Source organism: Tenrec ecaudatus, chromosome 17, assembly GCF_050624435.1.
Source record: "Tenrec ecaudatus isolate mTenEca1 chromosome 17, mTenEca1.hap1, whole genome shotgun sequence".
NCBI lineage: Eukaryota > Metazoa > Chordata > Mammalia > Afrosoricida > Tenrecidae > Tenrec > Tenrec ecaudatus.
Window position 1 is genome coordinate 56121016 of NC_134546.1, and position 142584 is coordinate 56263599.

The window sequence follows — 142584 nt, forward strand, 5'->3', positions numbered from 1 at the left end:
ATGACAATAACAGGTCGTGAAACCCTACCCTTAATCAATGTGATGTTTTCCCCTTTCCTCCTCCTCCCCACCCTTAGTAACTGCGAATAAACTTTAGGCTGCAAACATTGGCTTTGTCTTGTCTTTGTATATAACGAAGGTCATACAATATGTGTTCTCTTGTGATCAGCATAACATCTGCAAATCCCATCCATACTGCAGCATGCCATTGGCTACTTCTGGAGGGAAGTAGATAATAAGTCTTTCTACTTGGTTCCTCTTATTCTTGAAGCTCTACTGTTTAGCAGCATGCAAGCCTCTGACACTGATAGTTGGTGACTTGGTCTGAGACATACTCACCCAGAATTGCACCTGAGTCTCCTGCATGGAAGAGGAGAATTCTACCACGGAACCACAAATGTTCCCAGATTACCAGCCCAACTAACTCACTGACAGCCAGTTCATTCTGACTCATAGCAACCCAATAGGAAGGAGTAGACCTGCTCCTGAGATTGCTGAGGCTGTAAATCCTCACTGGAGCAGAGAGCTTCATCTTTCTCCCATGGAGGGAGCAGCTGGTGAGTTTGAAATGCCAACCTTGGGTTTAGCACTCCAATGTTTATCCCATAGTACCACCAAGGCTCCCCGATTGTTGTTGTGTGTTGTTGCATCAATTCCATCTCATAATAACCCTCTGGGAGAGACAGAACTGCCCCCATAGGGTTCCCAAGGCTGTACTCTTGACAGACAGTTTCATCTCTCTCCAGTGGGGCAGCGGGTGGTTTCAAACCACCAATCTTTTGGTAAGCAGCTGAGTGCTTATCCACTGCACCATGGTGTTTTTGTTAGGCACTGCCGAGCCAGTTCCAACTTATAGCGACCCACGTCTAACAGAATGAAACACTGCCCGGTCCCGGCCATCCTCACAACCATAGTCACAGTTGAATCCAGTGTTTCAGTCACGGACTCGATCCATCTTGTTGAGGGTCTTCGTTTTTTGCTGCTGCTCTATTCTACCAAGCATGATGTCCTCCTCCAGGGGCTGGTCTCTCCTGAGAACTTGTCCAAAGGACATGAGACCAAGTCTTGCTTCCAAGGAGCATGCTGACTGCACTTCTTCCAAGAGAGATTTTGTTTGCTCTTTTGGCAGTCCGTGGTCCTCTCAATATTTTTCTCCAGCACCACCATTCAAGTGCACCGATTCTTCAGTCTTCCTTATTCAGTGTCCAACTTTCACGTGCACAGGATGCAACTGACAATGCCAAGGCTCGGGTCAGGTGTATCTTAGTTCTCCCAGTACCATCCTTGCTTTCCAACACTTTAAAGAGGTCTTGTGCAATCGATTTGCCCAATGCCCTAGGAAATGTGATCTCGTCACTGGGCCTCCATGAGCACTGATTGTGTATCCCAGCAAGATGGAATTCTTGACAACTTTAGTCTTTTCTCCATTTGTCATGATGTTGCCTCTTGGGCCAGTGATAAGGATTTGGGCTTTCTGTACTGTGCCACGGTGGAGCCGAAAGGTAAGCCTGCTCAGGGGATAGGAGAACCAGCACTCTCCCCATCTCACTGAGAGCTACTCTCGTAATGGAACAGGAAAATTATGTCCTGGAAAACTATGGAAAATTAGTCCATATGAATAATCATGTCCAGGGCCAGAAAAAGAAGGCTTAAGAGCTCCTCCTAACAGACATCAAAAATGCATGGACTGAGCTTGCAAGTGGCATAATTGGTCTCTATCCACCTGGAGCAGCCAGAGGAAAGGGAAACGGGATCGGGAGGGGATGGAGAATGTATGTTTAATTCCCTCCATGAACAACGGCCTCCTTTGTCATGAGACCAGCAGAACTGGGTGGTGCATGGCTATCCCTGCTGAACATGTTGAGCAAAAATTTCCATAGGAGAATCCTGATCAAACGGGGAGAAATGCAGAACAGAATTCCAAATTCTGATATATTCCTGACCTCCTAAAACCAGGAGGGTTGGATGAACGTTAAAACTATTTCCCTGAGTTTTAGTTTAAACTTGAAGCCCAAAATATTCCCTGAAGTCTCCTAAAAACCAAACAATAGATAAACTAGTGTGTGTGTGTGTGTGTGTCAGGGGGGGGAAGGGGGGCGCCTGCCTTGAGACTGTGTCCTTTTAAGACCTATCAAATTGATGACAATAACAACTCAAAAGCTTCGATAGGCCCCTTCGAGGGTGAGGGGCGTTGAGTTGGTGCTAATGGGGGAGGAGAAGGAGGCGGAGCGTGACTGCACAGCTCAAAAGGACGTCATCAGCGGCACCCAAAGTGGCACCGGAAGACCCTGCTGGATGGGTGTGTGTGTTACTGTGTCGATCCTCAAACAGCCACGACATCCGTTCATTTCTTTCAACATGTGTGGTCAATATCCTCGTAGGCGCCATTCATTTCACGGCGCGAAATCTCTGCATAGAAGCGAACTAAAGGAACAATTTTTTGACGTGAAATGAAAAGGAAAAACGAAGCATCTCTCTACAGCCAACAGTCAGCATCATCCGGAGCAGTCAATTAGTAGCCAGAGACACACTTATTAAAGTCAAGAGTGGACAAGAACACTCGCTGGGCCTATGTATCGCTCCACATTGGTCTCTCCAACGCGATGACGCACTGGCAAAGAACAGAAATGGGGAGAACAGCTGGGCAGGAGGAGGAAGCGCTACCATTATTTTGTACATGATTGGATTGTTTATCTAGACAGCCACAAAGTAATAAGAACACAGGAAGGAGGTCGGTAAGATGGCCAGTTATCAAAGGAAGGGCGCTAGCGAAATCCAGCAAGAAAGCCGAAGAGGACAAAAGGAAACGTTCTCTTGCCCGGGTTCAGTGAGTCCTGGGTGACTGCAGTAGAAGTGGCCCAAGGACACTCGAGTTGGGCTCAGAGGAGCGATGGAAGACAGGGGTCAGAGGTGGGCTGGAGAGGGCAAGGAGAGGGTACCCTGGAGCAGCTCCCAAGGACGGCAGCACGCAGGCTGGGGCTGGAGTGCTCTGAAAGACAGCAGAGCTCAGGGCAATGTGGTTCCCTTATTCTGGGCTCCCTCAGGGGCAGTGCCTCCTGGCTGGGGGTTCTAGGCCGCACTGGACATGGGGCTGTTGTTGGCAGATGTCTTTGAGTCAGCTTCAACTCACCAACCCCAGGCATCGTTTTCTGCCCGGGATACGCTGGAGTCTGGGGTTGTAATCGCTGGGTATTTTGAACGCCTTCCACCCGAGAGCTCTCGTTTGCCTGTGATCCACTAGGTTTGCATTGGCTCATTTAGGGGAGGGGGTTGCCAGTCTGGTCTTCCTAGTCTGCCTTCACCTGGAAGTTTCCCTGAGAAACTTCCATGCACCACAGGTGACCCTGCCGGCCTTTGAAGTACCACAGGCAAGCCACTGCCATGTGGCAGGCTGACAGGCCAGACAGGTGGTGGGGCTATGAAGCAGGGGGCTGCAAACTGGGAGAATGTTCATCCATTAAAGGATAATGCATCAGAGCCAGTGAGATTCTAGCCAAAGGTTGTTTCTGAACAATTGATGGGCCGATAACAAAAGCAGATTTCCCAAGAGAACCTGCCCAAGGCAAAGACACTCTACAAGCCAGTCTCCAAGCCCCACTCCCTCCCTGTCAGCGTCTCCCTCCCTGGCCCTCTGCCTCTGGGCTCCTGGTTACAGGCTCTGCCTGGCTGGGGGTACCTGAGTCCCACCATTCTGCAGATGCTGGGCCCCTGGCCCGCTGTGCTGTGTGGCTTCCAGGCCCCCTCCGCAGCTTCCATGGATGTGTCTCCCACCTTGCTGTGACATGCTGTCCACGGGCGGCTCCTCTCAAATGCTGGGTGGCTCGCCCACAGAGAACCCCTGTAGTCAACACTTCCGGGGAGCCAACTTTCATGCCACCTGTCTTTTTGCCTCCATTCACAGGGGCCATCGGCATTAAAGAACCATTGCCCCCCAAGACTCCCCGGCATTATTGCCAGTGCCCAGAGACAGGGTGTCATTTTCAGGGATTCTTGGGATTTTAGGCATTGGGACAGTGCATGGGTATCACAGTCACTGAATTGGGTAAAGATCACACGATTCCTTGCCGGAAACAGGAAATTAATGAAGGGGTGATAGAGATAAGGGCAAGGAGACTGGGTGCTCCCTCCACACTAGACATGCAGGGGCTGCTGGGAGGCTGAGTGGCAATGGTTGTTGGGCGCCATTGAGTCAGTTCTGGCTCATAGCGACCCTGTGTACAACAGAACAAAACCCTGCCGGTCCTGTGCCGCACTCACAACGGATCCTATGGTAGAGTCCATGGTTGTCACTGTGGCCCTCCATCCTCACTGAGGGCCTTCCACTTGTTCACTGGCCCTCTGCTTGACCAAGCCTGATGTCCTTCTCCTGGGACTGGTCTCTCCTGACAGTGTGTCCCAAGTACGAGAGGCCAGGTTTCACCAGCCTTGCCTCTAAGGAGCACAGTGGCTGTACTTCTTCCACGGCAGTTTTGTTTGTCCTCTTGGCAGTCCCTGGTACTTTCAATATTCTTTGCCAGCACCGTAACTCAAATGCACCAATTCTTCTTCTGTCTTCTTTATTCAGTGTCCAACTTTCACATGCATGTGAGGCAGGGGAAGATACTGTGGCTTGGGTCAGGTGTGCCTTAGTCCTCAAATTAACACCCTTGATTTGGAACACGTTGAAGAGGTCAGATGCAGCAGATCTGCCCAATGCAATGTGCTGCTTGACCTCCAGACGGCTACCCATGAACAGTGATTATGGATTCACGCAAAACAAAATCCTTGATAACTTGTCTCTTCTCCGTTGACCATGATGTTGCCTACGGGTCCAGTTGTGAGGGTTATGAGATTGACAGAAGAGAGGGAGCCAGGGTCCTATAGGACTGTCCTGTCCTGTCCTCCTAACCAACCAGAGGTGAGAGCCAGCTGCCAGTTGGGTCTGGTGCAGGAGTGGAGGGTGTGTGGACCCTCCTATCATCCATGGGTTCTCAGATTGGACCAGGTGCCACAAGCCCCTCAGGCCTCCTTCCACACTCCCAGTAGACTTGAGTGTTTGCTTACACTTGACATTGTCCAGTTGCCAACAGCTCAGCCCCTCCTACTCTCTTCTCCTGCAGGGGGCTCTGCTCTGGCCCATATTTCTGCTGAAATCCACAAAGTCTCCATGTGTTAGCCTCCTCAAGTCCAAATTTCACTCATCACTTTCAATACCCTTCCCAGCAGCCACCACCCTCTGTACCATCTCCCCCACCAACCTCGCTAGCCAGTGGGGCTGCTCACTGTCTCAGACCCTGGACTCATGCTCCCACCTGGATTGACATGGCTTCTCATACCGAAGACAACCTCTCTCTCCCTCTGTATCTATTTTAATCCTACATGACAATCTCATCATCACCAACAGCATACTCACCATTCTATTTTGCACAGCACCCCAGCCCAAATGGTGCCAAGGTCGTCCCTGCCATTGCCACCACCGTCCCCACTCATTCCCCACTCATCACCATTGTGAACTATGACCATTAGTCCTCTACCATGCTGCCTCTCACCACCATCATCAGATCACCACTCTCGGGGCCACCCCCGCCTCTCCTTCTTGACCACTGGCCCCATTTTTGTCAACACGGATCCACCATCGCCCCACTGTTACCATTGTCATTGTATCCCTACCATCACCCCCATTAATCCCACTCCACTGTCAGTACAACCACCACCACCACCGCTCCCACTGTGTCACACTGCTATCATCTACGAGCAATGGGATTGTATCCTCCTAAAACATGTGTCAACTTGGCTGGGCCAGGATTCTGTTATATAACTACCTTCCATTTTTGTGATCTGATGTAATTACCCTATGTGTTGTAAATCCTAACTTCTATGACATTTGTGAGACAGAATCAGTTGCAGTACCATATATATGTACTTGGGATATTTCTGTTCTTTGGGGGGGGGGAACACCTCTCAATAAGAACGCACTGCCGTTGAGTCTATTCTACCTCCTAGTGACCGTATAGGACAGAGTAGAATTATCCCCTTTGGATTTCGGAGACTTCAAACCTTCACGGAGCAGATAGTCTCATCTTTCTCCTACAGAGCAACTGATGAACTCCTACCACTAACCTTGCGATTGGCAGCTCAAAGCAGAGTTCCCTCCACCCGCAGAGATCCTCCATGTCTGTGGCCACAGCTCTGCATAACTAAGAATGGATGGTGCTGACAGTATATATATATATATAATATATATGGTACTGGGGACTGTCAAAAGAACCAACACATCGGGCTGTCTTAGAAGATGTACAGCCAGAATGCTCCTGAGAGGCAAGGATGGCAAGATTTTGTCTCATGTACTTTGGACATATTAGCAGGAGAGACTGGTCCCTGGAGAAGGACATCATGCTTGGTAAAGTCGAGGGGCAGCGAAGGAGAAGAAGGCCTTCAATGAGATGATGGTCAAGGTGACCACCGCAACAACGGGCTCAAACCTAAGAACAGCTGTGAGGATGGCACGGGTCTGGGCACCTGAGGATGGTTGGAGACCGTGTTGCTGTGGGTTGGAAAAGGCTCAACGGCACCTGACAACGACAACAACTAAGACATCAGCACCTTTCTCACCCTCTTCACCATCGTCATCACCAGGCTGGCCATCCATTGTCAATGGTAGCCAAATCTACCATCAACATTGAACTCACCATTACTGCCACCTCCTACCACCTGATACACTGCACCACCACCCACTCTCTCCACGGAAAGGACATGCCATCGTGACCACACAGAACAGCCTTCTACTCTAATCACCATCACGTGGAGGGAGATGGCGTCTTCTTCCCCACAATTAACCAAGTTCAGATCTCTCCATGGAAGCCATGGAAGAATTCACACAGGGAAGGGCAGCTGCATCCCATGGCCCCCATTCTCGGTTCCAGGGATACTGTATTTTTTGGGGGAATTGTCACCAATTGCCATTGTTGCCAGTGAGGTTGTGTCTTTAAGATCCCAAAACGTGGCTGAGAGAAAGCTAGAGCATTATTACGAAGCAGGGCGAATGCTGCTGGCAGTGATAGCTGGTGCAAACTCTGTGAAGAGTACTTTCACAAGATGGAAGGGGAAAAAAGGCCTTTAGAAAGTGCATTCTCAGAAATTTCACTTTCAAGAATCTATCTGAAGGATATAATTAGATAAATGTGCAAAGATTACGTGTGGGTATTTTAATGGCCAAATATAAATAAATAAATGGAAACAAAAACCACTTAAATGTATAGCAAAAAAAACAGATTGTTTCAAGAAAAGATGGAATAATAGCCATTAAAATGGACAATAGGGGCTCATTTATTGACATAAAAATACAGACTACATTATTAATAAACAAAAACAGATTTCCTTTCAGCACTTGTAGAGTACACCTTTATTTCTAAAACTACAAATGTGTACATGCGACATGGTGTGCTGGGCTGGGTTGTCAGGTAAACAAGCCTGTGTCACTCAGCTGTGTACAAGAAAGAACTTTGCTACAAGAAGCAACTTTCAAGAAAGTGCCCCAACCCAATCCAACCCAGGTCCAGAGGTCCAGCGCTGGCCAGGGCCCTCTTCAGACTCAAGTAGCTACGGGCTGAGGATGCCAGCATGTGAGTGGGAAGCAGGCAGGACAGTGACCACTGAGTGCCGAATCATGTGTCCCCACAGTCCGTGGAAGCATGACAGAACACCCACAGCTCTCGGGTCACGTGGCCCACCTGGGGTTGCCCCTGGAAGCAGACACACAGAGTCCCAGTGTAGTCCCATGAGTAAGAAGGTGACATGACAGAGTGAGATTGTCTCTTTCTCCATCTTGCTCTTCTATAAAGGGCCACACCCCCAAGGAGGTGTCTGAGCAGGTTAAACTCCACCCCTAACCAGCCGTGTCTGGTTGACATCACATCAACCTACCGCACCTGGTAAAGATATTGTAACAGCCAAGACAAAACCTTCTTAGCGAGGAAACGATCTTTGGGTGGGGGTGGGGGAGCAGTGGAAACCCCTTTAACTATTGAGCTGGATGATGACTGATTACCAATCACTCAGTGTGAGACAAGGAGAAGAATTCATTTGATTCCTGAGGACCAGGGCCAAGAAGAACTAGATGGCTGGAGAAAGAAGCAGGGGCAATGAGAGAAGTCACCCTGGGGGCGCGAGGGCAAGATCTCAGGGAAGAATGCCAGGGAATGCCCCAGGATAGGAACAGAGGGGGCACCTTATAAAATCTGGGGCCCCAGCCTTTTCTGGAAAGCTGCCTGTGGGGTTGCAGTGTGGACTATTTCTTCCTCGCTCTGCACCAAATCTCTTCAAGTATCTCTTCAAGTTTCCTCAATGCTCTCAAGCTCTGGGTTATTCTGTGGAAACTGGAGAAAGGACTGAGTTTCAGGTCTCATCCACTCCAAAATGGTAACAGTGGTTATTGTTGGCAGGGTGAGGGGAAAAAATAGGTGTGTGTGTGGGGGGAGGGGGGGTGCGTGTGTGCGTGCGCACGCTCTTTAAATGCTTCTTGCTTTTAGTTTCAGTGCATTTTTTTTTTAACTTTCACAAAATAAGCATAAAAGAAGAGGTGGGTTTCTGGGGCTGTAAACCGGGAAAACACCCAGGGACCTTCTGGAACTAGATGTCCCAAGACCAATCGCCATGGAGTTGACTGATTCCCCATGATGACCCCATGCATATTAGAGATGTGTGCTCAGTGGGACTTTCAATGGCTCACTCTTTGGAAGTAGATTGCCAAGTTTTTCATCCAAGGTGCCTCTGGGGGGACTTGAACCTCCACCCTTTCAGTTAGCAGTCTAGTGCATCGATTGCTTGTGCCACCAGGGAAGCATGGGGACTAGGTAATGCAGATTACAATGCATGGCCTATGTCCCCCCAGCTGTCTGCACACTGGGGCATTCTCTTGACTCCCACCACCCAGAAGCATCCATCTACATGACCCAGCACCTGGCTGAGAGACGGGCGGCAAACACTTAGCAAAAGGAAAATCGAAGAACATGTCCATGAAATAATAATAATGCCCCACTAACAACCATCAGTATCAATCTTAGTAATAAAACACTAGCAGGACACATCCTCATGGAAGTCAAGCGCAGGACAAGAATTCCTGCCCTCATCACACTTGGTTTACATTGTTCTGGAAGAGAATCCTCACTCTGATGTCTACCTAATCGAAGACCCATGTTCTCATTAGTGCCTCTGGTCAACCCAGGCCTTTCCTGCCTGGTTAACAGTAGAACACCCCCCTACCGCAACCACTTTTGTGGAAGGTGTTCTCCCACTCAAGCAAAGCCAGCATGTAAGCCTTCACAAGAGTGCATGGTAAGTTGAGACCACTACCATTTGAAGAATCTCCCAAAAGATGCGCTCACACAATAGTGAGGCTGCTGTCTATTTTGGTACGCCATCACCAGCATCGCCACCATGGCCTCCACCCTCATTCTTGCCTGCGTTGTGCACATCCCTCCAGTCCTGCCTACGTTCAGGGTTAAGCCTGAAGAAGGGGCCCAGGAGCAAGAGCTGTTTTGTCCCCGTCTGCTGACATGTCCCTGATTCACACGACACCCTGTGCAGTTCATTCACTTGGTATTCAATGGAATCATGTAGTTGGTAATGAATTTGCTTTGCATTCAGTTGGATAACACTGTTAGTTATGAATTTATAATTTGCACCGGGAGGCGGTTTCTACCCCCCACCCCCCACTCCTCTGAGGCATCAGAGAAGCTGTTGCTTACAAACTTGTAATTCACCACTGCAAATCCATCTGTAAATGACACTGTTGCAAGCTGAAAATCTCCCAGGCACAGGGAATACAGCCCCAGAATTAAATTGTGTGTTTGACAAGAACCTGCTGTTCTGGCCAGCCCCAGCCCCATGGTCCCCTCCCTTCCTCCCGGTGTACCCTCAGTCTTGCTGGCTTCTCTCCCGGTCCTGTGCAGCCCCTGCCCGTCTCCTTCCACAGCTAGAAGTGGGTAAACAGCCCAGCCACGTTCCCACAGCTGAGGGTGAATGCAGGCAGGCGGGGCGGGCGGCTGTGGCATATCTGGGTTAATGGAATCAACACAAAGGCCATCGCCTGCCTCTCCTCTCCTGACTCTCTCTGAGTCTTTGCTTCTCCATCGTTGGTGGGCTTCCAGTTCCCACCTCTCAAAGGATTTCTCCTCTATTTGTCAGCCAGAGTGTAGACAGGCAGAGCCTGTCCCACCCCACCCCCACCCCCCACCGCCCCTGCCCTGAAAGCCTATCTAATCAAGGGGAGTGGCCCCCTAACCAGGTCTGAGCACAGGCAAGTTCAGTCTCAAGATTCTTCCTCCGGGTTTGGAGGGGAGAAGACAAGCCTAAGAACTCAAAGGGAAACTGAGGTGGGGTGGGGACACAGGTGAGTGAGCTGTGACACTCAGCCCCCTCACATGATCTAGAGTCAGGTTTCTTCATTCTGGCCATTTGCAGCCTCTTGTTTTGTTTTGTCTATTTTACCTCGGTGCCCCCCGCTGTATTTTGCCAATTAATTTTTTATACAGCATTTCCCAAAGGGAGTGATAGCACCCTCCTAAGGGGCACTAGACCGACCCCAAGGGGCGGCAAAAGCAGGTACAACACTTTATACTGGATTATGGCCTACGGCACATTGTTAATTGCTAGGGAGGCGCTGATTTTTTTTTTCCCCTGAAAAAGAAGGCAATAGGCCAAATAAGTTTGGGAATCTATGTTTCCTTTTGAAGACCTAATTTAGGATGGAAATGAAAAGGATACTCAATCTATCGGCAGGCTGAAGAATAAAACTGGGACTGACAGGAAGTCAGAGATGGACAATAAATTGGGAAATTCCCCACCTAGAGTCAATCAACAAGCATTCAAGGTCCCCCAAGCCCCCCAGAGCCGCAAGAAGGCTCAGCTACAAGGTGGGGACACAGGCATGAGCAAGACAGTGGCATCTGCTCTCGGGGCCACGGGAAGCTACAGTGAGGTGTGGTTGTCGCTGTGGTTCAGCTGCCACTGTGGTGACCCACGGGCTTTTGTTGACTCTTCGATTTTTTTTGTTTTATTTAGATCATTTTATTAGGGGCTCATACAACTCTTATCACAATCCATACATATATCAATTGCGGAAAACACATTTGTACGTTCATTGCCCTCATCATTTGCAAAACATTTGCTCTCCACTTAAGCCCCTGACATCAGCTCCTCATTTTTCCCCTTCCTCCCCACTCCTCCTCCCTCCTGAACCCTTGATAATTTTTAAATTATTATTTTGTCATATCTTGCCCTGTCCGACGTCTCCCTTCACCCACTTTTGTTGTCCATTCCCCAGGGAGGAGGTTATACGTAGATCCTTGCAATCAGTTCCCCCTTTCCATCCCACCCTCCCAGTATCGCCACTCTCACCACTGGTCCTAAAGGGATCATCCGCCCTGGATTCCCTGTGTTTCCAGTCCCTTTCTGTACCAGTGTATATCCTCTGGGCTAGCCAAATTTGTAAGGTAGAATTGGGATCATAATAGTGGGGGATGGGGAGGAAGCATTTAGGAACTAGAGGAAAGTTGTATGTTTCATGGTTGCTACATCACACCTTGATGGGCTCATCTCCTCCCTGAGACCCTTCTGTAAGGGGATATCCAATGGCCTACAAATGGGCTTTGGGTCTCCACTCTGCACTTCCCCTCATTCACAATGATATGATTTTTTGTTCTGATGATGCCTGATTACCTCATCCCTTCGATACCCCATGATCGCACAGGCTGGTGTGCTTCTTCCATGTGGGCTTTGTTGCTTTTGAGCTAGATAGATACTTGTTTACCTTCAAGTCTTTAAGACCCCAGATGCTATATCTTTTGATAGCTGGGCTCCATCAGCTTTCTTCACCACATTTGCTTATGCAACTATTTGTCTTCAGCAATCATATCAGGGAGCTGAACACACAATGATATGATTTTTTTTCCTCTTTGATGCCTGATACCTTATCCCTTTGACACCTCGTAATCACACAGGCTAGTGTGCTTCTTCCATGTGGACTTTGTTGCTTCTGAGCTAGATGGTCATTTGTTTAGACTCTTGTTTTTAAGTAGATCTCCAGGCCTTTCTTTCTAGTCTTAATCCAGAAGCTCTGCTGAAACCTACATAGCATCCTAGTGACAAGCCAGCCAACACTGCCCGATGAATGGTGGCAGCGTGTAAGGCGCATTGTCCAGGCATCAAACCTGACTCTCCAGCACGGAGAACAAGCCTCAAGGGGCGATTAGTGCTCTCGTAAAGGTATCAGAATGTTCTGGATGAGCTGTGTGACTTTGACCAAGTTGCTTGACCACCCTGAACTTTAGCAGTTACCGGTTAGCCTTCGCTGAGCATCCACATTGTCGTTCAGAAAAGCGCTGTGGGTTCCCAGTAACATATTCTAGCAGGAAACATGGATGACGCATTATCACAGAAACAGGGAATGTAACTTCAGCTGGTAGGGTGGGGGGGTAGGAAGCGGGCGGGAAGACTTTACCAAAGATTAGAATTTAAGCCCAGGCATCCAGTGTAAGCAGGAGTGGATGGATGATGCTAGCTAGCGCCAGCGGGAACAGCAGGAGCAGAAGTGCAGAGGCGAGGATTCCGTGCTTGCGTCCAGGGGCTGGAAGCAGGCCCCAGTGACTGTGACTGGAGAGCACGCGGGTCTGATGAGAGGGGACCACTTTCCAGAGCCTCTGGGCCAGACTGTGCAGGCGTTGGTGGATACTGGGCTGCATCTGGGTCTTCAGTCTCCGAAAAATGTGCAATGGAGGAGAGGCTTTGAGCCGGGGAACGCCCTGTCAGACACCAGTGTTTTTTAGATCACTGTGGCTGCTGGGAGGCAAAGAGAGGGCCGGGGGGGGGGCGGGCAGAAAATGGCAGGGGAGGGGGTTTCCATCGTCTGCCTGAGAGAAGTCAGTGTCTCAGACAAAGGGAATGGCGGCAGAGAATCCTAACAAGAGAACTCTTCAAGAAGCAGAGGGAAGTGGACTCGGTGTGTGTGGGGGCGGGGGGCGTTGCCGGGGAAGGGGTGCAGGACGGAGTGTATCAGAGAAGGATTGGGGAAGACCCCAGAATTGGGGTAGGTGTTGAGGATGGGTGCACAGAGGAAATATGTCCGATTCTGTTCTGAATCTGTCTCCCCAGGAGTCTGCGACTTGAGGCGGACCTGGGTTAGAGGTGCTCACTCAATTAACCCCTGCCACCGAGTGGCTGGGGGCTCAGAGCAACCCTACAGCACAGGGTATCACTGTCCCTGTGAGTTTCCAAGACTGAAACTCCCCATGGGACTAGAAAGCCCCCCTTTCTCCCGGAGGGATGGCTGGTGGTTTTGAACTTGGGGCCTTGCCTGACTCATACCGCTCCTACAGCTAGACATGCAGCCTTGGGGTGGGGGGGTTGGGCATTTAGGAATCAACACAACCATTAGAGGGAGGGGAGGAAGGGTGTCTCCCAGAGCAGGGAAAGGAGGGGATGAGAAGTAGAAGGATCTAGAACGACTCCCTGTTTGGAGACGGGAGTGTAGGGGAGCGAGGAGAGGAAGCGAGGGTCGGCTGTCCAACAGCACACAGAGAGAAACTCAGAAAGCCTTGGGGTTCTCCAGGGAAACCCCAAGGGAAGGGAGATGGTTGACAAGGAGGTGGCTGGCTGTGCCAGCCAGAGCTGTGGGAAGACAAGTCAGATCAGGACGGAAACGTGTCCCGTGGATTCAGCATCTTGGAGGTCACGGGTGGCCTTCACATTTAAAGTTCCTTCAGGGGGTAGTGGCGGAGGCGGACGCCAGATTGCAAAAGGAGAGGGAAGGAGAGAGAGCTGGCAGGAAGGAGGACCACTCTTGGGGGGAGTTTGTACAAGGAGGAAAGAGGAGACAGATGAGAGGGAAGATGGGGAGTGTTTCCAGCTGGGGGTGTTGAGAGAGCAGGTGTAAGTGCTGCCCAGGAGGAGCAGGTGAGAGAGTGGCTGAACTGACAGGACAGGAAGATGGACAGCAGTTCAGAGTCCCCAGAAAGCCAGCAAGGACAGTAACAGCATGACCCTGCCTCGCTGTTGGCAGAATAATTGCAGATTCGCTGTGTGAGAACACAGTACAGCAAACAGACCCTGGTCCCCCACATCCCCCTGTCAGAAGAGGAAGCAGAGGCAAAGAGAAGAGGTTATTGATTGGCCCGAGGGCCACCGCAGCAGCTGGCCTTTGCACACAAAGCCTTCGGAAGGCTCTCTGCTGCTCTGCCCACCACGGCACCTGGAGATCAGCGTAGGAGAGGCAGCTGCTGGAAAAACAGTCTGAAGGTTTGGGGTGGGCTCACAAGACGCAGGGGTCCCTGGAGCTCAGTGCCAGGTCTCCCTCCTTCCAGTTTTTCCCAGCCTTGGTTCACCTTTGGAAATAGTTTGCTTCATAAAGATGGGGAACAAAAAAGTATCTTGGACATTCATTGACTATTCAGGAAACATCAATGGGGAACCGATGATAGCCAGGAGGGTGAGCCGGGCATTGTGGGCAGGGAGGCCCATGCGACCGTGGAGGGACCTGTCTACAGGAAACTGAGGAGGTGGGATCAACTAGACCTCCTGATTAATTAGATGTAGAGGAGGGAGGACCTGGGGTGAGCTTTGGTTTCTGGCTGGGTCTCTAAATTCCTCTCCTCTGATGCCTTGCTTGACTTCTTACATCCCTTGAGCAAGTTGCCTTGTTGGAGCCTGGGACCCACAGCATCCAGCTTCCCCTTAAAGTGGAAAGAGGCCTTCTTCCTCCCAATATCAATGTATCCATCCCAGGGAAAGACTCTGACTGGCCCTACTTGGGTTGGGTACCACACCATGGACCATGGGGGATGGGGTTCTTTGACTGGTGCAATGTGGGCCTCATAGTCCTTTAGACACCTCAGTACTGTATGGAGAGAGAGACATTCCACCCCAGGAAAGAGATGCCAGGAGTGGGGTGAGGGAGAGCAGGCTGGAGAGCAAAAAGGATACGAGTTTTGCCACTGTCCACTCTGTCTAATCCTAGGGAGTTCACAGGCTCACAAGCAAATAGGGCCTTCCAAGAGGAAGGTGCTAGACTAACTGATAGCAGCCACCGTCTATGGAGCACTGGGCCAGGCGCTGAGCCGAGACCTGCCACGGGCATTGTCTTACTCTGTTGCTCACCAGAGCCCTGCAAAGTGCCTACTGCCCTCAGCCCCATTTTCCTGAGTCAAGGAGAGAGGAGAAGATTGTTTTGTTTTCAAGAGATCTAATTCAGGAAAATAAATAAATAGATAGATAAAAGCATTAACGGGCTCCTTATCATGGCTCACAGAGGTTAAATGACTTACCCAAGGTCACCCAGCTAAGCATGTGAATCAACCATCCTGGGGAGCGCTTGGTAAGGGACCGAAGGAATGCTCTGCTCCTCCTGGCATGAATGCTGGAAGTCCAGAGGAGGCTGGCTAGGAGCAGGGAGTGGGGATCAAAGCAGATTTCTGAAGAATGGTACCGTCTGGGCCGGAGGCCAGGGAGGTTGGAGGGAAGAAAGGATGGATGCATGGGGAACCACTAAGGCAGGCAAGCCTGAGCACCACTCAGGATTCATCCAGATCGTCTCTTGCCTGCGGCGGCCCTCTAAAGATTTACCGTCAAAGATCCTTTCCCTGGAGTCTTCCTCCCCCAGCCATCCCTAACTGGCCCCATCCCTCTTCACAGAGCAGGATACCCCATCCCCTGCCTCCTCCTCCTCCTCCTCCTGGCCACCCTGCTCTGGACACACCCAATGTGTCAAAGCTGCTCTTAAATGGAAGCCCTCCTCCTGCTTTAATCCACACAGAGAAGGCAGAAGAAATGTTACCGTCCTTTTTCTAAACACTGCAACATCACACTTGGTAAAGGAGAGGGTCGGGGTAAAAGAGGAAAACTCCCCACGAGATGGATTGACACGGTGGTGGGTAATCAGCCACAGCACTGACCGTGGGGGACGGTTCAGGGCTTGGCCCGGCTTCGTTCTGTTGTGCTCAGTGTTGCTTTCAGTCAGAAGGGACTCGTTGACACCTAACAAGAACGCACTCCTATCGATGTGACCCGAAATCAATTGGGTATTTAATAGCCATCTTCGACCCTCTGAAACCTACTTCCCTGCCTCCTAGCCCCAACACCTCTTCCTGTTCCTGAACGTGGACAGATGGCTCCATGGACCTACAATGAGAATCTCTTTGTTATTTTTATTCAGGCTTACTCCATCTTCTATCCTGGCTAGCCCTGAGCTCCCCAGCTTCCACAGAATTGACTGGTGGGCTTTCCCTAGGAGAACATCTCCCACCTACCAGCCCTGGGGGGCTGGATTGCTCCCCTTACAGCTCCTGGGAGACCCAGAGCCTCCAGGAGATCCTTGAAAACACACATCCGAGAGACCCTGGGGAACAAAGGAAGCCATATACCCCTGCTGTCCCCAGTGGGCCAGCCCCACCTGCCCTGACCCCTCAACTGCCTCTTCTTCCCTCTCATCTGAACTTGGTGACATCATCAAGATGGATTCATTTGTATTCTGCATCTCTGTTCCATTCTCAGTGGCCCCCAATTTGGCTTCTGTCACCCTCTCACCACAAAACCTTGCTGTTGTTGTTGTTGTTGAGAGGTACCATTGAGTTTGCTCTGACTCATAGGGACCCAACAGTCAACAGAATGGAGTGCTGTCTGTTTCTGTCTGTGTGTTGCGCCTGAGCCCACCGCTGGAGTCATTGAATCAATCCATCTCAGCAAGGGGCTTCCTCTTTGTCCAAAGATGACGCTCCGGCTGTCCCAAGCATAAGCACATTTCCAGGGACTGCCTTCTCTCTGGACACACCCCCGTCCCACCATTCCTGGTTCTTCAAACTCCTTTCCTGCTCCTCCTCCATGAAGCTCGTGGACACCAAGGCCCCAGCCTGGATCTACTGCTTTGCTATTGGTCGATATGTTCTTCGTGTAAAATCTCTTTCTAAGAATGATTCAAGTGAGAGGGAGAGGGGTGAAATCACTCGCAAGCCATGTCTTCTTGGTCTCCTCATCCCTCAGACCCCCCCAAGACCAGTTTGCCCCCTCTGTTCCCTAACTCAGTGGTTGCTGCCACCATCTCCCTGGGCCACCCAACTGAGAAGCTCCACTCATCCTAGACCCACCCTGCTGGGTCTCTTGGTGCCCACCCCCTTCTCAATTATTGCTCTCAAGTTGTCCCCTCCTCTCCAACCCTACTGCCACTCAGCCCCATGCTCTCGACTCTATGCTTGTGACAGTCCCCTTCCTGGTCCTCTGACCTAACCTTCAAATCCACTACCCATGGGGCCCGAAATGGCTCTCTCCAGCAGGCCAGCAGGACCTGCTTCCCCCAACACCAGAGTCCCACTGGCCTCCCAAGAAAACCCGGCTTCTCCATGATCTGGTCTTCCTTCACAAAGCTGTCACAGTGGTATCTCTAAAAGGCCACAGTTGACTCAACACCCCCCACCCCGACTCCCACTCCCTTCTGAGCGTTTTTATCTCATCCACCTCCTCGTCTAGAATGTTCATCTCCACCTCCCCCACGCCGCAGCAGCCAGTCACCTGGGTAACTCCTACTTCTCCTTGGATATTCAGCCCAGGGGCGTCTCCTTGGAGAACCTTGACCTGGGTTGGGCCTGGGTGCTAGAACCTGGTCCCAGGACTTCCCTTTGTGTTTGCACCTAACAGCTCTGCTTACTCCCGCTGTCTCCCTTGCGCAGCCAGAGCCTCCTGAAATGGTACATCTCCCACCAGCATCCGCCAACTTTGGGTCCTGAGACACAGCAGGAGCTCGCTTCGCACTGAGTAGATGAGCAAATAACGGGGTGAGGCGACCTTTGTCTAACACACACCTGTCCAGAGTCTGACACACGGCACCTGCTCCATAAAGGCTGGCTGCATCTGGTTACGGCCAGGGCTTGGACACTTGGAGGCATGAAAGGCGTCGTGGGAGGGTCCGAACGAGGAGAACTTTGCCAAAAGGGTAGCTTGGGGTGCACCTTCGTAAGGGAAGGGAGAAGTGGGTGTCTGGACCCGTAGGACAGAAAACGGAGTCAAGTCCCAGTCCGCTGTCCCTCCGCACCCGAGATCGGTCCAAGTGCGAGTCCGGCCTGGCTAGGCCGCCTCCAGCCCGATAAACGCAGGACCCTCGGGCACTCACCCGGGTGGCGAGACCCCCCGGCTGGCGCGCTCGGCGCTCAGCGCTGGGAGGCGTGTGTGTCGCTTTAAAAGCTCCCTCCCGGAGCGCCGGGCCGGCCCCTTCCCTGCCAGCTCCGCGGCGAGCGGAACCGAGCGAGCCGGGCGGCCTTGGAGGGAGCCAGCGCCCGCCCGGGCGGCCAGTCCGGCTGGGGGCGGCGGGGCGGGCCGGGGGCGCGCGGGGGGGCGGACAGCGCGGCGCCGCGGCGCTCCGGGAGCCGGCCGGGGCCCGAGAACCCGGCGGGGCAGGGCAGGGGCGAGGAGGAGGCGGGAGGCCCAGCCCGACCCGGCTCCTTTCTGCCCCACTGGTGGCCACCAAGCATCCGGGGGCCGCCGAGGCGGTGGGCCGCGAGCGCGCGGCGCGGAGGCTTGGAGCCCGTGCGCCCGGCCCCCCCGGGCCCGCCGCACGCCCCTCGCGTCCCTCTCCCCCGCGCCTCCGCTGGGCGCCGCGCCCGCCCGCGCCCGTGCCGCCGAACCCAGCCGCGCCGGGCCCCGAGCCTCGCGCGCTCTCGGCCGGGCCCCGCGGCACCGCTCCCCGGAGGCCGACGCCGCCCCTCCCCCGGGCCCCGCGGAGCCGGACCTCCCCGGGCGCGGACTGAGCGCCGAGCGCGCTCTCGCGCCGGGCGGACCCCGGGCGGACCCCGGGCGGGACTGAGCGGACCCTCGCGGCCGCCGCGGATCCCGGGTCCGCGCCGAGCGCATCCTCTCGAGAGCCTGGCGGTGGCAGCTCAGTCCCCGCAGGGCAGGGCAGCCCCGGCGGAGAGCGCACCCGGAGAGCCCGGCTGGACAGAGTGAAGCCCGGACGGTGTCGAGCCCAGGAAGACCAGGCGTGGGCCGGGGAGGGGGGATCCCGGCGCACCCCCCCGAGCCCTCAGACTTTGGCTCAGCACTGGGACCAGCCCGGCGTCACATCGTTCGCTGTGAGCCCGGGTCACCTGTGGCCTCGGAGCCCCGAGCCCGCCGGACCCTCGCCCTCCCTGCCGGGCGTCTGGCTGGGGTTGGGGCAGATTTCGTCGGGCCCCCTTCCCTGGAGCGCGGAGGCCCCGCCCCCTCCCACCGCCCAGATGTCTCCGGCGGCGGCTCGGAGGACCTCCCTGAGGCCAGTGGCCGAAGGGTCCAGAGAGAGAAGCCCGCCTTAGGGGACCTTGGGGGCCCCCCAACCTCGCCTTGGGGCTTGGCCCCCCGACACTGCCTGGAGGGAAGGCCGCCCCCACCCTCGGTGAGTCCGGGAAGTGGAGGCTCTAAAGGAAGGCAGGGCTGGGGGAGGGAGGCTCTGCTGGGAACCAGGGCACCCTGGGGCACCAGGGGGGAGGACAGAGGACAGAGAGGCGCCCAGTGAACCTGCGGGATCAGGCCTGGCTGGGGGAGGGGGCCGCCGCAAGCATGCTCCACCGCAGGCTGAGGACTTCAACCTTGGAAGCAGGGGCTCCCTCCTGCCCCGCTAGAGGAGGAGTCGAACAGCAGACCATCTGCCTCTGCCACCCATCCCCACCAAAAAAAAAAAAAAAGGAAAAAAGAGAAAGCCCCATTGGAAGCGAGGGTGCCGGCAGAGGAAAGGAGGGAGGCAGCAGCGCTGCTGGCTGGTGCTGCAGCCTGGGAGGGCTGACGCCAGGCTCGCTCTCTCTGCAGGGGGCTGCCCTCCTCCAGCCCAGCTCCCTTCCCAGAACTGCCCACATCTGGAGCTCCCACCACACCTGGAAGACCCCAGCCACTCTACCCCCCTGCGGGTGTCAGACCTCTGCCTTCCCACCTCCCTAGGAGTTGTGAAGGGGTGGGGTTCCTGCTGCCTCCCCCATCCCAAGGGCACCTCTTACCCTTAGGCCCTGCTGTGCCATCCCCCTGCCTCAGTGTCTAGGCTCAGCCAGGATCAGCTCTGCACATCCCCAGGCAGGACAAGTCTGAGAAACCACTCCTGGGCTCCAGGGCCCCTCCTCCTGTGCCCCTGCATCTTCCCTTTGACCCTCTCTGCCAGACTTTGGCCCCTTTGGGTGTCCCATTCCCCACCCAGAGGCAGGGGAGGCTGGGGGTTTGGGTGGGGGTCAGGGGCTGGGTGAGGGCCACCCAGGACCAGGGTGGGCTGGGGGGCCGTTAAGATGTGGAGCTCTGCCCAGCTGAGGGGGGCTCCGTGGAGGCAGACGCAGTGTGTGCCCGGCTGGGGGGAGTATGGGCAGGCCCACAGCCACGTGGTGAAGGATGAACATTCGGGGCACCCCGGACCTCGGGCAGCCCAGTGACAACCCCAGCAGTGGCGGTGAGCGGGAGCGGATTCGACAGCGCATGAAGATGGTCATTGGCCAGCTGGAGGGCATTCTGCGGGAGCTCAAGGAGGTGGCCAAGGAGCTGCGGGAGGTGAGTGAGGGGTGAACAGCGGGCAGGAAGATATACCCTCCACCCGCCTTCCTGGGCTTGGCCCCAAAATGTACCCACACGTGTGTCAGCTTGTGTCTGTACTCAGGGCCCTGTGTGCGTGTGTGTCACTCAGTGGGGTGCCTCCCTTCTTGGTCCCCCTTCCCCAAATCTCTGTTGCAGAAACCAGAAGCACCTGGCATTGCTGAGGCTGCTTGGACTCAGTGGTCTGTAGTTCAGTGGTTAACGCTGAGAGAGTCAAGGGTCGAATTCACCACAGGCTCTGAGCAGGGCACTCTCTTCTCGAGCCTAGACCGACCCTTGACCCCACTGCCTGACTCCCAGACTCTGCCCTGGTCACAAGCCCCCACCTGAACCCCCTTCAAGAGAGTGGAGATGGCTCTACTGGGCAGCCCGTACCACTCAAAGCCCAACTCAATGTGTTGTCTCAACACCCTTTGAGCTGAGAACTAGAAGCAGCAGTTCTCAACCTGTGGGTCGTGACCCCTTTGGGGGTCGACTGACCCTTTCACAGGGGTTGCCTGATTCATAACAGTAGCAAAATGACAGTGATGAAGTAGCAATGGAAATAATTTTATGGTTGGGGGGTCACCACCACATGAGGAATTGTACTAACGGGTCGAGGCATTAAGAAGGTTGAGAACCACTGAACTAGAGACTGCTGCGCCCTCCCTGGCCCAGGCTGCAGTGGGCCTGGAGCTGCTGGTGGGCATCAGAGTTCCCCTTGTACGGTAGCAGGGACAAGCATCTCTCCTCAGAGGACGCGTCCCCATGCTCTCATTCTAGAGGCTTTTGCCAAGACTGAAAAGTCACTGAGAGATGCTGGGTCGGTTTGGGCCCCTCTCTGTCTCTCTGAGTGGAGCCTGGTTTAATTACTGCTTCCCACTTTGCCGGAGTAATGAGGTACACATGTCCTCGGCCCTGCCCCCTGGGCTGTGTTCGAGCCCAAAATGCATGACCAGCGTTCTGAGTCGCTGGCCTGAATTTGCCCACTGGGTGCCATTATGCCAGCCAGGTGGGCTTTAGGCAAATTTCCACTCCTTGTAACCAGGGCCCCTGCAGAGATGGCAGGGAGTGTGATTGAGCTCGAGTTATGGGCCCAAGCTCTCCCCTGCCAGCTGTGCAGGGTGGATAGGGGCTCCAGGAGGACCGAGGAGGCTGGTGTGAAGGTGGGCATCAACTCCAGGCTGGTGAAAAAGCATTCCAGCCTGACCCAAGCACCAGGGGGCCCAGGGTGTCAGGAGGGAGCTGTGTTCAGAGTGGGCTGTGCTGAGGCAGGAGTGGAGGGTTGGCAAGGTAGCCTTGGGAAACTGGCCAGGAAGCCCTTCCTCAGCAGGTTGGAATGGCTGTGGCTGCAGAGAAGGAGAGGTCATGGCTGGCCAGGGTCAGGCCGAGTCCTTTAGAGCAGGCCACTATGGAAGTCAAAGGACAGAACCTCCTGAGAAACCCCTCCCCTTCCAACCTCATACCCTCACACTTCCAAACAAAGGGCAATAACCTGCCCCTCCCTGTCCCTCAACCACCAAGTCTTCCTCTCTCTCTCTTTCTCTCTCTCTCTCTCTCTCTCTCTCTCTCTCACACACACACACACACACACACACACACACACACACACACACACACACACATACCACCACCACCACCACCACCACCACCACCCCACCACCCCCATCTCAGATACTCTGGAGTCCGGCAGGCCATGGGAGCTATCCAAGGTCTCCCCCATGGTCAGGGGCCTGACACTTAGGCCAACCACTGCTGACTCAGAAGCATGCTGAAGAAAAGCCCGTATTCATGCTAAACCTGGTGACAGCTTGGCTACAGCTCAGAGCTTACTCTCAACAGAGCACCTGGCAGGCCTTGTCTCCCTCTCCCCAGCACAGCCAGCCAGTCAGAGGGGTAAAGCAACTCACAGATCCCCCAGGCCAACCTAAGTAAAGGGAGACCCAGAGGCGGGGGTGCGGTGCATTTTCCCTAGGTCAGATGGAATGTAGGCTTCTGGTTCCTAATGGAGATGGGGTTAGCAGCTGAGCTGATGTCCACCTGACTGCAGGTTGTCAGAGTCCTTCTAAAGTGGATCCCTTAAGCAGAGGCTGTGATGCTGGGTGGGGGGTAGAGGGAGTTGCCCTATAGAGGTGAAGCAGGGTGAGCAGAAACCCGAGGACTGATTTGTGGATCACTCAGATGCCCCCCTCCCTCCTCTGCGCACACTCACACCCACTCCCATGCCCCTCAGTACAGCTTCCTGTTCACAGCCGTGCCAGCCCAGGGGCCTGAGCCAGGACAGAGTGAGCCGAATCCCTTCCCCCCACACACCCTGTAGGCCATGTGCCTCCACCCGAGACTTTGGCAGGTTGCTACGGCAACAAGAGTCTACCCCGTATGCCACCCGTCCGCCCGCTGCCAATGGCACCCAGCTGGGAGGGGGGGCAGGCCTCAGCGTTCCCCTACCCCCCAGGCAGGGTCTGGGCATGAGGTGATGAGCGGCAGCCAGTGCAGACACAGGGCAGGCATGGCTCTGGGAGGCCCAGGCAGGAGAAGGAGAGGCTGGAGCTGACTCCCTGTGGTTTGTTGGGAAGGGGCTGGCCAAGCTGGGGCACCAGATTCTCGTTTGGGGAGAAGGCTTGCCTCGGCCCTGCTCCTGGTGAGCTGTGAGCTTGGCTGCCAAGCCTCATGCAAAGCTGGCCCTGCCTGGTGCTCCCAGAACAGGTGTGGGTAGACCCACGGTCCAGAAAAGGGGCAGGCACCTGCTCCCAAGTCACACCCTTCTCCCTAGCCTTCAGCTCAGCGCCCAGCAGCCAGGATCTTGTCTCGGGAGGGAAAAGTACTTAGATGAAGGGCCCATCCTGTGGGGAACAGCACAGACAGCTGGCTGCGTGAGGGCCAGGCCACCAGAGAGAAAAGGTATACCTCGGTCGCTCTTCATCCTCCCCTGCCTCCCCCACCGCTCCCCAAGACACCGCTGGCATGACAGACCCTCCCATCTGCTTGGCTAGGCCGCTGGAAATTCACAGGAGGACCACAGTGCCTCCCGTCCCAGCCCCCGAGCCTCAGTTCGCTCCTCTTTGAAAAGGGAATAATGATGATTTGCATCTCGTGGTGATTTTACACAGATTTTTTAAGAGCCTGGCATACAGTAAGGGGACCAGAGCCTACTCACACCCCTAGGTGGTTTAAGTTGCCCTCTGTTATACCGCCTCCACCCTCCCAGGCCCTGCCACAGCTCTGTCCCCGGCTCCTTGGGTACGATGAAGCAGGTCTTGTCCCAGGAGCGGGGAAAGGACTGAGTGAGGTGCGCAGCGGCAAAGTGCTCTGCATGCCAAAGTGGAACTGCAGAGGGATGCGACAGCCAATCTGTACTTAGCTCTCATCTCTCCCGGGCTCCCCAATACTCCAGGGTCACAGTCCAGTGCCTGCCGGCTCTCTGCCACTGCCCTGGGGTCAATTCCAACTCTGCTCCCTGGGGTTTCTGAGGCTGAAGCGCTTCATGGGTGCAGACAGCCTCATTTCTCTCCAGAGGAGCAGCTGGTGGGTTCACACGGCCCACCTTTTGGTTAGCAGCCCAAGTCTTAGCCTGCTGCAATACCAAGGATCCTCTCTGCCCCGGCCCCTCACAACTCCCTGCAAGATGAGATGCAGCACGAACAACAGCAAAGAGCATGGGCTCTGCAGCCTGATGTCGCAGGGTCGCGTCTTAGCTCTGCCCCTTCTTGAGCAGAAAGACGTTCTTCATCCGCAAGATGAGGATGACAACTGTCACCCCGTCCCTGCCCCAGGGTTGTTAAGAGAATACACTGGGGGTGATGACGTTGTTAGTGCCCCTCCAGCTGACTGCCTTTGTGACACCCCTGTGTGTGCAGTCTTGCCCTCCGTTGGGTCTTCAAGGCTGTGTGACCTTTCAGGAAGCAGGCCACCAGGCCTGCCTCGCTTGTACCCTCTGGGTGGCTCAAGCCTGCAGCTTTGGGCTGGTGGTCTAACGCTTCACCCGAGTCCGTGCCACCTAGACACCAAGAAGTGAGCTACTGTGTGCAAAATACTTAGCACCATCTTGGGCTCCACGTATCATCCACCAAACAAAACCCCACGGCCACAGAGTTGGACCTGACTCATAGTCACCCTGGAGGGCAGAGTAGATCTGTCCACCAGCGTTTCCCAGCCTGCAAATCTTTCCAGGAGCAGAACGCTCCATTGCTTTCTCCCAAGGAGCAGTTAGTGGGCTCAAATTGCTGACTTTGTGATTAGTAACCCAAGTCTAACCCACTACACCTCCACGGCCCTGCCCTACAGCAGGACCTTGCTTTTGGGTTTCACACTGGCTTCTTGGCTATGATCTTAGCCATGGAGGTCGGGACTGAGAACCTGGCTAGAGGGGACCCCTCCATTTCTCTTGTATCAGGTGCCGCCTCCCCCCACCAACTCTTGTCTGCAAAGGAATGGGGGCGGGAATAGGAATAGGGTCTCTAATACGCTGGTTTTATAAACAGACCAGAGGGAGCATGCCAGATGGAAATCCGGGGAAAGACTCTCCTGGGTCCTGGGAAGAGCCTGAGCATGGGCTGGCATGTCAGAGAAGGCGCTGAAGCCAGTGCCGCTGGCCTGGTGTGCGCGAAGAGGAGGAAAGCAGGAGGGACTGGAAGAGAAGGAGCCAGGTGCCGTGGGGACAGTGGCAGGGAATGGGGACTTGGTTTTGGGTCAGAAGTGCACAGGCTTTCTGGGAAGGTCATGCCTGTGCATGGCTGTGGTTGGATGCTGCTGAGTTGACTTCGAAGCAGAGTGACACCAGGGGACAGAGGGGGAGTTTCAAGACTGTAATTGCTACAGAGGGGCAGATGGCCTGCCCGCCCTCCCACAAAGCGCCTGGGGAGGGGTTCGAACTGCCAACCTTTTGGTTAGGAGCCAAGTGCTCCATCATTGCTCCACCTAAGGCCCCTTCCTGTGGGTGAGATTTGCTCTCCGCTCTTCCATTTCCCACCATCCCAGGTCAAGGGCTTCCATGCTTGGCTCCCAGATGTTTGAACTGCTTTTGAACCTGGTACCTGACCTCCCCTCCTCCTCAGTCTGTGTCTCCCCAAGCTAGCACTCAGAATGGGTTCTGGGGAAGGGGGATCCTGGAGCTGAGCACCTACTAATGGCCCCTCTCATCTCTGGCTCTGGGCTGAGACAGTACTCTAGGATGCAGTCACCCATGTTGTCTCGGGACCCCAGGAAGGCAAAGCAGCAGGCCCACCCCTCCTCCAGCCTGGGGTAGCAGCAGAAACTCCATTGCCCCTCACTCCCAGCCAGTTTTCCCAGGAAGCAGGCCAGGAGGCCAGCTGTCCTCCGACTGCCCCATCGTGCAGGCCGTTCAGCAAGGGGCTGCCGCAGGCGGGGCGGGCGTGAGATGAATGTGTCCTGGCCAGGCAGCAGCTGGCACCAGGGAGGGTGGGGCCCCCGGAGCCTGTGCCAAAGTGGGTCAGCTCCATCACGCCCGCAGCTCAGCAAGGCTCGCGTGGATTTTGTTCTTATTATTTCTCTCTCGCCCTCCGCCCTCCGAGCCTCCCCTCTCCCTCGCCTCTTCTGGGCCCGGTCCCCGCTGCTCCCTGGCCAATTAGGCCAAGTGACAGGATGAGCACTGTGAATCACCGACCACTCACCCGCCCCTCGCCAGCTCCATCCCACCCCCACCACCCCCTGGACGATAATAAATAACGTAATCACAGAATTAAAAAATAATCAGTGGTCATAAATAATGCAGGATCCCCAGTTATGTAACCTGCTGCCTGGGGAGCTGGGAGGGATGGGAGGGCAGGGCCGAGCAGCTTGTCAGGCGAGGTGAGGAGGCCAGAGGTGCAGTAGGCCAGTTCTGGGACTCCACAGCCCCCAGACCTACCTTGAGAGCAACCTGTGGGTCGAGACCCCTTTGAGGTCGACCGACCCTTTCACAGGGGTGGCCCGATTCATATCAGTAGCAAAACAACAGTGATGAAGTAGCAACAAAAATAATGTTATGGTTGGTGGGGGTCACCACCACATGAGGAACTATATGAAAGGGTCACGGCCTGAGGAAGGTTGAGAACCCCTGCGCTCGAGCCTTTGAAGAATAGAGCAGTGCTTTCCTGTGGAGGGGACTTAGCCAGGGCTGCAGGGAGGGGAGGCACCGGGCAATATTGGCATGCCCAGGACTGGCGGGTGCCGGAGAGAAGCCCCAGCAGTTTTTAATGAATCTCTCTAGCTCAACGCCTCCATCCATCCTGCAGCTGCATTTACACAGCGTTCCCCGGCCCTGGGCCAAGCTGGGGCTTATCAGCTCGTGCGGAGACAGCAGCCCACGTGTTGTGGCCCTTAGGTGCCACCGAGTCCCCATAGACTTGGAGGGGCCCAACAGGACAGAGTGGAAGTGCTCCCTCCAGTTTCTGGGGCTGTGCATCTTGATGGATGCAGGCCGCCTTGCCGTCCACCCGTGGGTACAACTGAGTAACCCACAGTACACCAGGGCCTCCTTTGAGGGTGGGCTCAGACTGCCGCCGCCATGATACAGACCTCTTGGCCCTTATACATATGCATCTAGAAGGGTCGCAGGGATGCCTCTCAGCGGAGCGGCCAGGGTGCTCTGTTAGAGAAAGTGACGGGAAGGCTTCTCTGAGGTGATTGGATGAATCGCCAAGGAAGGCAGGCCCTCCAGGGGAGACCGGGTGGCAGAGTGAGCAGGGACTGTATGAGGGGCTACAGAGACCAGCCGAGCAGCGAGGAAGCTGCCAGCTGCAGAGGAAGGCCTTGTGTGCGTAGGTTTGTGGTTGGGTTGGTTTGGGGAACCAAAGAGGTTTGGGGTGCAAGGAAGGGCTGGAACCATAAGGGTGGCCCAGTCCTGTCAATCAATTAGAAACTAAGCAGTGGCTATAGTTGTCCAGGTGAGCAAGGCTAAGGCTGGGACCAGGTCAGTGGCCAGGGACTCCCCCAGGCCAGGCTCCATCCGGGAGCCCAGAGGGTTCTGTCACAGCCCTCCCCACTGCCCTTCAGCTCTTGGGCTCCCTCTTGCCCCCTCCAGGCAGGTGATTCTTGATCTTAAAGGACCAGGCTCAAGAGCCAGGACACCTGTCTTCTGGCCTCCACTCAGCCCCTTGCTCTCTCTGGGCCTCAGTTTCCCCCATCAGCAAGAGCAATGACCTGGATGAGTTCCGCAGTGTCGGGAGATCCTTCCACTTGGAGGGGCTATAGTTCTGGGGTTTTATCGTTCCCCTTCTCTTTCCTTCTGTGTATATAATTATTTCCCGGCACTCCAAGACAATCCCAAATTACATGTAGGCAAAATGATTATTAAATCCCAGCGAGAAATCGTGGATTTCAAGGCATCGAACGCAGAGAGGCAGGTAGCAGTGGGCCTCCATGCCTGCCCTCTTCCCTGACTCCACGGAGCGAGGTCCTAGGGAGAGAGGAGGACTTGCGGACAGCCCCAGGGCCCCACATACGAGCTCTGGGTCCTTGGACACATCACAACCCTTACTGAGCCCCGCTTGTGGCTTTCATCAAGTGGGTGGGACCGGTCCCACTGGGCCTGGCTTACCCGTGAGTCTCAGCCCTGGGGCTTTCTGCTTAAAATCTCTTCTGTCTGGAGATCCCCTTCTTTAGCAAAGGCAGTGAAACCTTGGTGCTGGGGTTTGAAAGGCCCAATAAACCCCACTTCAAACCAAACCCACTGCCATTGAGTCGATTCTGGCTCATAGCAACCCTGTAGGACAGAGTAGAAGTGGCGCTGTGGGTTTCACAGACTACATTGTGACGGGAATGGAAAGCTGTGTCTTCCTCCTGGGGAGCTGCTGGTGATTTCGAACTGCTTGACTTTTCAGTTAGCAACCCAATACCTTCCCCACACACTACCAGGGTTCCCACATGCTTATGCTGCTACAGGCCCTGGATACTTTTCTACCAGAGTTCTTAGCACTTTGGTGAAAAGCTGTCCCCCTTTCTTGGGCCTGGCTGCAGCTCGGTACACCCCATGTGTGTACAGAGCCAGACTGCTACACAGGTTTCTCAAGGCTGGGAACCCTGGAAGCAGATGGGCCACGCTTGTCTGGGTGGGTCCGAGCTACCAACCTTTGGCTGGTAATTGAGTGCTTACCTGTTTATACCGCCCGCGGGACCACCATGGCTTTGGGGACTGTGTACTTTACAGACAGTAAGTCCTCCAGGCAGGTCTACCAAGGACGGCGACACTGCTAGAATTCTCCTTTTGCGAAGGCCCAGACAGGCCAAGTACGCTGACCAAGGAGTGGGCACTCAGGAGTGGGCCAGGGTTAGGATTCTAGGCACTCAGGAGTGGGCACTCAGGAGTGGGCCAGGGTTAGGATTCTAGGTCTGGTTCTAGTGCCCAGATCTCAAAGCCCTTAGTTGGGGCAGCTCTGCAGTTTCAGACAAACCTGTGAAAGCCTTGTCACCCTAGCTGGGAGGGAGTGTTACCCCATTTTACACGGAAGGAAGCAGACTTGGGGAAGGGACGTCGCCAAGAGGAGACAGGCTGGGGCCTATTAACTTGAGGTAGTGCATCCAGGTCTGAAGGCTCCGGTGGGGCCCCTGCTCTGTGTGTCTGGATCTTTCCAGCCCTGGGTCTCAAGCGCCTGTCTTCACTGGGCAATAGGGGGTCTGAGGTCTGGGCCCAGCAGAGCCACAGCAAGGCGTGTGCAATCCGGCCCAGTCACTTAGCTCCATGTCGCCCTGTCATTGTCCCCGCACGCCCAGGGAGCAGCGCACCTGTAACTGGTTAAGTAAATAGATGACATTAAGTCTGCCTCCACGGATGGCAACTCCGTGTGTGTCCAAGGAGAATTCTGCCCCACGGGGCTTTCATTGGTGGTGGCCTTTTGGAAGTAGATCGTTCAACCTTTCTTGTCCAGTGTCTCTGGGTGGAACTGAACCTCTAACCTTCTGATTGTCAACCGAGTGTGTGTTAACCCTGTGCTTCCCCTCAGGGACCTCACTCGATCACTCACTGCCATCGACTCACAGCGACCCTATAGGATAGGGTAGAACTGCCCTGGTGAGTTTCTGAGACTAACTGTTTGTAGTAGTAGAAAACCTTGTCTTTCTCCCGAGGAGCAGCTGGTGGTTTCAAACTGTGAACCTTGCAGATTGCAGCCCAACTCATAACCACTATGCCACCAGGGCTCAGAGTGGCTGCATCAGAGTTTATCGAGAGCCTCTGGAGGCCCCAGAGACCTGACCTGCTGTATCTTTGACCGGTTGAAATTCCCAGCATCCTAGTCTAGTCGCTGGACCAGCAGCTGCCTCACCCGGGAACGTATTAGCTGTGGACCTTCTCACGGTCTCGCGAATCCACAGCCCTGAGGAGGGAGCGATGTGGGCTGACACAGGAGGGCCCTCACCCTGCTGATGCCAGTGGCTCAGTGCTCGGCTGCTAACCTGAAGGTTCGTGGGTCAGGTCCGCCCAGAGGCACCTTGGAAGATGTGTCTGGTGCTCTATTTCCCAAGATAACAGTCATCAAAAATTCTAAGGAGCCAGCAGACAGATTTATCGATCTGCTTCTGAAAAGTTCCAGCCTTGAAAATCCTACAGAGCAGTTCTACCCTGCACACACCACACACAGGGTCACCATGCATCGGGATCGCTGCCATGGCCCAGAACAACAACAACAACACACACACGCACACCACGTATGCTCCACAGCCTGCCACCAATGTCCACTGCCTGGTTTATGCATCCTTCATGCTAACACAGCCAAATGTGCACACCGAGGGAGCAGAGGTTCAAGGCCCACAAGCCCTCCCTGTGCTTGTTATTGCCAATTTCCAAGAATCGAGAATTTGTTCCAAATAAAATGCTCCCAGGCAAGCAGAGAGCCATGGCACCCGGTTCCACTCTGACGCATGCAGAGTGGCCGTGACGCGGGGCCAGCACGATGGCTGCAGGCTTGGTTTAATCCTAGGCCAAAGCTCCTGGCAGGCCTCAGGTGGAGATGGGGTTTGTGAGGGCTTATAGGAGGTGGGTGGAGTCCTCCTGGGAGGGGCAACTCTGCAAAGTTGAACGCTGATTGGACGACAGGGGACTGCTCATGCCCAGAATCCCAGCAGCATGTCCCAGCGGTGTGCATTTCTGAAGGGGAGCTTGGGGCAAGATCTCAGCTCCCTGGTGACCAGCACCCAAGACTCCTCACTGGACCCCTGTGAGGTCATCAGCGATGAGAACTGACTGGCCTTGTAGAAGGGGATGAAGCCTGTTCCCCAAGAGCTCTCCAGGATGTGTGTGTGGGAGGGGGTTGCCATTCCTTTCACCACAGACCATCCACGGGCCCTTCAACTGCCCCCTCTTTCCCAGTGTTCCTCATGGAATGCCATGAGGTTGGCCCACTGGGATCTCCTCACCCCTGGGGTGGTGGATGAAGCTGAGGTCCAGAGAGCTTATGCAGCTGGCCCACAGCCACACAGAGCGAAGTCTGGAAGCCGGTATCCTGACCGACACCCCCCAACTCTTCCACAGACCTCAGCTAGGTGCCCCCAACTCTAAGGCTGGGACCATGGTATGGGGGCACCCCTAGCCATCGACACCCAAAAGCAAGTTCTTCAGTCCCACTTAAAAGCACAGAATCCTAGATGCTCAAAGAGGAGAGAGACCTGGGAGATCAACTGTCCCCTTCTGTACCCCGTTTACAGATTGGGAAACAGACCTAGTGAGGCCTGATGGCCGCGGTCTCCTGCGCTGGGCCGTCTGCCTCCTGACCAAGTAATCTGCCCTGTGAGCCCCACGACTTCTGCCCTAGTTTGTGCAATCGCTGGGGGACGGTCACCCCCCTCGCTCCCCGCGGAACCCTGGGGCTATCCGTGGACAGCAGTAGTCCTCTGTCACTGTTTGCTGAGTCAAGGCATTGATTAGTTCATTAATTAATTGACTGCTCTGACCCAGGTGCGGAGCCCTGGTGACTGTAGAGCTCCCGCTCTCTCGAGGGGGGCTCCCTGCGCACCTCTGTCTTTGGGCCCACGGCACCCTGGCTCTCTGGGTCCCTGCAGTTTGCTGGTGCTCTGGGTTGTTTTCAACCTGGCTCTGCCCTCCCCCTGCATCTCTGACTGGGTTTTCCCTCTCCGTCGGCCTTCCCATCTTCCTTCCTGATGCTGTGTTGACAGGGACCAGGCTAGGGGGTGTCCCAAGGCAGGCCCACCCTCCTCGTTGTCTGAGGGGTTTGCACGCAGGACCCAATGACCTCACAGCCGAGCAGCCTCCTGAAACCATGTAACTACCAGCACAGGGCCCAGGATTGGTGGGTTCTGTATTGTGTACCCCACAGTGCTCACTCTGTCCCCACCCCAAAAAAGCCAGGGTGACTCTGCGTCTGTCTGGCAGTCTGGCAGTGGGCTGGGAAGGGAGGAGGCTAACCTCACCAGTGCCACCCCCCTGGTCTTCCTGTCCCGATAGGCTGTGGGAGACCAAGGAGACAGCCGTTAGCCTGCTGCTTTAGAAGCCCAGGAAGGGCCTTTCTTGGGGACCCCTCATAGCTTTTCCTCTCTGAGGACGGGTGGGCTGCTTCCCATCTTGCTGAGTGAGTCTCACTTAGGGGTTCCTCAGTCCCTCTTCAATGGCCCCCTCGCAACCCAAAGTACATCAAGCATTGGTTGCCAGGGCTGACCTCCAGGACAGCATCTGCCTTTCAGGGAGGGGTGTGTATAAAGAGCTGGGGCTCAGGGCTGGAAGGCAGCCACACACACACACACACACACACACACACACACACACACACCACCCCACCCCACCACCCCAGGCCTCCACAAGACTGGGGAGATGCACGCAGGCCGCTGGGCACAGCTGGAATCAGCTCTGCTCAGCCTGGCCCAACCTGAGCCCTCCTTGGGGCAAACACTCCTGGGGTGAGTGCCATCACCACGCTGTGGGCTCTCGAATTGGCCTGCCAAGGTGGGAAGTGGGTGGGAGAAGTGCTCTTGCCCTCAGGAATTCTGACCCAAGCTGGGCCCTCTCATCTCCTCTCCCCTTCCTTGGCCAGGTGGTGAGCCAGATCGACAAGCTGACCTCCGACTTTGACTTTGAGCTGGAGCCGGACGACTGGACCACAGCCACTGTGAGCAGCACCTCCAGCAGCGACAAGGCGGGCGTGGGCGGCCCCTTTGACCTGGGCCACCTGGACTTCATGACAGCCGACATCCTCTCAGACAGCTGGGAGTTCTGCTCCTTCCTGGATGCGTCCACCCCCTCGGACTCTGTGGACGGCCCTGAGCTGGCCCAGACAGGCGCCGGCCCTGACTACCGGCTGATGAACGGCGGCCTGCCCATCCCCAATGGGCCTCGGGTGGAGACCCCGGACTCCTCCAGCGAGGAAGCCTTCAGCGCCGCCCCCCCTAAAGGCCAGCTGCCCCAGCGGACCCCAGGCACGCGGGAGAGGGTGCGGTTCAGTGACAAAGTGCTCTATCATGCACTGTGCTGCGATGATGAGGAGGGGGGCGCTGAGGAGGAGGAGGAGGGCGGCCTGCCTCCTGAGCCTCCCCGTACAGAGCCCCACGTGAGCCCCCTCAAGCCCTCTCCAGCCCCCCACAAGTTGAGGCGCTCTCCACTGTCAGGCCGCCACCGCTCAGGCCCGGCCTTGGCCCCCGAGCCGACCCGGCGGGTCACAAGGAACAGCAGCACCCAGACGGTGTCAGACAAGAGCACACAGACAGCGCTGCCCTACACGGCCACCAGGCAGAAAGCGGGGGGCAAGAACTAGGGGCCAGGAGGGCCGAGGCGGGGTGCATAGAGCTATAAATAGATACATATATATATTTAAACAAACACAGTCATAATAAAATTCCAAAATGCTAACCCTCTGGCCCTGCTGACCCCAGGGCCACGCTGGAGCTCTCCACGGGCACTCATGATGTCCACTCGGCTCCTGAGGATGGAGAGCCCCTCCCTGAGGGGCATGGTGAAAGAGGGGTGTCGAGATAGGGTGGGGGAGGGAGTACGTTGGGTCCTGCGGCAATCATGGGAGGCCTCTCCCAGGCTGTTGGCTCAGTCGGTGTCCCAGAGGGGACCAGTATGCTAGTTGAGAAGCCAGTGGGTGTGGACTAGAAGAGGCTGCAGGGCCAAGCTCTGGGCCCACAGTCACCTGTACATGCACCCAGACCGCCACCGCAGGGCTGCCTGGGACACAGGAAGGGCAAGGCCCTGGAGACTCCATCTGAATGGGCCACCTAGACTCCTCCCAGCTCCTGGGCTCTGCCTGGCCCACGTTCCCCTAGGGATGGGAGACAGTTGATTGACATGAGAAAGCAGGCGGCCCCTTCTCTGCCCCTGCATCCTGCGCCCACCTGAGCAGGTCTTAACACCAACGGAGACCAGGTAGGAGCCTGAGCGCCCCAGGCCTCCATCTGGAACATGACCTGCTTTGGGGGCAGCATGTGGATCTCCCTGCGGTGCCCCTGTCAGTACGGTGCTGAGTCATGTTTAAGAGAATCCTTTGTGTTGTTTTCTGTGCTGTCACGTCCACCCTGACTCATGGGGACCCTGTGGAACAGAACCACAGGACTGCCCTGGGGGCGGGCAGTCCTAGGCTGTCAGTCTCTAGCCAGAATGGATCCCCAGACGTTTTCTCCCTTGGAGGGGCTGGTAACTTTGGTCAATGTTTTCTTAGCAGCACCCGTCCTCTACCGTCCTGCACAATAGCCCTGCCAAGATACATAGGACTCTACATCTCCCCATTCTTCAATCGAGAAAACAGAGGTTCAGAGAAGTCAAGTAGCTGGGGCCAGGTCACAGAGCGTGGGCCTTCCTGCCTCCTGGGAGCATGCCATTCCCTGAGTGTCAGGAAGCAAGTCCTGGCTGGCTCAGCTCCACGCTGACAGTGTGAGCTTGGGAAACCTTGTCAACCTCATCTGTGACTTGGGCCCATAGTCTTCACCTTCCTCCCAGGCTGCGATGGGACTCCAAGCAGATGGGGAAGTGAGTGTGGGTGACAAGCTCAAAGATAGTAGGCAGAGTTGGTCACCAGGTGACCGATGTGGCTCCCCACCCAGTTTTCTAGGGATTCCCCAGGGCAGGGGCCCCTCCCATCCAAGTGGGAGCCACCCCTGGGGCACACATGCTGCCCCAGAAGTCAGGAGATGCTGGCCCTCCAACTAGGGACCTGGTGGCAGAGGCATGAGGAATACATGGCCCCCTGGGGCCCCCTTGCCATACATTTCCATTACAGTGGAGTTACAGCCCACCAGGGCCCTCAGCAGGGCCTCTGCTCCTCACGTGGGACCCAGGAGGCCTGGAACACCCACTGCCCCTGCCCAAGGGGCTAGAGGAGGGACCACCCACCTTAGCTGTGAGGACACTGGAGTGAGTACCAGGGACACACCCTCAGGGCAGAACAGGGGGCTTCAGGTGTGGGTTCTGCAGTCGGCGGGGGGAGCTCTCCCCAGTGAGGTTGGAGTCCTAAAGGGCTAAGAGGTGTAGCTACCAGGGTACAAGATGGGTGCCCTATGATTAGCTCTCTCTGGCCCAGGCCTGTGATCAGCGAGGTCCCCAGCCCCTCCATCAGCTCTGGAAACTCACAGACACCGACCACTGAGCCCTGTCACCAATAGGACCCTCCTTCAGGAGCTCTCAGGTAGGGAAAGACCCCCCACCCCCACCCATGCCCAGGAAGTAGCACCCTGAGATGTGAGGAAGACATCCAGGCCCCTCTGAGATAACAGCACAATTGCAGACTGATAACACCCACCACCCACTGCTGCCCAGGCCACTCCAGTGATTCCCATAGGACAGAGATGTGCCCATAGGGTTTTCCCAAGGCTGTCAGTCTTTACAGGCGGCCTCAACATTCTCCCACAGAATGGCTGGTGGATTCAAACCAGGGACCTCTCAGTTAGCAGTCCAACACTTAACCCATTAGGGTGCCAGAGCTTCTTTTTAGACATAGTGTATAGATAGATCGATAGACACTGTCATTGAGTTGATTCTGACTCAACGTCATCCTATAGGACAGAACAGAACTGCCCTGTAGGTTTCTGAGGCTGTAACACTTCACAAGAATAGAAAGTCTCATCTTTCTGGGGGGTTGAAGGAGTGGGGGTGGGGACTGGTGGTTTTGAACTACTGGCCTTGGCAGTTAGCAGCTTAATGCGTACTCCACTCCACCTGGGCTCCTTTAGACCTTAGTCTCATATTTACAAAAGTCATGAGGAAAAGATGTGCAGAATCATCCAAATGGGAGTTCCCACAGAGGAAGAAACTAAGGCCCAGAGCCAGTGAGCTCTGGGCGGAGAAGGAGCCGTCCGGTTCTGGAAGATCTCCGCCTGCCCTGGCTCTATGAGGCTATGCAAGGCCACGGCTAACACCCACCCCTGCTTCCTGGGCCCACTTCCTGGCTACTTGCACCAAATGGGGCCGTGGTGGTAGGGTGCTTGGGAAAGGGGATGGTGGGTTTTGCGGCAGGTTTTGAGATGGACATATCAATTCCAGAAGGAAGCTCAGTAATGCCAAGAGTTCAGGCGTTGCCGAATGGTTGGAGGTTCAAGTCGCCCCCCACCCCACCCCCAAGGGCCCTCAGAAGAAAGGTCTGGTGATCGCCTTCTGAACAAGCAGCCCTTGAAGATCGCACAGAGCACAGGTCCATGTGGCGCCATCATGAGTCAGTCAACTCGACAGCTATTGCTTTGTGAATCATGACGTACATTATATAAACCCATCACATCAGCTTTAACTCACAGCATCCCAATAAGACAGGGTAGGCCTGCCCTGTAGGGTTTCCAGGCTGAATTCGTTATGGAAACAACTGTCACCTGCAGAGCTGCTGGTGGGTTCGAACCACTGACCTCTTGGTGGGCAACTGAGTGTTCAACCGTGGTGCCGCCCTGGCTCCTCTTTCTCCACTACTCCTGAAATGCCTGCTGTGTGCTGTTAGGAATACCGCATCGATGATCACACCCTCCAGAGAAGCTATGCCCATTTCACAGATGCGAAGACAGAGGCCCAGAGAGCCGTAGTGTCCTGCCCAAGATAGCCCAGCTCCCCCAGTGACAGCACAGGGTGTAAATCTGGACTTCACCATGCTGCCTACCCACCTAGCTTCCAAAGAACCGAAGCCCTTACAAGGAGTTTCCAAAACACGGACTGGGCCAGCAGTGGCCCCAGGTCGGTCTCAAGTCTGTCTTTTTTCCTCATGTACCCACCTGCCCAGCGCTGGGAGCAGGAGTCACAGCCTGGGGGCCAGATGTCCTTTCCCGTCTCAAATCTCCAGCAGAGCCGGGAAGACTGGCTTTCCCTCAGCCCATTAACGCCCAGGCTTTTTGTGTTTGGGGCTTAACTGGGTCTACTAGGGGGCTGGAGTGTCCTTGGAAAGCACCTTGAAATGGGGAGCATTTCTGGCTGGGGGAACTTCCTGAACAAAAGTGCTGGGTGGCCTGCTGAAATGGAGATGACTATGGACCTGCAAAAAGAGCCCTAAGAGACCCAGAACCCACTTCACAGCCACCCTCCGCCCTCCCACCCAGAATGAGGCGGGGAGCAAACGGGGCGTGAGGAACTGGAGAGCTCAGTAACACGGATTCCAATAGAAATCTTCCAGATAGGGACCCACTTTAATGAACAGAGAAGAGCCGCACACCATTAGCAGATTGGCAAGTAAGACAGACATGCTAACGCCCTTAAAAATAATTTCGTCTTAGAAGTAGGTTAAGCATCTCTCCTGGCATGCGTTCTCTGAGAACCTTTCATTCCCCAGCAGGTGCGGTGGGATGCTCGGGCGCACCGTCCCGGTTACATGTGAGCTAGCTGGAATCCTGATGAGGCCTGACTCTGACCACCTGCCTGCCCTGAACCCCGACTACAGAGAGGAGCCCGGCCACCTCCCTAACTCTGCCTGTCCCCCTGCCATGCCAGCTTAGGAAACAGAGGAGTCGTGGTGGGTGACCTCAGGCGATGCTGTCCACAGCCCAGGCGTCAAGCCTGCTGAGGTCTGGCTCCCTGCCAGCACCGCTCAGGCTCACACACCTGCCTGTGGCTCAGGTTCCCCCACAGCGTGCTCCCTGCCTCCTGTCCCTGCTGAGAGGCGCAGAGCTCAGGTGTCTCCTGCTGCTGCCAGCACGTACCCCGCGCAGACCCACCAGCAGGCCCTTTCTCAGACACCCCCATCTCCAGAGCCTGACTCCCCTGCCAATCACTTTTCCCACCCACTGTCCACGGCTGAGAAAACAGGGTGGGGTGGGTGGGTCATTTCAAGGCACAGCCCGTGATGAAGTGTGGGAAAGAGGCCTGGGTGGTGGTGGGGGGGGCATGCGTGCTTCTGGCGTTTGTGGGTTTCCTTGATTCACCCTGACCAGTGGTAGGGCCTCCCCAGGAGACCCCAGTCAGGGCGGAGAAGTGTTCCCGAGCCAAACACAAGACGGGTGGCAGCAGGCTCCCAATGGCGCCTCGGTGGCACAGTGGCTCTGTGTGGGGCTGCAATCCACAGGGTCGGCAGTTGGAATCCACCAGCAGCTCCTCGGGAGAAAGACAGGGCCTCCTTCTCCCATGATCCCATGAGCAGTTACTGTCTTGGAAACCTACAGCGGTGGGGGGGGGGAGGGTCACTGTGCAGGCTTCCAAAGGAGAGGGCGATGGGTGGGGAGAGAGGCAAAGCCCCAGCACCTGCTTTGAGCCCACAACCCTGTGCTGCTAAACAGTGAGCGTGAGAGAGACACACACCCCATAAACCCAGGGGCGAGAAGGGCTCCATCCGGAGTGGAGCGCAGGCCCGGGGGTGGGGGTGGGGGGTGGGGATGAGTCCGGCGCTCCAGGGCCAGTAGACAGGACAGACGAGGGGGCGAGTTCCCAGCTGTCAGCCTCTCCAGGCCTGATCTAGGCAAGAAGGGAGCTTCTTTCAGGGGGGGTCCCCCTAGATCAGACCCCTCCTAGATTAATCTTGCCCATTCAGTGACTCCCTAGCTAAGGAAAAAAACAAAACAAAAACTCACTGCCATTGAGCCAATTCCAACTTACAGCAGTGCTGCCGGACAGACTTGAACGGCCCCTGTGGGTTTCCAAGACTGTATGTCCTTATGGGAATCGAAAGCCTCATCTTAGGCCCACAGAGCTGCCAGTGGTTTAGAACGACTGACCTTGCAGTTAGCCGCTCACTACACCAGCGAGGCGCCTTACCTTCCTCACAGAGCCACCACGTCAGGGTTTTCCCTCAGGTTTCCTAACAGAGGGATGCTAAGGGATGTGGTCCTCCTGCCCCAGGAGGGGATTCTGAGAACGTCTCTGGCCCAAAGAGCCAGCCCGTCCCCACTTCCAGGCAAGTTGCCACGCCTCAGCCCTCAACTCCCCTGCCATGTCTCTCCCTCTCTGCAAGCCGGTGGCCTGCACACCTGTTTGGCTTCCCACAAAGGGTATTTAAAAAAATTTTTTTTAATGAAAGAAAATCAGAAGATTTTTATACCAAATTCTAGACTTCCGGTTTCATGGGGGAAATGTGTTGCCCCCTAGGCTGGTATTCCCAAAAGACACCCACGGACTGGGGCTCGGCAGCAGGAATGCTGGAAATGGGGGGACACCACCCCGCTCCAGCCCCTCCCCTCCCAGTCTCCATACCCCCCACCCCACCCCGCTCTTCTTCATTTCCATCGGTTTGTGTTGATGGTGGTGGCTGAGTGCTCTCGGGGTGACTCCAGGTGTTCGGAACTGAGCTTCCCCCAATGCACCAGGTGGTGACCTTCCAGAGGCTGGTCACCGACGCACCTCCTGCTGGGCTTGAGTGGCCAGCCTTTTGGGGAACAGCCCAGGACTTAGCCATTTGTGCCCCCCGGGGACTCCTTCCTACAGGTGTATTAGTGAGTCTGTGATCCCCCCTGTGGGCCCAACCTGCCCCCGCACCACCTCTCCTTTCTCTCAACTCATCTGACCCGAGAGACTGCGGTGAACCAGCCTGTCACCTTGATGGCAGCAAGCTGCCGCATCATTCTTCCATAGAGCAGCTGGTGGCTGGGCACCACTGACTTCCTGTTTATTGGCCAATTGCTTAACCACTGCACCACCAGGCTCCCACACATGGTGTTTGAAAGTCGGTGAATCCATTGCTAGCAGCCCTCCCTTGGGCTCCGGTTCACCTTCGATATCGCACGGGGGGTTCCGCCCCGCCCTGGCTGTCTCCTCCAGCAGACTGCATGCACTCTGAGGGCGGGCAGGGGCCCTTGCTGTGCTCCCAGGAGCTGGCCCCGGCTTGGCACCCAGCAGCCTTCCCATGAGCGTACAGTGAATTGATCCGCCTTTCTCCCCTGCTGAGGTCGTCCATGGCCCTCTGCCCTCCCTCTCCAAACATGGGGTAGTGGGAGGGTCATGGCTCCCAAAGTTTTCTCCAAATGGAGAGGATATGATTCTGGGGCTTGGAGGAATGAGGGGGCAGAGGGATACACTGGCTGAACTTCCTGCTCTTTGAGACACTCAACCCATTCTGTTTTGCTGTGTGTTTGTGTGTGTTTTGCTCATCATGTAGAGCACCCAGCAGGGTGAAGGGTCAGTTTCCTACTTTTTAATAAAAGCATCATCCAATCAAATGGCCCTGTGGCAAGTCCATCAATCTGCAGGCACTCCGGTGGCAGTGATAACTCACTCACCAGGACACGGTCACCCTTGGTTCACCCGTTAGACGCGACATTGTGAGGTGTCAGCCAAGTGAGGTTCTGCTGAGCCAAGAGTCTTTCTTCTATAAGGCTGGTGTGTTCTGAAGGCCCAGGGACGAGATAGAGGCTTTTATGTCCTGTGTCCCCCACTGCTAGTGGGCTTGGGAGGCTCTCCTCCAGGATGCCCTGCTGATGAGCTCTGTCCCCTCTACCACTCCTCAATCCTGCTGGAACTTTCCTCACTGAGGGGATACCCACGGAGGGTGTTGGGGGCACCTTCAGGAATTTGCATTGTGTCCCCTGTGAATGACCCCTAAGCACAGCTCCCAGAGAACAGCACGGGAACAAGGCCTTGTGCCTTTGTGCAGTGTGGAGGTCCCAGCAGGGGCTCAAGGACTCAGGGCCCAGACTCAGAGCTCAGGCCACTAAGGGCCTTCCAGACCCCCAGTTCAGAGCCCCCCTGTTCTCCATGCGTCTGAGGTCCAGCGGCCCTGGGGCACCCTCACTCACAGACTGGTCCCAAGAGGAACCTGGATACACTGGAATAGTGGGAGAAGTCGGGTGCACGTTGGGAAAGAATCCCTGTCCCAGGCCCTGAAGGGTCCCAAGAGACACCATAAGGCCTCCTGTCCACAAGAGTGCCTGTCCAGGGATGTCAGGGGACCAAGAGCAGGATCCATGGCATCCCCAGCCATCGCAGGGTCTTCAGGCTCCTGATCACTGGCCCCATGGCCAGTCTCAGAAGCTGCCTGCACCCTGGTCAGGTGGTGGGCAGGACCGCTCAGGAGTTATGAACCTCTGGGGGCCTCACTTCCTTCAAGTAACAAGAACCCACCCCCTAACAACAGCTCTGTAGTGAAGGCTCAGGGACATTCCTCTCTGTCTGCAGAATGGGGGCCAACAAATTGTGTCTCCTCCCTTCCCCTCCCCTCTCCTCTCCTTTCCCTGAGTTCAGGATCCGACTCCCCTGAGGACAGTCCTGCCAGTTCCCAATGGTCTATATAGGGACAGTCCCTCACATTATCACAGAGACATAGCAGGAAGGCCGGGCTGGGACAGCGCACCCCAGACAGGGCGACACCCTCACCTGTGTCTGAAGTGGGTGCACCCGAACCAGGTGTTCTGGGGATTTCCACAAACTGCCTATTTGAAAAGTTGTTTTTTTTTTCTCCTGTACCCTGTTGATAATCACACCTGGTGTCAGAGAGCATCTACCCCTGGTCCCCTGGGGATTTTAGGGATATGAGAGCTGTCACTGGAAATCTACATGGAGGAGGTTCTGGCCCAGTTGCCCCCCAAAGCTGGAAGGGAAAAGCAGGGAGGCAGGGGCTCTAGGATGAGTGGGGCTTACCCTGCTCTCTGGACACCTTGGGCCCCAAGTAGTGAGTGCCATGGAATCCCCTGCCATCAGACAAAAGGGTTGAAATCCCGGGTCTGGTTCTGCCGCGGACCCTTCTAAGAGGGAAAAGAGACAAACATGGGTTCGTCCCAACTTTAGGATGAAATCGCAGCAGCATAGCTGGACATCCGACCCCTCCGCAGCCCAGTCTCTGCTGGCCTGTCAATGCAGCCGGCTCGCAAGGCCTAGTTGCTCCTTGCAGTTCCCCCACAGGGCCAGGCTCCTAGCGCCTGCCCCCTCCCCACCTCCACCCTTCCAAGGCCAATGTCTTCCAAGGCCATTGCCCCTGGTGGATCTAACCTTCCCCTCCTCACATCCTGTGGTGGCCAGAAACTCTGCTCCGAGCTCAAGCGGCCCCCTGCCCTCAAATCTATGTCCACTCACAGCGACCCAATAGAATAAAGCTGAATTGCCCCCTGGATTTCTGAACCCTTACGTCTCGTGGATTATCTTTGAATTCCCGGCAAAGCTGGCCTCAGACCCCAGGCCCCCCACCTCCTTGCTGTAGGGCTCCTGGGAAGTGGGTTAGCCGTATCTGGACAACACCTGTGCGTAGGCTGTGACGTGGCTTCCCTGGGGAACCTGTAGACAGGCTTTAATGCATGTGATTTATTTTCATTCTTCGTGCCCGCTGCCCCCCACAAACAAGCGTGTGTTTGGTATGTTTGATTGGCACTCAGCATCGCCTCTGACTCTCCCTCCCCACCTTGTGGCCTTACAGGCGAGGATGCTAAAAGTAACATTTCCCAGGCTCCTGCAGGGCCGAGGTTCCACCTGTGAATCGTTGCTGTTCCTTGCCACATGGCTGATGCAGACGCCTGGCCATTCTGGGTGTGGCAGTGTGGAGCGGCTCGGCCGGGCTCTCCGGCTTGTAGTCTTCAACGAGCAGATTGCCAGGCCTCTCTTCCACAGCACCACGGGGTGGGTTGAAACCACCAACCCTCGGGTGAGCAGGGGAGAGAAAACTTTCTGCCCCTCCCCGGGAGCCAGTCAGTGAGTTAGGCCCCAACCATGAGCTGCACGTAGCAGGATCTGAAAGGCAGAAGTGGAGGCGATCTCACGGCTTTCTCCTACAGCACAGAGGAGGGGGTGGGGGTGGGGGGTGTTGAACAGCGAACCCTTTTGATAGCAGGCAAGCTCTTAGCCTCAGATCCACCAGGCCTCCTGTAACAAAGCACCGTGCATTTCTTCTCGTAGAGTTCTAGAAACGGCAAGTTCAGAATTCCTTTCCCTAGACTAGCCCCAAGGTGTGCGTAGACCTGGGCTCCCTCTAGAAGCTAGAGGGGTGAACCTGCCTCCTTGCCTGGATTCCTGGCTTCTGGAGGCCACCCCCATCCCCTGCCTCAGGGTCCGCTGCTCCAACACCAGGCCCAATCTCTCTCTCTCTTTTTCTGACCTACTTCTGCCAGCCACCTCCTTGACTTTCTGACTCGCTCTCTTCTCTCTTTGGGCCCTCCAGAGAGTCTGGGATAATCCTCCAACTTCAAGGGTTACATTTTTTGTATCACATCTACAAAGTCCCTCTTGCTGTATAAAGTAACAGGGGCCCAAACCCAAGCCAAACCCACTACCATTGCATCGATACCGACTTATTGGAACCCTACAGGACAGGGTGGAACTGCCTGTGTGAATTTGAGACTGTAAACCTTTACCAATAGAAAGCCTCACCTTTCTGCCTCAGAGTAGCTGGTGGTTTCGAACTGCTGACATTGTGCTTAGCAGGCCAACTCACAACCCACTATGCCACCAGGGCTCCAATATAGGCCCAAGTCCCAGGAATTCGGATGTGGAGCTCTTTAGAAGGGCCCTTATTCCATCTACCACGTCACCTTTCTGATTGTAGCCGAGATAGCAGTTCTCTGGCCACAGAGTCAGTTTGGGGGTACTCTGGGACTCGTTCCTGGAGATCCAACCTCAATCCTGCTCCTTTAGCTCTTGCAACAATATTGCAAGCACCCAATCTCCTCTCTGAAACCCCTTTCTGCTTAGAACACAGCCACCTCCTGTTTCCCACACCCAACCACGACTAATATCCCAAGTATCCTCCAAGACTCAGCTCCAACGTCACCACCCCTGGGGAGCCTACCGGATTCCTGCACCTCTGTTCTACAAGATCAAGAATGCACTAACACACTTTCTCTACTGAATCTTTACCTCCCTGTTCAAGCACAGTACGGACTCTTCAAGCATGAAGAATGCTGCTTAAAGAAATAAACGTAGGAGCTACAGACTGAGAGCAAGTTCACGGGCATCCATCCTTGGAAGCTGCCAGCAGAGGCAGGTGACTCGGAAAGGGAGGGTGGGGTCTAGGAAGCCTGGGCATCCCAGAATGAGCCCGGGGTTCAAAAGCTCTCTTGAGCTCACTTCTTCAATCACACAGGGCTCAAAGGAAAAGCTAAGAGTGTTTTCAGATCCAAGAGCAAGTCAGCACTGAACACACGTGACGCAGTACATTTTGCAGCCCTAAGGCTACTGTCAGCCTGGGGCTCCGTGGCCCTGAGTCCAGCATGTGGAATGCAGAAGCACTGGCATGCGACAGGATGACAGGCCGTGGACACGGGAGAGTGTGGAGGGTTGAATCCAGAAGCAAGCTGTGAGTACAGGCGGCATCTCCATGGATTGGAGGCAAAACTCTCTATGATCTTGGTCCATGGCAGATCCTTGTGCCACACCAGGGACAGGACAGGGGTGTGGCCCACTTCTCAGGAGAGCAGACTCACCTTGTAAACAGAGCAAGGAGACTTGCCCCTTAGAAAGAACAGGTGCCTATGACAAATCCAAGCAAACTCTGCTTGACCCCTTTGGGGTTGAGGACTCAAAGATGGAGTGCCACGTGTCTGCAGAAGGGCAACTCCACGGGCAGGCACGAACTCAATCACTGCCATCGAGCTGATGCTGACTTTGATTGCGACCCTGTAGGACAGGCTAGAACTTTCCCTGTGGGTTTCTGAGACTGGAACTCTTTACGGGAGCAGGAAAGCCCCAACTTTCTCCCGAGGAGGCGGCTGGCGGTTTTGAACTGCTGACTTTGCGATTAGTAGCCCAACTCATAGCCCATAGCCCACTCTGCCTCCTAGGCAAGAACTCCAAAAACCAACCCCCCCCACCCCCTGCCGGTGAGTCAATTCAGACTCACAGCAACCCTATAGGATGGGGTAGAACCGCCCATGTGAATTTCAAGACTGTAATTCTTTACAGGAGTAGAAAGCTGCCTCTTTCTCCCTATGAGCCGGCTGGTGGTTTTGAACTACTGACCTTTAGGTCAACAGCCCAATGTGTAACCACTACACCACCAGGGCTCCCAGCCAAGAAGTGGGGAGCCTGAAATTGGAGAACTCAAGGGTCCTGCCCTGCCTGTAGCACCTTGCCATCACATAGATCCCCTGCCCTCCCTGGGCCTCAGTCTCCTTCCCCCGTCTGTACAGTGGGAGCAATAGACAGCGCTAGAGGGCTTCAGAAGCAACGGGAGACCATTAAGAGCTGGGCAGCAGAAGGAGCTAGGAAGGGCAGAGAGGAGATGCTGATTCTGGGCAAGAAAGAGGTTCCACCTGGGAGGGAAGTTTGGGAGGCAAGCACCCCACTAGAGGTGTTGCTAATGAGGTCCCGACAGCAAGGGCTGGTCGTGAGCCTGGGGGAGCGACCTTCCTCCATTCCAATGCTCTGCACACTTCAAATGAATAATTAAAATGCTTCCTGTCAGCTTCCGGCCTGACACGTCATTAGAGCAGCTCCAGGCTTTCGGCGTTGGTGAGGAAAACGGCTCTTGTTAGAAAGAGGTTTTTCTCGGGGCAGAGGGAGGGCAGACAGTCCTCCCCACAAAGCTCTCCGATCAGGGCCTCCTCTGTACCTGCACGCCGGTGTCCCGGGAGGGTGGGAATGTGGACAGGGGTTTTCCTCTAACCTGCAGTGCAATGGTGTGGGCATGGGGGTGGGGGGCTGAGGGGTCAAAGGCTGAGTGTACTAGGATGTCAAGGGGTCATCCTAGCAGGACCTGAGAGGGTATTTGGGGGCTCTGTGCAAGACACGGGGCACCTTGGAACGTCAAAAGCCAGTCAGACAAGTCTGCCTGCAGATCCCCAATTTCCCTCCCCTGCGTGCCGTCCTGTCTTCTCCTGCCCGGGTTCCTGGGAGCTCAGCAACAACAGGACAGGCCGGCCATCCGGACACCCAGCGCCCACCCCATACTGACCGTCCCCACTCCTATCAACAGCTCCCAGGAGCAGGGCTGGGGCTGTCTGTTGTGCTAAAGAGGCTTGTAGAGTCTCTTGTCCGGAGTGGTTCCAGGACCTGCGTCTCTCTTCCTGTCCCTTCAACCCCTTCCTCCAGCGCCGTCACAGCTTCACACCTCCACACCTGGCCAGGGCCCCGCCACAATGCTCCCATATCTAATGGCAGCTCTGCATGCCCTCCCTGGGCTGCATCCCGACGGCCTGGTGGAGCACAGGCGGGCATCCGAGCTCATGCCTGACCTTCAGCCCAGTGCAAACCACTGTGACCCAATAGGACAGAGCAGAGCGGCCCAGGAGGGTTCCTGAGGCAGACCCAGACTGCCTTAGCACTCCCCCACAGCGTACCGTGGATCCAAACCACCAAGCCTTTCATGGGCTCCCCCAGCACTGAACCCACGGTGCCACCAGGACGCCTAGCGCTACCTATTAGCGAGGAAGAGGATCATTTTAAAGCCATGCTGACTAACTTTATTGAATTGCCTTCATAAATATTTTAAAGGTGTTTATTAGGAAAAACCACAGGAGCGGAGAGGAAGCTGCTGGGCTGGGAAGAGAGGTCCCCCTAAGTTCCCTGCAGTCACCAGGACGGGGACACATCCTCAGAGGAGGGGTTAGGTCTGAGGACGCTGCCAAGCGGAAGGCTGCCCCCCACCCTCTGAAGGAGGTGCTGCTCCTATCCCGGAGACAGAACCGCAGGGATGTGCCTTGGTCCTGGGGGGGGGGGCGGTGACTCATCAGGTTGCAAGGTCAGCAGTTTGAATCCACCAGCTACTCCACGGGAGGAAAATGAGAGGCTTTCTGTTACAGCTTCAGAAACCCACGGGGGCAGTCCCACTCTGTCCTACAGGGTCACTGTGAGTCAGCATTGACATGATGGCAGCGAGTTAGGAGCCTTTCTGGGTGGACATCCCTGGAGCTTGGAGGGAGGGCCTCTGTATCCTGCTCGGAGCTTTGCTCCCCATGGCTGAGCCAATTCCCCCCTTTCTTGGCACTCAACAGTACAGCACAGAAGGGGCTGGCAGGCTGACCTGGGTACGCTATTCTTTAGATTCTCTCTCTCTCTCTCTCTCTCTCTCTCTCTCTCTCTCTCTCTCTCTCTCTCTCTCTCTCTCTCACACACACACACACACACACACACACACACACACACACACACACACACACACACACACATCAGGACATCAGACCAGGTGCAGAGGGTCAGTCAGCCAAAAAGCCCCTCAGCCCACCCTCCTAGATGCCAGCCCAGCCCACAGGCTGGGAGAGCCCTGGGGAGGGTGGGGGGTGTTTAAGAAAGGGATCCTAGCAGCTGACTCATCCTCCAAGGGGGGTGGAGGGAGGGAGGGAGGCACCCTGGCCCGCTGCCGCTGACACAGCTTCTCTCCTGAGGAAAGGGCCTCTTCCTCTTCCCCAAGCCAAAGCCAACAACCCTATTAAACTCTGAGAAAAAGAATCGATCTGCCGGCGAAGGGATTACATTGATCTGCAGGACTGGTACTTAGGGGGGCCCTTCCCTGGGCTCCTGCAAGTGCTGTCTCTGGATGAGCAATGAGCAGGCTACCTGCCTCTCCCGTTGGCCTGACCTCTCTTTATTGGTCTCAGGCCAAACCTCTCTCCTTGGTCCTGACTGAGCTGGGAACCGACCCTCTGCTCAGAGCTATCCATTCACAGTGCGAGAATGCCACCATACCTTTACACAATCTCCCTCCACCTCTGCCAGCCAAAGGAGGGAAGACTCTTCTTCTTCTTTTTTTAAAAATCATTTTATTGGGGGCTCATACAAGTCTTATCACAATCCATCCATCCATTGTTTCAAGAACATTTGTACATTTGTTGCTATAATCATTCTCAAAACATTTGCCTTCTATTTGAGCCCTTAATATCTGCTGCTCATTTTCCTCCTCCCTCCCCACTCCCCCCTGCCTCATGAACCCTTCATAATTCATAAATTATTATTATTTTGTCATATATCACACTGTCTGATGTCTCCCCCTGCCCTCTTCTCTGCTGTCCCTCCCCCAGGGAGGAGGCTATTTGTAGATTCCTGTACTCAGTTTCCCCTTTCTACCCCACATTCTCGCCACCCTCCAGACATCGCCACTCTCATCACTGGTTCTGAAGGAGTCATCTGTCCTGGATTCCCCGTGTTTCCAGTTGCTATCTGTACCAGTGTACATCCTCTGGTCTAGCCAGCTTTGCAAGGTAGAATTGGGGTAATGATAGTGGGGGGGGGGGGGAGGAAGTATTTAAGAACTAGAGGAAAGTTTTTCGTTTCATCGTTGCACCCTGCACCCTGACTGGTTCATCTTTCTTCTTCTCCTTTGGTAACATTTTATTGTGACTTGGGGAAGGCTGACAGAGCAGATGTTCTATCCCACCGTTCATCCACATTTTGTTTCATGGCATTGCTTGTCATTGTCATAATGGCAGAGGGAAGGGGCGGGTGAAGATGGAAAGGAGGACCTTCTTAAGTAAATTTTTTTCTAAAAGGTAAAGAATGACTTGCAATTACCATATCAATTGATTCTGAGTAAACAGGGCCTTCTGAAAGATTTCTAATTATTCCTTTAAATAGGTTAAACACCCTTTGGCGGCCTCATTTACATTATTCATGTTCTGGGAAAGCCTTTGTTCAGGATCATGCAGAAGTGAACCCCAGTCACAGAGAGTCATTTTCATCCAGAGATTGGGGGGTTGCCCTTCCTGCTTGTCCCAGAGGATGGGGGTGCTCTGTGCCCAGCTCTAGGTGGTGGTGGGGGGAGTATAGACTCTATCTCCCCAGACAGCAGTGAACCAGCCAGCGCTTCATCTGGGCGGTGAGATGCCAAATTGCCAGCAGAGATCTGAGGGGCAGCCCAGGAGCGAACATGCAGGCTTTCTGGATGAACTCAGAAACAAACACACTGCCATCCAGTCAACTCTGGCTCCTCGTGACCCTATAGGATAGAGTGGAATGATTCCCAGTGGTTTCCCAGGCTGTAAATCTTGATGGAGAAGAAAGCCTCCTCTTTCTTCCAAGGAATGGTTGGTAGTTTTGAACTGCTGACCAACAGCCCCACACTTAACCCACTGCACCACCAGGGCTCCTAATCCTGTAGGGGGCGGGGGGGGGCTTCATAAAGTATGTGGGAAGACAAAATGAAAATGTGTCCACAATCCGTCGGTGGGCATGGTATCCACTACAGTGACAAGTGGCCCGCTCAGTCATTCACAACAAATGACACTGGATTATCTCAGCTAATAAGGCGAGACCTCAGCTAATAAGGTGAGACCTCAGCTCAACGGCTGGCAGGCCCTGCTCCCCATCTTGCAGGAGTGGGGGTGGGGGGTGTCGTCCTCTGCAAGGGATTTTCAGTGGAGGGTGCTGAGACCCAAGAGGCAGGAGGGAGACTGAACAGGGCCCAAAGGAGGTTCCCCAGTGCTGTGGCCTGAGAGAATTATACCACCAGGTAGGTAGACTTACCTGATAGGTAAGAGTAGAGACTAAGGAAGGTCCGACCCTGAGACCTGCAGGGGAGGCTCGTTGGGGAGGAAGTGAAGGAGACAGGCTGAGTCCGGGCTACTCTGGGTTCTGTGGGCTGGCAATGGCAGCGTCGTTGGGTGCCATGGAGTGGATTCTGACTTGGGGCAGCCTCATGTGACAGAATATAGCCGCCCCCCACCCCCGCATGGGTTTCCTGGGATGGAATCTTTATGGAAGGAGCCCCACTGATGCAGCTGCTAACCAAAAGGTCAGTGGTTCGAACCCACCAGGTCCTTCGAGGAAGAAAGATGCGTCAGTCAGCTAGCCTGCCATCTCGGAAACCCTGTGGAGCAGCTCTACGGTGTCCTACAGGGCCACTGGGAATCAGAAGGTGGGGGGTGGGGGTGGAATTTTGGGACTCAGAGCGCGGGGTGTTTTTCCCTTGGAGCTTCTGGGTGGGCTGGAATAGCCAACCTTGTGGTTAGCGGGCGAGTGTTGCACTTCCAGGGCTCCTGCAGTACAGCAGGATACCCCAGGGTGGGAGCAGATTTGAGACAGGGAAGGGAGAAAGCAGGCGGACCACGCGGGCTGGTTCCTTGACCCTTGTGCACATGCGCAGACTGACAGCGGTGAGGCATGGGGCAGATGGTCTTTCCCTCCTAGGGGGGGGGGCAAGAAAGGAGGGAGCTGAACCAGTCACGTGCTTATGCACATCTGTAGGGCTGGGGGCAACAGGGAGAGTGTCTGAGAGAGGAAGAGAGGCAGCAGGGATTGGGGGGCTAGGGGGCACTCAGAGAAGGGAGGGCCTCCCTTTGCCCAAACTCCGGCAGAAAGGGACTTAGCAGCATTCCCAGGAGCCCAGGTGGATGCCTGGTCTGAATCAGGGCAGGACATGGGGAAGCCTGCTCTTCTGGGTCCCACAGCATGGGAACAGGGGTCCCCCATCTCTGAACTACACAGATATATTGTCCATGCTTCCTTCAACTAGAAAAGGAAAACACTTTGCTTGGATAAGTGACCAGAGAGCAGCCTGCTTGTTTCCAGAGCCTGGGAGCATCCACCTCCCCAGCTTCTCCCTGGGGCTCTGTTCAAGCTGCCTTCTGAAGCCTATTGTACATCCATCCATCAGCCAGAGACCCTAGGAAACGCACATCAAATACGTAGCGATGATCTCAAGGGTAGCACCCAGGCACTGGTTTTGTTTAAAATCCCCCTTTGTGGCTCTAACATGCAGCCAGGCTGAGAATCGCTGGACTGATGGACTTTGGGGCTGTATCATGAGGAGTAGGGTGCCCAAGATCAAGGAGGTGAGAAGTGGATCTACTGTGAACTGTAATATTATGATCCATGCCAGGGCTTCCTCTAAAATGGGCACTGATGAAACACGTCTGGAGGAAGCAAGCCCGGAGGGCAGCATCCTATCAGATGAGGAGGTTAAGGGGGGCGGGGGGGCAGGGCACTTTGCTGTTCAGGTAACAAGGAAGGACCAGAGGCAAAGCTCACAGTCCTTCTGTCTCTAAGGGCTGAGATGTGTCCGCTCAGTCAGTCCCAGACTATGTAACAAAGTAACTCTCGGGGACACAAAATGGCGGTGGTGGGGGCGAGGGGGCGGTTTCATCTTGCTGGGACCCACAATTAATGCTCAGGGAAGCAACAGTCTAGAGATCAAATGACATATTGCATGGGGTCCGTCTGCAGCACGAGGCCTCTTTAAAGTGTTGAACATCAAATATGTCACTCTGAGGGCTAAAATGGGCCTGGCCTACGCCATACTTTTGATTGCCTTGTGCGCCTGTGAAAGGTGGACATTGAAAGAGAAGACCAAAAGAGAATCAACGTGTTCTCATGATGGTGCTGAAAGTACCGCCGAAAGAGCAAGCAGATCTGTCGCAGAAGTGCAGCCAGGATGCTCCCGAGGCCAGGCTTCATCTTACCTACTTTGGGCATGTTCTTAGGAGAGATCCGTCCCTGGAGAAGGACATCAGGTTGGTAAAGCAGAGGGACAGTGAAAAAGAAGCAGGCCCTTGCCAAGGTGGATTGGCACAGTGGCTGCAAGAATGGGCTGAGGCATGCGAGCAATTGTGAGGATGGCGAAGGACCGTGCGGTGGTCCGTCCCTTGGTACCCAGGGTCTCCCTGAATCAGAACCGACCAAAGGCACCTAACAGCAGCAACAAAGGAGCCCCTTGGTGATGGGCAGAAACAAACCCAAGTGGCCCTCCGGTCCATTCGGACTTGTGGCCATGGCATGTGTTGCAGCAAGTCCGGTTTTCAAGGCCTTTAAAAAGCAGGTGGCCAGACCTTTTTTTCCAAAGCACCTCTGGATGGATTTAAACCACTGTCCTTCTGCAGGTTGAGTGTTTCACCGCAGGAGCCATCTGGGGACCCTCAGGGGTGACGGTGTCACTGTAATTACCTATTGGTGAGATAAAAAATTCCCCAGTCCTTTGGACACCTACTTCCAGCAAGATGCTGATGCTGTGAGGTGGAACCCTATGCACAACCGAAGGAAACTGCCCCGTCCGCCATCCTCACAATCATTCTTATGTGTGAGGTTCATTGTTATAGCCACGGTGTCAATCCATCTCGCCAAGGGTCTTCCTCTTTTTTTTGCTGCCCTTCTACTTTACCAAGCATGAGTCCTTCTCCAGGGACTGGTCCCTGCTGACAACATGGTCACAGGACTTGCTGACAAGCCCCATGCATTGCCTTGAAGGCTCAGAATCCTGGCACACACTCCAGCTGTGGCGCTATACCCAAACTGTCCACCGGGGGCAGTCACACTCCCCTCTAGTGTGAAGGCTCCAGAAATGTGAAGACAGCAATTGAAGAGGCAGCGGCCACAAGGCAGAGAGAGCTCAAGGGAAAAGCAATGGGGAGGATTCAGGGAGGAAGAGATGACTGGCCTCAGGCCCCTCCCACTGCTGAGTCCAGCCTGGCCCCGCCCACTCCTTCCCTCCTAAGCCTGCCCCAGCCTGTGAGAACCCAGCCAAAGAGTTAGCAGCTGTTGGTGGATGATATCTGGTGGTGTAGCAGTTGCCAGTTGGCCTACCGTCAGTATGGTGGGCACTTCGACTCCCTCCAGTGGGCCTGTTTACTCCTGTAAACAGCTACATTCTTACCTGACGGCAGTGAGTTTGGTTGCTTTTGACCACAGGTGACATGAACAAGCCGTAGGAAGCTTTGTACTCCTGAAAAGTTACAGTCCCAGAACCCCACCGCGACAGGTCTCTAGAGTCACTATGCATTGGAATTGAGTCGATGGCAGTGAGTGAGAAGCCCAGTGAACAAGAGATCCCACTTGCAAGGCTCTGCTCGTACTGAACAATGTCTGCAGGAAGTGGTACAAACCTAATGTGGAACAGCGGTGCCATAAGATGCTGTTTTTTGAGTTTGTTTGTTTAACGAGGGAGGCTTTTGTTGTTGCTGGGGGATAAGCATTGTGCTGCTAGCTGCAAGGTCAGCCCTTCAAACTCACCAAGTGCCCCAAGGGAGTGAGATGAGGCTGTCTGCTCCCACACAGACAGGCAGTCTCAGAAGCCCTGAGGAATGTTGTTCTGAGTTGAAATTGAGCCTGCAGCCCTGGATTTGGAGACTTTATATATATATGCACAAAGCTAGATACAAAATGGTAACATTCTTTTTATATGAAGCTCAAGAGCAAGTGAAACTAGAGATGGTGGGAAAGTCAGAATAATATTTCTGGGTGGGGCTATTGACTGGAAATGGGCACAAGGAAAATTTCTAGGACCGCAGAATATTCTGTCTTGATCTGGGTCGTGGTTACACAATTCTATATCTATATTAAAAACTCAGTAGCGCGGAGTCAATTCTGACTCATAGGACCCTAGAGGACAGGGAAGAACTGCCCCTGAGTGTATCCAAGACTATGACTCTTCATTGGAGAAGAAAACCTCATCTCTGTCCCTAGAAGTGGGTGGTGGTGTTGAACTGCTGACCTTGTGATTAGCCGCCCGTGTAGCCCACTCCACTTTCAGGGCTTCTACGATTATACACATGGGTCAAAATCAATGGATCCATACACAACAATTTGTGTACATTAAACTCAAACCCAAACCACTGCCGTCAAGTCAATTCTAACTATGATGGAGTAGAACTACTCTATAAGGTTTCTGAGCCTATACAGCTTCATGGGAGCAGACAGCCTCCTCCTTCTCCCATGCAGCAGCTGATGGACTTGATTCATCAATCTTGGAGGTAGTTGGCCTCTGCTGAATACACTGTACTCGCAAGTCCCTGTAGTGTCTGTTCTAAACCAAGCTCTCTGCCACTGAGTTGATTCTGACTCAGCATAGTAGGTCACATGCGGGGTTGCTAACCTCAAGATCAGCAGTTCGGATCCACCAGCTAGCTGCTCTGGCAGGCAGAGATGGGTTTTCCACTTCTGTACGGAAACACGCAGGGCAGTTCGTCTCTGTCCTACCAGTGCACATTACACATCCACCAAGAAAGGAAAAGTCGGAGGAGGGCATGGTGGAAGGACGGCCTCGGGGAAGTGATGAAGAGAAGCGATAAAACGCTGCAGAGCAGCGTGTCTGTTTTATTGTCAGTGTGTCCGCCTGGGGCAGTCTGGAAGGACTGCCATCCAGACTGCTTGTGACTCCTGGTGCCGTCCACCCACCCCCGCCAATAGGGTTTGCAGGGCTGGTCATTCTCTTCTGAGGCACCCTGGTATACGCAAACCCCCAACCTTCCGGTTCTCAGCCCGGCACGTTAACTGTTGGCTCCCCCAGGACTCCTATGGAATGCCATTGCCAGTTCTTCCCCCTGAGAACACACACTTCAACCACTTTATCCATTTCTGCCTTGGCTGCATTTGGGTTGTTTGGCTCTGCGGCTCACCAATGCCCCGGCATCCATTCTGACTCCTCACTTCCCACAGGCCTCTGGTTCCAGCTTTTTCTGAGTTCCACGCACTTAAAGGCTCTTGTTTGGGGCACCTTAGGGCACACTTTGGCGCCACGTCTCAGTTTAAGCAGTGGACTTGACGGCAGGATCTTGGGACAGCTCAGAATCTCTGCTCAGTATATGTACACACACACACACTCCAAAACCCTGCCAAGCAACAGTCTCTTGAGACCCTGCCAGGGCAGGTGCCTCTCCCTGAATGGCACCCCTTGGAGGACACCTGTCGTGCCTCTGAGTGTGGAGAGCAGCCTGGGGAAAAGCGAGAGAAGGGATGACTCTGAGCACCCCAGCCCTGTGGCCACCTCTCCCCCAAGGCTCCCCGCCCTTGTTACAAATGGTCCCCGCAGCGAGTTCCAGTCACACCTCCAGCCAGGCAAAGGAACCTTAGCTCCATCCCCTCTTGAGTCTGTGTGGGACAAGTACAGGCTGCAGAGTGGTGCACAGTGAGAATTCTCCATCAAAATGCTGACGGGCAGCTCAAAATATTGCTCTCTAGGACACTCATCCCCGGCGGGGACTCACTGGCTACCACACACACACACACAGCACCCCCAGAAAAGTCTCACACCTGCTGGGTCCCTCCCTTGAGTGCTTGATATATTGTCCTGTCTACACCTTACCTTAGCCCTTCCAGAGAGAGCAAAAAAGCCCGTGACTGTGCCATCCCGTGACTGTGCCATCCCGTGACTGTGCCATCCTACAGATGGGTAGGCTGAAGTCAGCGCCCTTTGGGTCCCTGCACTCCGTATCACCTTGGGAGTAAGCATGGGCCGTTGCCGCCACAATCTCGCGGACTAGGATCTGCCCATTACACAGTGCGTCTCCACTTCGCTGGTGGGCGTTAGAGCCCAGTGAGGGAAGTGACACACTCAGGGCACTTGGCGAGTCTAGGGGCAAAGGCTCAAGTCTTCTGATTCTCAAACCCACCCTGAGCACAGCAGGCTGACTCCTTGAGCTGCCAACCTTCTAGAAGCGGCCCAGTGGGTGAAGAAGGCCCGGCCTTCTCGGCGGCGGTGGCTGTGGAGTTGATTCTGACCACGGGCAGCGCCGGGCGTGCAGAAGCTGCTCTGCAGGGTTTTCCGGGAGAATGCCAGGTTTTACTACTTTCGGAGGCTTCTCTGGGACGTGCCAACCTCTCAGCACGTAATTAAGCGCTTAAGGATCATGCCATCCAAGGACTCCTTTCCCAGGAGGTCTCACCCCCTCCTGAAGAGTGATTTACGATATTCAAAAGAGGGGAGAAAAACAAAATGCACAGGTTTGGCCCCAGCAGAGCCAGGGCGACAAGTCAAGAGACCTGACTCTGTGACCAGGCTCGCTCTTGCTCTGGGCTCGAGGCTCCGGAGTTGGAGCGGCTGCCTGGAACCTGGGACGCTGACACCACAGGGCAGACTGACCCAGAAAGTCCTGTGGGCTCCCTCGCCCCTCAACCTTGTTCTCTGTTTGTCTGCAACATCCATTCCTTCCTCAGGTCTACGGCATGTGGTCTCGTGTCTGGAAACGGACACCCAGAGGAGCTAAGTGACATGCTCTTTAAGATCGCAGGCAGACCCCGGCTAAGGCAGGCGCAGACGTGGGTCCACGTGGCAGAGGGCAAGGCAAACACAGAAGCAGGGGGTCAGGCAAAAACGATGGAGGCAGGACCAGACACTGGGAACTTTGCAGGCCTTAAAGGCAATGCAAGCAAGTCCTGTGACACACAAGTTCCTGCCATGGTCGGGTCGGATAGGCACGCAGGCTGAACAGGTGGGACAGGGAGAAGGGGGAGAGCTTGACAGGGAATCTCTGTATATTAACTGTCTATTAAGTCCTGCGGCCAAGATCTCCATGAATGTGGTGGTGCCCACAGGGGACAAAGTTATAAAAAACTTCTCAGACATAACCAAATGCTTTGAGGAAAGTTGCTGGGCTGGTTTGGGGGGACACCGTGGTCCGCAAAGACCACGTTCTACCCCTAACTCGTCTCCTAGGACTGCGGTCCCCAAAGCCCAGGAGCAGACATCTATGAAGCAACGGTGGCTCTCCCCCTGCCCCCGGCCCCCGCGCTGCAAGAGAGAGTGACGAAAACCGGACGACACGCAGATTAGTCCAGAGGACCAGACAGACAGCAGGCCCCCCAACCCCCGGCCAGACGAACTGGACCAGTGGACATCGAGGGAGAAAAAAAACACAAAGCAACTCAAACCCCAGAGAGTGTGCGGGCTGCCTGGTTGGACAGAGGCTAGTGGGACCCCCAAGACCAGTGGCTCTCAACCTTCCTCATGCCTCGACCCTTAATACAGTTCCTCATGTGGTGGTGACCCCCCCCCCAACCCTAACGTTATTCTCGTTGCTACTTCATCACTGTCATTTTGCTACTGTTATGAATCGGGTGACCCCTGTGAAAGGATCGTTCGACTCCCAAAGGGGTCGCCACCCACAGGCTGAGAACGGCTACCCAAGACAATGGCCTGTACTCAATTCTCAGGTCTGGACTTGAGCTCACCTGTGGTAGAATAGGCAACCCTTTAAGACCAAAAGGACAGCATTCAGACCCTTTAAGACCAAAAGGCTGCATTCAGAAGGCTGAGGAGGGAGGCCTGGATACAGGGAGGGCGTCCCATGAAAGATGGTGCGTGGCAGCGATGGCAATCGCTGAGTTGAATCAGAATGTGTGTAACTGTTGAAAACGGTCTTCTCCTAATTCACAATAAACAGGTTTTTAAAAATTACCATAGGGCAAAACTGGGTCCTGGGCCTGGACCTCTGAACTCACCCTGATGCCCATTCCATTGGGTCAGCGAGGAACCGAACCACACACAGGCATGAGGGAAGGCCCTTAACCCTCCACAGCACCGTCGTCTGAGGGAAGGAAACCAACTGGTGCTCCAGAGTGGGAGGGGCCCCTACAGGGACCAAAGAGCGAGCGTCACCTTCCGGTCATCTGACATCTGACGTCACTGCGCCAGGGAGGAAGAACAGGGAAGAGGGTGGCGCATGGCCGCAGAAACCTAGTCCCTTAGGAATGGTGGTCCCAAGGAGACCCAGGCCCCAGGACTCCAGCCTGAATCCCCAGGGGGAAACCCTTGCTGTCCCATTCCTTGTGTAAACACTCCGAGAGGAAGCTTTGTACCAAGGCTTTTATTACCACCACCACCCCCCATCCTCCCCCAGTTTACAAAATCCCTCAGAGACCCACATTTAAATTAAAAAGCTCCAGGCCCCCCAGTGCTGGGGAGGGACATGTCACAAGGGGGCATCAGATCATCAGTTCTCTTCAACTGGAGGCTGCCCAGAGGCAAGCCAGGTGCTGGCACCACCCCAGAATAGCACCTTGGTAGGATGGGAGGGGGATGCCTGTGTGTCCCCCCCAGCTCCAGTCAGTGGGGTGGCCCTGGGATTCACCTGGCAAGCGTGTGGGAACAGAAATACAACACCCTCTTCTCTCTCTGGGTGTGGATTTTAGGGGTGGGGTCGGGGTGAGGTATCCAGAAACTGTGGGTACAGAACCGGGCTCAGCGGGGAGTGGGGTGGGTGCCACAGGTCACCCACTGCCCACCCTGACTGTCCCCCAGGCGGGTGTGCTGCTCCTGGCCAGTTCCCGTGTGAGTTCCCAGCCGGCTGTGAGCTCCTGGAGCTCCACGCTCTCTCAGGGCCCCGGCACCCGCGCAGCCCTGCCAGGTCAAGGTGCTCAAGGCACAGGAATCCAATGACAACAGGAAAGGAGCAGTGCCAACCCTGCTTTGAGGCTCCCCGGCTGGCCAGACAGAGGGACAGAGCGGACCCTCCCTGGGATCCACCTGCACTCCAGAGATCCAGTGTAAGCTGCACCTGCTTCCCGGGGAGAGGGTGCTCACCGGGCCCAGCCCAGGCTCCCCAGCTGTGGGGCGCAGGGGAGGGAGGACGCATCTGTGTTCCAGCACAGGAGCCTGCGTGTCTCTGCACACCTGTCTCCAGGTCTGTAGAGGAGGAAAGAGGCGGGAAGAAACCGTGCGCAGACTCAAAGAGCAGGGCCAAGTGAGAGATGGTGCAAGGGGAGAGCAGGCTGAGAGAGGGACGGGGTGACTCAGACTATGTGTGTCTTTGGAGAAATAAGGCAAAGCACCCCCACTGACTGGTGTGTCCTTTGGAGAGGACAGGGAGCCTGATGGCCCAGGTAGCATCTTGATTGGACAAAGAAGGTGGCAGGCTGCTGTGTCACAGTGCCCATATGAAGTAAGGCAGCAATGGTCTGCGTGTCATGTCGCCAGAGAGATAAGGCATCAGGGCCCTTGAGAATCATCCATTGGAGAAATAGGGGTGGAAACGGGGGTCACTTTTGTATCATGTCCTGTGGAAATGGGGTGGAGCTGCCAGAGTGGGACCCCTCTGTTGGGGGCCAGGGGAGCCCCCAGGCCTGGGCACGCACGCACTGGGGGCTTGGGATAGGACGAGGGACAGGCCTCTCATGGGGCAACAGCTTCCTGGTCCTCGCGGGCTAAGCGATTTCTGGTCCGTCATCTGCATTTCCTGGTGGGGAGGAAAGAAGGGGAAACTGCATTAAATGTCACAAGTTCTGCCCTACGGCCAGGCGTGGGCATGGATGCGCCAGACCCCAGGCTCTCACCACATATGCAGGCGTGACAGTGGGCGTGGGGTTGGCCCCAAACATGGCATAGGAGGTGGGGGGTCTGACCCAGCCAGGATGGTGCTGACGATGACTGTCCTCAGTCCCCACGGGCCACTCAGAGTGCACACACTCTGACCCCCACGGGCCCCTGCAGCTGGCAGACTTTTCCTTTCCCCGCTCCCCAGCCTGTCCTGTCCCTTCTCCAAGGCCTGGCCCACTCCCTCCTTTTCCAGTGGTCCTTTAAGGAAAGCAATGCTGTGGGAACCCCCTCCCTCTGGCACCTTAGGTTCATACCTCTGGCCTCAGGCCCCTCTGTAGTGGCCTGACCAAGAGCTTGGACAAAGGATGTGGCATGTGACTCGGCTCCTCCTGTTCCTACTCTTGGGGGCCAGTCAGTCCACTGGGAGGTGCTCTTGGTCCCTTTCTGCCCAGGGGCTGCCCCTCTGGGCTCGTCCAGCTGATCAGAAAGCAGAACCCAGGCTGCCTCACAGGGGAGCAAGGTGGGCAAGCCCCTCACTTCTCACACACACACCTGCCATACTTGCCCAAAACCAAGCTGACATTTTGATCTACATCTGCTCAAACCTCATTTGGTCTTGAACACCATGGAAGGAGGGGGATGGAGAATCAGGTACCTGGGCTCCCTTCAGTATCCACTACTGCCACCGAGCCCTGGCCTGGCTTATATGGGGACCTTGGTCACACAGCCCTAAGCCATCTCACAAGGCAGGCGGGAGTGGGGGGGGGGGTGCCCAGGCAGCTCTTCCAGGTCAGGAACCTCAGGTCACTGTTGAGTCACCTTCCCACCCTCCTCCACGCATCCACACAAACCACAAACTCACTGGCCCAGCACCAGCAGGCCCTTACCGTCTTTGTTTTCCGAGTGTTTCAGGGGCCGCAGGGCTGCAAAACAGGACAGGGTGTGCCATGAGAGAGGACAGGGACAGAGGGAAGAGTGCTGCCTTGGGAGGGGACAGAGGTAGAGGTGGGGATAGCACTCCATCCCAGGAAAGCGACCTAATCAGCTGCTCCAACCCCCACTGTGGCTTGCCCTGCCCGTCCTTCTCGGGCCTCAATTTCCTGCCTCAGCACCACATTGCCCAAAGTGGCCAATGCTGCCCCCGGGGAGCTCTGCAGGCATGCAGATGCCTACACTTTAACTTGGATTCTGGTCTACAGTACAGAAGTCTTTAATTGCCAGAGGGGTGTAGAATAGTTTTATTTTCTGAAAAGGCATCAGTAGGCCATATAAGTTTGGGGCCACAGAATGGAGACCATCATCCATGGCTACAAATATGCCGAACCAAACAAACAAACCCAAAAAGCTCACTGCCATCGAGTGGGTTCTGACTCAAAGAGACCCTAGAGGGCTGAGTAGAACACCAGGTCACCTGTCACTCTCCACAGGAGTAGAAAGTCAAGTCTTTCTCTCAAGGTGTGGTTGGTGGGTTTGAACTGCGGACCCTGTGGTTAGCAGCCCACCACACAACCACTACACCACCAGGGCTAGAGGTGTGAAAATGCACTCAGCCAGCCCCTAAATGAGGGCCACGTAGGGTGCTGACAGGGGTGGGCCTGCGCCCCCACAGAACTAAGTCTGAGCAAGTCTCTCCCCAACTCCTCCTCCTCCCCCACCCTATCTGCCTCCTGACATGAGCAATGATACCCGATCCCAGGACTACCTCCATGGCCCCCATACCTGGGCAGCCAACTTGACTGGGATGATTTACTGTAAGCCCCAGGCATCATTCTGCTGTGGAGGTGGGGCGGGGGAGTGGGGCTCTGTCTCTCCCAGCCCTGGTTCCCCAGGAAGGCAGGGCAGCTAGACCTCCAGTGGCCAAGCATGCATGAGTGGGTTCCCTCCCAGGTCCTACAGTGTAACCCTACAGCGCCAAGCCTCTGCAGGCCACCTTCCTGTCTTCCCGTTTCCCGTTTAACACAAGACAGTGTTAAACCAGCCCTCTGGTGCCCTCAGGCAGGGGTCAGCTGGCCATCTTATAGATGGGCAACACAAAGGCGCAGAGCTACTGCCCAGAGCTGTCCATCCCCTCCCTGGGCACTTACTAGGTGTATAGAACCAAGCGCTGTACAGACATTATCTCCGTTCATTGAGCCCGGTGACCTGGCGAGCTCAGCCTTGTTATCATGAGACCCGTTTTACAGATGAGGACAGTGAGTCTCAGAGAGGCAAAGTGATTGGGCCAAAGCCAGTCAGCTTGTACAAGATAGAGCTGGAACTTAAACCCAGGCTGGCTAACCCCAAAGTCATGGCCAGGGCTGGTCTGAGTCCACCCCTAGGAAGCCAGCAGGCCCTGCAGTGGCTCTGGAGGGGGTAAAGGTGGCAGGAGGGGGAATCTGGGCACACCATCCTCAATCAGACTCTAAGCAAATGCCAGACTGTCTGATTGAGGGGACTCGAGCATCACCGCTTTATCAGATCTTACAGCAAAGCTGACCTGAGCAGGGGTGGTGTGTTCCCCTAACCCCAGGTAACCTTTTCCCAGCTAGACTCACAAGCTCACCTGTCTTGGACCCTTCTTCATCCTGGTCCTCAGCTCCTGGGAGGCAAGAAGTCCGAATGAACAAAAAGCCTTTCTCGGCCCCTCTTTCATCACTGCACTTCCACCAGGAGTGTGCAGGCCAACAGGGTCTGAGCAGGCTTGAACTGTGATCCAGATGCTGGACCCAAGGTCAGAGTTTGAGGCCAGCACAGAGCAGAGCAGAGCTTTGTGGAGGCTGCAGGGGCTCCCAGCCTGGAGCCCACCACCTACCTAGCCAAGGACCCCTTATCCATGCCTCCACCAGTCCATCCATCCATGAAACAGCCCAGTCAATCATCACTTTCAACACCCCCCTCCCCATCCATCAGTCTCCACCCATTCCTCACCCGCCTGCCCCTCTGTCCGTCTGCAGGGCCTCACTCATCTGTCAACTCACCAATATCTCCTTCCTGACAGCGAGTCCTCTTCCAGCCTCTACCTACCCGTCCACCCAGGTCTCCCCACAAGCTAACGTTAACTCAGCCGCCGTCCAAGGTCAACCCCCCTCTCTGCCAGTGTCAAATCGCCCAACTACCAATTGCCAAAACGACCCATACTGGTGCTTCCTGTCAGAGGGCTTCAGAATCGACCCCCTAAGACACACCTTCCCCCGTACAGGGGCACACTGTCCCCGAGAGATTCACAGGGAGCTGTTGCCTGGCCCCCTCACTCCCAAACACACTCGGGTTCACTGATCTCTACTCTCACTCTCTCATTTTCACAGATCCACCCAATCTTCAGCCCAGGACGGCCACCCAGTCACATCCAGTCACACTCCCAGCCACGCTCCTCCTGCTATATTTGCACACAGATGAGCAAGCTCACTTGCCCCAACACAAGACACAATTCAGCCTCAAGGTCAGATACACACATACCCACTCCAGCCCAACTTATACACCCACACCCATCCCATATTTTTCCATATACTTATATACAACATCCCCAAGTGCACGCGCGCACACACACACACACACACACACACACACACACACCCTCCACTCACCTGCATTCTCCTCTTCACAGCTCTGCTTGATCTTCCTCCAGCACACAAAGGCCAGGGCCACCAGCAGCACAACCAGACAGACGGAGAGCCCCACAGTCACCCACAGGGCCTCAGGGGGGAATATCATGGGCGGCCCTGGCACAGGACAAGGGAGAGGGAGAAGAGACCGTCATATCTGGTCCTCATTGTCGTGATGGGTGAGCAGGGCTGGCACACTGTCCTTCCCAGGGTCCAGCTTTGTGTACACTCCCTCTCATTGCGCTCCACCCACACCCAGACGTGGCCACGGCCTGCAGCTGAATGATGCTCAAGAACCTTCTAGAGCTCCCCACAGACTTGCAAGCAGGAGTGGAAGACAGTAGTTGACACGCAGGGCCAGGTGCACACATCAGAAACGCATGGGGACCAGAATGGAGATTCTGTGGTGGGGCAGGGGGCAGGACCACAAAAATACTCCAGGGGGCTGCTTTCTCCGTTCACCCCTGGGTTGGGGTGGTGCCTGACCCTACTCAACCAGGGAAGGACAGCCCCCCAGTTTTAGCCTCTAAGCTCAGGGCTTGCTCCAGAAAGGCCCCTCCACGTGGACTCAGGGAGGCCCAGTCCTTCATCAGCTGTGCGAAAGGCCAGGCCGAATGGCTGCCCAGAGTCTGAATCCCAGCATGCTTTGCCAGGCACAGAGCTCCCGGAGCAAAATCCAGGCCAAGGGCTCCCAAGTAGGCCAGACCTGCTCTAACAAAAGCAGGCGGGCGGGTGACGGGGTGGACAGGAAATGAGGCCGAGAGGCCGAAGTTGGTTTCTGATCCTAGTTCATCTACTCGCTGCAGAGTACGGAAGTCGGGGCCCACAGACCCCCCCCAAGGGATGGGTTTGGGGGAGGGACAGGAGCCCTCAAAACTAGCCTATGCAACTGCACATGTGTCTGAATGCGAAGACCCCCAGCACGGGGTCAGTTTTCAAAGATTTCCTCTACAGGTCCCATCACCGTGCGACCCTGTGGCCTCCGGGCAACTCCTTGGCACTGGTCTTGTTTCTTTGTCGAAGAACTGTGTTTGCCATGCTGCCCTCAATGCCCTACCTGTTCTCTGTTTATCAAACCACTGCCATCGAGTCAGTTCTGACTTGTAACAACCCTACAGAATAAGGGAGAACTGCCCCTGGGGGTGCTGAGACTGGGACTCTTGCCGGGAACAGAAAGGCCCTTCCTGCGAGCCTGGTGGTTTCAAACTGCTGACCTTGTGGTCTTAGCTTGTGGGTTTTCATAAAAACACTAGTGGCTAAAGCAATGTAAAATGTGGGCACATTCACCCTGCCATCACACATACCCTCAGACATGGGGTTCCCTCCCACAGCCATCCCATTCAACCCGGTGTGCAAAGCAGCATGAAGCCCACCCAGCTCCAGGCTCCTCTCTCCTCCCTAGAGGCGTTTCCTGGCCACAACTTAACAGCCCTCTCCTTCCCCAAGAGCTTCCCGCCCCACTTCCTCCTCCAGCAACTGGATCCTGAGTCACTGACAGGACCTTGTGATTCAGCATTCCCCCACCAGGCCACGTGGCGGCCTCTCTTAAGGGTCCAGGAGACTTGAGTCCAAGGGGGTGACTCACACAGAGAGTGGGGCCCAAGGCGGTCTCCAAGAAGGGAGGGGCTCAGTCCTGGAGGGGGGTGGTGGGAACAAGCCTGCAAGGCTTGAGGTTTGGGCAGATGCTGGGGACACCCCTGAGTGGGCAGGCTCGGGGCGGTGGGCGGGTGAATAGAAGCCATGGAAGAGAAGAGAACTGGGCAGACAGAGCCCAAGGCCCTAGCCCCGAGTGGGCCCTGGGCTGGCCCCATGGGAGGATGGGCAGGATTGAGGAGCCAGGATGCACCCCCCCCTACACACACACACACACACACACACACACACACACACACACAGGAGATTGTCTCCTTGGGGCTGAATGGGGGCTGGGCCCTCTGCAGGCATGCGTACACAACGGGTGCCCGTGGGGTGTGCACTAAAGGAAAGGAAACTAAAAACCCACTGCTGCCTGCTGAGTCTGTTCTGACTCAGAACCACCCTGGTCAAGACCGTAGCCAACTCAGCCACCTCCATCTACGATGTAAGCTTCCTGGTGGTGGCGGCGTGGTTCTGTGCTGGGCTGCTACCCACAGAACCAGCAGTTTGGAATCACCAGCCATTCCATGGGACAGAGAGCGGCTTTCTACTCCAGCTACAGCCTTGGAAACCCACAGGGGCACTTCGACCCTGTGTTATGGGGTCCCTGACAGTCCGAATGGCATGGATGGCAGGATTTTGATTACCCAGTGTTTGGCCACTTGGGGGCAGCAGAGGCATCCGCAGCTCTTCCACCGCAGACGGATGGGGTACACCTCCACCTGGAGGAGGGCTGAGCGCCCTGGAGAGGACTAGGGTTCGGATGCAGCCATGCCTTCCCACCCCCCTGGCAAGGTTACAGGCCCGTATCACTGCACCCCCATAGCTCCAGGCTCCGCCCCCGCCTGACCACTGCCTCATCCCCAACTTCCACCTTAGGCACTCGCAGGAAGGCAACACAGTGCACGTTATTAAAATGTCACAAACAGCAGGAGGTCTTGTTTAGGAGAACTACATGAAAATGCTTTTCCGCTTTCGGCCCAGCCCATCGGAGTTCTGATGAAGAAACCCTGCATCCCTCCTGCCCTTTCGCCCATCCTTCCGGTCCGTGCGCCTCCCCCGCCCCTCTACCTGTGATGGTGACAGAGCCGTGGGCGTCCTGCTGCAGCACCGGGTTACGCACCAGGCAGCTGTAGGTGCCGTAGGCGCCCAGCTCCACCCTCAGGACGCTGCGCACGTCGAACAGGCCCTGCTCGTTGGCCATCTGCGACGTGACCACGTTACTGGCCAAGGACGCACCCTTCGTGTCCTGCCACAGCACCTCGGCCTCGGGGTAGCCCTGGTAGCTGGAGCACGTGATGGTCACCATGTCTCCGGGCCGCAGGTCCTTGTTGGGCTCCAGAGTCATACTGGGCTTCGAGTAAGGGGCTGCGGGGTGCACAGAGGGCAAAGGTTAAGGGCAGGAGAGGAGAGGGGAGGGGCGGTGAGTACTGGAGGTCAACACTGGGGTTTGGATCAATCTGAGGGGTGCAGGCTGCGGTGGATGCTCCCTCCCTCCCATTCCGCGCTCACCTGCCACCCATTCCGCGCTCACCTGCCACCTGCAGGTTGACCGCAGCACTGCTGAAGTCCCGGATGCTCACGAAGCAGGTGAAGCTGCCCTCATCAGCCACGCGCACGCGCTGTAGCCTCAGGGACGCATTGCCCTTGGCCAGCAGGTCCGGGAAGAGCGCGGTGCGGTTGGCATAGGCGCTGCCCTGGTCGCGGCCCTCGGCGAAGCTGTGCACCAGCTGTTTGGTGTCTGTCAGCTGCCAGATGAGGTTGAGCTGCGCCAGGCTGAAGTCGGGCTCAGGCGAGAAGGAGCAGCGCAGGGTGGCGTCTGTGCCCACCAGGGCCACCACCGGCTCTTCAGGCACCTGGACCTCAACTGCGCCTGCAAGGCAGAAAGTAGGGGCGGAGACATTTGGGCTTCACAGGTCGCCTCCTCGAGCTCACCCAGGATCTGTCTGGTCCTCCTTTTAGACCAAAAGCAAGTGTCTGCAGTGTCCATCCGTCCATCCATCCATCCATCCATCCATCCATCCATCCATCCATCCATCCATCCATCCTTTCTGTCACCAAGTATACAGTGTTGTTGCTGATGATGTAGAGTCACTGCCAACCCATTTGACCCCACAGACAACAGAACGAACCCCCGGGGCACCTCCTCCTTGCCTATGACATCTCAAACTGCAACAGAGAACAAGAGAGCTGAGCAAACCCACCTGCAGACCTCCGTGACCGAGAAAACGGGCAGACGGATCCGAGAGCGGGGCTGTAGCTTTTCAAGCGATTTTACAGCTGCCTGTCTGTGCTGCTTCAAGGTCCCCCTTCCCTCTAAATACACGCGATTAGTATCAACTGGGAGAGAGCAGAGGCTAATAAAGTACACACCAAAAGGAACTCGTTTTTGTTTGTTCTTTCTGTCCGAGGAAGAATTACAAATCTTAGGAGGAAATGTGTTTTGATTATCATTGGTTTTCCTAAGTAAACAGGAATCTCTTATAGAAAAAAGGGAGCAAGCCTACTTAAATGCGGCTAGCAGACATGCTCTTCCTACAGAGAGCGTGGTCAGCAGAAAGGAAAGAGGGTGGACAGGCCCGAGCACACGGAGCAGGGATCAGCGTGCTCCTGCATGAGGGACAGCAGGTGAGAGGACCCGAGAGAACCAGTGCGGCTGAGCACCTGAGAGACCAGGGAGAGTTTAGGGTTCGTTCTGCATGCAGTGGGGGGTTTGAATCACGCACACGCTGGCTAACACCTCTTCAATCACCCTCTGGCTTCTCTGTGGAGGCTGGAGTAGAGGCCGGGGTCTGTCAGGAGTGATTCCTGAGGAGCAGAGGCTCTGGCAGGCAAGCATGGAGAAGGAGAGGGCTCGCAGTGCATGTCAGAGGGAGCATGCATCAGATCTGCTGATGGATTCCTGGGGAGGAAAGGCAGAGGGCAGAGTCCCAGAGGCCAGTGGCAACGTCTGGGGCAGGTCCAGAGCTGGAGCCCCCAAAGAGAGGCTTCCCCAAGCCAGGGCGGGTTCCCCGGCCCCATGTCTATGCATCCTGCAGCCCTCTCCCGGGCCACCAGGACCTCCATCCCACCTGGAGCGCTTAGCAGGGCCCCTGATAGCCTTTCTGTGGGACAGAGGTGCCACATGTCAGCCCTGCCATTCTTGGGAATGGTCAGACAAAATGCGTATCCTGGACAAACAGCAGCCAGCAGGCACCATCAAGTATGAGCCAGTCGAAGCATCCTGAACAAAAAGGGCAGCTGACCACTGCACCTAGGTAAGTCTTCTTCCATTTAGGACACCAGTCTGTGTCCCGCGTTCTCATGGCGAGTTACATGCAAGACCGTCATCTCTGCACAGCCTGACCAGACGTCTCCAAAGGCCTGAGATGCTCTAGCTGCAATCCCAAATGCCCAAGGGGAGCCAAGGGGCCAGGGTGTCCCCTTACTGGGGACTTGGGGATGACCCTGGGGAGCCACAGAGTGGCAATGTCAGAGCAGGTGGCACCAACATGGCCACCTGTAAACGTTTGTGCAGTGTGTAGGAGCTGTGGGTGCTGGCGCAGAGAGAGGCTAGTGGGCTGGGGGAGGTGGGCAAGGGCTCCAGCCTTGCCATACTCTGCAGCGGGTTACACTAGCTCAGTGGTTCTCAACCTTCCTAAGGCCTCAACCCTTTAATACAGTTCCTCATGTTCTGGTGACCCCTCCAACCATAAAATTATTTTTGTTGCTGTGGAATAGGGAACCAGTGGAGAGGTCTGGGGGCTGGCCCCAATCCCAACTACTAAGTGGACACCTGCCCCTCACCCCAGAATAATTTATTTCAAAAGATGGCACTGAATCTGCAGCTCTGGGAAAGGGACATACCTGATCGGAGCACAGGGGTGCTAGTGAGGTGGGAGGAGGAGAGAGTGGAGCACATCCTGGCCCACCAGGCCTTGAGGACGATGACCTCAATTAGAGCAGCCAGTCCACAGAGAGGAACACATGGCCGGCTCAACTATGAGACATGATGCCCCTCACAGGTGACAACACTGAAGACATAGTGTGGGAACTACGCCCGATCAAATCCTGCCACACTGAGGCAAAACACTAAGGGGGTGCAACAGAACAGCAAGGGAATGGAGTGGCAAGGTCCCCAGGGAATGCTGAAGGTGGACTTGGGCCAGGGCATGGTGTCCCATCAGACTGAATTGTAAGACACTCCTAAAGGCCAACAAACAAGCCTTGAACTAACTACAAGCTTTTCTTTCTTGTTGTGTTTTGTTTTGTTGTCATTGGTTTGTTGTTGTTGTTTTGTTGTATATTGTTGCTTGGTTTTGCTTTGACTTGTTTTTATGCATGTTATTATCTCCACAGGTCTGTCTAAATAAGATAGGCTGGATGAACAATCTGGAGGAGAAAACAATGGGACCGACAGTTCCGGGGGGACATGGTAGAAGAGGAGGTGGGGGGAAAGGAAGTGGTGTTAACAAACCCAGGGACAAGGGAACAACAAGTGATCCAAATTAGTGGTGAGGAGGGTATGGGAAGCCTGGTAGGGCATGATCAAGGGTAATGTAATCAAGAGGAATTGCTGAAATCCTGGTGGGGACTGAGCATGATAGTGGGACAGGAGGAAAGTTAAGGGAAATAGAGCAAAGAGCTGGGAGGCAAAGGGCATTTATAGAGGTCTAGATAAATACATGTATATATGCAAATATATTTATATATGAGGATGGGGAAATAGATCTTTGTGCATATATTTATAGGTTTAGTATTAAGGTGGCAGAAGGACATTGGGCCTCCACTCAAGTACTCCCTCAATGCAAGAATACTTTCTTCTATTAAATTGGCATTCTATGATGCTCACCTTCCCGATACAACTGCCGAAGACAAAGTGGGTGCATAAGCAAATGTGGTGAAGAAAGCTGATGGTGCCCGGCTATCAAAAGATATAGTGTCTGGGGTCTTAAAGGCTTGAAGGTAAACAAGTGGCCATCTAGCTCAGAAGCAACAAAGCCCACATAGGAGAAGCACACCAGCCTATGTGATCATGAGGTGCCAAAGGGATCAGTTATCAGGCATCAAAGAACAAAAAATCATATCATTGTGTATTCACCTCCCTGATACGATCACTGAAGACATGGGTGCATAAGCAAATGTGGCAACAAAAGCTGATGGTGCCCGGCTATCAAAAGATATAGTTTCTGGGGTCTTAAAGGATTGAAGGTAAACAAGCGGCCATCTAGCTTAGAAGCAACAAAGCCCACATGGAAGAAGCACACCAGCCTGTGTGATCACGAGGTGTCGAAGGGATCAGGTATAAGGCATCATCAGAAAAAAAAAAAATCTTACCATAAGTGAATGAGGGGTGCGTGTGGAATGGAGACCCAAAGCCCATTTGTCAGCCACTAAAGATCCCCTTGCAGAGGGGTCTCGGGGAGGAGACGAGCCAGACAGGGTACGATGTAGCAACAATGAAAAATACAACTTTCCTCTAGTTCCTAAATACTTCCTCCCCACCCCCTCCCCAATATCATAATCCAAATTCTCCCTTACAAGTCTGGCTAGACCAGAGGATGTACACTGGTACAGATAGGAACCAGAAATATAGGGAATCCAGGGCAGATGACCCTTTGGGACCAATTTTGTGAGTGGTGATGCTGGGAACATAGAGGGAGGGTGGGTTGGAAAGGGGGAACTGATTACAAGCATCTACATGTAACCTCCTCCCTGGGGGACAGACAACAGAAAAGTGGGTGAAGCGAGAAGTCGGACAGGGCAAGATATGACAAAATAATAATTTATAAATTATCAAAGGTTCATGAGGAAAGGGGGAGTGGGGAGGGAGGGGAAAAATGAGGAGCTGATGTCAAGGGCTTAAGTGGAGAGCAAATGTTTTGAGAATGAGGAGGGCAATGAATGTACAGATGTGCTTTACACCATTGATGTAGGTATGGATTGTGATAAGAGTTGTATGAGCCCCTAATAAAATGATTTAAAAAATTATTTTAGTTGCAACTTCATCACTGTCATTTTGCTATTGTTATGAATCGGGCAACCCCTGTGAAAGGGTCGTTCAATCCCTGACAGGGTCCCGACCCACAGGTTGAGAACCCCTGCACTAGCTACCACCACCACAGGCTTCACTAGGTATTGGAGCTCCTAGAGCCAGGAGGGCCTGGGCTCCCAAGGTCAGGCTGGACGCTGCCAGGTCTGCTGAAGGAAGAGGCCCGCGGCAGCTGTGACAACATGAGCAATAGCACTGGGTGACACCAACCCTAGTGACCTGTCTGGAGGCACTCAAAACCTTTTGACTGCAGGGGCTGCGATCCACAGGGTTGGCAGTTCAAAACCACCAGCCGGTCCATGGGAGAAAGACTGGGCTTTCTACTCCCGCAAACAGGTACAGTCTCAGAAACCCACTGGGTGTCGCTGTGAGTGGGCATTGACTCCACAGACTCCACAGCAGTGAGCCTGGTTTGGTTTTTCCAGAGAAGCCAGAGTAAGGCTGGGGAGCGATATCAGCATCACCCCTTTCTGGCCACACGATGGCGACAGACACTCAGCTTTGTCTTCCCCATGATGCCTAGGATTTGAAATAGGGTGAGACTGTGAAGATCAGGGTACCTTAGCCCCCATGATTAAGTGCTTGGGTTTGGGGATTTTTTTGTGGGCCAATCACTGTATGGGAAGATTTATATAATTTATTCAACACTGTTATACAGAGGACAGACCTCGCCCTTTGACCATTCAATAAATGTAATCACACACACACATACACACACACACACTCACTGCTATGAAGTCAATGCCAACTCGTAGTGACCCCACAGGACAGGGTAAAACTGCCCCTGTGAGTTTCTGAGATTGTCACTCTTCACCAGAGTCAAAAGCCCTGTGTTTTCCCCACAAAGCTGCTAGTGGTTTTGAACTGCTGACCTGGGGATCACAGCGCAACACATAACCACTACGCCACCAGGGTTCCTCGAACATGATGTCCGGTCAAAAAGAAGCAAGCTCAGGGAACAGGGAGACAGAGGGACGATGTGCTCTTGGATACAAGGTGGCCAGCAGGAACGCCTTGCTAAGGAGGGGACCGATGGGTGGTCTCTTGAGTCGTGCCGATGCCTGAGGACAGCGTTCAGCGAGAGGCACCCAAAGGTGCGTAGGCCCCGAGGAAGGAGCAAGTACAGTGTGGTCAAGAACCAGTGGCAGCACGTTGCGTGCGCCCTCGGTGTCAGAGCAGGGTCACCTCACGGTGCTTGTTGTAGATGCTGTCAGGTCAGCCTCTGGCTTAGGCAACCCCATAACACTCCCTGACCCTCCTGGTGACAGACTGGAGGCCAGACTGCTGTGATGCACTGGGTTTGCTCTGGCTGATTTTGGGGGGTAGGTAGCCTTTCATCCTAGTCTAGGTGAACCCAGAAGCTCAGCTGAAACCTGTTCACCGTCGTAGCAACCGGCGTGTGGGGGCTGCGTAGGAGGTGCAGCGGTTGGAACTCGGGCCCTGGGATCTCCTATGGAAGGTGTGGATGCTACTACTGGGCCACCACTGTCTCCTAGGAGGGCCATTTTATGGGAGGAGGACCTGGGGCTGAGAAAGGTGACTTGTGTGGCTCGCTGGACCCCACAGGTGGAAACAAGTATGGTCAGGGCATAGGCCCCATCCCTGCTAGAGAGGATGGATTGACAGGACCAGGGTGAGAGTGGGAGCCCCCAACCCCCCACCCCAATCACTGTCCTCCCCTCCATTGCCCTCACCTGTGAAGCAGAAGCACAGCATTCCCAGGGCCGTGGCCACACGCACACCCACGCCAGGGCTGCCCCGCTGCTGCATCTTCTCTGGAGGCAGCTGACAGCTGGGATCTCCGTGGTGGAGGGCCAACCCTGCCTGAAAGGAAGAGCATGTGAAGCCATTGTCCTAAAAGGTCATCCCCAGGCCCTCTCTCCCTTATCCCCCCATGAACCAGCTGGGGGAAGGCCGCAACTGCCCATCACTGGGAAGCCCTCTGTTCTCCCACTCAGGCCTTCCCTACCCCATCAGGCCCCTTGCTAGAGGCTGTCTAGGAAACAGGCTGGCAGGAGGGGCTTCATTCCCTGCAGAGGCTAGGCCAGAGGAGGTGGGAAGGAGGCAGCTGGGACCCAGCCTTACAACCCAAAAATATTTGTACAAATATGAAGAAGAGGTAAGGAGGCAAATAAAGGCAGGGTTGACAAGTTCAAGAACAGTTCCAGGGGATGATTGGGGTGGAGACTGGTAAGAGGAGTAGGAGCTGAGCTGGAGCCAGACTCGGGATAAAGGATAAAGTCTGCACTTTATCCTGGGAGTAGCTGAGAGCCCATTAGAAGGGCTTGACCAGGGGAGCTGATGGGTCAGACTTGTCCTCATAAAGTCTAATGCAAGGTTGGCCAGAAGAAGGATGTCCTTTCCCATCATTCCGATTCAATGGACGGTGTGTCCCCCGACACGAGGAGTCCTCCAAAGTGAACTCACTAGACTCCAGTCGATTCTGACTCACAGCAACACTATAGGACAGAGTAGAACTGTTCTTGGGGGGCTTTGAGACTATCGATCTTTACAGGGACTAGAAAGAGCTATCTTTACCTCATGGTGTAGCTGGTGGGTTCAAAATACTGGCCTTGTGATGAGCAGCCAACTATAGCCCACTACACCCTCAGGGCTCCTATTGGGACTCTTAGCCAAAGCAATAGAGCAAGAAAGGAAAATTAAAAGCATCCAAATGGACAAAGAAGAAGTAAAACTATCTTTGTTTGCAGGTGTCGTGATGTTATTGTCCTATCAAAGACTCAACAAGAAAACTGCTAGAACTAATACAAGGATTTGGCTGAGCGGCAAGATACAAGGTCAACATACAGAAATCAGCTGGATTCTTCTATACTAACTAACAACGAGGACGCTGACAAGGAAACCAGGAAAATAAGGCCATGTACAGTGGTATCCAAAAGAGGAAGTACTTATGAATAAATCTAACTAGACCCATACAAAGAAATATACAAAACACACTATTAGAAACCAACAGAGAATCTCCTATGTAAATGGGAGACTATATCATGCTCATGGATAGGAAGACTTAACATTGTGAACATGCCAATACTACCCAAAGCAAATAACAGATATAATTAAATTCCAATCCAGATTCCAGCATCATTGTTTAAAGAGATGGGAAAATTAATTACCAACTTTATGAGGAAAGGAATTAGACCCTGGAGAAGCAGAGCACTACTAAAGAAGAACAAAGTAGGTGGCCTCTCACGTCCCGGTCACAACCTACTAGATACAACCACAATAGTCAAAGCAGCCTTGTACTGGTGCAGCAGACAGACACACAGAATGGAGAACTTAGAGGGAACTCTTTTCTCCTATGGATGGCTATCTTGGGCAAAGGGCCAAAACCCATTAAACGGGGAAGAGAGCGCCTCTTTAACAAAGGGCACTGGCATAACTGGATATCTACTTGCAGGGAAATAAGATCCTTGCCTCACACCATATATAAAAAACGAACTTAAAACCATAAAGAAAAAGATAGGGATGAACTTAAGGCCCTGTGCATAGCGTACTTCCTCTATCGAACATAACTAAAAATTTACAGACCACAGAAAACTCCACGACAGGGGCCTCCTAAAAATGAAGCATTTATATGCATCAAAAGACTTCACCAAGAGAGAAAAAGAGAATATACAATCTGGGGGAAATGTTTAGCAACAGCATATCGGAAAAGAGACTAATCTCTAAAAGTTATAGAACACTTAAACACCTCAACAACCAAAGGGCAATCCAATTTAAAAGTGGGCAGAAAATAGATAGATAGATAGATAGATAGATAGATAGATAGATAGATAAAAGTGGGCCTAGAACATGAACAGGCATTTCACCAAAGCAGGCATTCCAGCGGCCAACAAACACATGAAGAAATGTTCTGGAACATATTAGCCAGTAGAGAGATGCAGGTCAAAGCAACAATGAGATATCTTCTCTTACTCCCCACCCACCCACCACACACCACTGCCAGCATGAATAGCAGAGTTTAAATCAGAAAACAAATACTGGCCAGGGTGTGCAGAGACTGGAAACCCCCCACACACACACACACATACACACACACACTGCTGGTGGGATTGTGACATGGTGCCACCACTGTGGAACATGACATGGCACGTTCTCAGAAACCTGGGGACAGAAATTACACATGATCTAGCAATCCGTCCCCGAGAGAAATAAGCACTCTGACAAGAACAGGGGTACGCACAGCCATGTTCCTAGCAACAATCTTCACCGGAGCAAAAAGATGGGAACAAGCCCACTGCCCATCAACAGATGGGTGGAGAAGCACTGGTGGCTGAGCACAGTGAAACACTAAGCAGCGCTGAGGAGTCACAGTGAGTCTGCGGAATGGCTCATAACCTGGAGGGCATTCTGCAGAGTGAGACCCGTCAGTCCCCACAGGTCAGATACGGCATGAGACAACCGGTATAAAAAGGCAGGAAAGGGTCACTCACCGAAAAAAACATTCTTGGAAAGTGAGATGGGCAAAGAGGGGTAAGACACTAACTATAGGGTAGGCACATGAACGTGGGGGAAAGGAAAGTCATACAGACCATAAGATGAGGCGCAGGGATGGGAGGGTGGGAATCAGCATAAAATTAGCAAGGGAAAGGGAGACACTAGGAAGAACTGGAGTCAAAGGCAGCAAAAGTAACTAGTCTCTCACACCCAACCCTGCGGTAACAGTTACAGCAACCTACACTTCGACAAGAAGGGACGCAGAGACAGATGCACAAGATGAATACACAAGACAAACAGGGTTAAGTGGAAAGGTGAGATAAACGCAATGTCCCCATGAATGTATGTGGGGATGTTAAAATGTTCATGGAAAACAATTTAAAAAAATTTCCCCCATGAACTTTTTGAAGCCCCTTCATATGTCGGCGTGACAGAGACTATTTCCACATAGGTATTGATAAGCCCTGGTGGCAGAGAGGGTGAATGGTTGGGCTGCTTACCTCAAGATCAGCAGTTCAAACCCACCAGCCACTCGCTCTGCAGGAGAGAGACAGGCTTTCTACTCCCTTAAAGAGTTATAGCCTCAGAAACCTAGAGGGACAGATCTGCCCTGCCCTACATGAGTCAGAAATAAACAGGGTCACCGTGAGTCAGGGTAGGGAAGCTCCTGGTTTTTGTTTGCTTCCGTGCATATCCATGGATATAGCAGAGCACACAGGGAGCCCAAGCATGAATGCTTCTGGGCCTTAATAAACCTAACACTGTGAGGGGCTGAGCCACTGGGCCTGAGTGCTAAAGACCAGAGCCCCCAAGGGGACACAAGATCAATCGGCACGGGATGATAGGTATCACGTGTCACCCACAAAGATAATGTTCTGCATCCTACTTGGGTGAGTAGCAACCTGGGTCTTAGAAGCTTTCTAGCGGCCGTTGGTCTCTCCCGTGGGGCAAAGATGAGTAAAGAACAGCAAAGTCAAAAAAAAATTTTAATTAAAGAAAAGACAACTTGGAAACCGTGAATCCAAAGGCTAACGGGCCATGAGCACGCCAGTCTCTGCAACCCCAAGGCTAGGAGAACTCAAGGAAGGTCATGCCCGGCCACCAGGTCAACCACTCTGAAAGGGACTGCAGCGGGAGGACACTGTGGAACAAAGCAGGAAATCTTCAAAAAGAGCAGACTTAATGCTCTGATAGAGACCGGTGGAACCTTTGAGATGTCAGGCCCATTGTTCAACGCTCAGTCTCACACACAGGCCTGGAAGATGCTAAGTATCGCCGGGAAGGCACACCCTCCTGAGGAGAGCCGGCCGTATGTAGGAGATGGAGCGCAGCAGCCACCCGGGGATAAACTCAGTGGGTAGGAAAGCAGGGGAGAGAAGGGATGGGAATGAAAAGCCCCCGGAAGAAGTGGGAGGAATGCTGTCCGAATCCTGGGTATTGTAATCGGCATCACCCAACAAATCATGTACAACTGGCTGAAGGAAAGGTCGATTTGCTCTTAAGCTTTTTCCCAAGTCACAAGTAAAGGCTGTTTTTGTTTTGTATTGATTCACAGTGGCTGATATTTGAGAGAACACCCGCTCTTTGGAGGGGGCTTCCCCAGAAGCCACAAAGTGGGTGCTGTCGAGCGAGATAAGATAGCAGCCACTCAGATTCGCTGCAAAAGGGGTCAGCGGCATGATCTCTGTGGACAACCTTGCTTACACAGAGGCCAGAAACAAGAGAGCAGAGCCAAGAGAACCCGTTGAGCGAGCCAACAGGTCCTTCCAAGAACTTCTGTCCGCCCCCTGTCATGCAGCACGAGGGCAGAGTGACTCCATGCCGTGGGAGGATGACTCGGGAATTCCAGAGACAATGTCGCACCCTGGACTGCTCTGTACAAACTAGCCACTGGGAAACGTTCACCTAACACATAATAAAAGATCGTTTTTATAAATGTAAAGGACTGGTCAGCAGTGGGAAAGACCAGTGCTGGCTGATCCCTCAAGGCAGGAGCCAGGGCAGAGGGAGAGGCTGGAGGCTGGGACATGAGCCGGGGTGCCCAGGTTTCCCTGGGTCCAGCCTTGCTTGGAATCCTGGCTGTCCTCCAAGGTGGCCTCAGGCTGAGAGGACTCACCCCTCCCAGTGAATCACCAGCCTTTACTCTCACCCTGTATCGGAACCCCAGAGAGTCCAGGAAAGACCACAGATCACCTTGGGCCTCACAGAGAAGTGGGGGTGTGGGGTGCAGGCCCAGGTTGCAAGTGCATTGATCCCAGCAGAGGTGCAGCCTCAGGGAAGCACCCAAGAGATGAGCCAAGACGTGTCACCACAAACCCCAAACCAAGAAACAAGGGCCAGGGTGACTGACTACAGGCTGCACACCTTTTCCCTGTGCCCCAGGGGCTGCCTCGCCACTCACGTGACCTGTTGAAGCTGCGTGGCCAGTGCTGGTCTATGTCAGTGCCCACCCAGAAGGTAAATGCCATGTCCTCCCAACCACTTGGAAGACTGGCCAGGCTACTCAGCCCCATTTTTGTAGACCAAATGAAACAACAACAACAAAACACATTCACACAGAAAATCGAGGTGAATGCATTCCTGTCATGTCATTTCCCAGTGAGCTGAGCTGAGAAAAAGCCAGGTCCCAACCTTCCCCTTCCTGCCCTTCCCAGAGCCAACTCCATTGAGAGCCAGGAGCACCAATTCCAAGTCACCAGCACATTACCTCAACCCCTCCAATCCCAGCCAAGCCCCTCCACAACTCCCATACATCCACACCACCCACACATCCACACCACCCACGCACAGCAGCTGGGCTGGGGACTCCTTTCTCAGCCAAGCTGGGTGCATCTGGCCCCATACCCTCCCCCCACACCACACTCCCAAGCTGTCCAACACTGCGGGGGGGTGGGGGGGCAGGGGAGAACCCAGGGCTGCCCCTTCCTCCCCAGACCAGATGCTTCCGCTGGGCTCCCACATCCAGCCACCTCAAAGCCTCACCGCTGCTGAGTAAGCAGCCTCCCTCCATGCCTCATTCATAAAACCAGCCTTGACACACACCCACATCCTGCCCTACAGGGGCCACTGTGGTCACAGGGAAAACCCAGCCCCTGGGGAGCTGCCGCCTGCCTGCCTGCCTGCCTGCCACCACAGGAAGGGCCACCTATGAAGGAGCTCCCAGATTCCCAGTCTCCTTTCCTGTCTTTCACACCCCCCCACCCCAGGCAGAGCCAAAGCCTGTTTGTTCTTCCAGGGGGCCTCTCCCTGCTGCTGCTCACATGAGGGTGGGGGGGGGGGGTAGGTGGAATCTCCCACTCTTGCCTGTGACAGGAATCCGCTCATGTCCTTCACCTGGTCAAGAACCTCCCATAGCTCCCCATTCACTACAGAAGTAAAGCCACAGGACTGCTTGTGGTAGTTACATAATCTGTGTCAATGTAACAAACAGAGTGAAAGGGTGGAGTCTAGCCAGTCATGCAGGTCACAGGCTGATGGTAGGAGAGTCCTGGGATCTCTCTTTCTCTCTCGCTCTGCTTCACCCTAATCATGCTGATGGCAGCCAGAGCCCTGGAGATGCATCCACCACCATTGGACCTACAAGACTTTGCATCCACCAGCCTTGGATCTTCCTGCATTCTGCATCACTGTGTGTGACTGTGTGAGTCTGAAGAGGGATTTATGGACTAGTATGGGACCTGGGGACTTGATCTGGAGTGTGCTGGGCTGTTTGCTTGCTATATAGTGACTTCTTGATTGAGAGCTTTCTCTCTCACACATCAATAAGTGGCCACTGGATCTGTGTCTGTAGTCAACCTGGCCTCACACACTGCCTGTCCCCCAAGGCCCTTCAGTGACTGGCTCTCTCTTCCATATGCAAAGCTAATTCCAAAAGATTCCTGGGGAGTGGGGGTGGCGAGGGTGGGGTGGGGGGGAGAAAGAGGGAGAGTGTGTTTGAATCAGGAAGCATCTCTCTCCAGAGCAGAGTGACCAGGGCTACCCAGGGGCCAAGCTGTCTTTCCCACCAGAGGGAGAATGAGAGCATTCACAAAGGGGCCTCTGGGAGCCTAATTCCTGTGCTAGGCTCTGGACCCAGGAAGCCCCCCCCCTCACAATCCTCCCTAGAGACCCCCACAGAGCCAAGACTCTCTACCAACAGCGGGGAGCCAGGAGCCCAGAGAGAGGGATGCATCTCAGTACTCAGAGTGCCAGGGGGCAGCTGAGAAAGGAACCACTGCCCATCTGGACAGAAAGGCAGCCCTGGCTCACAGAGCCTCAGGGGCACATGACTTCATGAGGCAAGCAGCTACCCCAAACCAACTCTCCCACAGGGGCTTCTCTCCCAAGGGACCTGCCCTGGAGGCAGCAGGTGCCAACCCTCCCTCCTCCCCTCCCCTCCAGTCTCAGCACACACAGAAGCCCCAGGGAGCCCTTCTGGGAAAGACCACAGAGTGCCTTGGGATTTCTGGGAGAAGCAGGAGGGAGCAGGCTCACCTGGAAGCGCAACCACAGGGAAGCTCCCTAGAGAGGAGTCTAGACTCTCTCCACGAACCAAGAAACAAGGGCCAAGCCTGGGCTGTGGACCCAGGACCAAAATGCCCAAGAGGAACTCCTTTGCCCACCCGCATCACCCCCATCCTCCTAATTCCAGCTGCCTCCTGACCCCTGCAGGGGCTGCCTGGGTAACATGTCCCTCAAAGTAGACAGGAAAGGGCAGAAAGATTCAGGACTCCAGAGACCACATTTAAGCTCCTGGATCCAGCTATAGCCCAAACAAGCTGTACACCTAGACTGCCCGATGCTTGCACCAATCATTTTGTGGGGTGGGCATTGTGCTGTTAACAGCAAGGTAGGTGGTTCAAGCCCACCAGCGGTTCCTTGGGAGAAAGATGAGGCTGTCTTCTCCTGTCAAGATTTAGCAGTCTAGGAAGCCCTACACAAGGTTGTTACGAGTCAGGATGGACTTGAAGAGAGTGGGCTTGGTTTACACTCGTTTGAGCCAGGAGTCGAAGAGGAAATGGGTGAGAGCTGGAACTGGCGGGGACTGCCTTATTTCCCCCGCTTAGCAGTCCTACACAGGCTACAGCACTCCCTATTAGTGGGAAATACTGGAGTCTTTCTGCTTTGACACCCATAGGCTCTGGCCTTCACCAATGTTACGGTACTCGCTGCAGCTGAGAGAGGCCTCGATATACATTCATTCAGGGATCCAGTGCCTCGTCTAACTCTTGCCTCGGGCAGGCGCTGTGGCACAGAGAGATGAATCAGCTCTTAGGGAAGACGGGCACCACACACACCAACCATTGCAGTTCAGGACAGCTTACGAGAGAACGTGAGGGCTACCTGGAGGCACATCAGAGATTGGGCAAGCCCAAAGTTGGGTCCTGAAAATGATGAGCGGCTACTCAGTTGGACAGGGTAGGGGAGGTGGCCCCCAGCTCTAAGAGACCGGTCCTCCTAGGCCTGCCTGTCTGTCTCTCGCCCAGATCTCCCAAAGTGTGGGGCTCCGGTCCCAGCTCTGACACTTAAGCACCTGAGTGTGGCTCCCCCCCTGAGCTCCATGTGTCCCCCTAGAAGATTTTTACTGGGTGCTAACAGAAGGGCAAGGAGCCCTGGGGATGGAGTGGTTACACATTGGACTGCTACTCGCAAGCAAGGTCAGCAGTTGGAAACCGCCAGCCGCTGGGTGGGTGAACAATGAGGCTGTCTACTCCCGTAATGAGCTGCAGTCTTGGAAACCCACCGGGGCAGCTCTACCCTGTCCTGTAGGGTCACCGCGAGTCCGCTCAATGGCAGTGATCAGAAGTTCATCAATACCTTAAGACTTTACGTATTTAAGTTATTGAATAAACATGTTAAAAACAACAGTGATCTGAAATGTAAGCCCTCACTGAATTCACAATAAAAATTGAAAGAAAAACAAAGACTTCGTGTTTGATATCCTTAGGGTTTTTTGCCCATTGGCTGCCAGGCAGCTCACTCCGAAATATACAAAGTGACTGGCATTAACCACTAGTTTTCCCCCTACACGCATTCTCACCTTCTTCTGAAGAATTTTTAACTGAGTTCATGGCCACTCAACCGAAGACTACAAATATCTTGAAGCAGGGGGAGGTATACATCTTTCAGCCACACCTTACAGAGAAAAAGCATACCCTCACCTTCCTCCCCCTTCCCATGGACTGAAGCAGAGGTGGTAAGCCACGGGACACCATTGTCAAAGGTAATACAGGATGGGGGGAGAGGGAGGCTTCAGAGCAGCAAGAAAAAAAGGGACCCAGAGGGTCCCTAACTGGAATTAACTTTAAGAAGGAATAAGATACATGGAAAGAAAAAAAGATACATGGGAAGAATTTTAACCAGAAAGGGAAAAGACTTACTTGTACACAGAAACCCATAAAATATTGCTTTAAGAAATCCAAGAAGCCCTAAATCAGCAGTTCCCAACCTGTGGGTCACGACCCCTTCGGGGGTCAAACGCCCCTTTCACAGGGGTCGCCGGATTCATAACAGTTTCAAAATGATAGCAATGAAGTAGCAATGAAAATAATGTTTATGGTTAGAGGGTCCCCACCACATGAGGAACTGTATGAAAGGGCCGCAGCATGAGGAAGGTTGAGAGTCATTGGGACGATGCATCATGCCCATGGCTGGAAAGCCTTATAATTGTTAAGATATCAACACGACCCCCAGTGATCTACAGATTCAATACAATCCCTACACAAAAATGGAAATGACAACCTTTGAATTCAGATGGAGTTGCAAGGTACCCTCAATAGCTATAACGGTCTTGTAAAAAAGACCAAAGCAGGAGAACTCACGCATCCTGATTTCACAACATACTATAACGCTACCGTGCAAGGATAGGTTGGCTGGTATAAGGATGGGCATTTAGGTCAATGAAATAGGATTAAGAATCTAGGAATAAACCCAGACTGCTACGATCAACTGATTTTTGACAGGGATGTCAAGTTCACACAATGAAGAAATAGTCTTTTCAACAAATGGCTCTGGAACAATTGTTTGAAGTTGTACCCCATACCATATGTAAAAATAAAAATTAGCTCAGAATGGGTAATATAAATATAAGAATTAATTCGTAAAAATATTAGGGGAAAAAAATCCTTCAAGACTTTGCCATTTTAACAATGGATTTTTAGATTGAGCTTGGTCAAAATGAAAACCCTCAGGGAATCAAAGGGCTTCATCATCAAAGTGGAGAGAGCGTCTACAGCAGGGGTCCTCAAACTTTGTAAGCAGGGGGCCAGTTCACTGTCCCTCAGACCCGTTGGAGGGCCGGATTATGGTTTTAAAAATAAAAAAACTATGAACAGATTTCTATGCACACTGCACATATCTTATTTTGAAGTTTAAAAAAAACAAACAGGGCAAAAACACCTGGTGGGCTGCATGTGGCCCGCGGGCCATAGTTTGAGGACGCTTGGTGTGCAGGATGAATGGAAATCATTGGTAACTCTAGATCTAAAAAGGGTTTCATATCCAGAATCTACAAAGTACTCTATAGCTCAACAACATGACAAAGCCTGTAACTCTTTACAAGGGTAGAAAGCCCCATTTTTCTTCGGTCATGGATAATATGCAGGTGAAAAGATGCTCGGCATCATTGATCATTCAGGACCTGCAAAGTACAACCACTGTGAGAGGTCATTTTATTCCCAGCGGGGTGGCTGGGATCACAAACAAAACATAGCAACGCAGACGTTGACTAGTAGGTGAACACTCTGATCTCTTACTGGTGGGAAAGTAAAATGCACAGGAACCTAGGGAAATATTTTGGCTGCGTGGCCTCTCAAATAGTTCACGGTAAGGTTATGACCACATCAGTGGTGCTCCTAGCTACCTCATTTATCAGCAAATCACTGGCCACGGGTTTCCTAGGCGGGGAGCTTCAGGGAAGCAAATGGCTATTTCTATCTCTCTCAGAGCCTCTGGCTAGATTCAAACCCCCAGCCTTTAGCTCAGTAGACACACACTTAACCGTTGCACCAGCAGGACTCCATTCACATCGCAATGCCCGTGTTGTTGTTCGGGGCCTTGGTTTGGTTCGAACTCATGATGACCCGCCCTGTGGACAACAGAACCAGCCCTTCCACACCTAGGCATAGGCTCAACCGACGCAGGCAGGGAGTCACATGCTGTTACAGCAGTGTCCGCAGGAGTCACACTAGCCAAAGGGTAGAAACAACGCACTAGCCAAAGGGTAGAAACAACACACTAGCCAAAGGGTAGAAACAACACACTCGCCAAAGGGTAGAAACAACACACTAGCCAAATGGTAGAAACAACACACTCGCCAAAGGGTAGAAACAACACACTTGCCAAAGGGTAGAAACAACACACTAGCCAAGGGGTAGAAACCGCCCCAGGGCACATCCACAGATAAATCGGAAGTAATGTGGTCCACCCACACGACGGACTATTAATCCACCATAAAGAGAAACTATGTTCTGATCCAACTTGTGGCATGGATGGACCATGAAAACAACATGCTGAGTGACATAAGTCAGACTCAAAGGAACAAATATCATAGAACCCTACTTCTAAGAAATAGCGAGAAGAGGCAAATCCACAGACAGGAGTTAGGGAGCCTGGGATAAGGAGAAATAAGGAGCAATTGGTTAAGGGATGCTGAGCTGCTATTAGTGGAGGTAAAAAACCCAAAAAAACCAAAAACCTTTGGGAAATAGAGAGTGATGAGGTTTCACAACCATCATGGTGGATGTAATTAATGTTGCGGAATTGCCCACTTAAAATGGAAAATGATGTATATGTATTTCTACAGAATGAAAATAAAGACATACAATGTATGTATTTCTATATTATAAAAGGGTAGCTCCGCAAGTTTGTGGGAAGATCCCGTGATCTTTTAATTCCAGTTTTCCATAAGCTCTTTGAAGCCCCCTTGTATACACGTACATACACAGAGCCCCCACGTATACACACGTACCCACGCATACATTCCTAGGGGGTGCAAGCGATCTGCCCTGGCAAGTCGAACTCACCCATCAGGGCTATGTTAGAAAGGCCTGGTGCGCTGCCCCTTGACACTGCCCCAGACACTGGCTCCTTCCAAAGGGGCAAAAGCACTGGTGGAGCTGACCCCCTACCTCTGGACTGGACATGTGACCAGACCTGACTCAATGGGGGACCCTGCTTTTCACCGAGGTTCACTGTGCTACTGAGTCAGGAATGGGTCTGTCTGGGAGCCATCAAGACTTCCAGTGAAGCGGTCAGAAAAGACTCCTTGTTTACAACGCCCAGCAGGCGGATACGGCCAGAGGCGGTGACAGATGACTAAACCAGCCCAAGCATCTGAAGAAGCCATCAAAATGGAGGTTAAAGAAAAGGTAGTGATGCTAGATGCTGTCGATTTGGTCCCAACTGATCAGGAAACCCTGCCCCACCCCACAGCTGCTTTCTGTCCATTGCTGCAGCCGCTGCTCAGTCCACAGGGCAACCCAGAGGTCTTCCTCCCCTCCACTGCCCCTCTACTTCGCCAAGCATGGTATCCTTTACCCGGGACTGGTCTCTCCTGGTAACAAGTTCCAAGTATGTGAGATGATGTCTCACTCTTCTTGCTTCTAAGAAGAGTTCTGGCCGTACTTCTTCAAACACAGATTTGCTTGTTCTTTTAGCAATCCAGCTCTGAAATGCTCATTGCAGCCCCTGGATCCAGCTATGTCTAAAGCAGCCTACACTGTTCAGATATTTGAGCCCATCATTTCTCCTCCTGAAGCCAGGTAGAGCCAGGTTTTTATTACCTAGAACAGAAATGTTTTTTTTTTTTAAAGAATCCTTAAATAAAAGTTGATTTCAGTAATTCACTGAGTTCCAGGAATAGCCAATGGGGAAAGAGAGATGAATAAGCTATTTGCACTGATTTTGATGCATAAATCATTGCAGTTCAGCACGGCGTTCCATATAAAAAGATACAAAGGCTACTTGGATCTACCTGAGAACCAAGGTCACCCCAAATATCAACCTTGAAAACTGGAGAGCAGCTCCCCAAGTGATCAGCCTGGGAAAAGGCATTCAGATTGAGGGAGCATGCGTGCAAAGGCACTGAGGCAGGAAGCAACGTAGCAAGCTAGGGGAATTACAAGCAAGTCAGGATGAGCTTGGTGCAAAAGTACAGGATGGTGGTCACAGACGGAGAGGTGGAAAGGAGGTGCTAGAACAGGAAAGGTTTTGCTTGAATTAAACTGTAGGTGATGAGGAGCAGAGTGTCTTAAGCCTACAGAGCAAAGGCTCACCAAATGCTTGATTAATTGATCAGTCCATCGTTCCGCCTTGCTGGGAAAGTTTGGATTTGGAAGGAAGATCTTTAGAATGGGCAATGGTTTACTCAAAAGAAGAGCAGATGGGAGACTTTCAGGCGTTAAGGTTTTTGTTTGCTTGTTGTTGTTGTTGTTGTTGCTGTTGTTATTATGACACCTTTCCAGCCATTACTTAAAATATCCAACTCCATCTGTGTGGGGGTGCATAGATCACGGGATCAATTTAGGCAGGGGTCAGCAAACACAAATTCGCTGCAATCCAAAAGCAGCCAGGGACAATGTATACATAAATGATTAAGCATAGTAGTGGTTCTTAAAAATTGTTTACAAACATGCAAATTTGAATTTCAGATCATTTTCATGTGTAGCATTATTTTGTTTGTTTGTGTTTTGGTCAAGCATTAGAACTATAAAACCCTAATCTTAACTTGTGGACTGTACACAAAACAGACAGCAGAGGTTTGTCCCCTGGGTCATAATTTACAGAAACTGGTTTATAAAACACTAGTTTGCAAGAGTGGTGGGCTGCTAACGGAAAGGTTGCCCTTTTGCACCCCACAGGCCTGGTACCTGTTCCCATCAAGGTTACAGCCCAGGAAACCCTTCTAGGACAGGTCTGCTGTCACCCACAAAGGGTCTCTATGAGTCAGAATCCGTTTGCAGAGACTAGTTTACAGAATATAGGCCTCGGTGCTCAAAGATACTCAGAAGGGACTCCAGAGTACAGCCGTATTGGTAGTATTGCTATTGCAAAAATCGGGATCAATAGGTAACTAGAAAATTAACGATGGTACGTCCATACAACAGAAATACATACAGCTTGGCAAAGAAAAGAGTGTGAGCTACTATGGAAATAAATCCAAGGCCCATCGTCAAGTGAAAAACAAAGCATGTTGCACAATGCATGATTCCCATTTCAAAGTCACGCGGTCGCTGCAGTGGAGTGAGATCACTTGGCCATGACTCTGCTATCCATGGGCCTTGTTTACTCCCACCAAATGACTGGGTGGCAGCAAGCAGAGGCAGTGCAGAGAACTCCAGCTCTGGGACTGGTCAGTGCTGAGTCAGAGAGCCACTTCAGTAGCAAGAAGAAGCCCACGACCATGAAGAAAGCAAGCCAACAGCAGAGGGCACGTGAGGTCCTTGCCTGAAGTGGCCGAGGCGACAGATGCATTTGAGGCTGACCCAGAGCAGGAAGAAGCCCAGGGAGTACACGGTAGAAAGGCTGAGGACAGAGCGGTGTGCCTGACAGCGCAACTCTGCTAAAGATGACGGAACCACGGGGTGTGTCCTCAGACTGATGTGGTAATGAATGCACAGTCCTTCTTGATATGATTGAACAATTGAATTCTATCATATGTAAATTATGTGCCCAAAAAAACTGTTTAAAAAAAATTGAAGGAGCTGATGCCAGGGGCTTAAGTGGAGAGCAAATGTTTTGAGAATGATGAGGGCAAGGAATGTACAAATGTGCTTTATACAATTGATGTATGTATAGATTGTGATAAGAGTTGTATGAGCCCCTAATAAAATGATTTATTTTTAATTGAGAATATTCTCCAGAAGTTGGGGTGGGGAGATAAAATGAAATTTTTAAAAAATCTACAATGTTTACTCTCTGGCCTTACAAGTAAAAGTGTGCTGATAAAAGGCAGGGGTTCAAAATTTTCTGTAGGGCAAAGGGCTACATCAGGAAAGATATCCCTAACCAACTGAGCTCTTGGCTCAAGAGTCAAGTGTTAGAAATATTTTGCATACCCTTGGGTTCTGGGAAGTTTGTGTTTACTATGTCCTTGAGTCAGTGAGGAGAAGAACTTCAGCTACAATACATACCGTATATACTCATGTATAAGCCAAGTTTTTCAGCACAAAAAATGTGCTGGAAAACTGGGGTTCGGCTTATGCACGGGTCAGTGGTACCCCAGCGAGGTGTAACATCTTGGGGGTGATTGCCATTCCTCCGCCATTCATTCAAAGCCCCACTGACACTGCAGGACTTTGAATGTTTGTTTACTCCCATCTAACCAATCAGAGCCATCCTATGATGTGGACGGCTCCAATTCACAGAAGCACCCGTAGTGATTCACTTACGCCGGCAGCTGAACTGGTAAGGATGTGTCTGTGGCTGCGCTCCGTCTCTCCCCTCTGGTCTCTGTGTTAATTCACATCCTGCATTTCCTACCCTAGGCTTATACTCAAGTCAATCAGTTTTTCTGTTTCCCAGGTAATAATTAGGTACCACGGCTTATACTCGGATCGGCTTATTTTCGAGTATATACGGTAATTACATTCCCTGCCTCCTCATTCACCATCTTTATAGGAATGCTACACACTGTGTTTCAATCCTTGCGTGTTTTATAGCTCGTGATAGTGATGTCATTATGGGAGTGTAGCACATGCAGAGCAGTGGCACTGGGTGACACTGATAGGAAGGTGACACTAAAATAAGTGTCTATAAAATTTTTGTGCACTGTTTCACTACCACTTGCTTTTTTCTTTCTTTCCACAGAACAGTATCCCCGTGGCTCATTATTACATCAAAAAATTGGTAAATTCAGCTAATATATACCATAAATCTAAAATGCTAAAGTTCTTGTTTATTTAATTTTTTAACCCTCTACTGTGCTCCAGACAGAGCTATCAATTTTACCCCATTACGATGCTTCACACCTGGCCCGGCCACAGACACAGACTATTGTTCTCACTGCGGCCATTGTTCTGTAGTCACTGATCTTGTCGAATTCTCTGGTGTTTTAGTTACAATATCGTGGCAATGAGTATTTGTGAACCGACTGTAAAACTTTTTTGAGAATTAAAGTTGTAAAATAAAGAACAAGAAGGAGAAATTTACAAAAGGCTTCTTACCAGGCACTAACAATGTTATAAGTAATATTTTAACTCAAATGAGAAACTGATGCCAAGGGCTCAAGTAGAAAGCAAATGTTTTGAGAATGATGATGGCAACATATATACAAATGTGCTTGACCCAAGAGATGTATGCGTGAATTGTGATAAGAACTGTACGAACCCCCAGTAAAATGATTTAAAAATATACTGTATATACTTGAGTATAAGCCAACCTGATTATCATCCGAGGCACCTAATTTTACCACAAAAACTGCATAAAAAATATGCAGAAAAACTCAGCTTATACATGAGTATATACAGTATATACATTTTTAACTTAACAGAATTTCAAGATGTTGTTAGTATTAGCATAATCTAAAAAATATTACACTTAATCTAAAAAATATTACACTTACAGTCAAGTTTATCATGTTTTCTCTCATGAAAAAAATTTTTTAATCATTTTATTAGGGGCTCATACAACTCCTATCACAATCCATACATACACCAATTGTGTAAAGCACATTTGTACATTCATGGCCCTCATCATTCTCCAAACGTTTGCTCATCATTGTCCAAACATTTGCTCTCTACTTAAGCCCCTGGCATCAGCTCCTCATTTTTCCCCTCCCTCCCGCTCCCCCTTCCTTCATGAACCCTTGATATTTTATAAATTATTATTTTGTCATATCTTGCCCTGTCTGACGTCTCCCTTCACCCACTTTTCTGTCATCTGTCCCCCAGGGAGGAGGTCACATGTGGATCCTTGTACTCGGTTCCCCCTTTCCAACCCACCCTCCCTCTATCCTTCCAGTATCGCCACTCTCACCACTGGTCCTGAAGGGATCATCCACCCTGGATTCCCTGTGTTTCCAGTTCCTATCTGTACCAATGTACATCCTCTGGTCTAGCCAGATTTGTAAGGTAGAATTGGGATTATGATGGTGGGGGAGAAAGCATTTAGGAACTAGAGGAAAGTTGTATGTTTCATGGTTGCTACATCGCACCCTGACTGGCTCGTCTCCTCCCCGACCCTTCTGTAAGGGATATCCAATGGCCTACAAATGGGCTTTGGGTCTCCACTCCACACCCCTGGCACTCATTCACTATGATAAGACTTTTTGTTCTGATGATGCCTGATACCTGATCCCTTCAACACCTCATGATCACATAGGCTGGTGTGCTTCTTCCATGTGGGCTTTGTTGGTTCTGAGCTATATGGCCACTTGTTTACCTTCAATCTTTTAAGACCCCAGAAGCTGTATCTTTAGATAGCCAGGAACCATCAGTTTTCTTCACCACATTTGTTTATGTACCCATCTCTCATAAAAATTGATAAAATTAAAACAAAAATTTGTAGGGAAGTTCCATCATTTTTCATTCCATTTTTCCATGAGTTTTTTGAGGTCCTCTCTGATCTTCACTCTCACTGCTCTTCCAAGTTGTACCTGGATTACCACCCGAGGAAAAGGCATCGGGGCCACATCTGACCTCACTGGCTACACAGGGTGAGGGAGAATTCATCTGCACACCAGCCCAGCACTGACTGTCACAAGGCAGAGGTGAGGCATGCCTCCAGTCTCTATCATTCTCTACCTATTCCGACACCAACCATTCCCCTTCGGCACTCTACTTTTCTGCTGAGTTCCATAATTCATTGCAGTGTCCACATAGGACTCACAGACAGCATTCCCCTTCAGATGAGTTTATTAGAAACATTAATAGGTTACCACAAGCCAGCATCAGAATGCATTAAGGATGCAGTCTTGAGTTCACAGCAATGCCAACTTTCTCTCTGTGGTCCTCAGCCTCTCAGCTCCACGGTCTCTTGGCCTCTACCTCCAGAGGCCAGCAAGCCTGTCCAAAGCTCTGCCCCGTCTTCTCATGGTCCCCACGCTGCTTCTCTGCTCTGGTGTCTCTGGTCTCAGTGGGGCAGGGAGATCTTCAGGGTGCGCCACTGGTGGCTCTTTTTCCCTGATAGTCCCAGGAATCCTCTCTGCCTGCTTCTGAGATGCCTCCGCGGTATAAGCCAGGGGAGGGGCCACTGAGCCAAACTCTCATTTGCGTGGTCCCACTCAATCATTTGATGGGCGTTACAGAAAAATGACTAGAAGACTCCTATCAAGAAATGTCACTGCCCCACAACCTCAAAGACCTCCTCACTGGCCTTGACACGTTCTCTCTCACCCGACTCCAAAGTCTACACTCTGCATACAGGTCCCGATACTTGTTATAAAAACACACATTATATTATATCACCACATCCCTGGCCCACCCTCAACATTTAATCCGAGGGCTGTTCATTTCATGTGTGTGTGGGGGGGAAACAAGTGATACCCCGGCCCACTGAGCTCTGCCTGTGTCCCTGGCCTCACCTCCTCCCCTTTGGATACGCCTCTGCTAACCACAGGAGCCCTGGTGGAGTTGAGATCATGAGTTGGGCCAAGATCCACAAGGTCAGCAGCTCAAAACCACCAACTGCTCTGCTGTAGAAAGGCAGAGCTTTCTACTCCCATAGAGTAGAAAGTCTTGGAATCTCATAGGGACGGTTCTGCCCTGTCCTATCCGGTCTATATAAGTTGTCCTCAGCTCAATGGAACTGAGTTTGGTTTAGCTGCTAATCATAACCACAACTTCGGCAGTTTGATTCCATCAGCTGCTCCTTGGGATAAAGATGAGGTTTTCTGCTCTCACAAAGAGCCAGTCTCAGAAACTCACGGGAGTAATTCAACTCTGTCCTACAGAAGAGGCACTCAGTGTTGGAATCTACTCAGTAGCAGTGGAGCGCCCCCACAGTGGGTCTTTTCTAGTTCCTCTAACACAGGATACTTTTTTCTATCTTGGCAAAAAAAAAAAACAAAAAAAAAACAGTTCCTCCTTTATGGATGACATGGGAAGCACCTCTTCATCCTTAGGATCTCCTTAGGAAAAGCTGGATCAGAGCGCTATTGCTCTATAGAGGCCTCGGTTACTGATCACACCCAGTTGGTTTTTGGAATCAGGTCAGACTGGAAGCTCCCGTTGTATTCACTGAGGCATCTCTAAGTCTAGCAGGGAATAGGCTCAGTGCCTTGCTTGATGAATGGACAGACATGCGCACGCGTGTGCTGCTAGAGAGAGCTGGGATGGACGGAAGTTGGGAAAGGGTCTGGAAGCCTCAGGATGAACTTGGCCCTGGGGTGTGGGGAGGAGAGTAGGAGTCTTCTTCCCCATTTTTTATATACTTTTGTCATTTTGATAATGAACATGAACTTCTCGGGAAACTAACACAAGAAAAAAGCAAAACAGCAACAAGGCAGAAATGATGTGGGTTTGAAACTATGGCTCCAGCACTACTGCCAGGCTTCCCAGGACCCTCTGGGTCTCTAACTGCAGGTCAGGCAATGAGCTAGAACTCAAGTTCCAAGAGCCAGGGGACAGGCAGAGGCTTAGACTCACGACCATGCAGTAGATCCTGATTCACAGTGACCCTACAGGACTGAGAATAGAACTGCCCCTCTGGGTTTCCAAGACTATACCTCTTTACAAGAGTAGAAGGCCTCGTCTTTCACCTGTGGAGTGGCTGGTGGTTTCGAACTGCTGACCTTATGGTAGTAACCCAACACATCACCACTATGCCACCTGGGCGCCTTTGGTCAGGCTAAAAGGTATGCTGGGACTCAAGTCGAGATGATCTCCAAGTCTCAAAGGTCTGTCTGGAAAGAAGTAGGCATCTAGGTGAGGTGTCAACTAAGTTCACGTGGAAAAAGCATACCAGCCCGCGTCATTCGAGAATTGTAAATAATAAAATCCAAATCTAGAGGAGGGAATGGTACTAGAACTTTAAGGATCCCCAGTGTGCAGAAGGATGTGGATGACAGTGGAGGCCCAACATCCACTTGCGGGTTCTCCACATGGATTAAGCCTCTGAACATAGTCGAGGGGTGTGAATGGTCTGCTATAGCTAGGTTAAAATGTAACACCTTACCATTTGATCCCTTTTAAAGTTGCTTCCATTTTTAATATTTTCTGCTTTCTTTTCCATTGAGCTTTTCTCTGTGTTTTGTCTAGTTGCTGCTGCTTTGTTGTGGCTGCTGTTTGCTTCCTGTTTGTGTTCTGTAGGATCCCCGCATATGAAGTCCAGGAGAGGTAAATCTCTAAAGACAACAGCTAGATGACTAATTACCTAGGGGAAATGGGGCGCTAACAACAAGTAGTGAGAACAGCATGCTCTGAAATTGATTGTGGTGAGGACACGACTCGTCTTCATATGATGGCATGATTCAATTGCATGCTATGTTGAAGTATATGCCAATAAAATGATGGGGTGGGGAAGAGAGGCTCCCCAAGTCTTGGGCCAGCCGTCTTGTTGGGTGGTACTTGAAGTTTGATTGGTGTGCGTCACAGGGGACTCAGCCCTGGTCTTCTGTGCATGCGCCGTCAGGAAGGGACGTCACAAAGATGGCTGTGGTGGAGGGCGTGGTCCTGCTTCTGCAGACCATACTTCCAAGGGACTCAAGTTATATCCCACTGTAATGCTCTCAGCTAACTCCCTCCAAAATAGGCCTACAACCACCGGAGCATCAAATCCAAACTTACTGCCGCTGAATCCATTCCAACTCATCGAGACCCTACACATGAAAGGCTGCAGCTCGAAGGGCCAGTAAGGAATTCCCTCTCCTTCACTGACCTCATGGGTACTGTTTGGGCAAGGCGGGGCAGAGAGGATAGAGGGTCTCTAGGGTACCCGGGAATGGTCTCATTCTTCCCCTGCCCCTTCCCAGGAAATCTGAGTCAACTGGGGCTTTTTGTGCTTCAGACTGTCCACTGCACACCCCGCCCTACCCCCGAGCAGAAATCAGTTCTTCCTCTCAGAGTGATTTGCATATGAGTCAGGACAGCAGTGTGACACCAGGCCAGCCTGGCAAAGGGGGCTCAGTTCTTTTTGGCATCCTCCATTTGTGTCACACCCCACTGTAGCTTTAAGAACAAGGAAGCTAGGACAAGAGGCTAAAGCTGAGCTCCCCTGGGCCCACTACATCCGCTCTGTCCACACTGAGGTTGAGGTCGGGGCATCAAAACCAAATGGGTCTCCATGGCTCTGGGAAAGTGGTGAGGCTCTTGTTGCACAATGGCCCATCCAGGCTGGGAGGTCGCCCTGGACTGCGCATGCCCAGGGCACCCAGCAGCAATGTGACAAGGCAGCCAACATGAGCTTGGAACAAGAAGTGTGTGCAGACCCATGTCCAGGCGTGTACGCGCCAGCATGTGTATATACACACACATGCACACACACCAGTGAAGGCAGAGAACCCAGAATAGAGGGAAATCACGCGGAGCTTGGAGGTGACCCTGCTCAAAGAGGCCTGGGAAGGAGGGAAGAGAAGAGAGGAAGGGATGGGAGAACAGGAGACAGTCCTCAGGTCACACACTAGCAGACCTTCCAAGCCGCACACATCTGCCTTCACGCAACATCTGCAGAGTCCTGATAGGTAACTGTGTTAGACAGCGTTCTCTAGAGAGACAAGACCACAATACTAATAATTATATATATATAGACACATACAGATAGATAGATAATATAACATATATTAATATATAATATAAAATAATATTAATATATAATATATTTTACCCATTTCCCAGAAGTCCTGCTTTTCTACTCACTCCCCGTGCCCCTAGAAGTCTTCCTCAGGAGTCCATCGGGCTTCACCAGCCTCAGAGTTTGAACACCGCTTGGCATTCACCTGACCCAGTCCCCACCTCCATGCCAGGTGTTCACACAGGAATTTGAGTGCAGCGGGAGGAGCCAGGCTGCCCAACCACTCAGCCTTAGTCACCGTCCATGTAGAGTGACTACGAGGCATCTCACAAACGCCCCTGAGCCTGGATTCCTCTCCAGTCAAAAGGGATCCTCGTGCTGCCGTCGTGCTGTCCAAAGAGTAAATGCCTTCACGTCTTCGAGACCCAGTCCCACAACTCTGAAACAGGAATAGCTCTCCCTAACCCACAGGGCTTCGGTGCAAAGAAGTCAACACACCCAGAAGGCTCAGGAAAAATGGTAGTGATGGTCACTACTGCTGGTGGTGGTGCCCTGGGCATGGGGACAGGCCTCCTGGGGCCTTCTGCACTAGGAGCCCTTGCCTCTCTGTTAGACAGGAGAATGAGGTCCTCAGGATCAATACTCCTTTGATGTCTCTTGCTCTGCCTGTAATTCCATCTCCACACGCCATCCCCAGCTCCATCCCAGCTCCAAGCAGCAAACCAAGACTCGACCTCTGGGTCAGGCTGATCCCTAGTAGTCTATCTGCGTCCTTCCTTCTGGAAGCCTGGGCCCAGCACCAAGCACTGTGGGCTCCCATTGCCCCTACTGCTGCCACATCCCCGAGGACAGCACACAGTCCAGTACCTTCCCTGGGAGAGCCCCTGTTTCTAGGTGGACTAGAGGGGGAGGCCTGGGGTCCCTGCCTCCCAGACACACGGTATCTTTCCTTGCTCTACATTTCCCCACCCAAATAGGCTTCTCATTCTCCAATCCCAGAAAGTTTCTCTTTGGAATTCTCTCGCTGTCTAGTGCCAACCACACACCCAAAGGGCATGGAGGAGGCCCGTTCCCTGGGCCAGCCAGCTGGGAGTGCTGGTCAGAACTGGAGTGGGGAGGAGAGCCTGCTGGAGATTCCAGCATGACAAGAACTCTCAGCAATGCTACCAGCTGGGCTGCGAGTCTCTGGCTCACTTGGGTCAGCCCCACCCTCTCCTAGGTCCACTGGGTGTCCTCTCTACCTCTCTGAGATCCCCCTCTCTGAGGGGAACTCTTAGATCATCTTGTCAGGTGCAAGAAAGAGAGGCAAAACCTGTACCTAACTGGAGTGGCAACGTCAGGAAGCTCTGCCCATAGGCTGTCCAAGGCTTCAAATCCTACTGAAAGCAGACCAACACCTCTTTCTCCCTGGGAACAGCAGGCAGGTTCAAACCACTGACCCTTAGGTGGAGCATCTACCCACAAAGCCATCAGTGCTTCTTGGCAGTGACAGCAATGTGCTGAGTCTGTGTTTAACTGTTGGCAGGGCCCTCCCGCTTCACTGGTAGCCTTTCAGACCCCTCTGGAAGGGGGTTATGTGGGAAAAGGGCAGCAATTGGAAGTGTCCAATTCAGAGGCTAAACTCATGCACAATGGTGTCACTCTCCCCTAGATCCAATGACTCATGTCTAGGCTGTTTCTGTACGGTCTTTTTGCTGCACACATCCCAAATCCTTTATCTCCATGCAGGGTCCAGCCAGCCGCAGGACAGAGTCTTGTTCTACACTTTGCAGGAGTCTCTTTGGGGGCCGGGAAGTCCCCGAGTGTGTCTTTGCGATTGTGATCAGGAACTCAGATCCTGCCCAGGGCTGCCCACTTCAGTGTCAAACCCAAGCCCTACTCCCAAGAATGACGATGGGCGACTCCAAGAAGGCCGGTGTCTGAGGATGGGGAAATCCCACCAAAAGGCTTAGCAAGTCCACGGCCAGCCTCCCCAGAGGACTACTTGGAAGGATACTTCTCCAACTTCAGGCAAGCACCAGGAGTCACGAGTGGTGTCCTTTAGTTTCCACCTGACCGCAGAGTCAATTCCGACTCATCAGGACCCCATGTGTGTCAAGAGTAGACCTGCGCCCACAGCCTTTTCAACAGCTGATTGTTCAGAACTGCATCATCATGCCTTTCTTCCAAGGCATCTCTGGGGACACTCATATCTACTTTGCTCAGCAGTAAGTGCATTAACCATTTGCACCAACTCAGGGCAGGATGTCAGTAAAAGACAGGAGAATTCCAGAAGTCGATCATGGGATTGTTGAAAGCATCTCTGAGAGTACGTTAAAGATGCCCTGGTGGCGCTGCTGGGTAAGGGGTGGACCACTAACCACAAGGTTGGCGGTTCAAACCCACCAACTGCTCCTCGGGAGAAAGATGGGGCTGTTGGCACCCACACGGATTTACAAAGCCACAGAAGCCCTAAATAGGGTCGCTGTGAGTCTGAAAAGGAGCCCTGGTGGCATTGGGGGTGACACGCTGGACTGTTGACCATAAGATCTGCAATTCAAACTCACCAGCCATTCCGTGGGTAAAAGATGAGGCTTTCTGCTCCCACACAGAGCCACAGTCCCAGAAACCCACATGGCAGCCCTACTCTGACCTGCGGGGGATGCTGTGAGTTAGCATCAACTCAGCCACAGGGAGTTCCGTTTTTGAGTCAGAACTGACCCAGTGGCAGTGGGTTTGACCAAGAGGCTGCATAGTTTTGCTTGCAAAAACTGGTGTTCACAGGGCTGACCTAAAAAGTCAGAAAGAAAAACTGCATGGACATCGGGATACTCAATTGGAGCAGAGTGGGGGTGTGTGTGCAATATTGGGGAGAAAGGCACCCCTGCTCAACAGCTAACATACAGTGCTAGTGCTGATGCTGGGGAACACCAGATAGTAGGAAAATGGACTCACCCCTAAATGCTCTCTTTCCTAAGAAAAAGCTGGAAATGGGAGCCGCCACTTCAAAGCCCAACTGCCCCTTGGTCTCCCACCCTCTCTAGCACCCAGGTCAACCCAACCCAACCCGTTATGCTTAGACTTCAACTTCAAGTATAGACTTCTCTTTCCCTGGACCTCCCAAAGGGCCCCGCCTATTTAAAAGCCCCTCATACTACCAGGGAGGCTGCAAGCATCCATAGGCAACCAGCGGCTGGGGCTGGGAGAGGCAGAACTCAATGAACAACTCTCTTAAGAGCAGGTTCGCAGCTTTCTAACAGGGAAACGGATTCTAAAGATGTGCCTACAAGGAAAGGACCTGGGGGGAGGGGAGAGGGGGCTTGCATTTAACGACAAGATCAAATTCGGTTTACAAGGATCCAGATCCAATTTGAAGGTAAATTGTCTGTCTTTGACTAAGGCAAGCCACCCAACTCCCACCCCCAGGTCCTCTTTGCTTTGTCATTTGCTAATTAACCTTTCCCTTTGCCCAGAGATGCCGAATCTGAGTCATGCGTCACTCATTTCTCCGTAGGGCAGGTTTGGGTTGAAAATAGACCCCCTTTCTGGTAGTTCACTGGTGGCAGCTAAGCACTAGGGCAGCAGGGCACTGAGACACCAGGGTCCCCCGACTTGGGTAGCCCAGCCTTCTCCGTCATCTCCTCCACCCCTTAAGGCTTCCACTATCTCCCAGACACTTTGCAACCTCAAGCCAGCCCATCCCTGCTCCCCCCTTACTTCCAGACCTTCCCCAACCTTTAACTGCCTCCCAATCCCAAACACTTCTTCATCCCTTCCTGCAGGCTAGCTGTCTCTTTATCTATGCTCCACAACATCCCTCCCGCCAAGCGCCCATTTCTGCCGCGGGAAGCCCTTCCACCGTCCACCCCGCGGTCAGGCGGTCGGTGAATCTCAGGGGGTTTCCCACCGCAGGCCCCAGCTTCCCTCCAGGTGAGCGGCTTCTTGAAGCTTTTCGGGACCTTCCAGCACGGTAACGGATCTGGAGGGCCTCCAAACTCCCGGGCCCCCACCCAGCCTCTGCCACACGGCTGCCCGGGGCCTGCAGGTCCGCAGGGGCGGGGTGGGCACCTCGCAGCCCCTGCTCCCTCTGGGCCAGCGAGCCAGCGACGCGGCCAGGGGGCTCCCCGTTCTCACGTGCTCAGAGGCCAGCCGGGGGCCAGGAGAGAGGGTTGGGGTGCGGGTGCCAAGCCGGGGAGGGAGCGCATCGCTCTCAGCTACCGCAATCCTGCAGCCCCAGCGCAGCCCGGCCGGCCCGGTGGCGCCCGCCCCGGCCCCCGGCCCCCGGCCCCCGGCCCCGGCCCGGCCGCAAACAAAGGCGTCCCCACCCGCCGCTGCCCGCGCCGCGCCAACACTCACCCCGCCGCGCCGACTCCCGGGGCTCGGGGACGCGGCGGAGCGCAGCCGCGTAGTCACCGCCGCCCCAAGACCGGGCCTGAATGGTGCCCGGGGGAGGCCCGGAGCCCGAGGGGCGGGGCGGCTGGAGGAAGCCGCGGGCCCGGAAAGACCTGCGGGCTGGCGGCACAGGCCCGATTGGCCCCGCGGCGGCGGTGTGGGGGCCAAGGCCGACGCCCGCCCGCTGGGCAGGACCCGGGGCCTGGACCCAGCCCCACCCCCGCCGCCCTCCAGGGAGCCTGTGCGCTCTCAGGGCAGGCGCTGGTCTACGAGCGGCCCATCCCCCACCTCCAGGATCTGAAGTTTATTTTTCCGCCAGAGGGGCCCCGAGGGTCCGCCCATGGACCCCACCCGCCGCCACCCAACCCAGGCTGCGGGCTGCAGAGTCAGGGCCCGAATCTGGACGTCTCCGATCCCAGCCTGGCGTTCTCGTTCGCCAGGCGGCCCGGAAAGGGTTAACTCGACGGGACAGGCTAGCGAGCTGCCGGGAGCTCGCTATAAATACAGTGTCGTGGGCGCCGGCGCCAACCGCAGGGCAATTTCCACTGCGCCGGTTTTCCTCTTTTCCTTCCACCCACGGCCACCCAGCCAGCCCTGCCCCCTACCCCATGCCAGGCGGACACCAGACCCGGCTCCAAAAGAGGGGGCAGGCTTGACCCCCTGTGGTCTTCGGTTCGGTCCTGACAGGGCCCAGCTCCAGCTGGAAGGGGTGGGGGTGGGGGCCGCCTAGCCAATGCCTTGGTGCAGGATAGGAGGAGGCTGGACGCCTCCCAGGACCCATCGTGTCCTGCACCTGTTCTTGGACCTGCCCTTCATCATACAGACAAGGCAAGCAGAAGTGGAAGTGGAGGGAGGCGTCTGTGGCCCAGGGTCTAGGGGCATTTTCCATGCTGGGCCTCTTTAGAAGCCTCAGCCCTACCTGGTAGGTAAACCAAATACATAAATTCACAGTGACCCTATAGGACAGGGTAACACTGTTCCTGTGGGTTTTCGAAACTGTAGCTCTTTAGACTTCGACTCATCTTTCCGCTGGCGGTTTCTAACTGCTGACCTTGCGGTTAGCAGCGCAGAAGACAGAGGCAGGCGCAGGGCGATGGAGGGCCAGCAAACTTGTCCTGCCCGGTCATCAACCTAGTGACAGTAGGGAGAGGCCCCGTGGCACGGGATAAAGACACAAGTCTCTCGGTGGGCGCACACTGTCTGTGACAGTCCTTGCTGAGTATTTCCTGTGTGGGTCACAGTTGGAAGCTCTTGACCACTGTATCTCGTTTACGCGTCACAATACCTCCGAGAGGGGAATGTCATTGTTATACTCATTTTTATAGAGAAGGACATTACGACGCAAAGAGATGAAGTATATGTACTTTGCCACGCCCGGCTGTCAAATGCCAGAACCAGGATGTGATGCCCTGTGTGTGTGGTATAGGGGTGGGGGAGTGCATGAGTGTGTGTACTTGTGAAGACGTGTGAGCAAGTCTCTGAATCTGAGTCTGTGTGTGCATGGGCATTGATTGCTAGCTGCCGGAGCCCTGGCACCTAAAGGTTACACATTGGGCTGCTAACTGCAAGGTCGGCAGTTCAACCCCACCAGCTGCTCCTCAGGAGAAAGTCCTGGCTTACCTACTCTGGTAAACAGTTACAGTCTCGGTTTCCCACAGGGGGCAGTTCTAGCCTGTCCTACAGGGTGGCTATGAGTTGTCATTGACTCGATAGCAGTGAGCTTGTTTGGTTTCCGTGTCTCTGTAGAAGGAACCCTGGAGGGCTGTGGGCTAGGCATTCACACCACTGGCTACTCCGTGGGAGAAAAATGTGGCTATTGTCTACTTCCAAAAAGATTAGTCTCCAAAACCCAATACGTAAGGTTGCTATGAGCTGAAATCGACTTGATGGCAGAGGGTTGGGTTGGGTTGGGTGTATGTCTGAAGGAGCCCTGGTGGTATAGTGGTTAAAGCACTCAGCTGCTAACCAGAAGGTCTGCAGTTCCAGCCCACCAGCTGCACCACAGGGGAACGATGTGGCTGACCATTTCTGAAGATGGTTACAGCCTTGAAAACCCTTGGGGGCAGCTCTGCCCTATCCTATAGGGTCCCTACAGTAAGAATTGACTTACTTTGCAGCAAGTATGGTTGTAGTGGCGGTTGTGTTGGTATCTGTATAATTGCTCCTGGAGGGCAGAGGGTGGGCGTTAGGGGTCAGCCATCTGGCCCAGATACAACCTCCAATGCACACAGCTTCCCCTGCCCTGTCCGGCCCTGCTCAGCCTGGGCTGGCCTCGCAGGTCCCAGGTAGAGTATCCACGCTGGACCCACCAACTTGAGGGAGAAGCCTACTTAGGAGCGATGGCCTGGGCTGAGGGAGCCCGAAGGCCTATGGCAAGACCTGGGGGCTGGCGTTTGAGTAGCTCAAGAGCAAGAGGTCAGCAAACCGGAGCTCGAGAGCCTATGCGGCTCTTCAGGTGCATGTATGCGGCTCTAAAGTACAATTGACAATGAAAACTAAATGGTCATCGTTTCATTTATAACGTCTTTTAAGGATATTATTCAAATCATAGTGATTTCATTTGTTTACATTTATGCCTCTCAAATCATTTTTAAAATTGTTGTGAGGGACAGGAGTGGCTCTTCCGTCTCAAAAGTTCCCTTCTAGACCCCTGATCTGTAGGAAGGTTCAGGAGACCTGGCAGTGTTGTGGTTGCACACTGGACTGAGATCTGAAAGGTCAGCTGTTTGAAACCACCAGCGCTCCACAAGGAAAAGACGGGGCTTTCAACTCCAGTTGAGCGACAGTCTCTGAAACTCACGGGCAATTCTACCCTGTCCTGTAGAGTCGCTATGAGTTGGCATCAGCGCAAAGGTATTGGGGTTATTTTTTGTTTTGTTTCTGAAAGGAAGCTCAACTTGCTGTCCTTCCCTTCAGCAGTGCTTCACCAGGTGCTTTGTTCCCTGTGACATGACACAGGTCCTATCTTCAAGGACTTACAGTGAAAGAACAGCGCAGAGGCCTTTACAGTTTGGGCCTAATTGGCCCAAAGAGGTCAAGTCAGAAGGAAGGAAATGGGTATTGGCTCCCATTCCTGGAAGCAGTGGCTTGAGAGGCCCTGGTCCCCCGGCAGGGCAAACAGTTTGGCCAGGCCATAGCGTGACTTGCAGGCCTCGGTGGCTCAGCTGAGACTCAGACCCTCGGTCCTACATGAAGACAAACGGCAGGAAGCGTCCCAGCACGCTGGGTGTTTCTGTAAATCCCAGAATGGCTGTCTGGTTACCCCTGGTGGGGAGAGGATGATTGCTCAGAGGTCCCCACCTGACAGAGCATCTCAAGGTGAAAGGCTGTCTCCATGGGTTTTTAGTGGACAGTAGCTCCCTGGGCCAACCCAGGATACAGTGGCGACTCCAAGAAATCCACCCCAGTTATGCGTCAAGCTCCGCACAGGGGGTCACAAAGCAGTCTCAGCAGATCGCGGCAAGGCTGTCTCCTCTTTTAATGCCTACCCAGCCAACAGGCTTCTCAAACTGGACACGTGCAATGAGCTATCATCTGCCCCCCCAAATCCTGCTTCTCCTAGCTCTTCAGGATGATCCCCCGGGGTCCAAGCCCCAAACCAAAGTTTCACAGCTCTCTCCCCCTCACCACCAAAATCCAGGTGTAAAGGGATAGCCCTGAGTATTAATTAGTGTTTGGTTTCTTAATCCATTTCACAGACAAACACATCACGCCTCATACATTCAATCACATTCGTCAGAGTGGTGCCACCCTCACCACCCCCAATTCCAGGACACGCCTTCTTCCTTGTGCTCACTATTGTTAGCTCCTCGTTTCCTGCCAGCCTCCCCCCTGTCCTTTTGAATCTAGAGGTTCAGCTGTTGTCTCTGCCCCTGAGTATCCTTCTATCCACCCTCCCTTCCCACCTCCTTCCCTAAATCTCCTACTGTCCCCATCACTCTTCCCTGGATCCTCGGGGCGGCCTCTTCACTGTTTTTTCTCCTGATGTTGACTCCCTGGCCCACCATCCTGCGCACAGGTCCAGAGAGTGTTTGAAAATACAAACCTGACCACGGTCCTACTTGAAAACCTTCCCGTGCCCCATGAGAGATGGAAAGCTCCCCTGTTGGAGCTTTGGAGAAAGCTTGTGGAAGGGTGCCTATGCCTCGTTGCCCTTTTTTCTCCTGGTGCCTGAAGTGCAGACACCAAACCAGGCCAAGCAACCAACTTGCGACCAGGAGGACCAGAGCTAAGGATGGCAGAGAAGAATGTCAGAAGATGCCTGGGGCCTAAAAGCATTATGGAACCAGCCTGTGCCCGGCCCTAGAGTCCACGGTGCTCATTCAGGATGGCTGAGGTTGCAGTGACACCCAGTAGTTTTGTCCTCCCCGGGCTACCTGTGAAGGACACCAGACGCCCATTCTAGCCCAAAGAAAGGCTGTTTGGATCCTTCCATCCCTCCTCCAGGGCAGGCATTGTGAGTTCATGGTCACTCCAGAGACAATTTCTTCTTGTCTCCTTTGACATACAAAAGGGCAAGCTTCCTCCTCCCGGATTTAAACAAACACGCTTAAATCAAAGAAAGTGGATTGCATAAGCCAGCTTGTCGTGGCCCCAGTGAAGACTTTCTAGGCTTTTCTTTAAAGCCATTAAGCAGCCCTTCCGTCAGGAAGGGGCCCAGAGATGTTGGCATGGCTCACCTCGGAATGATGGCCAGTCTGTTCATCCATCTGCTTCCATGAAAAGTACATTTCAATTCTTGGGATTGCAATACAGGGGGTTTCTGGTCCCAACAGAGCATTTTCTTTCTTTTATAAAAAAATCATTCTATTGGGGGCTCATACAACTCTTATCACAATCCACCCATCCATCCAGTGTGTCAAGCACATTTGTGCATTTGTTGCCATCATTCCTTTCAAAACATTTTCTTTCTACTTGAGCCCTTGGTGTCGGCTCCTCATTTTTTTCTCCCTCCCTCCCCACCCTCGCTCCCGCATGAACCCTTGATAATTTATAAATTATTATTTTCCTATCTGTCTCCCTTCACCCATTTTTCTGTTCATCCCCCTGGGGGCGGGGGTGTTATACTTCAGTCATTGCGATAGGTTCTCCCTTCTTCCTCCCACCTTCCCCCTACCTTCATGATGTCACTACTCTCATTATTGGTCCTGAGGGACTGAGCTGTCCTGGATTCCCTGTGTTGAGAACTCTTAATCTGTACCGGTGTGCATGCTCTGTTCTAGTTGGATTTGTAAGGTAGCATTAGCGTCATGGTCGTGTGTGTGTGTGTGGGGGGGGGGGCATTAAAGAACTAGAAGGAAGTTGTAAGTTTCATCGGTGCTGCACTGCACCCTGACTGGCATTATCCTAAGGCTCTCTTCTGATGCCTAGCCAATATCTTGGCATTGACCTCCCTCTGCCCAGACTGGTTGGGGGACACAACCCCTTGAGTTACTTGCATTCTCAGGCTTCAGGTCCTGGGTGTCTTGGCAAAGGCCACCCTCCTCTTCCATCCACCCAATTAAGATTCACGGGGCCGCCATCTGGAGGCCTTCTCTCCAGGTCAGAAGGTCGAAGGCACCACACTCCCCGCACGTGACTAAATCCAGTGTCGGCTTGAACATGGTGCCTAGCGGTCACTGCCTAACGGTCCAGTTGCCTGTTCCTGGCACTTGAATCTTGGAATTGGCGTCTCGATCCAAGTGATTCCAGCTGGAAGCATCTGGCCACCAAAGTAACAGTGACATCCTGAAGATAAAGAGAAGCTGGTTGGTGTCCAAGGGGCAGCATCATCCAAGGATACTCCCAACACACACACACACACACACACACACACACACACACAAACGCGCACACACACTCTCACACATGCTCTCACGCCATATAACATAATGTGTCTGACTAAAGAAAACCTAAAAACGAAATCCATTGCCATCGAGTGGATGCCAACTCATAGCAACCCTATAGGGTGCCAGAGAACTGCCCCCTGTGAGGTTCCTAGACTGTAACTCTGTCCTGGAGTAGAAAACCTTGTCTTTCTCCCTTGGAGCTGCTGATGGTTGGGCTTATAGCCCAACTCATAACCATACACCACCAGGGGCTTCAAAATGTTCATGGAAAAATAGAATTAAGAGATAATGGAATTCCCCTACCACCACCACCAATTTTTGAAGCCCCCTTCTATGACTAAGGAGCCCTGGAGAGGGAGTGGGTGATGCATGGTCTGCCAACCGCCAGGGCAGCAGGAACCCATGTTACTCCGTGGAAGGAAAATGAGGCTCGCTGCTCCCATGAAGATGTACAGCCTCAGAAACCCACAGGGGCAGTTCTACTCGGGCCTGTAGAGCTGCTGAGAGTCAGCATTGGCTCCATGGCAAGGGGGTTTGGGGTTGACCTTATGTAATTGACTGCCCCTGTCGGGCTCACTACGTCTCTTCTTCCACGTTAACCCTCTTCCATCATTTCTCTTCCCACCCCCGCCCCTAGTGTATCCACTGAACCCCATTTCCCTTTGCTTCTTTGCCACAACCCAGGCTTACAACACTCCCACCCCAGGCCTCCAACTCAGAGTTCATGTCCCATTGCTAGAGAGTCTGGTAATCCTTCAAATAGGAAGGCTGGGGAGTTATACCAACAATAACAAAACCAAACCCAACGAAAATAGCACCAGGGTGCAAGGAGGAATTCCCACCTCCCTGAGTTCTTTCTCCTCCGTGTCCCCCAGTTGTCAGGAATCAGACCGTTTAAACTGGGCCAGCACTGCACTCCACTGACAGTGAGGGCCTCCTTACATTTGGGGTGGCTGGTGACTTGCTTAGCTCACACAAGTCCTGGTCCTGCTCTTAGTTTGACCCATGACCCATGACATTGTCTCCCAGCTCTTTCCTCTATTTCCCTTGACATTCCTCCTGTCCCACTATCACGCTGAGTCCCCATCAGGGTTTCAACAATTCCTCTTGGTTACATTACCCTTGATCATGCCTTACCCGGCCTCCCACACACTCCTCACTACTAATTTGGATCACTTGTTCCCTTGTCCCTGGGTTTGTTAACACCACTACCTTTTCCCCCGCCTTCCCCTCTTCCATTTCCCCCCGGAACTGTCGGTTCCATTGCTTTCTCCTCCAGATTGTTCACCCAGCCTATCTTATTTAGACAGATCTGTGGAGACAATAACATGCACGAAAACAAGACAGAGCAAAACCAAGGAACAATATACAACAAAACAACAACAAACCAATGACAAATAAAAAAGAAAAGAAAACACAACAAGAAAGGAAAAACCTGTAGTTAGTTCAAGAACTGTTTGTTGGCCTTTAGGAGTGTTTTCCAGTCCAGTCTGTTGGGGCACCATGCCCTGGCCCCAAAATCCACCTTCAGCTTTCCCTGGGGACCTTGCCACTCCATTCACTTGGGTTCTGCTGCACTCCCCCAGTGCTTTGCCTCGGTGTAGGGGGATCAGATCGGGCGCAATTCCCACACTATGTCTCTGGTGCTGTCCCCCGCAGGGCCATGGGTCAGTGAGGGGCACCGTGTCTCATAGTGGGGCTGGCCATGTGGTCCTCTCTGTGGACTGGCTGCTCTAATTGGGGTCATCATTGTCCTCTAGGCCTGGTGGGCCAGGATGTGCTCCACTCTCTCCTCCTCCCCCTTCATCTGCTCCCGTGTGCTCTGATCAGGTATGTCCCTCTCCCGGAACTGCAGATTCAATGCTGTCCTTTGAAATAAATTCTTCTGGGGGGAGGGGCAGGCATCCACTTAGTATTTGGGACCGGGGCCAGGCCCCCAGACCTACTCCATGCCAGAATGTTGCATTCACACCTTGGGGCACTGGGTTGATGTCTGATCCCTCTTTCCCTGTGGAGATATAAACAATACCCTCCCCTTGGGTGGGTTAGTGCCCTGTGCCCCAGCTACCCATTTCTTCCTTATTTTCATAATTTTTTCCCTTTCCCCACCTCCTCCCCAGTTGTCTACCATGTGCATCCCTGCATTTGATCTGGTCCCTGCCAAACTACACGGTCCTCGCCCCAGGAATGTTTGTATACAGTAGCTTTTTCCTTATGCCCCTTTTGCATTTTTTTTAACACTAACCTCAGCGGACTCATGTTGTACTTGTCCTGTTGTGCCTGACTTACTTCGCTTAGCATGAGTTCCTCCAGTTCTTCCCATGCAGCGATGTGCTTCAACGATGAAGACCGATTTAAAAAACAATTTGTAATTGTGAATTTGTATGATTCAGATCATCAATTTTTGCATTCAGTCATTTAAACTAATTATCAACACCCCAGAGGAGCCCTGCTGCTGTAGGGGTGACACATTGGCTACTAACCGCAAGGTCAGGTGTTTGAAACCACTGACTGCTCTGCTGGAGAAAGCTGAGGCTCTCTATTCCCATCTTGGAACCCCAGAGGGGCAGGTCTACCCTGTCCTGTAGGGTCACTATGTGTCAGAATTGGCTCCGTGGGAGGGAGCTGATTTGTTGTTGTCTTTTAATCAACAACTCCCAGTAGTTTACCTTACCCCCTCTCGGCCCCCGCCCACTTTGATCTCAAAGTAGACACGCTTGAGAGACAGTAATCTAAGTAATCCAGAGACATTGGCGATGGAGAAATCCTGATTGCAATCCAAGTGCAAGGTCGTCAGACTTGTTTCAGAAACTGTGCTGGGTGCAGTCATAGGGGCGCGTGGGGGGCGCGCTCTGTCCACTGGGCTGCAAAGACCGCACGTGCCACCCTCTGGCATCCTGGCTCTACTGTGGAACCAAGGAAAAGCTTAATTGCCCCAATGGGGAGAAAAGTTGATCCCAATCTCACTGAATAGTGCCTTCTTTGAGCTATTTTATTGCCATATAATTCACGCACCACACAATTCATTGGGTTGTGCATCATCACCGCAATCAATTTAGAACATTTTCTTTAAAACAATTATTTTCTTGGGGGCTCTTATCACAATCCATCCATCAATTGTATCAGGCATGTTTGTACATACGTTGCCCTCATTCTTTTCTACACGTTTACTTTCGGTTGAGCCCTTGGTATCAGCTCTTTTTTTCTTCTCTCCTTCCTCTCTACCTCACCACCCTCATAACCCCCTGACAGATTGTACATTGTAAACCATTTTCTTCATTCAAAGGGACGGTCTTTTTTTTTTTAATCATTTTATTGGGGGCTTGTACAACTTTTATCACAATCTATATATCCCTCCACTGTGTCAAGCACATTTGTACATTTGTTGCCATCATCATTCTCAAAACATTTTCTTTCTACTTGAGCCCTTGGTATCAGCTCCTCATTTTCCTCCCTCCTCTCCCCCCTCCCTCATGAACCTTTGATCATTTATCTTTTTTCTTTTTTTTCATGTCTTACACTGACCAATGTCTCCCTCCACCCTCTTTTCTGTTGCCCATCCTCCTGGGAGGGAGTTCTATGTAGATCATTGTGATCAGCTCCCGCTTTCTCCCACCACCTTCCCTTACCCTCCTGGTGTGGCCACTCTTAATATGGGTCCTGGGGGGGTCTATCTGTCCTGGATTCCCTGTGTTTCCAGCTCTTATCTGTCTCTATGTACACACTCTGGTCTAGCCGGATTTATAGCATAGAATTGGGGTCATGATAGTTGGGAGGGAGCATTAAAGAACTAGAGGAAAGTTGTATGTTTCATTGGTGCTATACTGCACCCCAACTGGCTCGTCTCCTCCCTGCGACCCTTCTCACTTCCATTTCTTCTTCCTGTGCTGGCCCCACCAACGACTGAACCCTGTCACTACCCTTTTCTTTGCTCCCCCAGTGGTGAGCCCTTTCAGCCCACTGTCCCTCTTTCTTGGAGCTACATAGGGTGATAGAAGGGACTTGGACCACGTCCTTCCTTCTGCTCAGTTTCCACTGGGTGGCTGATCCCCAGACAGTGACCAAGGCTCAGTCTCCCTGCAGGCTATCCACCCACCCCCTGCTCTGCCTTCAGAAGTGAGACTTTCTTCTCCCTGGGCCATTTCCTCAAAGGTGACTACATCAGATGTGGGCATTATTTCTTAATGGCGTAACTCTTCTTCCACTTTTGTGGTGGTGATGGCCACGACGTGCCACCCAGTCAGTTCCCACACATAGCCACTCTAAATACTGCCCTCTCCTGCGCCTGTCCTCTCCATTGCCCCGATGCTAGAGCCAAGGTCACAGCCACTGGGCCAGTGTGTCTGGTTCTGTGCTTAGCAGTGGCTAAGAAATGCAGTTGGGCTTTTATTGCTGTCAACACAACACATTTGGCTCTTCCGCTGCTTTCCTGGCTCCCATGATGAGATCACGTGACTTCTACAGAAATCCCCTACCACGAGGCTTGTACAGGGAGCCAGACGCCTCCTCTGACGAAGGAGCCTTGGGTTTCCACGCAGGACCTTGGGCAACGACACCAGCCTTAGCCACGTGAGGAGATGTTCCGTCAGATCGGAGCAGTGATCCCAGGCACGGGGGTTTCTCCCTTCCTCCTACAAATTCCCTCCTGGATCACTCTGCCCTCTTAGGGTCAGCCCTGCCAGCACAATAACACACCCCCCCTTTCCTCCCTCTGCACCCCACTCTTGTTCACTGCCAAGGAGGCCCTTCCACCTCCTGGAGACCCCACTAACTCATCCATCAAACCATCAAAGTAGCGGCTAGGAGACAGACGCTTAATCTGCTGCGCCACTTCGGAGGCCCTCTCAAACAAACAAAACCCACTCCCTGCCACCTAGCACACTGAGACTCACAGGGACCCTGTGGTACAGGGAGTCTCAAGCCCATCTTGTTCCCTCCCGCAGAGCGGCTGGTGGTTTCGAACCTGTGGTTCTCAGCCCAGCGGGGAATCACGTCGCCCCCCAGGGCTCCTGTTAGCATCCCACACCTCGCTGTAAATATTCCCACAGCCCAGCTGCTCTCACCACGGGAAAGGGCGTCTGTCAGGCAGACCCACTCAGTCCCTAAGCCTCCTCCAGGCTGCAAGCTCCAGCTCCAACCTCATCCGCTTGCTGCCTGAGGAGGTGTTCTCTGGTGGCCCCAGGCAACATATGTCACATCTCCCGGGGGCTTTTGAGCACGCCCTGAGGCCAGGAAGCACAGCTTACTCCTCCAGGGTCCTCTCTCGTGTCCCCCGCCCCTCTTCCCTCTCTGTGGTTTAGCTAAACGCAATCTTGAAATCTGAAGTTAATGCGTTAACCTACACTTAGGGATGAGGTTTAAGTACTCTTGGCTGAAACTAGATCACTAGGTTCGTTCACCTTGCAGCCCCACTAAAGACTCACTCTGTGGCCAGGGGAAGTGGCTAAACTGTTCTTGGCTTTTGTCTTCTTTTATTTCTTCTCCAAAGAGCTCCCCACCCCCACCCTGCTCCCATTCCCTGGCCAGGGTCCTCCTCAGCCAGCGGAGCTGCTCTTTCTCCACTGGAACACCAGGATTCCAAGCCCCACCCCCACCAGCCCCAGCCAGGCAGGCCTAAGCAAGCAGGCTAGAACTGTGAGATGCCGCCAGGAACCAAGACCCATACCCACTGCCATGGAGGTGATCAAGACTCATAGCAACCCCACAGGAAAGGGTAGAACTGCCCCTGTGGGTTTCCGAGACTGTAACTCTTTATGGGAGTAGAAAGTCTCATCATTTTCCTTCCAAGAGGCTGGTGGTTCCAATCAGCTGACCTTGCGGTTAGCAGCCTGAAGCGTAACCACTAGGCCACCTGGGCAGCTTCTGTCCATGGGGAACATAGCTAACTTTCGTCTGTTTGAGTTCTTGGTTGCAGCTGTTAAGTTCATCTCTCTCCCTAGGGGTTCCCTTGTTTTCATTGGCCCTCACTTTACCGAGCAGTTCTTGGGTGGGACAAACTGTCTCACTTGATATCTAATCCAAAAGTTGACTGGGAAAGTAGAGAGCCTCGCCTGTCTTCCAAGGACTGGGTGGTGGGTTTGAACTGCTGACCTTGAGGTTAGCAACCCAACGTGTATGCCATCAGGGCTCTGGAAAGTCAAGAAGAGACTAGGATTTGCCTCTCAACTTTCCATTTTCCAGTTCTTTCCCTCTTGGTAGACACAGGCATTTGCTATCCTGAGTTCCAGGACAAAGACAGGACTTTCTGCTCCCATACAGAGTCACTGTCTGAAAAACCCACAGGGGCAGTTCTACTGTGTCTTGTAGGGTCCCGATGAGTCCCCACTTGAACTCCTTGGCAGTGAGTTTGGTTTTTCTTTTGGATCCTGAGCCCCCTCCAGGTGATACGTGGAAGTGCAATCGAAGAAGACAACCTCAGTTCTTACTGTCTACACCTAAAGTAAGGTGACCAGATTTTAACATTGGTAAAGCCGGACACCATTGATAAAACTCACATCCTGGCGAAATAGCCACATGGCCACCGAAAACCGTATACCCTAGCTTGTCGTGCATTCTTTCCAAAAATTGGGACTTTTTAAAAACACCACGGGACGTGGGGAAAAATTGTTAAAAATCGGGACTGTCCAGCCAAAAGCGGGACAACAAAACTAACAACAACAAACCAAGACAAAAAAAAAACACAACAAGAAAGAAAAACGTGTAGTTAGTTCAAGGACTGTTTGTTGGCCTTTAGGAGTGTTTTCCAGTCCAGTCTGTTGGGGCCTCACTCATAGTAGATTTTTGCAACTGTTTTTTTCCCTCCTCATTTTGAGTCATGTCCCATCAGCAGATGAAGGTCCCAAAGGCTTTCCCCCCACAGGCTTTCCTCCATTCATGTCATCTGGTCTTTCCTTTGAAAAGGCAGCTCTTCGTCAGTCATATTTTGAGCGCCTCTGACCTGACGGTCTCGTCTTCTGGCACTGTCTCTGACAATGTGCCGCTTCTATTCAGTAGGTCTTCAGCATCTGACAGTGTTTCGATGCTATGCATAAGGATTTCAGTGGCCGATTTCTCTGAAGCGGCCAACCAGCTTCCTTTTCTGTAGTCTGTTCTTAGTCTGGAAGCTCCGCTGAAACCTGTTTATTTTAGGTGACCCTACTGATATTTGAAATACCAGTGACATAGCTACTAACATCACAGCAACACACAAACCACCACAGTACGACAAACTGGCAGACAAGTAGCGGCCTGGTAATGTAGTGGGTTACTCATTGCGCTGCTAACGGCAAGGTCAGCAGTTCAAAACCACCAGACACACTTGGAGGAAAAGATGAGGTTATCTGCTCCCATAAAGAGTTACAGCCTTGGAAACCCACAAAGGCAGTTCTACCCTGTCCTATAGTATTGCTGTAAGTTGGCATGGAGTCGATGGCAGCTGAGTGAGTTTTGAGTTTGGTCATCTCATGATAGCTTTAAATGCCATCTCTGCTAACAAGTCTCAAGGTAAAATTTCCAGCTTGGACTGGATTCTTGAAGTCTAGACAGGCAACTGCTAGCTCACCATCTCCACCCATCTCCAGTCAAACTCATGATTATTATTCTGCCCCACTGGCAACAAAACAAAACAAAAATAAACTGCAACCCACTCATCTCAGATACACGCCAATCTTCCATGTGTCCAGGCCCTAAACCCTGCCATCACTCTGACTTCTTCCCTTCCTTGCAAACACGTGAATAATGCCCCTGGATCCACCTTCACAAGAGTTGTACAATCAGATGGCCTTTCATCACCTCCTCTGCTACCATCCTGGTGCAAACCATCGCCACTCACTCACAGCTGACAGGTGGCTATGGACACAAAAGAAAACCAGTTCTGAGTGGTGAAGTTTTGGGGTTCCCCAACATTGAGGGATTGGCGAGAAGGAAAGGAGCCAGCAGAGGAACAATCGCCCAGTAATTGACCCGCTTGCTTCTGCCTTTGCTCTCTGTGGTGCATTTTCTACACATCAGCCAGAGTGTTTCCTGCACAACACAAGGCAAATAAATGTCAGTCTTTCTGCTGGGAATTCCTCCGGGCTCTCGGACTCATTCAGGGGAAAGCATGAGTCATTCAATTGCCCTCTGAAGTCCTGCCCCAGCTGCATGCCATCCTTCTGACCTCATCTTCTAGCATTCTCCCCCTTGTTCCTTCAGACTTGTTTGTATCAGGTCCTTATCACTTGCTTTTCCCTCTGATTGAAACAGCTTCCTCCAGCTGACTCATTGCTTTACTTTCTTCAGGTCTTTGTTCAAATACTATCTTCCCAGGGGAGCCTTCACCATCTGAACCCCACCTTCTTTCCTCTGCCTACTCTTTCTCCCTTGGTATTTGCTACCTTATGTAAATACCATCCATCACTGATTTATGCATTTACTTTCTATTCCTCTCTACAGAATCGCATTCCCATGGACCAGGACTTTGTTTTATTTGCTGCTGCACTTCACATTAAAATAGAGTCTTGCACATAATATGTGTTCAGTAAACATTTGTTGGATGAATAGATGAGTGGAAGGACCAATTAGTTGAAGGGCACTTGCATGGATATAGGTAAGTATGTGTGTGTGTGTGTGTGTGAGATTAAGTTTTAAAAGTGATTGCTACCAAATCATAGAAATATTTACTAAACAAAAATGTCAAAATAGGAAAATACTATTTCTCAATATACTCTCCCTTTAGTTTTTTTTAAAAATAAAAAGTCTCTTTTATTTACTTATTACTTTGGAACCATTCATGGGCACATAACCACATTTCATATAATTCAATAGCTCAATCATATCAAGAAGAGTTGTACAAAAAAAAAAGAAGAGTTGTACAATTGTTGCCACAATAAGTTTTAGACCATTTTCTTCTTCCTTCTACTCATTTCTACTGGCTCCCCATTTCCCCCAACCGTCCCTGCCACAACGCCAAGAAACCAGTAATCCACTCATCTGTCATCTCCATAGATTTACCCGGATAAGTAAATATACAGATACAGGAAAACATACAAAACAACAAAACTAACAGCAATGACAAAGTAAATCAGAGAAAAACCTCAATTGAAACAAAGTAGAAAATATTAAAAACTAGAACAGATTTTAAATGGGTCAAAAGGGAGATCATATGACAAGGTGTGACATTTTAACCTAACTGCAGCTGTAGCGTGCACTCTCCAATGCACTCTGCATGACAGTGACAGCTAGGTGATTCACCAGAGGTTTAATCCACATGTATTTGCTCTTCACTTTTATTTATTTTAATTTAATAAATCCGTTTATTGGGGCTCATACAACTCTTATCATAATCCATCCATACATCAATTGAGTAAACCACCCTTATACATTCGTTGCCCACTTTTATTTATTTTTTAACTGAAACAACTTTTAAATGGGTCAGAAAGGGGGCTGAATGATATGATGTTGCATCTTAACCTAACTATCCAGACCATAATCGACTTTACAATGCTCCCTGATAAGAAGGCTGTTCACATCCTTCAACTATGGTCCGAGAGGATTCACCTGAGACTTCATCTGTGCGTGGACCCTGAAAATGGATTTGGGGTTTCCACTGTCATCCATAGGCTTCTACAAACCAGGTGTTCACAATTTAAGCTCTGACGCCAACCCCTCCTTTAGATGTGGTTTTATTATTTGCGATCCTTGGGTCATACAGGCTGGTGTGCTTCTTCCATGTAGATTTAGTGGAGACTTCCTTTAGTGGACTTTCAAGATAAGCCTTTAAGACCCAGGACGTTATCCCTTCTGCTAGCCGGGCACCGTCTAGTTTCATCACCATGCATTGTTATGGCACCTACACCTTCACTGATCTCTTCATGTGGCAAGCATCAAGCAGGTAGACCTATGGACAGCCATAGGGGGTGCTTCCATCTCTTAACGTTTCCCTCCCCAAAGGGTTCTGCACCCTTTCATTTACATGTCAAGGTAGGGGGCTGTGATGCCCTCGAGGACAATTTGTGACACCTTTTTGAATATTCATAGAGTTTGGGGGACAGAAAGACTGGGGCTGGAGGGTGGATGGGATAAGGTTTCCCATGGAAATCCTCATAGCAGAGTCCTTGCCACCCTCAAATAATAAACAGCTGCACTGTTGTGATGGAGAAAAAGTCCTTGATGAAGGTTTCTTGGTCTTTTTTTCCTGACCAGTGCAATTTTCAGTTTCCTTAAAACTTCTTCTAAATAGACACCCCCACACCCCCCGTGATCACCTTGTGTCCTTTGAGAAAATCTATCCCTTGGAAATCCCTCCTCAATAAGAAAAGAAAATCACGGCGACCTTCTGAGCTGACCTCTGTGCTCTGAATTCAACTGGCCTGGCAGGAACCCTTGGAATCTGCTCTTCTCACCTTTCCTTTGAAGGCAGCCTAACAAGATCAGGAGAACTTGTCCTTAAGGCCCCTTAATCCCAGAGACATGTCTGAGCATATTTTATTCATAATCAACATGTTCATGGATGAACTGGAACCAGCAGGAAAATTGGTTTAATTTCCCCCTCTTATATGCAAATAAAATACATTTCAGTCCATATGTTTTCTTGGCTGAAATTAGGACTTTTTAGAAACTAAGACAAGTTCACATCAAGAAGGAGAAATAAAGTCGTTTCTTGTGACCCCTTCAAACTCTTCCCTATTTCCTAGAGGCTGAATTGCCTCTTCCTTGTCCCATTTCCTATCCGTTCTGCGTGGCTTCATTACTCACCTGCTATATACAGATGGAAAGCATGAACCAAACACAATGCTCCAGGAATTGATGGGGTATCAGTTGAGATGTTTTAACAAGCTGACGAAGCACTGGAAGCCCTTACTCCTCTATACCAGGAAATTTAGAAGACAGCTACTTGGCCAATTGATGGAAAGAAAGAGAGCCATATTAGTACCTATTTCACAGAAAGATGACTCAATAAAAAGTTCAAATTATAGAACAATATCTTTGATATCACATGCAAATAAAATTTTGCTAAAGATCATCCAGAAATGGTTGTAGCAGGTATATCGACAGGAACTGCCAGAGGTTCAGGTCAATTTCAGAAGAGGACGTGGAACAGGAATGTCATTGCTGATGTCAGCGGGATCTTGCCTGAAAGCAGGGATCATCCAGAAGATGTTTACTTGGGTTCTATTGACTATGCCAGGCCATTCAGCTGTGTGGATCCTAACAAATTATGGGTAGCCTTGAAAAGAGTGGCAATTCCAGAACACTTCGTTGTGCTCAATTGGAACTTGTACATGGATCAAGAGGCAGTGGTGTGAACAGAACAAGGAAATAGTGCATGGTTTAAAATCAGGAAAAGTTATATCCTCTCACCATACTTAGTTAATTTGTATGCGGAGCAACTCATCAGAGAAGCTGGACTTGAAAAAGAATGTGGCATCAAGATTGGAGGAAGGCTTATCAACAATCTGCGATATGCAGATAACACAACCTAGCTTGCTGAAAGCGAGGAGGACTTGAAGCACTTGCCAATGAGAATAAAGGATTACAGCCTTCCATATGGATTACCACTCAATGTGAAGAAGACCAAGAATCCTCACAAGTGGAGAAAAGTTTGAAATTTTCAAAGATTGTGTCTTGCTTGGATTCACAGCTGATGTTCATGGAACAAAAGTCAAGAGGTCAAAGACACATTGCATTAGGTGAATCTGATGCACAAGACCGCTTTAGAGTATTGAAAAGCAAGGATGTTACTTTGAGGACGATGGTGTGTCTGACCCAAGCTGTCATATTTTCAATGGCCTCATCTGCATATGAAAGTTAGACATTGAATAAGGAAGACTGAAGAAGAATGAATGCATTTGAATAGTGGTGCCGGAGAAGAATATTGACAGCACCATGAACTGTCGTGGAAGAAGTCCGGTCAGAGTGTCCCCGAGAGGCAAGGACGGTGAGGTTCCGTTTTACATATTTTGGACATGTTGTTAGGAGAGACCAGTCCCTTGGGGAAGGACATCATGCTTGGTAAAGTGGAGGGGCAGCAAAAAAGAGGAAGGACCTCAAAGATGGACACCGTGGCTGTGTCATGGGTTCAGGCACATTGTGGAGATGGTTCTGTTGTGCATAGGGCCACTGTGGGTCACAACTGACTCAATGACATCTAACAACAACAGCATGTACAGATGACACAATCATGCTCACTGACAATGGGGAAGACTTGAAGCATTTCCTAATGGAGATCAAAGGCGGCAGCTTTCAGTATGGTTTATACCTTAACAGAAAGAGCAAAAAATCCTCACAACTGGACCGATAAACAACATCATGATAAATGGATTTATTTTATTTAGATTCACAATCAACATCCACGAAAGCAACAGTCAAGAAATGGAGTAACATGTGGCATTGGAAGAATCTGCTGCAGAAGACTTCTTTAGAGCGTTTTTAAAAAACAATGATGTCCCTCTTGAGAACTAAGGTGTGCCTGGTCTAAGCCATGCATTTTCAGTAACCTTCTTTGTATGCCAAAAAGAAAAAAAAGGTAAACTGAAGACTAATTGATGCATTTGAATTGTGGTGTTGCCACAGAAAACTGAATATGCCATGGAGTGCGAGAAGAACCAGAAGAATATGCTCTGGGGGCAGGACAGCAAAAACGCTCCTTAGAAAGGAGGATGGTGAGACACAGTGGGGAGGATGGTGATGAAGAATGAGTGTCAGGTCTAGAGAAGGAAGAGGAAGACCGTCTGTGAGATGGATAGACACAGTGGCTGTAACTGTGGGCTGTCGCATAGCAACAGCTGCGAGAATGGTCCAGGACCAGGCAGTGTTTTATTCTGATGCACGTAGGCTTAAAGCAACTAGCTCGCACCGAGCAACAACAATATGTATCTGTATACATATATTTGTATGTATGTAGATCTACATACATATGTGTGTTCGTATATATAATGAACCATATAGGGGACACAGTTACAGATACTTGCTGCTGTTAGAAACTATTGGGTCAGATACAGATAGTTCTAGGCATAACCCAGCAGTTCTCAACCTGTGGGTCATGACCCCTTTGGGGGTCAAAAGCCCCTTTCACAGGGGTTGCCCAATTCCTAACAGTAGCAAAATGACAGTGATGAAGTAGCAACGAAAATAATTATATGGTTGAGGGGTCACCACACTATGAGGAACTGTATGAAAGGGTCGCGGCATGAGGAAGATTGGGAATCACTGACCTAACCAAACACCTTGTGGCAGTGGTCTTCTAGTTTTGAAGGCTTATGACCATAATGTCATGGGATAACCCAGGCAATTGGCAGTCAACGCTCCACTTTCTATTCTCCACATTTGATGAATAGCATGTTGGGTCTTAAAAGCTTGTGAGTAGCCATCTGCGATACAACTATTGGTCTCCACGCATCTAGAGCAAATGAGAAAGAAGGGAAAAAACCCAGAAGAAACTAGTCAACAAGACAAATAAGGCACCTGAACTACCTTATCCACCGTGATACCAGAAGAGCTATAGGATGGCCGGCTACCACTACCGACCTTTCTGATAAGGGTCACAGTAAATGCATCCCCGTAGGATGGGAGAAAAATATAGAGCCAAACTCAGATTCCAAAATAGGCCAGGCTTATTGGACAGACTGAGATTAGAGGACCACCTCCACAAGACGATGACCCTGACATACTCTTTAAACTTTGAGCCCAAAGTACTCCCAGGCAAGACCTTTCAATAAACAACAGGCTGGCTGCTCATAAAGTAGAGACTATCACCTCTGATAATCCATTTTCTGAGTCCTATTTTCTTCTGGAACATGATTGATGTGAGGTCAAATGGCCAACATATACTCCAAAGCCCAGGGGTGGGCGGGGGGGATAAGGTGGGGTGGGTGAACTAGATTACTGGAAATGGAACAACTCAGACCAAGTAACAGGGATGTTGACACATTGTGGAAAATGTCACCCAAGCCCCTGAACAGTGTGTGCAGAAAGTGTTAAATGGGTGCCTAATTTGTGGGTAAACTTTCACTGAATACACAGTGAAATATTATTTAAAAAACAAACAGCATACCTCTACATCAACTATAACCAACTGGAAAGTGTCATGTGTACTGAGATACCATTAGGCGTTGGACTGCTATGAGGTTGGTGGTACAAACCCATCGTCTCTCTGTGGGAGAAAGATGAAGCAGTCTGCTACTGTAAAGATTTACAGTTTCACTCTGAGTCAGAATCAACTCGCAGGCAGTGGGCTATAGTCTGTTACGAAATTAACCTGTCAAAGAGGCATAAGATCTTTGGAAGAAAGCTAGCATTCTCACCGAGGAATATTTTCTCACCCTGCCGCATGTGCATCGTAAGTCAGCAGGGGTATCTCTTACTCCTCACAGCTACTCAGCGACACATGCTAGTGGAGCAGCCACATCTCCCACACGGATGCTCCCCACACAAAGGGCGGGAGAGACTGTGGCAAACTGAAGCATCTCCTTAAAAGTGGTACTTACCACATCCACATGTATTTCAGTGACTAAGCACGTCACATGGCCGCACCTAACTTCAGGGAGCAAGGAAAGTATCGCCCTACCATAGATCAGAAGGAAAATCAGTCATTCTGTGTAAATGACACTAACGACCGCCTCATATCATTTGTCCATGGTATTGGGGCTCAGGTATTTTTCTTCTTGATTATTAAGGTTTGTCATATTGATAAGGATCCGTGATGGTGTAGTGGTTGTGTGCCAGGCTCCTAACTTCAGGGTCAGCGGTGTGAACCCACCACTCACTCCATGGGAGAAGGACTGGGCTTTCTATTCTATAGAGTCTTAGAAATCCACAGGAGCAGTTCTACCCTGTCCTATAGGGTCACCATGAGTCCGAATCGATGGCAGCAAGTTGTTCTGTTTCATTTTGGTCGTGCTGTGGGCTAGGCATTTATGCTAACAAAAAGGTCCGTGGTTCAAACCACTCGGGTGCGGTAGGGGAGAAAGATGAGGCTGTCTGCTAGTCAGGATTTACAGTCTCAGAAACACTATATGGAGTTGCTCTGAATCAGACTCGACTCAATGGTGGTGAGGGATTTTATTTATTTAGGCCAAGAAAATATTATTCCCTCATCAATTTGAAACAAGTAAAACATTTTCTCCATCATTCATCTGTTAATTTTTCAACAAATAGAAATCTTTATATTGATACAGCTATCATCATTTCTTCCCAATTATTGTTTCTATGTTAGAAATCTTGTCCTAAAAATTCTTTCCCATCCTAAGGTCACAAAGTATAATCCCAAGGTCACAAAGTACTTTCTTTTGACTTTCCATATTTAGATTTTTAATACATCTAGAGTTCACCTTTTTTAAAAGGTGTGAGATATGGACCATTAAGCCAGTACTCTTAAAATTATCTAATGTAAAACTCATAATTTCTCCACTAATTTATAATTACATTTTTGTCATATTTCAAAGTCATGAGATATTTTCTTTTCCTTAGCTTATTTGTCTGTTTCAATTCCAGTTCTACTTTGTATGTGATTTTGTAGAGTGCTAATAGGTGATAGGGAAAAATCTTGGCTCTTTTTCACTGTCTTATTTCTCTATGAGGTTACTATATTCTTCCCTGTAGACTTAAGTTTTTAAAAGGATGAACATTGTTCCCATTATTTAATGTGGCATATCCTGCATATATTCTGGATATCATTCTTATAAGGACCAGATGCATCTTCAAGACTGTAATTTTTATACATCTTACATCCCACTGCCATTGAGTTGATTCTGACACAAAGCAAGCCCTTACAGCAGTGGTTCTCAGTCTTCCTGATGCCGCGACCCTTTCATACAATTCCTCATGTGGTGGTGACCCCCCAACCATAACATTATTTTTTTTCAGGGTACAAATCAACTTTTAAAAAATTTTTTTATTTTAACAATTTATTGGGGCTCATACAATTCTTATCACAGTTCATACATATACATACATCAATTGTATAAAGCACATCTGTACAGTCTTTGCCCTAATCATTTTTTTCTCCTCTTTTCTTTTTTTACATTTTATTAGGGACTCATACAACTCTTATCACCATCCATACATATACATACATCAATTGTATAAAGCACATCCATACATTCCCTGCCCCAATCATTCTCAAGGCATTTGCTCTCCACTTAAGCCCCTTGCATCAGGTCCTCTTTTTTTTTTTCCCCTCCCTCCCCTTTCCCCCCTCCCTCATGTGCCCTTGGTAATTTATACATCGTTATTTTGTCATATCTTGCCCTATCCGGAGTCTCCCTTCCCCCCTTCTCTGCTGTCCCTCTCCCAGGGAAGAGGTCACATGTGGATCCTTGTAATCAGTTCCCCCTTTCCAACCCACTCACCCTCCACTCTCCCAGCATCATCCCTCACACCTTTGGTCCTGAAGGTATCATCCACCCTGGATTCCCTGTACCTCCAGCCCTCATATGTACCAGTGTACAGCCTCTGTCCTATTCAGGCCTGCAAGGTAGAATTCGGATCATGGTAGTTGGGGGGAGGAAGCATCCAGGATCTGGGGGAAAGCTGTGTTCATCGGTACTACCTCGCACCCTAATTAACCCATCTCCTCTCCTAAACCCCTCTATGAGGGGATCTCCATTGGCCGACCCATAACATTATTTTCGTTGCTACTTCATCACTGTACTTTTGCTACTGTTATGAATCAGACGACCCCTGTGAAAGGGTTTTTTGACCCCCCCCCCAAGGGGTCACGACTCACAAGTTGAGAACCGCTGCTTTACAGGGTTTTCGAGACCGTAAATCTTTACAGTAACAGAGTCTCTTCTTTTCCCCCTAGAACACCTGAGGGATTTGAACCACCTACCTGTCAGTCAGCAGTCCAAATGCCTAGACCACAGTACTACCAATATAACGAATCTGAATAATCAGTAAGAAAAAGACATGAACCCCAATAACGTGGACACAGTATGTGAGATAGTCATGCGTATTACTCACAAGGTATAAGTGATTTTCTTCTGCTATATGGCAGGGTTATACTTTCCTTCCGCTCTGAAGTGAAATGTGGCCATATGACATGTTTGGTCAATGAAATATAGGTGGGTTTAGTGAGTTCCACTTCTTGATATTCAGATCAATATTATCCAATCATAGAAAGCATTCTACTTCAAGACAGATCTTCAACAGATCTTCAACAGATCTTCCTTTGACTATGCATACTCCACCATTCCACTTGAATCGATCATTCCCAGCGTAGGGTTTTCTGACTCAAAATGCCAACACCAGCCCATTTCTGCTCATATCCATCTTTATGTGTTCCATGTCATGTTTTCCAGCTTCAAATTTTCCCAGATTCCGACTTTGTACATTACGAGTCCCCACTATGAATTGATGCTTTCAGCGGCGTCTTCCCATTGCGTGTCGGGCCCCCACAGCAAATGAAGGTCCTGGAGGCTCTTCTCCCACAAGTCTGCTTCCGTGCAGCTCCTTGTGGTTGGCTATTTTGAGAAGGCAGCTCTTCCTCAGTCACATTTTGAGGGGTTCACCTTCTGGTCCTATGCCTGACCGTGATCTGCTTCCGCTCGTGGGGTTTTCAGTATCCCAAATGTCGGTACCACCTTAAGGTTTTCAGTGGCTCATTCTTCCGAAGCCGACAGCCTAGTCATTCTTCAAAGTCTTAATATTCTGGAAGCGTGGCTAACATCTGCTCGTTTGGGGGTTACCTGCTGGCATTTGAAATACCAGTACCGTAGCTTCCAGCATCACAGAAACACAAACGCCACCACAACACAACAAACTCACAATACGACAAACGGCCCCTGTGAATTTTCGAGACTGTAACTTTTGATGGGAGGAGCAAGCCTCACCTGTCTCCCAGCTGGTGATCTTGAACTGCTGACCTTTCAGTTAGTAGCCCAATGTGTCACCATGATGCCACCAGGACGCCTCGGCTGAAATGTTTTAGGAAATAGGAATTCGTAAGATAGGCTTTGGGGCGTGAAACTTGGCTCAGCTCTGACTTACCCTGCTGCCCCCGACCCCAAACCAAACCGAACCGAACCAAACTGAACCAAACCAAATAACCCCTTAAACCTACTCACTCAACAGCATCATCAGGGATCTTTGTATATTATTTTGTGGTTTTGCAATTTCCACTCTGGGAATACCACATAGACGAGAAACTCACAAAGGCACACAAAGGAATTGTTTGATGGGTATTAATTGAAATGCTGTTTGTAGTAGTAGGTCATTGGAAACCAATTGAAATAAAGCAGAATATAATATAAGTTGATAATGGGGCCCCGGGCTGCATTATAAAGTAATTAATTTAGGAACTGCAAAACATCATAGACAGCTCTTGAAAGCATGATGTTGACTGGAAAATGTAAGAAACAAGCACGGTCTCTTGTAAAATTTGTGTAAGCTACAAATGTACCTTGAGCAGAAATCTATTCACACTATGAAGGGCAACAGAAGCTGAGAGGGTGGCTGAAGAGTAGAATGTGTAATAACACAGCGAAACCCGTCAGATCTGCAGCTTGACGGGACTGCCTTCTTTTCCTGGGTCTTTTCGGGTTTCCACCTTTGACAGGGTGCAATCTTACCACGTTTCCACAGCTCGTTTCAGTGGGAAACATTTGGGTTTCCTTGCATGAGCACATTTCCACCTTGCTCAGGTTCTGACTTTTGCGAGTTTTAATGCAATAATAAAGCAACTTTGTAGACCGATCATAGATGACCATGACCTCTAGAACAGGATTAATTCAAGGAGCTCTGGTGGCATAGTGGTTACCCTTTGGGCTGCTAACTGCTAATGTCCAAAGTTCAACACCACCAGCCGCTCCTTGGAAGAAAGCTGAGGTTTCTAGACCCACAAAGAATTACAGCCCCATAATCTCACAGGGGCATTTCTAACCTATCCTATATAGTTGCTATGAGCCCACATGAACTCAGTGGCAGTGAGGGGGTTTTGTTTGTTTGTTTGTTTTTAATGCATCTGAAGTCCACAAAAGTCAAACGTAATGAATGAAAATGGCCTTCAATTGATGGTGACAGCAGAGCAGAGAAATTCACATCTTACATAGACACAGCAGAGATTTGAAACACCCATCAGAGGTGCCTTTTCTCAACCAGTTTCCAGGAGTCAGCAAGGTCAGGGAGCAAGAGTGGACCTTGGAGTAGTTAATTAAGGGTCTGCCCTGGAACATCTGAGCCAGTCCTCATCCGCTCTCTCTATCAAGCAACTGACTGCAATGGCTGGCCCCAGGAGCAAGCCATTACCATTCTCTCATCAAACTGGAGAATCTGCCTCAAGGAGACGCCTCATCAGATCTTGGGACCAGAGAATGGAATTAGTCTTAAGTCTGTAAATTCAGAGTGTAGGAGAACAGGACAAAAGAACAGCAGTCAACCCCTGATTGAAACAAAGCACTCATCTCTAAATTCTTCCTTGCTCATCAACTATGGAAGCGTCTCTGGTTTTTCCTGACCCCAGAGCTATTCAGTGACCTTGCCATTAAAGGAGAGGGCCCGTTGTGAGAGAGTTCAGAGGCTGGGACAAGGAATAGAAGTCATGTATCATCCTAGTCTGGCATTATAGTAAAATTAAAACTTACGTTAAAATATAAATGGGTGGTCAAGGATCATAGGAGCCTTAGCCGAGTAGTTGTTACACCGTTGCACTGCTAACTGCAAGAGTCAGTAGACATTTGAGAAAAACCAACATAAACAAATTGGACAACCAACCCTGTAAGAGGTGATGCAGAAAAAAACACAATTAAAAAATTGCTTTTGAAGTGGAGACTTTCAAAATCTCTGGAGAGCACTAGTCAGAGTGATGCTATTGATGGATGAGACGAAGAGGTGGAGCTTGCCCTTGTTAGAGAGCCCCTTGCTACCTCCTTATAAATACACATGGGGAACTCAGCTACACTGGGTCAATCATAGATAATAAAGGTCGGTAGGTGGCTGGCTCCATGATGAATGGCTTTTATTTTTATTTGTTTTTTTAAAGTACTGCTACCGGGCTTCCAGTTCACACGTGCATGAGTGTATTGCAAACAGCAGCTTTAAATGCGTCTCTGGGATCAGTGGTGACTGCAAACAAGCTCGCTGGGCGGCAGTGCGCTTGCCTTCCTCTCCATACGGTGCCTCCAAGAGAACAAAGTCCAATCACAACAGTGACTTCCAAGGGGATCCAGTGAAGTTCAAAGCAGAGGGGTCAGCTCAGAAGATTCATAGGGACTGTTTGAGGGTTCTGAAGGGGGACATCTGACAAGGTTTTCTCAAAGGACTAGGGCAAACAGAGGGGCTTAGTAGGAGGGCGTTTTCAGGAAACTGAAAGCTGCATTGGTAAGGAAAAGATGAGGAACATTCCACTGAAGTCATTTATTCCCATCACAACCTGCTGATTCTTTTTTTTTTTTAATTCCCCTGCTAATTCTTTAAGTGTAGTAAGGGTTATCCTATGAGAATTTCGTTGAGAAATCTTATCCCGTTTGCCCTCCATCCAGATTTCTTTTTATTCCCCAAACTCAAAGAACACCAAAGGAGCACAACTGGAGTCCCTGGAAGCTGCCAGAGCTGACTTTTGATGTGGTGCAAGTCAAAGAGTGTGGAGTTCTTCAGGCAAGGGTACTCTGTGTGTGTCCCGGTGGGCTAGAGAAGCAAATCCAGAGACACTCATATATGTATAAGAAGGAGACTTATATTAAGGAATAATTGGACATCAAGAAAACATCCAAGCCCAGTCCAGATCAAGTCCACAAGTCCGATATTAGCCCATAAATCCAATCCTAGTCCAAAAATCCTTCAGACTTATGCAGTCACTGCGATGATGCAAAATGCAGGAAGATCACGGTGTAAAGTCTTGTGGATCCAATGGTGGTGGAAGCATCTCAGGTCTCCACGTCGCTCTTCCAGCTCTCTGAGTATGGCTCTTTAACAGGAACGTGAAGGAGAGAGAGAGAGAGAGAGAGAGAGAGAGAGAGAGAGAGAGAGAGAGAGAGAGAGAGAGTGAGAGAGTGAGAGTGCTCTTGCTGGTCTCAGCAAGTTTCTCGTGGCTTGTCAACCGGAAGCCCAAGGCAGAGAGAGAGAGGAAGTTCCCAGAATCCTCATGAAAAGGCCATGCCCACGAGGAGGCATCATCAGGCTGCGACCTGATTGACAGGTTAGACTCCACCCCTTCACTCTTAATACCCTCAAGTTGACATGAGATGATGTAACTACCACATTCTCCAAAACCCCATTTACTGCTGTTGCATCAATTCTGACTTTTAGTGACCCTATAGGACAGAGTAGAATTGCCCCTTTGGGTTCCCAAGGCTGCAGGAGGCTGTACAGTGGGACCCAGGGAGCAAGGCAGTTGCCGTAGGCTTTCGAGCCCACAGAGAGAGAGCTGAAAGCTTTGAGAAAGGAGGCTTCCTGGAGGTGTGGGATACCCTGTGGGCACTTATGGGGGGCAAGAGAGCTATGTATGTAACACTTGCCCGAGCCAGCTAGCCCACGGGGCAAGGGCTGAGGGAGAGGACTGACTGCTGGGATGGCCAAGGAGCTGGCCTGACTGAAGAACAGGCTGTATCCTGAGCATCTACGGACCACATTGTCACCTTTTACTTCCCTTATAAAGCTCATAATCACGAGTCTTGTCGGAGGGCTCTGTGAGTTAGCAAGTGTAGCAGAGAAGCCGAGAATGCCGTGGGAGGATGCAGTGAGGGGGATTCAGCCAGTTCCCATCATTCAGCAGAACCAAATTTTGGGTTGAGTTCGGCAAACCGGTTGTTAAAATGGCCTTTGTAATCAGGGTTCTTTCTAAGGTGGACTGTGGAAATCTCAAGTTTACATTCCTCACTCTTATTTTAACATTCATCTGCTCAACAGCAGAGTTCTGATATCATGTTGAAACAATACACTATTTTTCGGTATATCTTTTTTTTAATACTTAAAGCGGTCCTCAGGGAAATGAACCTTGTTTAGTGGTTTGAATCCCACCACTGGAGGGATGGAGCATTTCAGCACTGGAAACAAGTTGGATCTTTGCCCTCTGATTCATAGGAATCGGTCTTGGGCTGAGGCTGCTGGTGTTTCTCGCCCCAGCTCCTGGGGTTAGAGGAGGGAGCTCAGATGCCTTTGCTTTGTGAAGTTCAGTGCCCTGGCCATTTAGACAGTAACAGTGTTTGGAACAAAGCCCTCTCCTTGTGAGATGTTCTCCCAATTCTAAAAGACAGTTTCCAGCCCATTTTCTCTGAGGTCACTAGTGGGACCTCTATGCCTAGGCCGCTGGTCAGCTCTCCCTTTCAGACAGACACTGAGCAAGACCACAGATGAGCCACTGCAGCACACAGGAAACTCATGCCAGTCACCCAACATGGCTTTTCAGTCTTACCTGTAAAGCAAATCTAGATCGCCAGACAGAGAAAGAGTTGAACAAAACGATATGTTTTTTAAATGGACCCTGGAGGAAAAAGTATCCCAGGGTGCAGAAGATAACCTTAAAAAGCTTTATTTTCAATGAGATTTTGGAATAGGATACTGCATCCATAAAACAGGCACAGGTTGCTAGGATAAAGGAATTCACAGAATGAGATATTTCTCTTGGAATTTATAAGTATCATCGCTGAAAAGTAGAAAAGTAATAGAAGGACTGGCCTATCGCTTCCAGGAACTCTCTTGCAACAGAGAGCAGAAAAGATGGGAACTTTGAGAGCAAAGATGAGACAGAGAATCCATCCCAGAAGTTAAATGTTTCAGAAAGAGAGAAAGGACACCAAACAATGAGTGCAGGAGAGGGGATGGAGCACTAGAACTGATTGTGGTAATGTGTATACACCACTTTTAGAGAGAAATTTAAGTCTGAAAGTGTATAATACAAGAATATTATATCAAGGAAACTACTGAAAAGAAAAGAAACCAAACTTGACCAGTGGTTACCGTGGGTGATGGGGGAAAAGCTGTCCCTTCGGGGGCCTAGAGTTTATGTGAATGGTGCTGGAATCGTTTAGAAGAAGCTATCAATAATGGGTGGACTACACAAAGAGTATAATCAATGGCACTGAATTATACATGTAGAAGCAATTTAATTGGAGAATGGTTCGGTGTGTATATTTTTGCACAGTTGAAAAATTACATGACTAACAGTGAGAACCAGAAAGAAGGAAATGTTCTAAAGTTCATTGTGGTAATGATTGTACAACTCTTCTTGAAATGGCTGAACTGCTGAATTGTATGATATGTGGATGAAGTGCCAATAAAACTGTTTTAAAAAGAGAGAGAGAAAACACAGAGGGTCCAGAAACTATCTAGGCAATGAAGAGTCAAGTCTTCCGGTAGAAAGATCTCAAGTTTTAAGTATAATAAGTGAAGAAGACTCATATCCGAATAGATCATTGCAGAATTTCAGAACATCCAAGACTGTGCCATTTATACTCAATTCAAAATTCACTGCCATGAAGTTGGTTCTTATTCATGGCGACTGTCTAAGGCAGAACAGAACTGCTCAGTGGGTTTTCAAGGCTGTCAATCTTTATGGAAGTAGAATGCTTCATCTTTCTCCCAAGATGCAACTTTGGGCCTCGACCTCCTAACCCTGTGGTTGGCAGTCCAACAGGTAATTCATCTGGGCTCCATCACCATTTATACAAGCCTTTAAAAGCCAAATCAGCTGGATGAACTATCTGGAGGAGAAACAACGGGACCAACAGTTCCTGGGGACATGGGAGAGGGGGAGGTGGGGGGTTAGGAAGTGGTGTTAACAAACCCAGGGACAAGGGAACAACAAGGGATCCAAATTGGTGGTGAGGTGGGTGTGGCAGGCCTGGTGGGGAATGATCAAGGGTAATGTAACAAAGAGGTATAGCTGAATTCCCACGTGGGGACGGAGCATGATAGTGGGACAGGAGGAAAGACAAGGGAAATAGAGGAAAGAGCTAGGAGGCAAAGGGCTTTTATAGAGGTCTAGACAAATATATGCAATATATATATGAGGATGGGGAAATAGATCTATGTGCCTATATTTGTAGGATTAGTATTAAGGTGGCGGAAGGACCTTGGGCCTCTACTCAAGCACTCCCTCAATGCATGAATACTTTCTTCTATTAAATTGGCATTCTATGATGCTCACCCTCCCGACACAACTGCTGAAGACAAAGCGGGTGAACAAGCAAATGTGGTGAAGAAAGCTGATGGTGCCCGGCTATCAAAAGATATAGCATCTGGGGTCTTAAAGGCTTGAAGATAAACAAGCGGCCATCTAGCTCAGAAGCAACAAATCCCACATGGAAGAACACACCAGCCTGTGTGATCACATGGTTCCAAAGGGATCAGTTATTAGGCATCAAAGAACAAAAAAATTATATCATTGGCTGCACACCTCCATGATACGATCGCTGAGGACAAACAGGTGCATAAGCAATTGTGGCGAAGAAAGTTAGCTGTGGCTTTCAAAAGAGATAGTGTCTGGGGTCCTAAAGGCGTGAAGGTGAACAAGCAGCCATTTAGCTCAGAACCAACAAAGTCCTCGTGGAGGAAACACACCAGCCTGTGCAATCACAAAGTGTCGAAGGGATCAGGGATAAGGCACCATCAAAAAAAATCTTACCATAGTGAATGAAGGGGAAAGTGCAGAGTAGAGACCCAAAGCCCATTTGTCAGCCACTGGAGATCCCCTCACAGAGGGGTCTAGGGGAGGAGATGAGTCAGTCAGGGTGCAATGTAGCACCAATGAAGAATACAGCTTTCCTCCAGTTCCTAAATGCTTCCCCCCCCCCCCCAACTATCATGATCCAAATTCTACCTTGCAAGTCTGGATAGAGCAGAGAATGTACACTGATGCAGATAGGAGCTGGAGGTGCAGGGAATTCAGGGTGGATGATACCTTCAGGAGGTAAAGGGTGAGTGGGTTGGAAAGAGGGAACCGATTACAAGGATCTGCATGTGACTTCCTCCCTGGGGGACGGACAATAGAAAAGGGGGTGAAGAAAGACGTCGGACGGGGAAAGATATGACAACATAATAATTTATAAATTATCAAGGGCTCATGAGGGAGTGGGGAGCGGGGAGGGAGGGGAGTAAAAGAGGACCTGATGCAAAGGGCTTAAGTGGAGAGCAAATGCTTTGAAAATGATGAAGGCAAAGAATATACAAATGTGCTTTACACAATTGATGTTTGTATGGATTGTGATAAGAGTTGTATGAAATCCCTAATAAAATGTTTTTTAAAAAAGCCAGATCAGTCATTTGCATTGACAAGAAATCAGATAAATAATGGACTTTTCATTGACAACATTAAATGTTAGGAGAAAATGGAGATGTGCCTTCACACTCCTGTGGAAATAATAGTTTTAGGCTATAATTGCAGCATGTGCATCCAAACTTTCAATCAAACTAAGAAGGAAAAGAGTAAGGGATCCCCCCACCCCCAGACATGCAAAATCATAAAACTCCCACAGCGCTTTGAGGCGGGAAAATCATGATATACTCAAGCAAAATGAAGGTGAAAATCGTAGAAGAGGAAGATATTGGGTACTTGATACTTTCTTTCAGAATGCAATTACCGGTAGCTCAAAGAAGCAGGGATTTATTTTTTCTCACATAATGAAGTCTGGTGTATGGTTGGCATAGCAGCTCGCCAAAAGTCACTGCCATCGAGTCAATTCCGACTCAGTGACCCTACAGGACAAAGTAGAACTGCCCCTGTGGGTTTCTGAGACTGGAAATGTGTACAGGCGTAGAAAGCCACATATTTCTCCAGAGGAGTGGCTGGTGGATTCAAACTATTGACCTTGTGGTTAGCAGCCCAAGGTGCTCAGGGATGTCATAAAGGTTCTAAATGCCTACTCTTTGCCCCCTTTGCCAGCCTTAGCGTTCACGCCTCCCCTTCTTTGTCACAGATGGCTGCAGGAACGCCAAACATCTCGTCTCCATTCCAGGCTAGAAAACAGGGAGGAAGAAGGTTAAAAACCACATCAACTCCCATGGGAAAGCTTTCCCTGGGGCACCGCTCAGAAACGTCCATCTGCATCGCTTTAGAGCTCGCAGTAGATGGGTTATACAGCCATCCCTAGTGGAAAATGGAAGGAATACACAATTGGGAGGACATATTTTCCGCTTCCCCTTCCTGTAGTAATAAAGAAAAGAGGAAAATTCCCCAGGTGACCTAATGTGCAGCCAGCCCAGTTTGAGAGCCAATGTAATGCAATGCGTTACTGGGATGCTAGGTGCAGATCAATTAAGTCAGACTCTCAGGGGTGGGGTGAGAACGTGGGTGGATATAAATTCGGCGTTGGTAATTTTCCAAAGCTCCCAAGGTGACTCTAATGCGTAGCCACGGCAGAGAAACACTTCATTATTCTAACAGTCCTGACCTCCTTTCACTGTTTCCCCCTCCCTGCGGGGTAAGTGTGGGAGAAACAGCTAAGCAAGCTCCCATTGCCCTGCTCGTGCGCTTGCTCACCTCTGGGACCTCCCACCTGCTGAGAGCAAGTATTTGGCTATGGTTTTCCATGGCACCCTAGGTTTTCCAGGCAGAATGAGGGGCCTGTGGATTTCCTGACCTATCAGGGTCTCTGGATGGATACCCTTGCCAAATCCAAGGGGAACATGTTGGCCAGCCCTCTTGTTCTGTAAGATCACCTTTGTAAGGGGATGGGCTCCTCCCAAAGGACACATGCACTTGGTTTCTATCACGAGAGGAGAGCAAGTCAAAACGTGTGGTTACAGCATCATAGAATGCTGTATCAAAATATCAACATGAGAAGGTATTGCTGCTTCTCAACATATACGCCACGCTGGATTCAGAAGTGGATGCGGAACAATGGATATCAGTGCTGATTTTAGATGGATTTTGCTTGAAAGCAGAGAGTACCAGAAATACGTGTATTTGTGTTTCATTGACTCTGCAAAGGCATTTGACTGTGTGGATCATGCAAACAATGAATGGAATTACGAAGAAGGGAAGTTTCACACCACTTCATTGTGCTCATGTGGAACCTGTACACGGGCCAAGAGGCAGTTGCATGAACAGAACAAGGGTTTAAATTCAGGAGTGTGTGTTAAGGCGGTATCCTTTCAACCTACGTATATCAATCTGTCTGCGGACCAGATAAAATGAAAATCTGGAAAGCTTATTCACAACTTTTGATATGCAGATGACACAACGTTGTTTGCTGAAGACAAGGAAGACTGTAAGCATCTGTTGTCGCTTCTAGTATGAATGGCAATTCAAGGCAGAGAAAACCGAAATCCTTTGAAGTGGACCAAGAGATTATATTAGGGATAAACAGAAAAGATTGAAGAAGAAGCAGCCGTCAAGAAATTAATCCATGCATTACATTAGACAAATCTGCTGCACAAGATGTCTTCAAAGCACGGAGGAGCAAGGATGGCACTGTGAGGACAAAGGCGTGCCTGAACCAAGCCATGCATGTTCTTCTTTCTTTCTTTTTAAAAAATAATTTTATTGGGGTTCTTACAGTTCTTATAACAATCAATTGTTTTAATCACATTCGTGCCTGTGTTGTCGTCATCATTTTCAAAGCATTTTCTTGATACTTGAGCCCGTGGTGTCAAATCCTTTTCCCCACCTTCCATCCCCTACCCTCCCACCCTTGTGAACCCTTAATATATTATAAATTATTATTATTTTCTTGTCTTACACCATCCACTTTCTCCCTTCACCCCTGTTTCTGTTGTGCGGTTAGTATGCCAATCATTGCGATCGGTTCCAGCATTTTCAGTAGCTTTATAGACATGTGAAATTTGGATATTGAATAAGGAAGACAGAAAGAGAATCGATGCATTTGATTTAGGATGCTGATGATGACTATTGAAATTACCACGGACTGAAGAAGCACACCAGCCTGTGTGATCATGAGCTGCCGAAGGGATCAGTTATCTGGCATCAAAGAATGAAAAATCATATCATTGTGTGCTCACCTCCCTGATACGATTGCTGAAGACAAATGGGTGCATAAGCAAATGTGGTGAAGAAAGCTGATTGTGCCCGGCTATCAAAAGATATAGCATCTGGGGTCTTAAAGGCTTGAAGGTAAACAAGCGGTCACCTAGCTCAGATGCAACAAAACCCACATGGAAGAAGCATACCAGCCTGTGCGATCACGAGGTGTTGAAGGGATCAGGTATCAGGCATCATCAGAACAAAGAAGCATATCATTGTGAATGAGGTGGGGGTGGGGGAGTGCAGAGTGGAGACCCAAAGCCCATTTGTAGGCCACTGGACATCCCCTTACAGAAGGGTCTCAGGGAAGAGACGAGCCAGTCAGGGTGCGATGTAGCAACGATGAAACATACAACTTTCCTCTAGTTCCTAAATGCTTCCCACGCCCCTCCGCCACTATCATGATCCCAACTCTACCTTATAAATTTGGCTAGACCAGAGGATGTACACTGGTGCAGATAGGAACTGGAAACACAGGGAATTCAGGGCGGATGATCCCTTCAGGACCAGTGGTGTGAGTGGCAATACTGGGAGGGTGGGTGGGTTGGAAAGGGGAAGCAGATTACAAAGATCTACATATAACCTCCTCCCTGGGGGATGGACAACAGAAAGGTAGGTGAAGGGAGATGTCGGACAGTGCAAAACATGACAAAATAGTAATTTATAAATTATCAAGGGTTCATGAGGGAGCGGGGAGGGAGGGGAAAAATGAGGAGCTGATGCCAGGGGCTTAGGTGGAGAGCAGATGTTTTGAGAATAATGAGGACAATGAATAGACAAATGTGTTTTACACAATTGATGTATGTATGGATTGTGATAAGAGTTGTATGAGTCCCTAATAAAATTATTTTTTTTTAAAAAGAAAATATCACGGACCGCCAAAAGAACCAACTAATTTTTCTTGAAAGAAGTACAGCCGGAGTATTCCTTAGAGACAAGGATGGTGAGATTTGGTCTTGTGTACTGTGGACATGCTACTAGGAGAGACCAGTCCCTGAAGAAGGACATCATGCTTGGTAACGTAGAGGGGCAGTGACAAAGAGGAAGCCCCTTAAGGAGATGGATGGACACAGTGGCAGCAACACGGACTCACCAATTGTGAAGACAGTGTAGGATCAGGCAGTTTCGTTCTGTTGTGCACAGGTCACTGTGAGTCGGTACCAAGCAGCAATGACTGGTGCACACACTTCTGTAGGCAGTGTCTCTCTCTCTCTCTCTCTACCCATCATCTGCACCATGTCATCAAGGCAGTTTGAGCATCCTTAAGGGACTCAGAGAGTGTCCCTTCCCGTCGTTCTCTGAGGCTGGGGAATTAAAAGACAGGAGGAATGAGGTCGGGGCCAGAGAGCGGAGAGAGTCCGGTTTCCTAATGAAATTCCATTGGACAGCTCTTCAGAGAACGAGCTGGTGCGTGCTTGTGATGGAGAAAAATTCCCTGGTGCAGTTTCCCTGGCTTTTTTTTTTTCTCCCACCGATGCAGTTTTCAATTTCCTGAAAACTTCTTCCTAATAAGCCCCATGCATTCATCCTGCATCTTTTGGGAAATTTCTATCAAAATTGCCCCCTTTGAAATCACCGGGATATTCTGACCTCTCCACTCTGAACTGAACTTGCGCATCATACTCCCTCGGAAGCCACTGTTTGACCTGAACTTTGCTCTCGGATCACATTGGTACATCTAAGACTCCTCTCTGGTTCTGAATGATTCCATAAATCCATCTTCATTAGCCTCGGTCTTGTTGAAAAGACTGAAGGAAAAAAAAAACTCAGCTTTTGGAGGTAGCTCATCTTCACACAACCTTCCAACACCCATCCAGGCAGCCGAGAGCTTGCAGAGGCCAAGAGGTTGGATAACAATTCACAGCGCTGAAGCATGTGAGATCCTAACTTCTCGAGCTATTGCAACGAGAGCTACACGCAAGCAATTGCCTCACTGGCCACTACGGTCTTGTTTCTTCAGTGTCTGAACTTCACCCACCGTGTCCTCCTCCATCCACGTTGATGGACTTCCCTCACTTGCTTCATCTTTGAGGTCATCCAGACCTTTCTCAAGATGCTTTCATCCATCTGAAAATTGTTTGACAAGGGGCAGCAGTCTGGTATATTTGTGGCAAAATGTCAATGATTTGGGAAGATGCCTACTAGGGTTGTGTTAAAAGTTGACATGAATTCTTATCGCCAAATCAGTTTTCCCTGCAGTATACCGCCACCCGCCCCCCCATCTTTTAAATCACCTTAAGCAGACTAAATCAAGTGTATCACCGAGAGAACTTGTCTGCAGCCATTCACTGATGGAGCAGAGGTATGTTTAAGCAGGTTTTATTTAGAATAAACAAAAATAAACAGTGCATGTGGGAATTGGAACCCCAGAAGCAATACTTTGTGACTTACCTTTGTGGATGGATCCTGCCTACTTCAATATGAACAGAATCACACAGTGTATACTCTGCTTTTTGTCTCATTTCTTACAGTCGACGATGTGCTCCTGAGATTCATGTATGAGTAATTCGCTCTTTTTGATTGTGGAGTGTATTTGATTGTACAAATATTCCACAGTGTGTTCATTCCTTCATCTGTTGATGGATATCTGTGTTGCTTCCTGTTTTTGGATCCTCTGAATAAAGCTTCTATCAACATTCTTGTACAAATAATTTTGTTGTTATTTGCATCTTTAAAAAAATCATTTTATTGGAGGCTCATACAACGTTTATCACAATCCATGCATACATCAATTGTGTCAAGCACATCTGTACATTCGCTACCCTCATCATTCCCAAAACACTTGCTCCCCACATAAGTCCCCGGCATCAGCTCCTCATTTATCCCCTCCTTCCCCACTCCCCCTTCCTCATGAACCCTTGATAATTTATCAATTACTATTTTGTCATATCTTACACTGTCCAATATCCCCCTTCATCCACCTTTCTGCTATCCATTCCCCAGGGAGGAGGTTATATGTAGATCCTTATAATCGGTTCCCTCTCTCTATCCCACCCTCCCTCCACCCTCCCAGTATCACCACTCTCACCACTGGTCCTGAAGGGATAATCCACCCCGGATTCCCTGTGTTTCCAGTTCCTATCTGTACCAGTGTACATCCTCTGGTCCAGCCAGACCTGTAAGGTGGAATTAGTACCATGATAGTGGGTGGGAAGGAAGCATTTAGGAACTAGAGGAAAGTTGTATGTTTCATCGTTGCTACACTGCACTCTGACTTGTCTACTCCCTGTGACCCTTCCATAAGGGGATGCCCAGTTGCTTACAAATGAGCTTTGGGTCCCCACTCTGCACTCTCCCTTATTCACAATGATATGATTTTTTGTTCTTTGATGCCTGATACCTCATCCTTTCGGCACCTTGTGATCACACAGGCTGGTGTGCTTCTTCCATGTGGGCTTAGTTGCTTTGGAGCTCATTGACCACTTGTTTACAAGCCTTTAAAACCCCAGATGCTATATCTTTTGATAGCCGGGCACCATCAACTTTCTTCACCACATTTGCTTATGCACCCATTTGTCTTCAGTGATCATATCGGGGAGGTGGGCACATAATGATATGATTTTTCTTGTACAAATAATCTTATGGACATAGCCAGACAAAAGGGTAGAATTATCAAATCATAGATATGATGTATGTTTAACTCTATAAGAAACTACCAAATGGTTCTCCAAGCTTTTACCATTTTTATTTCCCTAACAGCAGTGCATGGTAGTTCTATTGGCTCCATATTAGCATTGACATTTTTATTTTATTAAATGAATTATGTGTCTATGAAATGGTATCTCACTGTGTCTCTAATCTGCATTTTAAGGAAGGATCGTTTACCATTGACATGGGAACGATGAAGCAAATACGAGAAGGGCAAGGAGGACAGGGTGTTGAGCCTTCTGGAAACAGGGAGCAGAACATGCAAAGGTCCTGTGGTGAGAATCCGCAGAGCTGTGCTATTGAGCTGAAGAGGAGTGTGAGAGGAGTAATTAAAAGCACTAAGCCATTCGCCTCTGAGGGATCACATAGGTCAGGCAATTTATACTATGCCAGCTGGGAACTACAGAACAGAGGCAGACACCCCCCACCCCAAGGTAATATCTGGCTGCCCCCCCCAACCACCACAAGAATTTTATAGTACCCTTTGAAGTAGTGAAGGAGACTCATAATGGCCCAAATGAATTTCTTAACATCTCATTAGAAAGGAACTCCGAAGGGATTAAATGTGATTTCGAGAAATGAAAGAGAGGAGGCATTTCTTGCATCGATCCTTGCGGTTACAAAGAGATGCTCCCCACATATGAAAGCACAGGGTTGCTGGGCAGTGTTGGGGACCCATTAGAGGTTTGAGATCATGAATTTAAGATGAGGCCATTCAGCCAGTTTGCATGAGTTTTCGGTGGCAATACTCAGCTGTTTAGGTGCAGATGAGGGACCTGCTTTCAGATAGTAGTAGTGTTCATTCAGGTGTGTTTTTTCCAGGAAAAAAAAAAGGTTGGAAATTTAAAAGGGCGAGGGTTCAAAGAACAATGATAACGATTTAATAATTATCAATGGTCTGAACGGGACCAGAAGGGAAATGAAAAGTGGATGACCAGAAATTGGTGGGATTACTGGAGTGGAAGTCTCAATGAGGTTGAAAATAGCAGATGGGGCCCTCCAACTGAAAACATATATGTGGCAGAAGGAGAAGTGGGACATCATACTTTCATATTTCAAAATCGGAGCTCTGTTGAGATGAGTAAAGAGTCGAGGATGCAAGCTTGGAAGTGAGAGAAGATTTTTGCACTTGAGAAGATCAAGGGCTTGTGAGGGTATTGAATAAGTCACCAGCAAGGATTTTTTATTCATCCTTGGACCTTAAGAATGGTGCTAGGAGTTGGGATGAAAAAGACAGGCGTGACTGAGTCAAAAGAAGGCAGCAGTCGAGATGGGCAGGGTGGTGGATCTGACTCGCAAGCGCTCTGAAAGAGCATGAAACCTTCAGGAAGTACAAGGAAAACACATCATTTTTCACAGACACCTTTCCTCCGGTCAAATGAACCACACCAACCCAACCCACCCGACCCAAATGAAACATTTCTATTGGGGCAACTTTATTGCAGGCTCTCTCACCAGGGGGCGATATCCACACTAAAAACCAGACCTCCCAATAGGCCCAGGAGGCCTGGAAAGTGTCTCAAGCTGAGCGCTGAGGTTCCGGAGCCCTCCCCTGCAGTATTGCAAGCAGCTCAACCATCCTCCGGCCCAGTGCCATTTGAAAAGCTCTCATGTTGTTTTAGGCTGTGCTCCAGTGGGCAGGATGACCCCAACTAATGGCCGTCGCAACTCTTGGCCATCCAGGTCCAACAAAGTGAAATGTGGCCGGTCCCGTTTGGGTCATGCAGATCAGACCACAGGTATTTTTCAGTGCATGTAAATCTTAAAACAAACCAAAACAAAAAAAACAATGGTATAAAGAAGTGATTGAATTATTAGGTTTTATTTAATCATGTCTTCCCTTCTCCTTCCTCCCCCAGCAAAAGCGAATAGGAAGTATAGCACAATAACATGGGATTTGATAACACTTTATTTTTCATGGGTGAAAAGGGTTTGAGAGTTGATTTGTTACACTGTGCTTAAAGTATTCTCCACAAATCATTTTTGGAAGCCACCAGCGATAGCGGGAAGGACATATGGACGGGCTCAGAACCGCAGCAGCTCCAGTTGTAGTATTTATCATCATCATCATCAACACCATTGGAGTGTTTGTGCCAAGAACTGCCCTAACCACTGCACACACATTTACCCAGCTATGCGACTAATGGAGCCCTCCCTGGTGGCAAAGTGGTTATGCCTCAGGCTGTTAACAGCAAGGTCTGCCAGGTCAGCAGTTTGAAACCACCAGCTGCTCCTTGAGAGAAAGACTGGGCTTTCTACTCATGTAAATAGTCTCAGAAACGTACAGGGGCAATTCTGCCCTGTCACAAAGGGTCACCATGAGTTGGCCTTTGACTAGATGGCAGGGAGGTGGGATTTTTTGTTTTTTTTTTAATTCAACTAATAAGGAGCCTTGGTGCAGCAGTGGGTTAAGCATTGGGTTGATAACAGAAAGGTTAGGTGTTCAAAGTCACCAGCTGCTTGAGAGAATGCCTTACACCCCCCGCAACCCAATGGGGGCAGTTCTCTTCTGTTCTCTCGAGCACTGGAGTCAGAGTTGATGTGAGGGCAGTGGCCTTGGTTGTAGTTGTTTTGTTTTAATTCCACTTATTAGCTTATGAGGTAGGTGCACTCATCAGTCCCATTTGACAGATAAGGAAAATGAAGTCTAGAGAGATTAGGTCACTTGTCCAAAGTCACCCAACTAGTAGACTGTGGTGGTGACTCCTGAATAACTTGGGTTTCACTTTTTCCCCAACCAGAATCATACAGCTTATGTACTGGGAGCAAATGGCTGTAGCTCAGCTTACCAAATGCTTCACTTGCCTCGTTGCGCTAACTCAGGACCCGAGCTGACTTAAGCTTGATTCTGATACACACTTTCAGCATCACGTTCACCCATCACCAGGCAGGCAGAAAAGAGCATGCCATCGTGTCTGCATTGAACTGTTTCCTCCTGAAAATGAGGCATGGCGCTACTGACATGTCACTAGTCAGAGCAAATCACATGCTCACTTCATGGGGACTAAGAAATCTGAGCCTGAACCCAGAAGGATACAGACCAGGCTATTTTACCATTCATGATCACCACAGTCTCTGAGGGAGACCTCAGTTCTTACCCAGAAAATGAGAAGCCTACCACCACTTTGCTCAGCCTCAACTTGCTTTGAGGATCAAGTATTTCTCTGGTCATTCTGAGACTGAATGATTGCATCCAACCAACATTTTCATCCATGAAAGTCTTGTTCCTGCCATCATCAGCCTGCCAGTTCTCTTGACAGGTATGTTTGTGGAAAGGCCCTTGTGCAGCAAAAGATACGGGTCCACCTCTTTGTCACCCATCCACCTGGGGTCTTTAAACATTTAATTCTCACTTAACAACAAGCCACACATGCTCTGCACTTGCTAGCAAGCTCACTGGAGTGCCACCAGCTGTCTAGTTCCTGTTGAAAACTCCAGACCATTTAGGCTTGAGAGCTAGGGCAGGGTCACGGTGCCCACGCCTTTCCTCCAGGCTCCCCAAGCTGTCTTTGAATCCAGGCAGGTCTTTATGACTGTGACTGTTAACTTGGCCCTTTGCTTTCACTCCACAGGCACTCCCAAGATGCCTGCTCTGAGTCAGGGATGAATTATGAGACAGAGATGCCTTTGCCAACATAGGACTGAGGCTGTGGAGAAATAGCCATTTGAAGAACTGTCCCCGAACAGGAGCGATCCCTTTGGCAATCATATCTCCAGAGCTTTGTCGGGTCCCTTTTCCTGAGGGTGCTTTGGCTAAGCAGTCATCTGCCCGGGTCGCACTTCTTTTTGATTGACTAGGGATTGAACTAGTGAGGGCGGGCCCTGGGTTCATTTGCGTTCCACTACGTGCCCAGGACGTGTCAATACACGTCCGTTGCATTAAAAGCCTTCCCAAGTCTAGACACAAGTTGATGCATAATACTTTCCTTCATGTCTAGGGGCACGCATTTTAAGCTACTTGGCCTTTTAGACCCTTTCAGGCCCTGGCACTCTATGAATTTAAAAAATAAGACCAAAGTAGAGGGGGGTGGGGAACGAGTAGGAATGGGAAGGGCAGAAAAGGAGGACATTTCAGGCAGAGGAAGATGTCCAGACAGGAAAGCGCAAGGCAGGAACAGGACGCACGGCGCACATCACTCGGCCTAAAAGGGGAAGACGTGAAACGAGAGAGGGAGGCTGGAGCCAGATGCCTGGAGGAGGTCCGCGGGCAAAGTGCAGGGTAGACACACAGCAGGCTTTGATGGGGACCACGACTGGAAGGCGTAAAAGTCTAAAAGAGGTGGTGGTGGCTCGCGTTCGACGGGCCAAGAGAGCTAACGAATGGAAGACAGGAGCCGTGGGGAAAAGATCTTGTGCCACTAAAGCCAGCTCCTATTTGGGGGCGCTCGGATTTCACCGAGGGGTAACCTGAACGCGAACTTCCCAGCTCCCCAGCGCCCAGAGGACGCGCGGAGCCCCGCCCCGCAGCGTCACGTGGCCAGGGGCGTCTCTGGCACGTGACCTGCCTCCTATTAGGCCAATCAGCCTCCGCAGGGGCGGGGACGCGGAGTCCAAGGGGGCGGAGGCAACAGGCTAGGCCACCTCTTCTCGCGAGCCTTGTTCCCATCGCTCCACAGCCGCCCACGGCCGGGCGCGAAGGTCTCGCGAGGGTTGGGCGCTGCGGCGGTGGGAGGAGGACGGAGAAGGACGGAGCCGAGCCACGGTCGCTTCCCTCACTCACTCCCTCGCGCACTTGCCCGCCCCCTCCCTCCCTCCCCTCCCTTCCCCAGCCCCGGCTCCGGCCCCGGCCCCGGCCCAGTCGCCGCTCGGTCTGCCGCTCGCGAGGATGTCGGGCTCCTCGCTCCCCAGCGCCCTGGCCCTCTCGCTGTTGCTGGTCTCTGGCTCCCTCCTTCCAGGGCCTGGCTCCGCTCAGAACGGTAAGCGGGGCGCCGGAGGCGGGCCGGGCGGGGGCTGCGGGGCGCCGGCGACTGCCGAGCGGCCGGTGTGGGGCCGGAGCCGGGGAAAAGGGGCAGTCGGGAGCCTGAGGGGTTGCAGGTCCGACGGGAGGAGGTGCCGGGCGGGGATTGCTGAGGCGCGGGCGTGAGGACCGGGGGCGCCGGTGCGGGAGGAGGGGGCGTCCGATCCGATGCCGGGGTGTCGCGGACTTCGAGCCTCGACCGCACGGGGGCCCGTCGCTCCACGTCGTGGAGGGGGTGACACCTGGGAAGCCGATGTGGGGAGCTGGAGTAGCGGGGGCGGCTGAGGAGAAAGAAGGCGCAGCTTTTAAAGAAGGCGGCAGAAGACTGGCATTTGTGTTCGGAGGCGACCGGGCGCGGGAGGGGGGTGGTGGGTTCGACTTCCCAGGAGAAATGGGGTACGGGGGTCGTCGAGGATTGCCCCTGGGGTCCCTGACAGAAAGGGGAGGGTACACTGGTGGTGAGCTGAGTATGAGTGCCCTGAGGAGCGGGCACCGCGTCAGGGGATCTTGGATATGGGGGTGCAGGGAAGGTGGGTGGAAAGCTGAGGAAGTGGGCTGACTGCAGTAAAGGGCCTGGGAAGAGGAGCCGCGGGGGCTCTCGGCGAGGTGGGGGGCGGGGGGGGAGAGGGCTGGGTTTGCCTGCGAGGGTGGAGTGCCGGGCATTCTAGGGTAGTGGTTGGAAGAGCTCTAGGGACTTTCTAAATAAGGAGAGGAAAAATGAGCAGAGGTTGGGGAGAAAGGGTTGAAACTGAAGTAGAGGGAATATTTTATCCTAGAAGTAAAGACTGGGTTTGGCGATGGGGGGCGGGGGAAGAGAAAAAAAAAAAAAGGAGATGGAGTAAAATGCAAGAAGGCGAGCAGCGTGGAGGATCTATTAGGGAATAGAAGGGCTGTGGCAAAAGGTCTATGATGTTGGCTGGGCACCAAGCTGGAACTGCACGGGTGGAATTGAGGGCAGTGACCGATGAGAGAGGAGATGGAGAAAGTCGGCTTGTGACATCTAAAAGTTGTGCAAGCTAGATGTGACCTTATATTCTGAGGGACATAAAGGTAGTGTTTCCTGGGCTGTGAGCTGCGGGAAATTGGATTCTGAGCTGCAGCTCTTTGGGGAAGAAGGGGAGACACGGTGGGAAATCATGTGATGGAGACCTAGCCTAAAGAGGTTCAGATTGAAGGCTAGTGTGGAATCCACCTGAGGTATTGATCGTTCATAGGTGAGCCCTTCTCTAGGATAGAAAGTGGGAGAAATCAGCAATGGAGCGTGAAGTATCAGTCTTTTTCGCTAATCTTTCAGTATTTCTTCCCTGTTGTATCAGAACAGTGGAAAGTTATTTGGTGAGAATAGCTGAAATTTGAATACCATTTTACTTCCTCTCCCCCCCAAAAAATCAATGATAGACCCAATGGAGTTGGAGAATTCTGAGGAGAAACTGGTTGTAAAATGCTGAGCAGCACAGTGAAACTCAATCAGTGAAAGATTGGAAAGGCCTCATTGGTTAAATGTGAGTGTTCCTTGTGCCAAATCGAACTGACCCGTGTTGGGTGTGCTTCATGGCCTGGGATTATCACTGCAGGAGTCAGCAAAGAAACATTTTTTTCTGTGTTGGATTGACTGTGCTAAGTATATTGGTTCCCCTCCCTACCTGTTTTCCTTCAAAAAATACAAAGCTACTCGTTTTTAATCTGTGACTTACTAGTTTCCATCTGTGTTAACCTAACAGCTTAGAGAAGCCTAATACCAAATCCAGCTCTTGATTTGTGGAAATGGCATGGCTTCATTCCACACACTAGGTGGGGAGAGTCTTGATTCTAACATGCTTAACTTCTGCTGGCATAGCTCCTTTCAATGATTTCTAATGAAATTGTATAATAAAAATTGTAGTTTCTTAGCAACTGAGGCAAGGTTTCCGGATAGGCCTAAAAAGACTCTATTCTCAGTAATATATATTCTAAATACAGCATGGTACATACAGCCTTTTTCCTTGAAATGAGCTTGAATTCAGTCATGTGACCTGATTGGTGCTGTGTAACTGAGCAGCTAGTTGACCCAGATGAATGTAAATCTAATTCAAGGAAGAAAGGGCTACTTTGTGAGTTTGGGTTCTTGTGTTCAACCTGTAAGGGTGCCATTTTATAGCTGGCTAACATAGGTTTTGTGATAAGATACAAGCTTTCAATTTATTATAAATCTGATCTCGTGCCAGGGAGTGTGTATTTTCTCAATGTGTTTCAGAAATGGATACTATGCATGGTGTTAAGAAGTGTTTGAAAATTTAGGTTGTCTATAAAAACAAACAAGGAGCCATGGTGGTGCACTGTTAAGTACCAGGCTGCTAACGGAAAGGTCTGGTGTGAACTCACCAGCTGCTCGGGGGAGAAGCTGTGGCCTGTCTGCTTGGTAAAGGTTTACAGGCTTGGAAAGCCTAGGGGCAGTTCTACACTTTGAGTTGGAATTGACAAGGAGTTTGGTTCAGTTTTATGTAAAATGATGACTTGAAGAAGATTTGAAGGGTTTCTGGATAGGATATTTGGTATGATGTATCGAACATAGATTCTACCTGCCTCCACCACCCCACCCCCGCCCCATCCTCTGCCAAGATCGCTGCCTCATTATTCTTAAAGAATTTGGACTAGATAACCATCCAAGTGTCCCTGAGTACATTTTAGAGATGTATTTGCTATTGATTGTACATCTCCTACTTGGCTGAAATGAAATGAGCAACAGAAAACAAAATTCTGAGTCTTAAGACCTGTATCATAGAGAATTAGGGCTTTCATTCCTGCAGAATTTATTTCCCATCCAAATAATTTATACACGTGAGAGCAGTTTCAAGTAAATCCTCATTTAAGGTTTTTGCATATATTAACAACAGTGAACTT

General features: G+C 51.4%; 3 protein-coding genes across 6 annotated transcripts in view; 2 read left to right on the forward strand and 1 right to left on the reverse strand.

Annotated features, from left to right (window-relative positions):
• Positions 1 to 18261: 18261 nt before the first annotated feature.
• INSYN1 (inhibitory synaptic factor 1) lies at positions 18262 to 33317 on the forward strand. Of its 2 annotated transcripts, none has more exons than XM_075535666.1 (3): positions 18262 to 19384; positions 19795 to 20514; positions 32514 to 33317. In XM_075535666.1, the coding sequence occupies exons 2-3, from the start codon at positions 20359 to 20361 to the stop codon at positions 33228 to 33230; spliced, it is 873 nt and encodes a 290-aa protein (XP_075391781.1). In that variant the 5' UTR covers positions 18262 to 19384; positions 19795 to 20358; the 3' UTR covers positions 33231 to 33317. The 2 variants fall into 2 exon arrangements, with proteins under 2 accessions (XP_075391781.1, XP_075391782.1); XM_075535667.1 differs by lacking the exon at positions 18262 to 19384 and adding an exon at positions 29475 to 29542 and having other exon boundaries at positions 20375 to 20514.
• A 23899-nt stretch (positions 33318 to 57216) lies between these two features.
• CD276 (CD276 molecule) lies at positions 57217 to 97636 on the reverse strand. 3 transcript variants are annotated; one of them, XM_075535466.1, is made up of 8 exons: positions 97362 to 97636; positions 71621 to 71746; positions 65430 to 65768; positions 64967 to 65263; positions 62243 to 62377; positions 61222 to 61257; positions 59567 to 59602; positions 57217 to 58599 (listed from the first exon to the last, which is right to left on the reverse strand). In XM_075535466.1, the coding sequence occupies exons 2-8, from the start codon at positions 71694 to 71696 to the stop codon at positions 58568 to 58570; spliced, it is 951 nt and encodes a 316-aa protein (XP_075391581.1). In that variant the 5' UTR covers positions 71697 to 71746; positions 97362 to 97636; the 3' UTR covers positions 57217 to 58567. The 3 variants fall into 3 exon arrangements, with proteins under 3 accessions (XP_075391581.1, XP_075391579.1, XP_075391580.1); XM_075535464.1 differs by having other exon boundaries at positions 71621 to 71750; XM_075535465.1 differs by lacking the exon at positions 97362 to 97636 and adding an exon at positions 83898 to 84080 and having other exon boundaries at positions 71621 to 71750.
• Positions 97637 to 139476: 41840 nt separating this feature from the next.
• Positions 139477 to 142584, forward strand: part of NPTN (neuroplastin) — a 70589-nt gene continuing 67481 nt past the window's right edge. The window contains exon 1 of the mRNA XM_075535820.1: positions 139477 to 139663. Coding sequence (XP_075391935.1) covers positions 139573 to 139663 — 91 coding nt within the window. The 5' untranslated portion in view covers positions 139477 to 139572. The remainder of the gene's footprint in view (positions 139664 to 142584) is intronic.

Coding starts and splice junctions, on each gene's coding strand:
- INSYN1 (XM_075535666.1), top strand. CDS start 20,359: ATGAACATTCGGGGCACCCCGGACCTCGGGCAGCCCAGTGACAACCCC. Junction 20,515..32,513: donor TGGCCAAGGAGCTGCGGGAG/GTGAGTGAGGGG, acceptor TTCCTTGGCCAG/GTGGTGAGCCAGATCGACAA.
- CD276 (XM_075535466.1), bottom strand. CDS start 71,696: ATGCAGCAGCGGGGCAGCCCTGGCGTGGGTGTGCGTGTGGCCACGGCC. Junction 65,769..71,620: donor GCTGTGCTTCTGCTTCACAG/GTGAGGGCAATG, acceptor TCTGCCTTGCAG/GCGCAGTTGAGGTCCAGGTG. Junction 58,600..59,566: donor ACACTCGGAAAACAAAGACG/GTAAGGGCCTGC, acceptor CCTCCCCACCAG/GAAATGCAGATGACGGACCA.